Source organism: Uloborus diversus, chromosome 9, assembly GCF_026930045.1.
Source record: "Uloborus diversus isolate 005 chromosome 9, Udiv.v.3.1, whole genome shotgun sequence".
NCBI classification, from domain to species: domain Eukaryota; kingdom Metazoa; phylum Arthropoda; class Arachnida; order Araneae; family Uloboridae; genus Uloborus; species Uloborus diversus.
This window is the reverse complement of record NC_072739.1, coordinates 143,034,793-143,178,971: the sequence shown is the minus strand read 5'-3', so window position 1 is coordinate 143,178,971 and position 144,179 is coordinate 143,034,793. Positions and strand designations below refer to the sequence as shown.

The window sequence follows — 144,179 nt, the reverse complement described above, 5'->3', positions numbered from 1 at the left end:
ACCTTCCCTTTTGGTTGCATTCGGATGTTCCTAAGTGGGTCTTTCGCCCCTTTTTGGGGGGAAATCATCGTTAATTTTGATGTAAACTCATGTGGTGTTATAATTTGTCGGACACTTGGCGATATATCTCCAGTCTTTTGTCGCCAAGTTTTTTCGCCAACTTGGCGACAAATTTGGCATTTTTTTTTTTTTTAAATTTGGTTTCAATTTGATCACTGTTGGTGATATTTAGAGAGTAAACGACTGAATCACATGAAAAATGCCAATAGTGGGGAAATGACATTAAATTGGAGTAAAAGGAAGTCATGTGATCAGCTCGTATGATTTAGTTTAATGGAATTTTCATGCATGCAATTCTTTACCGCTACCTGCATCATTATTAATGAACTCAAAATAATGGTGGAAGTGTATTAGTGTTTCGTTTATATATAATGAGTACTTCAAAACGTAGGCCTATTAAAATTATTTTTAAAGAATCAAAATTTTGACAACTCTGGAAAATTTTGGAAGTAGGCAAAATGTAGGACATACTTAATTCCTTCACAGTTGTAGATCGTGATGTGGGTATCCTGGCTGATAAGGCAATGGACTTGAAGTTGGATGGTTCCGCGTTTGGTTATCGATACCACCAAATACCCATCGAGTGTAAGCAAAAGCATAGTACGTGTTAGATAAGTTTATGAGTTCGAAACTCTTGTGGTTGATCGCCAGAGAAATTGATGGTGATCTTTCGTTCTCTTCAAAACTATATCCACATTGTTAAGGTAGCGATGCAGAAGGGATATCTATCAAGACCAAAGTCGGGTATGTGTCATTGATTAAAGAAAAACTATTGCAAACGGGTAAACCTAACCACCAATTCACTGATCAAGCTCGCTGATCGTAACGCTCTGACGTCACCACCAATGAAACTCGCGCCGTATTATGATAATTTGATTGCATTCTTTAGTAATATTTGATATGCAGGAAAATACTTTATTTTGACAAAGCTGAGTTGGATCCGATCACTTAGCTGTTTTACTGATAAGAATGTAATTTTTGGAGGATGAAGAAATGAAAAAATGGTCAACAATGAACACTACTGGAGTTTAGGGTTAATCCACTGAAGTTAGGGCTCAAATTTCAACTATCAAAATATCACCGAATAGGCAATTGCTTCGTAGAAGCAATTTTCACCCGTCATACCTTAACGGGCGATTTTTCTAGTTGCAAATAACCATGTTTCTATAGTAAACTGTATAAATTGTTTAACTACAACTTTATCACTGTGTTATAAAATAATCTGTTCGAAAACTTGCGCATTTTTATGTTATTACTTATCCTTAATAGTTTTTATTTTTAATTTAAATAGTATTGAGTTCATTACTATGTGTCTCAAAAAAAGTTGTTTTAAATTGTAAGGTGATTAATTATTCTTTTTTAGTTGAATGTTCCAGGTGGAATTACATAAAAATAGCTCACAAGAAATATCCAAACAGAATATTTAGTAAATTGTATGGCATTGTGCATACTTCTCATTGTACAGCAAGGTTTCAGTTACAGTTTTTCGCACAAGAAATAATGTAAGTGTGAGGGGAAAAAACAACTTATCAACATGATTGAAAACGATGGAACGTGATTAATATTAAAACAACTTTCTAAATAGAACGAAAAGCTTGTTCGTCTCGTATAGGAATGATTAGCATTATTGAATCAAGTCCTTCCGACGTGTCCCAAATGAAAAGGAACGATCAATTCATTTAGTAACTTGTCACAGATAACAAGATTACGATATTTCCGAGTGAGCCCCATTGTGCGAGTCGTGTGCTACATGTGTGGGAAGTGATCGATTCCAAAATAAAGGTGAACGACCCGGCAGGGTAAATTTATGTTCAATTTTGTAAAAAGAATGTTCAAAGCTCATTTCATCTGAGTTGTCAGAATTAGGAAAAAAAGAGTTTTTTTAAGCATTTTTGTGTTGAAAAATTATGGATTTAAATTAAAATGACATAAGTTCGTAAATAATTAAGTTAACTGAAATGAAATTCGTAGTGAATTATTAACTTCAATTTTCGTTTCCTTGAAATGTACAGAATAATATAATTTAGGTAGGATGTATAAGGAAGGAACTTAATTTAATTTTGTCTTATTTCGTACCTAAAAAATGGAAAAGATAAGAAGAAAAAGAGAAACAACATTTTGTTGAGTATTATGGTTGTTTCTGTTAATGTTTTGGAGAGCAATCATCATTTTTAGTCGCCGAAGCGAAACGTAACCGCTGTTCTAAGTTTGACCCGTGTGTTTGTGTATCTGTGCAACTGTAGAACCTAGCTCCTCAGCGAATAAACCACTTTTAAAATAATTTTTAAGTGACTCAAGTTGAGGAAAATCTAACATGGCAGCACTGTGAAGGCTACGCAGATCAGTTACTACGCAGATCACCTAATTACAGTATTATGACGCTGACAGTTTAGGTTTGCCTATTGATCTTGAGTGTTCTTAGATAGGTAACATATTTTTTTTAAATTACCGGAAATATTAATTAAAAATCATCGAATAAGCATTCTTTAACAATTTTGGTCATGCAAATCTATTTGCGCACTTAAAACTGTGGTGCCAACTGAAAGAACGAATTTTTCTACGCATGGTGGAATTTGTTAGGATCTTCTAAGTTGTATTAAACTAGTTTCATAACCTTTTTGTTGAGTAAGCTATAAATACAATGCTAAGTCTCTTACGCTATTGGTAACCATTTTATTGTTAAGATAAATAAATACCTTGTGCTAAACAGTAAAATAAGAAAAAACAAACCGATTTTTGGAAACAGTTTTCTACCTGAATGAAGAGGATTCGTTCCAAATCGCTTCATAGCGTGATAGTATCAACCCCAAAACTATAAATTAACGAAATAAAAGTATTTTTGATGGAACATAGATTGAGCTGAGTTTGGTACTGATGCATTGTATTGCCTTTGACACTCAAACTTGTTTTTGCGCGGGTGGTTGGGGCCGCATAAATAAACGCACTCATTCTATAGATAAGTTAGTCAAATGAGTCCCAGTTTGATTGAAATTTTCATATACTTCACAAAAAAAAAGAAACGCAAAAACAGGTTTGAGAGTAACCTGCATCTACAGTTCAACAGACATCATTACCAGTTATCGGAAAGTGCTAAAATGTAATAAATGATTGATATGACAATAAGTTAAAAATTTAAATCCTTGTCTGACAAAAATGAAATGTAAAGTAAGAAAAAACAACGTCAAAAAAGCACAAATTGCCGATTACAGCAGACACGTGTTTCGGCGTTACAGCTTTTGTCGGATGTCTTTTCATCCGTAAGCTCATTATTGTTTGCATTGAAAAGTGCGTTCCCTTTAATGCGAAACACGTGTCTGCTGTAATCGGCAATTTGTGCTTTTTTGACGTTGTTTTTTCTTACTTTACATTTCATTTTTGTCAGAAATGGATTTAAATTTTTAACTTATTGTCAGATCAATCATTAATTACATTTTAGCACTTTCCGATAACTGGTTATTTTGTCTGTTGAACTGTAGATGCAGGTTACTCTCAAACCTGTTTTTGTGTGTGTGTGTGTGTGTGTTTTGCGGTTTTTTTTTTGGTGAAGTATATGAACATTTCAATCAAACTGGGACTCAGTTGACTAACTTATCTATAGAATGAGTGCGTTTATTTATGCGGCCCCAACCAACCACGCAAAAACAAGTTTGAGTGTACATGGCAATACAATGTATCATTTAGTACCAAATCCAGCTCAATCTATGTTCCATCAAAAATACTTTTATTTCGTTAATTTATAGTTTTTGGTTGATACTATCACGCTATGAAGCGATTTGGAACGAATCCTCTTCAGTCAGGTAGAAAACTTTCCAAAAATCGGTTTCGTTTCAGAACCAGCTCTATGTCTCTACTCATGGCCCTACTAAATTTCACTTATGCTTATAGGCCATGACAGTCGCTGAAATTCATGGCAACAAAGAGGGTGCTAGAGAGAACCCCGGTTTCCATTATGTTGCCATTGATTGGTGGACACAGGGATTCCGTTCAGTGCTTCTTGTAGTCAAAATGGGCGACGATCAATCAAAAGTAAACAAACTTTGACATTGGTGGATGCATGAGAGGATCATAGTTGCATCGGTTAACAGAGAAAAGTCATAAATTGTCAGAGCCCGTTAAGCGTCAGCGCCATCCAGTGGGGCCATGCTCTACTGAACGGGCACTAAAACCGCACGGGTAACGTCGTTAACATTGTTATAATGTACTGCTCAACCATTCACATTTTTTAAAAATTTTATTTTACGGACTAGTACATGACATAAAATTGAGATGCAACTGGAGTTTTACTAGAACTTAAATATAGAAAAGGGATAAAAGACCGGTTTATTTCAAAATCAGCAAAATCCACTTTTTTTAATACGTAAATATTTTAACAATTCTAATAATTAAGCAAAAATTCTAAAAAAAAAGCAAAAACCAAGTTAATTTAGCTTACATAAATGAAAATTAATTCTTTTAAGAAGATGTGGAGGTAAAGCGTGAAATTTTATTTTGTTTCCCTTGTTAAATTGAAAAAAAGAAAAAAAAAAAGAAAGAAAGAATGATTGAGCTGGTTTGGGAAAGAAAACCTTTTCTTCTTGGAAAAAGAAAAAGAAAGAAAGAATGATTGAGCTGGTTTTGATACTGACGACCTCAATCATCAATCATTTTTCGTTCAAGATTTGCAATTAGATATACTGTATGTAAAGATATATACACTGAAAAAAAAAAAAAAACCGTATACAACGTCTCTTGTCTTAAATATTCTTCTAAGTTTAAACACTAAAATGACTATTTATACAGCACGAGTCAAAAGCATTTTACAGTTGAATTTAATAACCAGAATAATATAAAAATATTTTTTTACAATGGGGTTGCTTCCGAAATTTTAAAAGTATTTTTTTCTGAAAGAGCATTCTTAAAAACATAGAATTTAACATTTTAAAAATAATATGACAAAGTTTAATATTTTTTAACAATAATTTTAATCGGTGCGCAGATTGAAATTCATTTTTTACGCTTCTGCACAGTGACAAAATGCCATTCACTGATGCCATTAGCTCACAGCGCAAATTATCATAAACTGGCAACGCAGTTGACAGCAAAGCGTAAACATTTAGCATGGCTATGAAGTAGCACGCCAAAGAACATCACTTAGGAAGTCATAAAGACCGCGCCTTATTTCCGAAATTGGACATTAAAAAAAATGAAATAAATAATAACTTTTAGGAAAATAAAAGTTTTTTCTGGCTCCATGCTATTTTTTTTGCGCATTCTATCAGTCTATCAATTTTAGTGGCTAAAAGTAGTACTTTTGACTGAAGGAAACTACTTCATTGAAAAGCACAAGTATAAAGTTTATTGCAGATTTAATTGCTAAGACTTAAACTAGCGTGTCATGCTGCAGACATTCATTGCATATTTATGACAGTTTCACTGTTCGCTAGAACTTTTTTTATAACATTCTTTTACATAAAAATGTTCCATGTTTTCAAAGCTTTCTCCAAAATACGCAAGAAATATAATTAAAAATTATCGGTTTCGCAATTCTGATGTTGAGAAAAGTGAAAAGCAAAAGAACTTTTCTTTTTTAAAACTTTTAATTAAATAACTAATTAATTTAAAATGACATCGTCCTAAGTCGGTGCATTTTCTATTAATTCAGCACATATTTAGCCTTGAAAAATTAGTTTTCAAATTTTGTTCAATTTTTTTTCATGAAACTCTTTAAATAAGTATGAAACACAAAAGAAAAATAACAAAGCATGTAAACATGTTTAAAAAATACTTGACCATACAGGCATAGGGACAAAGAAAATCATTTTTTGCGTCTTGTGAAATTGAATATTTTTGTATTTTACATGATATGCAGTTTAAGTTTAAAACGGGGTTAACTTATTAGTGAATAAGTAGTTCATTTTGTAAGGAAATCAAATGCTGCAAGTATGTACAACGGGAAAAATAATTAGTGGGCAAGAAGTTTTTTTTTTTTTTTTTGCGATTTTAAGTTAAAAACGTGACTAATTGGTTGGGAAAAAGTTCTTTTTGTTAAGAATTTAAATTGTACTTTTATATATGCATTTAAAAAAAAAGAGTGGTTAAGTTGTTTTTTTGAGCAATCACGATTGTTGAGCGATCACGATTGCTTATTGTTCTCACTTGACCATCCTTGACGTTGTGGTTCCTTTTTCAGCTTGGACCAGGGGCCTCTGCAGCACCAGCGCCTACCGGCCTTTGGAGGGGCGGCGTCAATACACACTCAGTGTGAGTGTGTCTCTCACACGTACATACAAACGCCTTTACACACATTTACATACACGCCTACGTGCATACACACAAGTATACGCACACACACACAAGCGTACACATGCATGCACGCGCCTCCACACACACGCGCACACTACGTACACACGTAACCTTCCAGGAGGAGAGGCAGGTTTGGGGGGACAGGAGCCGTTTCTAGAAACAATAACTCCAATGAGTAGGGTCCTGTCGCAGCTCGTGATTGCGAAAAACATAATTTGAATTCAAAATTTCAGAATTCAAATTAATTTTAAATAGTTTTTTTTATGAATTTAAAATGAGTAGAGGAATGTGGGGCAAAGTGAAATAGTTGCCATGAGTAACGTTTTTTCAGAATAAGCAAACTCAAAATTTGTTCTTTAAATTGCGGTACATGAAGAAATAACAAAGTATTTTGCATCAAAAGTTGCATTGAAGTATTATTTTTCATTTTTGGTGGTAAATTTGTACCTTTAAAACGAAGTGGCAAATTTTCCCTAAATAAAAAAAAGGGCAAAGTGAAAAATAAAATGTTTTTCTAACGAAATATTTGATTATTTAAAATATTTTTCATGTTATTAATGAATAAATGAAAGAAATAATTAATAAATGAATAAACAATGAAACCAGACAATAAGAAATGAATGGATTCATTAATTAATGTATGAGAATGTACAAAGTGGATGAAGTATAGTGAATGACTAAGAAAACAAGTAAATGAATAAATAAATAAGTGAATTAATGAGTTAAAAATGTAAATGGATTAACTAATAAATTAATGTGTAAGTGGCTTGATAAATAAATGAATAAGTAAACAAAGTTAACTACTCGTATTTCACTTTGCCCTGTGCGCACTTGACAAATTAAACTGATCATTTAAAACAAAAACTTTTCTGGTATGAACTAAATGAGTACTGCGCTGGAGATTAGTAGATATCAATTAATAATGAAAATGTTCATTGCAAAAACTACATCACTTTTTAATAGTGAAAATTGTTTTTGATAGATCACAAAATATTTCAATATTGGTATCGAATTTTGAAAATGACTTATTTTTAATTTGATCTATAGAGCTATTTATTTTTTGACTAGAATCAGCTAAGATGTGTTTAAGAACATATTTGAAATATTGCTGAATTGCTGGCGCTGCAAATTTAAATTATTTTACCATTTCGTTTTGCTCCACATTCTCCTACAATTATTCAGAGTAACTTCGATACACAATTTCTTTATTTGTAACCGTCCCACTTATATTTTATTAGTGTTATTGAAACTTTCGATGAAAAACTGAAGAGAAAATACTGAAGTATTGTAAATTTTTTCAAAATGTTGATGTAATAATTTTATAAACTTTGAAAAAAAAATTGTTATCCTGCTCCAAAGAAACTCTAAGTGTTCAATCCTGGACGTTTAGAGTCAATTTGAACCACGTGAGAAACGTGACGCAAAACCGATTACTTAACTGAAGAGGTGCAGATTTGACCAGATTCTTTTTCTTTTAGATGTTAAAGTTCTTGTTTTGACTTCCTTTTACAAAAAAAGAAGTATTGTATTCGCGAAAAAATTTTCACTCAAAAACCGACCTTAATTTCCATTTCACACACCCCAGAATGAATATTTAGTTTATTTTTCGACTCGACCACACGTGGATAAGTGCCTAAGAACGTATAGACACGCGAAATATCCATAATGACGATTCCCGAGTTAATTACAACGAATTTTCTCGTGACGTCTGTATGTACGTATGTATGTATGTGCATACACTGTTATAACCAGAGGTGCCAGCTGGGTGCGATTTTCCGCAGTAGGGTGCAAAGACGGAGCCACAGGGTGTCAGAGAGGCTAGGAAATATTGCTCCGATATCTTTTAGCACCTCAGTGGATGAAAGAAGGTAATGAAGGGCCATCAGCTCACGCAGTAGCCAATAGCGACTCTTTTCCTCCGCAAAGGTGCCTCGCTCGCACATGCGCTGTGCACTCCGACATAAGTTCAATTCAGTCACTTTAATGGCGGACGACGATGCTGCAACGTAGTTGTTGGTACATTAAATTTTCACATTGAATAGATAATTATACTGAATTAAAATTCCACATTTCTGGGACAAACCTTCAAAACCTTGCGTAAGTACAGACATTTAATCAGGGTATAACATTTAAGGCTTTCCAACAGGCTTTTAGTGTTTTCAGAGTTGTGTTTCAACAAAGTAAACTGAGTACTGCTTATTGTTTATAGTTAACCGGTTTAACATAGTGATGTACGGCTTTTTTTTATCACGTGTACTAGTATATGGTGTTCATTGCTTGTCACGTCTGCGGTCTCACGGATTTTTTCTAAAATTGTTTATTGTTAGCAATACGAAATAATTAATAAGTAACCGGGATGAAAATTCAATGATGTAACTAACTGCTACAGCAGATACACTAAAAGTCTTTATCTTCTCAATAAAATAACTGCGTAGACGTAGCAAAGAAAAAAAAAGCTTTGAAAAGAAATCTCTCTGTGTGTTTCATGCCATGACTCATTACGTGAAAATATTTCGTTGGTGTTATTTCAAAAACCGAATGCAGTGTCTAGACGCGCTTATTTTTTTTTTCTTTCTCTCTAATTTCTGTTTCTAATGCTTTTCATTATGTAGGATGCTAAAAATTTGTTTTGATTTTTAATGTCAAAAAAGTTTCTATTTAATAAAGAAAAAAAGTGCTTTTTTAGATTACTTATGTTCAAATAGGATATTCAAATGTCGAACTATATAATACGTATCAATATGTTACGCTTGATTAAAATATTTTGAACGTTTATGAAACGCCTGCATTTTATGAAACGATTTGATTTTTCCGTGATTGTAATATAACTGAATATTTTTGGCTGTGCTTGTAAATTATCCATAAATGCCTACACTCTTATTTTTTAGTATCATGCTATAGTAAATGTCAATATCATTTAAAACTACTGAGCAATCCAAGGGTTTTTATGAGAGTTAGAACTCAGATAGAGGAATTGAAGTCATGAACACTTCTATATTATGTTGGAAAGTCTGAAATGTGATCAAATGCCTTAAATGACAAGTTTTAATTCAAAATGAATTCAATGTGAGAAAAGTACCGAGACTTTGTCTATAAACCGAAACAATAAATAGAACACAATAATATTCAAAAACGCATACAATAGGGGGGAGGGGGAAGAGGATCTACTGTAGAAATCAGTGAGGGTGCCATTTTTCTCTCCTAAGGTTCCTTCTTTTCCCTCGCGCTGCCTGTCTTTTAAAAGGTGCCCATTTTTCGCCCTAGTAAGAGGTGCCATTCCGGCTCCGTATTGGGTGTCGCTGGTGAACAAGCGTTTCACCCCTGAAAGGTGCCAAACGCAACCTGTAGTTTTAACAGTGTATGTGCGGATGTGTGTCGCATAACTCAAGAACGGTAAGTCTTAGAAAGTTGAAATTTGGTACCGAGACTCCTAGTGGGGTCTAGTTATGCACCTTCCCTTTTGATGTTTCTAAAGGGGTCTTTTGCCCCTTTTTGGAGGGAAATCATTGTTAATTTTGAAGTAAACTCAAGTGGTGTTATAATTTGGCGGACACTTGGCGATATATCGCCAGTCTTTTGGTCGCCAAGTTTGGCGATTTTTTTATTTTTTAAATCTGTTTCAATTTGGCCGCTGTTGATGATCATTAGAGAGTAAACAATTGAATCACATTAAAATCACCAGTAATGGGGAAATGACATTAAATTGGAGTAAAAGGAAGTCATGTGATGCACACATTAGCTAGTTATTTCACAGGATCACCAGCTTTCTATCATTTTTGTATGATGATTACGATATGGGCGAGTGATTTCAACAATTTCCAATCAGCATTCGAGAGTAGCTTCCAAACAGTAGCTTCAGAATAATTGGATCATACAATCAGCTGAGCAAATGGTATGATCAGTGCAGTGTTGCTAATTTCTTTGGTAAATTACAAAATAGAAAACTGATATTAAAACTTATATCTATTAAATTGCAGCAATGAGCCTGCCACAACTTCTTTTGAAGTCAAATGTAGAAAAAAAATAGAACGTAGGGCAAAATAAATCCACATAGTTCCTAATTATCACATATGACTGAATCTACTGAAAATGTAACAAATAATTACTACGTGTCAGTTTTTCCATTAATTTTTCTTGAGTCAAATATTGTGAAAAATAGGAAGTGGTGCAAAAGAAACCCACATGGTTCCAAGTCAAGTTACCACAATAACTGAATCAACTGAAAATGTACAATCGAACTTGCTTATAACGAGCGTAAACGGACCGTGGTATTTTCTTGTTATAAACGACTGCTCGTAAAAAAACGATTTTAAGAAAAACTTCATAAAAATTCATCACATTTGTTTTTTCTCCTCTTTTTTTTAAATCATTGTACAGCGATAAAGAAGTTGATTAATTTGCTTTGAACTGTCTGAATGTGTTTCTTGTGCCATGGTTTTAGATGCTTCGACATTAAACAAGTTAAAAAAAAATCCCTCCCATCGCTTGTTTTCAGGACGTATCACCAACTTTCGTTTGAATCTGGAATCTTGAAAGTAACTTACTAAAAAAAAAAAAAAAAAAGATACAAGCTGAGATGGAAGTCAATAAATGTTACTCGTTTTAAGCGGAGTTTGCTCGTTACATACGAGTTGTGCTCCCATAGGTTTAACATTGTACCAACCATGTATTTCTGATTTTCTCTCTAAATCCGGGTTCTCGTTAAGTCAGGGCGCGAGTTCGACTGTAGCAAATAGTTTCTTCAAATCAGTTTTTTTTTAGTACTTTCTTTTGGGATTTACAACGATCGAAAACCTGAACAACATTACGGCTGATGAAATGAAAAAATTCTCTCGGTGGATTTATAAAGGAAATAGTCCTTAACTGCGAAAAATACTAAAACTGGTTTAACCAAAGCATTTTTTTTTAATTCCAAAAAGCATCAAGAGATGAAGTTGATTATTTAATTTCTTTTTAACTAAATTACAGACACACTAATCAACCACATTATTTTATGACTACAACAATGACCCTATGCATTGAATATTAAGTTTATAATTTATTTTATTACTAGCAGTACCCGCACGGCTTTTCCCGTAATAGAAAATTAAAAGGTCACTTGGTTCGTCTGTATTTTTATTAATAATGGATGATGAATTTCTCGCCAATTTGCTATGCTAATTTGCTCGCCCATGTTATGGTAATTTGCTCGTCCACGTTATGATAATTTACTTGTTCATGTTTTGATAATTTATTCATCCATGTTATGATAATTTGCTCGATAAAATGTTCTTGAAATTGTAATAGAAAGAGAATTAAATGGAATTGTCGAAAAATCGCTTCGAGGTGCTCACCCCTATGCTACGAACTAATTTTATGCCAAATTTCATGAGAATCGACCAAACAGTCGATGCGCTATGCACGTTACACACATTCAGAGGTTCAGACATTCTCCTCTCATTCAGACAGGTCTTTCAGATTTATTATTAGTAATGATTAAACACATTAGTTACATTAAGTAGCCACATTATTTTATGATTAACTCAATGACTGTACGTATACTGAAAATTAAGTTGATAGTTTATTTTATTTTCAAGCACATTAGTTGCATTAATTAACCACTTTATTTTTTGATAGCCACAATGATTGAATGCGTCGAAAATGTAACATTTACTTACAACGTGTCAGTTTTCTTTGCAGTCAGTTTCTTAGTTTTTTTCGTGTTTCACAATGATCAAAGATCAAAGAAACACTACTGTTAATAAAACGAAAAAACCTCTTTGCGGATTTATAAAGAAAATAGTCATTAACTGAGAAAAATACGAAAACTGCTTTAACCAAAGCATTTTTTTTAGTTCTGAAAAGTATCATTTGATGCAACTGATAATTTATTTTTGTCTTGTAAGTTTTACATTATAAAGACATAGTAAAGGGTGTCCCAAAATTAACGCAAGATTTGATTTTGTTGACATTTGTGCAAAATAGTGTTGGCATCTCTGAAAAAAAAAAAAACAATTGATAGCTGAGAGGTTAGGGTTTAAAAAAATGGAGCGTTATACGATACAATAACGCGCTTTCATTATTGAACAATTGTTTCAAAAATAATGAAAGTTGAGGCTGGTCAAGCAGTTACTGTTATTGGCGCTCGGTATCGCAACACGTTAATGCACGGGTGGTTGTGGGCTTGTTGACATAGACCTTTGAATTCAAATAACCCCATAAGAAGAAATTTAATAATGTTAAATCACACGAGGGGTGCCAATCTAGGGTGCCAATTCTGATCACCGAAATGAGAGAGTATGCGACTAGGAAATGCCTTATGCAGTAATTGAAATGTTTCTCTCTCTCTAGCTGTATGGTACAATAACACCCCATTTTTACTAACCCTAAACTCTCAATTGTCAAATTGTTCTTTTTTCATGGCTGCCAACAATTTATGGAAAAAATGGTGGCAAATTCAAATCTTGCGTTAATTTTGGGACACCCTTTATAAATTTTTTCAAGAAACTAGCTTGAAACTTTTAAGTGGATACAAAGTAATTTATCTTCAAATGTTTAAAGAAATGCTTTCTAACGTCCAAAAAGACTTATTTGAAATTAGTCTTCACAAAAAGATGCCTTGAGGTAAAGTAAAATGGAAAATATTGAAATTTTTTTGTTTTGCTTACTTAATACTTTCCGATATAATGGAATAAGAGACTAGACAATTTTGTTCGATAATTGGTTATTAGTGATGTCGGTAATTTTTCTTTGCCGAAGTATACATTTTCAAAAACTAAAGACAAAAAATGTTTCTGACAAACTCAAGTTTTGCAATCAAGAAATTTAGCCAGGTTTTTAAACATTGTTTTTATTTTTCGAATTATTTTCCCCCCTTTTTTTGGAACTTCTAATCTCTGTCGCGCACTATTCCGTGTTTATGGAAGCTATAATTTGCATAAATTTCAGTCTATATTTTCAGATATATTTTTTATACTAAAAGAACCCTAAAGAATTGAAATATTTAAAAAGTAATACCATATTACAGATAGCAATCGTCAAGAAATAAACTACTTATACAGCAAAATGTGCGAAATTGCAATGTTAAAATAAAGATTTTGTTTAAAATTGTTATACATTTAATGATTTAATCACTAATAATAATAAAGCAGAAAGTCTCTCTGTCTGGATATCCGGAGGATGTCTGGATGTCTAGATCTCTGTGACGCGCACAGCGCCTAGATCGTTCGGCCGATTTTCATGAAATTTGGCACAAAGTTAGTTTATAGCATGGGGGTGTGCACCTCGAAGCGATTTTTCGAAAATTCGATGTGGTACTTTTTCTATTCTAATTTTAAGAACGAAATTATCATAAGATGGGCGAGTAAATTACGAAATTATCATAACGTGAAACCGTAACACGGGCACAAGCCAATTGACGAGATACAAAATTATCATAACGTGGAACCGTAACATGGGTACAAGCCAATTGGCGAGAAAATTCACCATACATTATTTGTTAATATACAGGCGAACCAAAAGACCTTTTAATTTTTTTATTACGGCAAAGCCGTGCGGGTACCACTAGTAATTAATAAAATATTTAAGCTTTTTTTCTTTATTAGACCATTTTTAAAAATGTTTTGGGGTCTTTTTTATATTAAATAACCTTCTAATTTTTAATAATTTTTTTATATGGAATGTAAATTCCTTCCAAATATGTTTACTCTTCACACTTAAATCTCTTTAAAATTTTTGGTCGTATAAAATCTAGATGAGCATAGCTACAAAGTTAAGCGGCGTTTTGAAGAACTGTGTGCCATCCCCCCCCAAAAAAAAAGTTTTATCTTAGCAAGGCAAGCGGTGACTTTTTTAATTAAAGAAAAATTGTTAATTGAGTGAGCCAGTTTTCTTTAAATATCCACCCAATCACATCTGGATATGTCCAAAGAAACATATCTAGTTTTTAGGCATGAGAAGTTTTTTAGGCATAGATGTGTTTTAGAAATTTGAAAGCATCAAATTGGTAATCTAATAAAATTCTGTTTTCTTCCACTTCTATTGAATAAAATTTGAAGTAAGTACAGATTAATGAATTCAATTTATGTGCGATTACACCGCAAATGCGCATTCTGCCACATTTGCGGCAGAAATTGGCAAAAACTCACAAAATGACAAAAAATTAATTTGACGTACAATAGAAAATGCATGGAAAAAATAATTATTATCCTAAGCACAATTGAATTACAATTTTATCACAATTCAACAATAAAATGTTACATTGTTTGGACCTTGCAGTTGCTTCTTAGAAAAAGTGGTTTCAAAAATTTAAACATTCTCTCAGTTTAATGTACACAAATGAGAAACTTTAGAATATTCTCGTAACAGAAGAGCTAGCACGCAATGCATCCAGGAACAAGCAATATTTGTGAAACTTTCATTTATTGTATATTTTTTTTAAACTAGTCAACCCTATGGTAACTGGGGTAGAGGTAAAAATTCGACTGGAAAAATAAGTTTCGAGAAATGGAGCCAATTTGTTTTGCAAAGCTGTGACATTAAGTACAAAATCTAGGTTAATATTAGCAAGCAAAATTCTGGCAATTTCTTCTAATTTACATGATAATCTCTATCACAAGCCATTTAGATGAAGCATATAAGCGAGCAAATTACAACCAGTACTGCCTTTTTTATTCCGTTATGTCACTCCTCTTTCCTAAGCACTCATATAATTTTCGTCCTTTGTTAGAAATGTTCCCCCAAATATTACGAGGATCTGCAATTTAAAAGTTCAATTTCTGAGCGTAGGGCTAGCGTCTTCAAGGACATTAGCATAGGATTTTCTCTTTACAATGATGCAATGGAAATGAATATTATTTTGTAATTTTTTGAGTTATTAAAGACACTTTCAAGTTTTTTCCAGTTTCTGCCGGTTTTTACCGGTTATAACCGTTTTCTGCCGCTGACAGCGCAAAAACTAGTTTTTGCCAGCAGAAAGCCAATTCTGATTTCAGGCAACTATCGCCAACAGTTAGCGGAACTATAGTCCGCGTCACGGCCGCTAGACTGCATGAGTTCGCGTATTTGTTGGACAGATTACGTATACCCCATCTAAGCACATTGCTTTTTGAATTTACTGATTATTTTAAGCTCTAATTTAGCATTCAATGCCCTCAAAGTCCTTATAGGAAAAAACTTAAACGTAGAAATTCTTTCACTTAATTTTTTTCAACTACTTTAATCTTTAACTGCACATGATATTTAATTGCTTTTAACTAAACAAATGATAAAGACAGATCAATCGCATTAAAAATGAATGAATTTTCTTTCTAAACACAAAATCCAAATCAACGAATTTCAAAAGAAATTCGAACATATTAATGCAAGCATTAATATTTCACGGGGAAGAAACATCAAATTTCTTTCTCACGGAATAGCTGCGGACATGCAATATCGCCATTTTTTGCTTGGCGGTATTTTACTATAAATATGTTTGATTGTATTCTTTGAAAAGAAAGATGATGATAAACAACTACTCATTTGGGAGGGGAAATCGAAAGTTGGTTAGAACTGCTAATGAGAAAAGATATTTTTCCTTCTGATTGAAAATGGAAAATCTTCTTGTTTTGTTTTATGGCAACAAGGGAAACAAATAAGCAATGTTATTTCTTAATTTTTTCTCCGTTCTACATTATTTTATTCTTCGCCTCATTTTTTCCTTTTGTTTAAGATACTGTAAAAGCACTTATTTTCGAGATCTGTAATTTTCGCGAAAATGAAGATATCGGTGATTTCGCGAGAAGAAAATTTCGCAAATTTAATATGCACAAAACTGAAAGTCGACTGTGTGTGTATATATATATATATATATATATATATATATATATATATATATATATATATATATATATATATATATATACATAAATGAAATATTTCGCGAGGGTTATATTTTCGCGATTGCGACTGGTTCGTGAAAATTAAAAACATTGCGAAATGAAGTGCAGTATTCGTTTTCCATTTTGAAACGTTTTTTTTGTTGTCATTTTTTATGTTTATTTTCTGTAAAAAATTTATTACATAGTTACATGATCTGCTTTTATCATGTGTATCTATTACCGTACAAATTATATGTTGCCAGTAGTTCAATTAAAGTATGCTTCAACTTTTTTTTTGAGCAATCACGATTGCTTATTGTTCTCATTTGACGATCCTTGGCGTTGTGGTTCCTTTTTCAGCTTGGACCAAGAGCCTCTGCAACACCACCGCCCATCAGCTCCTCTGGTCCTGAGCACTGTCCGTTTCTCCTGGTCAGTGACGTCCATGTCCTACACACACGCACGTTCACACCCATACACACTCACACACACGCGCCGGTGCACATATACACACAACACGCCTAAGTCCATACTATACAGGTATACGCACACGCACAAGCCAACACATGCACGCACGCACGCGCGCCTGCACACACACACACACACACACACACACACACACAAGTAACCGCCCAGGAGGAGGGGCAGACTTGGGGGGATAGGAGTCGTTTCTATAAACAATAACTCCAATGAGTAGGATCCTGTCGTGATTGCGAAAAACATAATTTGAATTTAAAATGTCAGAATTCAAAATAATTGTTATTATTATTATTACTATTATTTTTTCTCAATTTAAGATAATAGCTGACCCGCGCAAATCATACGCATTCTGCTGCAGTAATTTGAAAATCTGATTTTCTTTATCGGTAATTTTTCGAAAAATAGCCAAATGTGAATTGCTTGTTAATTTTCCTCGTCACCATAATGCGAACTTTTTCAATTGCTTCCAGCGTGCTTACGGACTGCGGCCGACCTGTGTGTGGATCATCATCGAAGCTTTTGCGTCCGTCCCGAAAGTGTTTAACCCATTCAAAAGTTCAAGTGAACTTGTTTAAACATTTCGTATGTTTCTGCAGCTGTCTTGCCCAATTTGAAGCAAAATTTAATGTTAATTCTTTGCTCCATTTTCACTTCGATGACAGGAATTTGAGAGCTACGTTTTAATGCGCTTTTCCAGGAAAACCGCTTACTTTAGAATGACGCCGATTGCACTGCACATGCGCAAGAAAACGCTCTTCAATTTGCAATCATTAGCGCCATCTTCCGGCTTTTCGTTCTCCTTTTGTTACGTCAGTCCAGAAAATTAATAGCAGGACCTTGTATATATTACAAAATCCCTTCAAGAACGACTTTCGTCTACTTTGACCGTAAGAGCGCCGCACTGTGCGCTCTAACCAACTGAGCTAAATCGGCCTCCATCGCGAGATACTATACAGTCGAGTCCCGACTTGCGCGAGGGATGCGTTCCAAGACCCCTCGTGTAAGTCAAAATTTCGCGTTGTGGAAAAAGGTATGTGTAAAAACTTTTATAAACGTATTCAATTATTATAGACATTTATAAACACCCCCTCAACTATTCAAAACCATTTCTTAACTGTACATTACTGTTTCTTACATAAATAACTGAATGGTTACTTATATTATAAAAAAACTTTAATCAACATTAATAATGCTACCATGCACAAAATCAATAATCAATGAGGAAGAAAGACATAAAATAAAACAGTATAGGGTGCTTACAGTATGCAGTAAGAAAAACAAATGCACTACAGTTGTACTGTACAGTAGATCCTGCAATGATATTTGTAACTTAAAAAAGTGAAGATGATAATGATTTATGCTGCGTAATCAAATCGTTATTCTAATATATTTTTAAACAGTTGTTTCACAAATTCTTTTATAACGTTTCCATCTATGGCATCACCCCTCTTCCTGGTTTCTTTAATTCACAATACAAGAGCAGCTTCCATTTTCATAAATTTTTGCATTTTACTAAGATATTACTCTGTAAACTTTTACGAGTTTCCTTTTCTTGACTTTTAATTCTATGTATGGAATATAGAAGATTCACTCAGATCTAATTGTCGTGCTACCTTCGCCGCATTTTTTAGTTGAGATTCAGCTTTTCAAGAGGCTTTAATGTCGAGAAGCTTTAGCTTTCATTTAATTGTTAAAAACTTTCTCTTTTTCTTTCCATCTTCACAAACTTTAGATTAAACAGCGCTCTTAGGTGTCATTACATTTCATTAACTTTCTCATTTAGAATGAAAAAAATAAATGGAAAATAAGGAGTGTAGAGTTATTTGTATAAACGATGTTCAGATTAGTACGGTGTGGGAACTTCCTCTCTCAGTGATGTGAAAGTGATGAAGGTCTATTCACGGGGGGGGGGGGGAAACAAAAAGAATATATAGTAGCCAAATACAAAGCCAATACTTACACACCACGATTCCCCACCGAAAATTTCCGCGTTGCAGATGAGGAATTCGCGTTAGGCTTAAAATTCTTTACTGGTGAAAAAATCGAGTTATAGCCATTTCGCGTAAGTCGGATCGCGTTGTAGCGGGAGTCAACTGTACATGCGTATATCAAGTGTCGGACATATTAAAACTCTCATATTTTACTTCAAATAATATGACGTTTCACATCCGGTAATGGGTTCTTATTGAAAAAAAAAAAAAAAATACGTTCCTCATCTTACTAGTGAAGCTTCATATTTTTCTAAAATTAATCATTATTTATGTTAATTTTTTACCCCTTCAATCTTTTATTTCATTTTAGAGCTCAAAAATAAATCTTTACTTTCTATTTTAAATTAAGGTAAAGCTTGGAATGTTTTTACTTAATTTCGTTTTCTGAAAAGTGAATTCCGCGAACGAGAGATTTAACATCTCTGTAAAATATATATATATATATAAATGCAAATAGGTAATTTAATTAAAGGACAAAAATAAAATCTTTTCATCGACACAAAGCACTAACGCGCACGAAGCCTTTTTAGAAAGCAAATGAAGTCTTTCAATTTGGTTTTATGGTACTTAACGCTTTCATCTTTTTTGCTATTTCAGATAACTTAGCTTTTACGAAAATGAAATTAAAATAAAGAAAACGTGATTAAGTGTCTTTTACCGATTTAGAAATTCTTGTCTTTGCATTTTTTTTTCCAATTCCACTTAAAATATCCTCGCTTGATGGATTTTGATACATGTGTTTCGGATTTTACGCAATTTGTGACGTAAGAGTTGATGATTGCAAATTCAAAATCTGAGCTTGAGGCGTAATGTAACATTTACGGAGGATAGATAAAGTAAGAGTTTGAAAGAATATTGTGAAAATTAATGCACCAAATTTTATCCAGTATGCAAGCTAAGACTATTTTTTTAAACGGAATGTTTTATGCTGTTCTTGACTGATTAAATGTTTTGCAGTGAAAGTGAAAATACCCGTTTCTATTTCCGACACGATTTTGAATGATATTTTAAATGAAGTTTTTAGAAATCGAAATGCTTTTTGGATATAATTTTTGCGAGCATTTCTATAATTGGGGCAAACCTAACCTGGCCGCATTGGGAAGGCTACGCAGATCCTAATCGTTGCATTACGACTCTGCCAGGTTAGGTTTGCCCCAACTATAGTTAGTTGTCTCATGATGTTTATCATGGTCAGAGAATTTATAAGTCGTCAAATCCAAACTTAAAACTTATGGAAAATAGAGGAAATGTTTTATGATGGCTTAATTTTCCTTGAAAAATGATGACACTTAAAAGGAAAATTGTCATTTATTTCTGTCAAATTCTCTTTAACTAGATTAATTTAATAATTAAGTTTTTTGATGAAAGTTAAGATTTAGTAAGCCTTGCACGCAAGCCAAAACTTTTGCACCTCTAAAGGAACTCATTTTCATTAGAAGAGATGGTTAGTTCAATCAACTTTTCAAAAAAAAATTGCCTGTTAGCTAGTTGACTGTCGTTTTTCGCTGTGCTCACAAGACGCAACTTAGTTGAATCAACTTTTCTTGTAATAAGCTGAATTTATTCAGCAGCTGCTCCCCAGCGCTGTTATAACTAAACCGAGTTGACTCAACCAGTTTAATCGTGTATGGAGGGAACACTTAACGATGTCCCGATGAGTTCCATTAACTAAAAAGTTGAATCAACTCATCTGGCGGAGAGTGGTAGTGGCACAGTTCCCTGTCCTGCCTGATGGGTAGACTGTCGTGCACTGTAAAAAAAATCCAAACGTTCCTGACTGTTTCCGTGTAACGTTTTGGGGTTTCAATGGTTTTTATTCACTTCCTGGAAATATCAAGTATCATTGTCAAAAAGTTTCCTGAATTGCTACAAGTTGTCCAAATGCAGACTTCTCTCTGTTGTAAAAAATATTTTTAGCTCTCAATTTAAAGATTAACTAAGAGTATTTATAAGGTGTATCGGCTTCCGTTCGATTACGGCTCGTCCATGCTGATTCAAGTCTCAAAGGGAGCAAATAAGTATGGATTATGTAGCTTTGCTAGAATTGCAAGCAAGCAAGCGAGATGCTTAATACTTGCGATTCTGGCTTAGCTTTGGCCATTCTTGCAATACTGCTTTTGAAAACTGTCTTGATTCATCAGGAAGGTGCCAAGCTGTTATATTATCACTACCTAAGATTACTCTGAAGTTTCGGAGACACGTCTGGCTTTAAATGGGAAGATTTCTGAATTTTATCGGAAAAAGTTCCTGGTTTTTGCGAGATATGTTACTGGAAGAAATTGGGCACATCAGCTGCCCATTATTTTCCAGGAACGTTTCTGAATCGTTTTTACAGTGTGTAAAGGATGCTGCTTTGGAAATCGAATTTTGATGGCAAATAGATGCTACTTTGGCTTAAAGAGCAATCTAGGCTCCTTTCCATTAATACAAAAATAAACCTATACAAAACCCTCATAAGACCGATCATTTTATACGGTAGTGAGACATGGGCAATTAATAAAACAGAGGAAAACAGACTTCTCATTTTTGAAAGAAAGATCCTTCGGGCAATTTTTGGAGCAGTAAAAGAAAATGATGCTTGGAGAAGTTTATATAACTTTGAAGTATACCGTAAATACAGACAACCCAACATCTTAAGAGTAATTAAAGCCAATAGAATCAGATGGCTGGGACACTTATTTAGGCGTGCAGATCTGGATCCGATTAAAAAGCTAACTTTTTCGAAGATTGAGGGTAGAAGGAGAAGGGGAAGATCAGCAACAAGGTGGCTGGATAGTGTTGAGAAGGACCTTAAAATTTTGGGAGTGAACAGGTGGAGAAACCTGGCAACGTGTCGTACCGCCTGGAGGAAGCAGACGGAGAAAGCCTTGGCCTGCACCAGGCTGTTGTGCTGATGAAGAAGAAGAAAGGATGCTGGGCGATTCCTTCTCCTTTTGTCATTGTAGCTCCTTAACGGATGAATCGATTTTGACAAGATTTTTTTTGTTTGTTAGAAAGGTGATTTTATCGATATGTAGTGTTCTTAGCTGTCTCAGCTTTATCAGACTTTAATTACCAGAGCTATAAATTAAATTCCGAATTTTCATCCTTTCCAAATTTGTTTAATATAAACATTATTCTTCAGTTCAAGTATTGATACCAATCGAAAGTACGTTTTCTCAGCATGATGGCATTAATTTGGATTTTCCAAGTTATATAAAACTAGAATTTAAATCATTTTTAGTGAATTTAACATAAAATTTCAAGATTTTCCTGCAATATATTATTGAATTTTGTTGGCATATTGGCGGACAATCGGAGAAAGTACGATGATTTTTAAAATTGTTTTAAATATTTTTTATAAATTAAATAATTGTAATTGGTTTTAGTGTATACAAGGCTTTTAGGATTTTCAATATATTTTCAGTTTTCCTTCTTGATTCTGCTTTTGCGACTAGTAAAGCTTGGAAGCTTTCGTTATCTTTTCTTTTCCGTGTTTTTTCATGTTATTCATAAAAAAATTAAATACATTTTAATTTTATATCTATTCTAGACCGGAAGACTGATTTAGGTCTACTTCAAACGAGGCAACTTAGATGAATCAACTTTAAAACGGGTAGTTATCAGGATGTATAACTAGGTAGACAAGGGAAGGAACCGCCCGGCAACCTTCACACGACAGTCAACTCGTCAGACACACCAAGCAGATGTACCGCTACCAATTTCATTTCGATGAGTTGCATCAACCTTTTAGCTGGCTCAACCCATCGCGACATTTTTAAGCTTTTGCTCTACACACGAGTAAACTAGTTGACAGCAACTCCGTTCAAGTTTTAGCAGCTTTGTGGAGCAGCTCCCCGAATAAGTTCGACTAATTAGAAAAAAAGCTGATTCAACTAAGTTGCCTAGTGTAAAGACAACTTTCAGTTTTAGCAGTATTCTGGAGCAGCTCCTCGAAAAAGTTCGACTTATTAGAAGAGAAGTTGATTCAACTAAGTTTCCTAGTGTAAAGACAACTTTCAGTTTTAGCAGTGTTCTGGAGCAGCTCCTCGAAAAAGTTCAGCTTATTAGAAGAAAAGTTGATTCAAATAAGTTGCCTAGTGTAAAGCCAACTTTCAGTTTTAGCAGTGTTGTGGTGCAGCTTCTCGAAAAAGTTCGGCTTGTTAGAAGAGAAGTTGATTCAACTAAGTTGCCTAGTGTAAAGCCAACTTTCAGTTTTAACAGTGTTGTGGTGCAGTTCCTCGAAAAAGTTCGACTCATTAGAAGAAAAGTTGATTCAACTAAGTTACCTCTTGTGAAGACAACGGCAAACGCCGCTCAACTAGTTGATATAGAGTCGCTATATAGATAGGCACGCATTAGCTTAAGTTTATTCGTTTTGGATCGGATTTTTCATTGTTGTACTGCTAGGGTTACCACAGCAAAGTTTCGGATTTCGCCAAATTTGCCAAAAATAATATTTTATTTAATGAACAATTCACGTGCCGCTAATAATTGCTCACAGTGAACAATCACTAAACGCGATAACTCGCCAGAAAAGACAACCACTCAAACACGCGCTCCGATCCACAATGGCTAATCTTAAGTTGATGCGTCGGCTCGTATATCTAGGGGCCTTAAGTTGATAGAGAACATTTTTGAATAGTTTATTCAACTTACCGCCTCGTGTGCAAGAGGCCTTAATATTAGATGCCAGTTTTGTCTCCGGAATTTTTTCAATTTTAATGTCGTTTCTTGGTATCATTTTTCATGATTAAGCATCTGTTTCTTATATCATTCGTGACATGTTAAAAATTATATTGAATTTTAATCTACTGAAGATATTACAATATTTGCTACTGAAGATATTAGAATATTTGATGCTGAAGATAATTGAATATTTGATACAGACGACGTTAGTGTTGCAACTCCAATTTAGTTTTTTTCTCCTTAAGTTTCGGTGTATAATTTATATATTTTTGGCAACAGGAGAAATTATGAATACTTGATTATTACGTTTTTAAGAGCTGACAACATATTTCGAATGGGTTAAGTTACGATCATAGACTAATAATAAGAGTAGACCGAGCTTTCCCAGACTTGCTGATGAAAAAATTGGTTCATGGATACATCATGTGACTGGTGGGAGGCTTGGCGAAAACTTTGGCAGCATGGTTGCTAGATGGCAACTATCTATAGTTTGGCACTCGACATGTATTTTAAGCCGCAATGTGTTTTTATTATAATTTTTTTTCCAGGTGCAGTGATTGAACTGTTTTTCTTTTAGTTATGCATTATTTTGACATTAGTAATCAGTTTTGATCAGTTTTCAGTAACTTTTATTTCATTCGGAACTGCTACGTCAGCGTTGGCGTAAACGTTTTGCGTTAACGCAAAAATGTACTAATCGGTATCTTAAATTGAAATTGTAGGTAAAAATCTTACTGTTTGCCGATTCATTTTGAGCGCTTGCATCTTTAACTGCTTAGAGAGTTATTGAAATTGAATAAAGAAAATGCACAATACTATCTACACGAAAAAACCCACTATATTAACAAAATATTTACAACTTAGAATAACAAATTTACAAATCGGACTCCATAAAAGATCATTCTTCCGTGTTACATCAATTCTATTTATTTTATTTCTCGCGGGCGTTAATCGTCTGCTATGATCAACGTCCGCTGTTGCTAGGACATCCACCAGTCACATGGTCTGGTTTATGAGCAGCAAAAAGGTTGCCACAGCTCGGTCTATTCTTATTATTAGTCTATAGTTACGATAGCCAATTTTGTGTGATGCGTGTTTTTGATTTTTTGGTCATTTTGTGTGGACTTCATGTGTGACTTAAACATCCAAATTCACTCGTGTTTTCAGGAATAAAATATGTTTTCTGAGTCTCAACAGTTGAATACTTGAACCTTAAAATATTAGTTCGTGTACAAGTTTACTCATAAAAATCAAGAAACACTTTTGCCATAATAATACAGCTTTTATTTAACAATAAACATATGAATACAACTGCGTAAGTGTGTTGTAAACGGCAGTATTATAAAAATAATAACAAATTTAGGAATTTAAGCATCTTGTCTTGCTTAGAAATACACCAACAAATATGGAAAACGTAATGCTCGCACATACACATAGAAATATTCCTATCAGTTCTAGCAACTGTTTCTACGCAACATTTTCATTTTAGCATTTCCGCATTCTATGCTACATTTTGCAGTGCACACGTAGACATCACATTTTTTTAGCAGGATGTAGACATCAGACCACAGTACTTAGCAAATGAAAGCGATATGCATTTGTTTATCTTTCGTACGTTCTGTCTGTTTCTTGTCGATCAGAGTGTTATAATAGGCAGAAATATATCATTTTTAAAGTAAAATACATTTTAAAGAAATGTCAGGTAGTTTTTGAACCTGGGATATCATTAGTTTATTAGCTGATTTTAGAAATAAAATGTGCAACATCTGTTGTTTTTGTTATACTACTTGCAACATCCTGGAAAATGTATTCGTTATTTCAACAGAAACTAATAAAATTCACCAGGGCAATATGAATAGAAATGTATGCATAGGTGAAGTTTTCAATTTACCGCTGTAAGTAGCTAGTTACTTCATAGATGGCACTACTAAAAGCCGTTAGATTTAAATACTACTAATTTCAGTGGCTCCCGTCTATCAAATAGCCAAGTAACTACAGTGGTTTAATGTCTGTTGAAACAATAGCTCAAGTTAAATTTTAATACTTATTTGACCGTTTTAAGATATTTTTCCAGAATAATTAAAAATTATGAACTAAATATATCAAGTTGATGCAAAATATCATATTTAAGGCACATATTTGCTAATAATTTCCATGACAAAGAATCAGATATAACAATTATTATCGAAATGTCAGTTCATGACAAAAATGCAACTTATTTCTCCCAAACTTGTTCGTATTTTTTTTTTATCATACATATTATGAAAAGATCAAATTCTTAAAGATTCGAAAGGTTAGAAAATTACTGATAAAATTTAGTAGTTTGAGTATTAAATCATTGTACATTTTTAGTTGACAACAGATGTCGCTATTTAGCCGCTCTAATTCCAATTGCATTAATTATGCAAGTTTTGCGTTTTACTTTTCTGAGCGAAGTGTGGCGTTACAAACCATTCACTTAGCTGAAGGAAACTTTTTTATTTGTACAGAAGGAAGTATATTGGAGATTTAAAATATTCTAGATACTTTTTGTTATTCTCTTTTTCTTATTTTTTTCATTGCAAATTGTTACTAAAAATGGTAAGTAATTAGTATTTTGCCTAAAAACATATTTTATGATTTTTGGTAGCGTTCAATATGCCGAAGGAGGAAATAAAAATCTATAGTAATGATTCTCAGAGTGTTTTCAGTTTCAGCTTTACTACAGATTCAGTTGCACAAAATGTACATAATTAACAAATAATTTGAATAACAGCCAACAACTTAAAATTGTTGTGGTTACAAAACTGACGAGCGATTGCTTTCTGTTTTGTTTCATGACACATAAGTATATTGAAAAACAATCATTCGCTTCTTCTCAAATCTGTTGTCATTCTTGCAAAAATAACTTTGGTATATCTGTACCTAAGTTGCCACAAAATTGAGCTTTATGAAAGTTACGAATCTATACATTAAAAGGGAAATAATACATCGAAATGTAATCTCTAACTAGAACATCAAGCGTGTATTGGAGTATAAGAATAAATTGCACAGTTTATAGAAAATACCAACTGAAAGTCAACATTTGAAATCAAGCAGAGGCGAAGATATGGTGAAGTAATGAGATATGACCGAATTCTTGTTTTATTCCCTATTATTATAATGGAACGATTAATAAATAATATATCCCTAGTTTCTCCGAAGAATAAGGCTCTCAGAGTATTTGTATACATCTTATATAATTAAAAGCTGAGCATATGTGTCTATGTATGTATCTATGTCCAAGTTACTTCTCCCGAAAACCAATGAATTGACCATCGAATCAGGTTTCGATAGATTCGTCATTTTCCCGTCCTTATGTTTGGCTATTTAACATAATCCTCCGATAATAATTAACGGAGATATCAATTAAAAACTATATTAATTATGATACTTAGAGTTCGACATTAAATCCCTATTTTTCGAAGTCTTTCCTTCATTCAAATTATTATTCAGTGCTTCATCTCAACTTTCTGTAACAATGCTTTTATTGAAAATTCGTGGCGTGAAGAAAATCATTGAAAAGAAAGATGTTGCCTTTTTTTTTTCTCGAATATGAGCAAATGAAACTCTAGTTTTTGTTTTGAGGCTTTTCCTGTAGTCGGGGGATTTAAAATGTTTCCTTTTTGGTTATTTTTCCGCAAGCTGCCACAAAATTTTAGTAATTTTTTTTTTTGTTCAAGCCTGATTGTTTAACATGTGTCACGTGATATAAGTTTTATTTTCGCGGTAGACGTGCAAAGCCGAACAATGCAGCTATAATACCTTAAGCAGTGTGTAGTGATGCTATTTGGCTCTCCCGACTGGCACCAGATTTAGTTCGAAATTGCACTTTCGGGGTTAGAAAATTAAGATTTTTTTTTATAATTCATTCTTATTTTGATTCGAAATGAAACTTAGAGCTCTTTAGCTGGTGTCTATGATTTTTTGGGACTTAAGTATAGCTATGCTTTCCAGTTGTTGAGCATTTTTTTATTTGCAAGAAATTTACAAATGAATAAAATTAGAGGTTAATAAATACTAATTAAAATATTGATGTGAAAGTAAAACTTATCGTAATTTTCATTTCACAATAGGACAGCTTTCGGAATATTTCTTAGACTTAGTTTCATTTCAAAAACTCTCCTTCTTTTTTCAAATGAGAAGTACTAATTTATAATTAACTTGTAGCTTTTGCTTAGGTTTTAAACAGCTCAAAAAATGATTTTAAATGTTATTTCGTAAACCTTAAATCATTGATAAATAATCATGCTGCGCATTTTTAAACAAGGGATTCTACGTGTAATTTTAACTGCTATATGTACAGAAACTGAACATACATTATTTTAAATTAGTTTACTTAAAAAAAACTTTGCAACATTTCAAACTGTTACATAGAGACGAATGCATACCACATACATTTGGAAATTCATCTTTAACGGAATAACTCCAACAAAAATTGAAGGGTTTGCAGCAACAAAGAGTGAACTTCATTTTTTGATTGCTGGGAAATCTCCTGGAGTTAACTAACTAAACTGAAAGTCAACATTTGAAATCAAACAGAGGTGATAAGTAATAAGATATAACCGAATTCTGGTTTTCATTTTCTATTATTATAATAGAGAGATTAATAAATAATCTCTCCCTAGTTTCTCTGAAGAATGAGACTTTCACAGTATTTGTATACATCTTATATAATTAAAACCTGAGCGTATGTATCTATGTATCTATGTTCAAGGAATTCTTCAGGAAAATTGAAACCTAGGCAAAAGCTACAAGGCTCCACATTGCCTCAAGCGAATGAAGCAGCTAACTCATTCTAGCGAATAACTTGAGAACTATCAATCGGAGATAACTCCTTGGCGAACCAAAAGAACTTGAGAACTATCAACCGGAGATAAATCCTTGTTGAACCAAACGATCGAAAAATGGAGTTAGCTCTTTGTTGCTGCAAATCCTTCAATTGTTTCTTCTTTGACGTTTCACGCATGACAGGTTATGTTCAATTTCGAACCATTAGAAGTATTTGGAGAAAAGCTCTCAATGAACGTAAATTCCTCACTTTTTTCGCTTTAAAGCTCTCAGTTCATTTTATATTTAACATTTTTTTCAATGAAGCAATTAAAAAAAAAAAAAAAAAAAAAAAAAAAAAAAAAAAAAAAAACGAAATTAATAATAAAAAAAATAAAATGATTTAATAAATATGAAAAATGTGAACGTAGAGTTTATCCAAAACAAACTCATCTAATTCTACAAAAATCATTCATTCACAAAATCATTCATAAGAATTAGTTTTGTGCTTACAGATTTTCAATTGTAAAAAAAAGGTAAATGAAAGCATTAAAAAAAATAGTTAGTAATAAAAAAAACAAACAAAACTAAAGTGTCTAAACAAATAAGAACTATTTTTAACTACAGTTCGTTTCTTGTTCAAGAAAAAAAAACATGTAGTACTTACAAACGAATTTTTTATACCTATGTTGGTGAAAATCATTAAGAATACATTGCAAAGAAAAAGAAATCCTTTGACTTAGCTCTATGAGAATTTTGCGGAGCAATTATACATTGGGAGAAACAGAGATGAAAAGGACAAATATTTTGGGTGCAAAAAATGAATAATAATAATAATAATAATAATAAAAAAAAAAAAAAAAAAAAAAAACAAGACATTAAAAAAAAAAAATTAAAACAAAGTAGGAAAAGTAAAACCAACTTAGAAAGATTATAATTAACTAATTCGTAAATATAGCCAAAAAATTGCAAGATTTCGAAGAATGATATTAATTTTATAAAGTGAGGAGAATTAGATTGCACTGTATTTGAAAAATAATGTTTTTGAAGTGAAGGAAAACATGATTGAAAGACATAGCAGTCTCTACATTTATCCAAAATCAAATCTGGTTGATATTTTTAGTCATATTACGTAGATACGCGAGTATATATTAAGCATTAAACTCTAACAAAAGAGAGTTAAAGATGTCGTCAGACTTTTACACTGCTAAATGTTGAAAAATTTATAGGTTATATCACAATAAAAAAAAATCTTCGCCTTTGCTTATTCACAATTAAAAAGGCAAACTGTGTTTTGATTTATTACACAGCGAATGGCAATACAGCACGACAACGAGATGGTAAGAGGAAGTTCACGTGCAAATTCTGAAAAAAGGACATGGATTACTGATAAACGTTGTGCGATGGCACGTATTATTCACAAGTGGTACTGCTTGTGGTGTTACACAAAATGTACATCGTGTGCATTGCGACTTCTATACGTACTTTTATCTCACGACACCACATTTGAACGCAGAGGTCCCCCAGAAAGCAATTCCACCAGCACTGCATTTGTTCACTCATTGGCTTCAGTGAATTCGTATGTACAGGGAATTTCAAAGCCACCATAGTGCCTTCAGGTATGGAGAATATGTGCAGAGATCATGGAAAGTGTTTCTAAACTGCGCCATGATCCTTCCTGGACTAGGAAGGACTTGGCTGTTGTCGTTTATCTTGTGTTAAAAACATTTCCACATGGTTACAGGAATACTTATGTAATTGTAAAAGTAAAATGTATTAACGATTGCATTTCCTACATAAAGTCGTTCACACTCATTTTATAACCAAGTGGTGCCTAACCATTTTTCTACCCGGATCACACCTCATATTAAAACGACTGTCGCGGGCCACAACGCATGTAAAATTTTAAAATTCTTGTACGTCAAGGGTTCCCAAGTTTTTCCGATTCGCGGCACCCTTTGAAAAATTAGAACTTTCCTGCGGCACCCTAGTCTATCTCCATTACCATATGAATATATTGAAACCAAATTCTTCGAGTTACCCCTTGCTTCTCCTTGCGGCATTCCAGGATGCGGCGGCATTCACTTTGGGTGACCCTTGAGTAAAAAGAGGATAGGCACCACTGGATTAGACTTTTTACGAATGACCCAAACCATTGTTTGAATAGAAAACTTATTCTGGATAATCTATAGATGATGATAGAAATGTCTGTGATAAATAGCTTCAGAAAATACCTAATTTAATTTTCTATGTTACTCATAATTTACGAAAAACAATCTTGCTTGATAGAGTTATAATGGATAAAACTCCGTCTTATTGGGGAAAAAAACAACAACGAACGTTTAACACTTTTGTTGAGAGCCAATACGAATAGCATGAGATTTGAACCAAAAAGCTAGATACTGATCATTTATAGGTCATAAGCTACACTTTTTTCCAATTACCTGATGACAAAAAAAAAGAACCGTGGTTGACCATCAGCATTACGTATGATTTGTGTATGACTTTTGTGAGTTAAATTATTGTATGTACCTTTGAAACAACTTGTGAAATAAAAAGTTATGAGGATAAAAATTGTATAGCAGAAATGTAGTAAGATTAATAGAATTATAAAAACCAAAAAAAAAAAAAAAACCAAAAAAAAAAAAAAAAAAACAGAACCCTGTTGGGTGGACATCTTTCTTCATCAGAGAAACAATTCTGTGCCACTGATGTCCATCACAGAGAATACTGTAAAAAGTTCAATACAGTTCTAAAACAATTTTTGATGGGGATTCCTGTATCGCACCTTCGAAAGTATTTACAATAGCTCTGACACTTTAAAATATTTTAAAGGTGACAAGATGAGATATGCCAGTAAATCTTACAGGGTTCGGCATTACAAAGATAAATTATAGTGCCAGTAATGTGTGCGTGCGGCGTGATGATCCAATCTCGAAAATCACCGTCTAAACCATGGGGGAATCCTTCAAATTTGGCAAGAGAGGCACAAGCCCTGTCAAAGGCGTTTTGGTTGCATCAACAGATCCTTCCACCACCAGAAGGCAGCGCTGTTTACAGTCATCTCATACTGATGCATTTAATGGGTGACGATTTGGCCGTTGTTGTTGTGTCGACTGTTAAGCCGGACAGGGTCTCTTGCAGAGTGTACCATTGCGCTACAGGTTTCCTGGGGTTGTCCAGCATTTCTATCCAGTGGTCGCGACCAAGGCCTATACAGCTGCTACCAATGGCACAGTAGCCCATTACTTCGTTTGCTCCCACTCTGTTAAGAAAAGGAAAACGTAACGTTAATTAGATATTGATGGGATAGGCAATATAATATTTAGGAAAATACAAGAAAACATATGGTGGCTGTCGAGGAAAAGGAAAGGTACGATAGGTCAGATGCTGAGGAAAGGAAAAGTAGAACATGATAAATGAAAAAGACAAAAAAAAAAAAAAAAAAAAAAAAAAATTGAATTTTGACATCTCGAATTAAAATTATGTTTTTCACAATCACGAGTGTGTATGTGTATGTAGGCGTGTGTGTTTGTGTCCAGGCATGAGTGTGGGTATGTGTGTGTATGTGTGTGTGTGTGTGCGTGTGTGTTTGTGTCTGTGTGCAGGCATGAGTGTATGTCTGTGTGTGTGCATGTCTGTCTCTGAGTGTGTATGTCTGTGTATGTATGTATGCGTGTGTGTTCATGCATGAGTGTGTGTGTGTGTATGTGTGTGTAGGTGTGCGTGTGTGTTTGTGTCTGTGTGCAGGCGTGAGTGTGTGGGTATTTGTGTGTGTGTATGTGTGCAGGCGTATGTGTATGTATGTGTGTGTGTGTGTGTGTGGGATATGGACGCAACCTGGAGACGGTACTCGATAGAGGAGCAGCATCGGGAGGGGCCGGTCGACGGCGGTGTTGCAGAGGGAGGCAGGGGGAAAATAAAATCATAGGGCATCAAAAACGGTCAAGTAAGAACAATAAGCAATGTGATTGCTCAAGAAAAAAGAAAAGAAAAATAAAGGTAGCATAGGTTAAATGCCAAGGGAAAAAAAAATGCTGCATTCGTTAGGTGTTATGCGAAAGAAAATGTACATGGAGTTAAAATACGAAAAAAATTACCAAATGTGAGTATATCAATATAGATTCAGTTGTAGATTTAAAGTGGTTTTAGATGTAAGATTAGAAAGAACACAGATGACTTAATTTGCTTGTATGAACATAAATTTCCCATTTTTTACTGAGTGATTTAAATTTAATAATTAGGACAACAGGCGGAACGATGCACAGCAGCCTCCCAATACTCTAAATAAAAGTTAACTGTATAATATTCAACGATATAAAAAAAGTAATACAGTAAAACCCGTAAAGTTGACTACCCTTGTAAGTTGACCACATGTCTAAGTTTTGTCAGGTCGCTTTTGTCAGGTACATAATTAGACTTAACTCATAAAAATCAACCTCCATAAGTTGACCACTCGTCTAAGTTGAGCACCAAAGTACTACACGGCAAGTGGCCAACATACGCAGGTTTCACTGTATTGTCAACCACCCTTGTAAGTTGACCACATGTCTAAGCTGACCGCTTTTGTCAATTACATAATTAGAACTATATCATAAAAATCAACCTTCATAAGTTGACCACACGTCTAAGTTGAGCACCAAAGTACTACACCGCAAATGGCCAACATACGCAGGTTTCACTGTATTGTCAACCACCCTTGTAAGTGAACCACATGTCTAAGATGACCGCTTTTGTCAGGTACATAATTAGACGTATATCATAAAAATCAACCTCCATAAGTTGACCACTCGTCTAAGTTGAACACCAAAGTACTACACCGCAAGTGGCCAACTTACACAGGTTTCACTGTATTGTCAAAAACTAGTAGACTATTTCCTTTGTACATCTACATTTTTTTGGCGCTGAAGAATAACATAGAAATCATATATGCAATATTGTATTCAACGCAAAGGTCGTTAGTTCAATTCAATTGCTAATTCTTAACTTTACTAACATTTGGAACTTGAATCAAAAAATTTCAGCCCATATTTACTTTACAAAACATTAAAAAAAACCTGCATTAGCTTTTGAAGAATGCAATCCAATCTCACCTGTCATAATCAATCACTTTCACGACGAGGGTGACATCCTCAATATTCTCAGCGGGCACATCGAACACCAAGGCTTCATTGTACACTGGATTCAACGTACTCTTTTTCACAGATGTCTTCTTCTTCTTAACTCGTTTCCCTTGGCACATAAGAGAGACCTTCACATACGGATCTAGAAAAGATATGAAATTGATTTTAAGACACACTTGAAAGAAACCTTTTCACACGCGTATTTCAACAGTATTTTTAAAGTGCCTAAACGTGAACTTTCTGTTTACTTGTAATGCATTGCGACAGTCATTGGTTCTAATGCGATAAATCTGTACTAATAATATAAAGCTGAAGAGTTTGTTTGTTTAAACGCGAGAATCTCAAGAACTACTGGTTCGAATTGAAAAATTCTTTGTGTTGAATAGTCCATTTATTGAGAAAGGATATAGGTTATATAACATCCCGTTATGCCCAATAATTGTGAAGCAGCAATTAATTAAAATTAAATGAATAATAATCACGATGCATTTTTTGTTGCATCAATAGCTCGAGCTTGCGTTCCCCGGATAGCTCAATCGGTAAAGCGCTCGGCCAAGAGCCCTAAAGTTTTGGGTTCGAACCCGGTCACGGCGGGAAATTTTCAGCATTTATTACCCCGCTCATTTAAAAATTAAATAATTTATAAATCGAAGGTTTCAAATTATTTTTTATTGAAAAAAAATTTTTTTTCTCGATTTTTTTATTTAACGGAAAACATTTATATACATATCTATATATACACCGGTGTGCAAAAATTAAGGACGAAGTCGAAAAATTAGCATATCAGCTGAACGAAGAGGCAGAGCGGACAGAAAGACCAATCAGGAGATTGGGTAAGGTGATGTACGGTAGCACATGCGCAGATATGCAGGCAGACGTAATGGGGGAGTGTCTGAGTAGTATAAAGCATGTTGTCGGTGTAAGATCAGTATTTCTGGCAAAGAGATTGCACGCCGTATAGCAGTTAAAATCACACCGAGTTGCTGCCTCAGCGAGAAATGGCGAATAATCAATCAGTTAGACGACATCTAGATGCTTTTACCCGAGGTCGAATCATTGGGAAGTTGGAGGAAGGCCGCTGTGTGACAAGTGTGGCTGCAGAGTTCGGAATTGCTTACAGCATCGTTTCACGACTTTGGAGACAATTTCAAACTACAGGAACAGCTATCCGGGGGTTCAGTAGTGGTCGTCCACGAGGAACCACACCCGCAGATGACTGGTATATTGTCTTACAGATCGTAGTCATACAGACCTTCACATCTTCGACGCAATTTCAGTCAACGGGACCCGTTATTGTAACGAGATTCTTCTTCCATATGTGCGTCTTTTTAGAGGCGCTATGGGTCCGCAGTTCCTTTTCATGGACGACAATGCTCCATGTCATCGCACAGTAGCTGCCGAACAGCTCTTTGAGAGTGAGGATATTGAACGTATGGATTGGCCGGCACGATCTCCGGATTTCAATCCCATTGAGCATGTATGGGATTTTCTAGGCAGACGCTTGGCAGCTCGTACCTTACCAACAGTAACGATTCGGGAGCTTCGATTGGCGCTGCAAGACGAATGGGCAGCAATGCCTCAACAACTTATTGACACTCTCATTCTCAGCATGGGCAGACGCTGTGAAACCTGCCTAGCAGTCGGGGGAGATCATATTCCCTACTAAAGACCGGATGTTTCTTGCTGGACACCCATCACAGGGATGTTTCGGCCTTCAGTCGCATTGCGCTCCATGCTACTTTTTCAATAAAGCTTCTTTTTATCCCTCTGATTTCTCTTTTAGTAATTGTTGCTTACGTTACACATGTCCTTACGTATTGGGGATCGAACGGTATTAAATGTGTTGATTTGGAAAACTTTTGTACAAAGTTATATTGAAAAAACCATCTCGTCCTTAATTTTTGCATACCAGTGTGTGTGTATATATATATATATATATATATATATATATATATATATATATATATATATATATATATATATATATATATATCACAACGTGATGTACTTGAAACAGTTTTTTAATACATTGTTGTCTTATTAAAGCGGGTGAAACAGCGTTGCACAGCTAAAAGTAAATAAAGGAAAATATAAACTTTTTCTCAATATTATTACTGACGCAGGCTGATTATGTTTGCTAGTATCGGATAAAAATTTGATGATGTATCTTGCTCATCGTAGAATTAGTGCATACTGACAAACGCATATTTACAAGGATAACTCATTCCCAAAATGTGAATATTTAGTCAAAAACCGCAAAAGAATGCCATGTTGGAATAGATTTGCCTGCATCTGGTAAATTATTATTGAACGGTTTGCAAAGAAATTTGTGCATTCTGTGTCGATAAGTTATCCTTAACTAATCAAAATCCTTTAACTAATCAATATTTAAATTTTCTAAACTTAATGCTATTCAATATTTTTATAAGTGTTTTAAGTATCAGTTATTTATGCATATTGAGTAACAGAAGGAGGTCACAGTAGAGCATTGTGACCTCCCAACAATATTTCCTATTCAGCAACTTTTGATTGACGATTTGGAAAATTTAAAGACAGTGTTCTGGTATTGCAATTTTTCAAAATTTGTTTTGATGACACCTAACGTATTTTCTCATTAAATGTATGCACATTAGGGTGGAACGAAAAAAAGAGTTTTTGATTTTCAATTTGCCGTAGTGCGGAAAAGTTGCCTTTTCATGCAAACAAGATGTAAAAAAAATATGAAAAATATTGAAGCACGTCTTGAGGTGCCGCAAAAAGCATAAAGTTTTGAAAAATTGCAATTTTTGCTACATTTTAAATTTTTTAAAAAAAATTTCAAAATTATCTTTATGCTTCAAATGCTGTCAAAAAGCAATTTTTATGCTCAACAGGTCGCACAATAACTGTTTTTTTTTTGTTCGGATTATGTCTTGAGGTGCCGTAAGAGCAAAGTAAGTTTCGCAAAAACGCACTTTTTGCCGAATGCACTGGCATCTGGGAGCTTGTGTCATTGCCAGCAGCGGATGTTTAAATGGGGCGGGGCTGGTCAACAGTAATTTGTGTGAGTGGGACCAAGCTCAGATCAAGTGTCAATTTCTTTGTCGAGTTAAGTTAGTGAGTAACGTAAAATTTCGTTACTTGGTAAGATACTTCATTGTTGTGAGTTGCTATGGCTCAGTTTAAACAAGTGCAGACGAGACAAACGTCAGAATGTCCTATTTCTGGAATCTTTAGCGATTTCAATGAAATTTTACTACCTACTTACGAAGATGTAATGAAATGCTACTGTTTTATTAGACACAGCCTAAAAAGTGCGGCTGGAAAAGATCTTTCTGTAAGTGAAATATATATGACTTTTTAGTTTCCAGAATAGATTACATTTGATCAAGAGCTTCTTTGAGACAACAGGAATAGAAGCCTAAAGGATTCTTAGATGGTAAAACAAAAGAATCAATCGAATTTAAAGACAAAATAGGTCAACAGCTGGAAACCTGTTCTAATCTTCCTGTGGTTTCTTCCTTACCTATTGAAAATAACCTTCTTTTTGAGAGCATACAGGACATAAGTACCGATCACAAATATGTATTGGATATGTGTGTCACTATATCAAGTGGGACTTGCTCACTAGATTTATCTTCAAGGAACCTGGGAAAACATCCCCACTCCAGATGACTTACATTTGCAAACCGTATATTTCGATTGTACGTGGCAACTAAAAATCCGACTGAAAATCTCAAGACTCTGACTCAGTACATTGTCAAAGTGTAGTAAAGTATAGTTTCCTTTATATGGCCGTGGCATTTCACAAAAATTGTTTGAAACAAATAATAATACTGAAATATATTAATAGTAATAATAATTCATTCATACATTTTCAAGAAAGTATCCATTTCTTCCACGGATCAAGTGGGCAATGCGTATGCTCCTGTGTGGTTTAACATCAAGTTAAAATCTTCTCGTACTTATACGTTTCTAAACATTTACTTGAAAGTATCTTACATTCACGATATCTCTCTCATGATTTTAGGAACATAATAGACCGGGTTATATAAAGAAATGGATATGTTGATGCAACAGAAAATCTCCATTTGGCTATGTTATGCAAAGAGCGTAGAAATATAAGAGAACTTGGATTACGACGTGTGTTGAATGCAAAAACACAAAGTAGAGGCTGGGTTAAGAAGTTTAAAGTTCAACAAAATAATTTTTGCTGCCAAAGATTACATCGATTTGATATCATGGGGTGAAAATGAAATAACCGAACCCCCCTTGGTAAAACATTTGTCTAGTGAATCTCTCAAAGTGAAACTTGTAACCCCTAAGCGACTCTTAAAAAGTATGGTTCAGTCGCAGGACACGAAAAATCGACTCAAGAGTTATTAGGTACAAAAAAAAAAAAAAAAAAAAAAAAAAAACTCTTTAATGTATCGAAGAAGTAGACACAAACATCACACAGGTTTAACCATTCATTTAAAATCATTAAGAATAATTTAAATGGTAAAAATGGTATAGTTAATGTCTTTAAAAGTATACTAGTGATACCAGCACGGCTTTGCACGTTGTAAAAAAATTAAAAAGTCATTTGGTTTGCTTCTATATTTATACAAATAATGTAAGAAGAATTTCTCGCCAATTGACTTGCCCGTGTTACGATTCCACGTTATGACAACTTGGTAATTTACTCGCTCATCTTAAAATTTTGCTCGGGTAAATGTGATTAAAATTGGAATAGAAAAAGGACAAAATTGAATTTTCGAAAAATCGCTTCGAGGTGCACACCCTCCATGCTACAAACTAATTTTATGCCAAATTTCATGAAAATCGGCAGAACGGTCGAGGCGCTATGCGCGTCACAGAGATCTAGATCTCCAGACAGACTTCCAGCTTTATAATAAGTAAAGATTATGATTTTTTTTTAAAACTGTATTTTGTAATTAGTGTTTTTTTTCCTAATGTAATGCTTAAAAATGTATTTACTGTCATATTTTGTGCCGTTATATACAGTAGAAAAACATAAAAAGGAATTTCATTGTTAAATGGAAATTTCGGTTATTATCAAACTTTAAGCTCGTTGCGGCACCTAAAGATGTTGTAGTAAAGCAATGAAATTTCTTCTGCTTCTTTTTAAACTTAAATGACAACTTTCCCCCCCTACGGCAAACCAAAGAAATTGGAAAAAAAATTAAGGTTATTTTCGTTCCACCCTAATGCACATGCATTTTTTAAAATTATAATAGGTAAACATCGGAGTTTCTTCGAAAAATTGTGAATTCACCTTCTCTCAAACAAATAGGTTCGAGGCGTGCCTGGTAACAGAAAACATCAGTGACTTTTTTTACTTCCTTTTACAAAAAAGGAAGTATTGTACTCGCAAAAATATTTTCATTCAAAAATCGACCTTAATTTCCATTTTGAATGTTGAGTTTTTTTTTCGGCTCGACCACGCGTGGATAACTGCTAAGAACGTATAGACACGCGAAATAACCATTTTGACGATTCCCGAGATAAAAAACAACGAGTTTTCTCGTGACGTCTGTATGTACGTATGTGCGTACATGCGTATGTGCGTATGTATGTCTAGTATGTAACTCAAGGACGGAATGTCCTAGAAAGTTGAAATTTGGTACATAGACTCCTAGTGGGGTCTAGTTGCGCACCTTTCTTCTTTCTTTTTGGTTGCATTCGGACGCTCTAAAAGGGGTGTTTTCCCCTTTTTGGAAGGGAAATCATTGTTAATTTCGATGTAAACTCAAGTGGTGTTATAATTTGGCGGACACTTGGCGATATATCGCCAGTCTTTTGGTCGCCAACTTGGCGACAAATTTGGCTATTTTAATTTTTTTTTAAAACTTTAATTTAATTTAATTTTTTAAAAAAAATCTGGTTTCAATTTTGCCAGTGTTGGTAATATTTAGAGAGTAAACTATTGAATCACATTAAAACTGCCAATAATGAGAAAATGACATTAAATTGGAGTAAAAGGAAGTCATGTGATGCACACATCAGCTCGTTTTTGAGAGCTATCTCATTTTATTGATTTTAGCAAATCATTTCATTTATAAAACACAATTTGAAACCAATTTTACCTCCAACAAGCAAAGAAACGCAAAAAATGACATAAAAGCAGTCAAATGAGTAAACGATATTAAAATGTTAAACAATATTACACTCAAAATATTGCAAAAATCTTCTTTTTTCGCACTTAGTTAGACGCGGTTAGTATTCCTGCACTGTAAAAAATCTCGGAAAACTCTCTGAATATACAAAAAAGTTTTCTGTAATACACAGATTCGTACGCCCTCCGCAGTTTTCTGCAATAATCAAAAACGTTTCCCGTTTAGCAAGAAAGTAAGAGTCGACGCATGCGCAGGTGATACGGCAATTTTATAGTGCAGCAGCAAATCTAAACTGAAACTTTCGAAAGCACGCAATGAAAACAAGTGCTGACTCATGTATGCGAAGTAACACTCATCAATGGGATTAGTAGAAGTTTTGTTCCTCGCATGAATTCACTGAAGATAATGTTAAAGTCTTATATTTTCTTGCTTATGTATCGTCATGAGATTGAATTTGAAGCTATGTCACTTATTTTTAAGTACGAAGTGCAAATTCTCGACGCATGCTCGCGGAAAGAATACAAACTGAAATTAAAAACCAAATAATTGCCGAGAGGACGCCATGTAAATTCATTGCGTCGCATAACTTGTGTAGGTAATTTACTTTTTTCTTGGATACTTTTCTTCTTTCTACCAAATGGGTAATTTTTGTTGGCAGAATTTTATTCTGTCATAAAAATCACCTTTTTGGTGACCAAAGCCTGCAAAAGACCACCACCGACGAATAGGTAAGTCGCTTTGCAACTCTATTACTTTAAAGAGATTTAGTTCATATAAATCTCGTTAAAAAAAAACTATTTTCTTCAGTATCATTTATGTATCAAGCATTATGAATTAAATGTTATAATATGCAAATTGTCAGGTTTGATAGTTCGTCTTTAAGGTTGCATGTTTTCATTCTCTTGTAAACAGTGTAGCTAGATTGTATGAATTAAAAAAAAAAAAAAAAACTATCTCTTGTAATTAGGAACATAGTGCTTCAGTATTATCTAAATGACGATATCTCTTTAAATATTTGCATTAGCGAAACGCTTTAAATTAGTTAAATGTGTATTAATTTATTTAACAAATAAATACATATATGTATTTAAAAGTGTTCATTTTTTTCGTTTTACGAGCTTCAATTTTACCAAAAGCAAAAAAAAAAGACTTAATAAAATAATTTTGTATTTTTACACCATATTAAAGTATTTGACTTATAATTTATATGATACTTTGATTTATAATGTATATGATACTTTGATTTATAATGTATATGATGTTGCTTTTTCAAGGGGAGGGGGGGGGGCGCTTCATAGCATTTTATGGGTGCACCATCACTCTTATGGTGGGGGGGGGGTATTCTCGTATATATGAAATGGAATAATCATGTAATAGAGTTCAATGTTTTAATAAATAAAATATATAATGCATTTTGCGCACACTGTAAAAATAAAATCAGTAACCTATTTTGAGTAAGTATTTATATTTGTGATGAGCTGGAAAAGGGCAAGAACAGAAGAATCAACCCGAATGGTTCCAGCAGAGGGACTTGGTGTCATATTTAAATTCATCAATTTCTCTGTTGGTACTTTTCGGTACACTTTGTTCGTCAGAGAAATTGACTTGAGGTGAACGAATTCCGGAACGCGAAGGGTAGGTAAGTCCTGTCAAATTTTATCCAAAGATAAAAGCTATCAAGTTTGATACAAGATATGTTTTTAAATTCTGCATTAAAAATACAATATGTTGATAGTTTTGTCTTGAAAATATTGAGAGAAAAACCGAAGTTTAAGATTGTTTAACAAACAATCCCCACTTTTCAGAAGGTACCCCCACTCCAATTCCCCGACGATTTTGTGATTAGGAATGAAACTAGTAGATTATTTCATAATTTTTCAAAAATTTATAACTGTGCATATGTTATGCTGTTAACCATGCTATTTGTCATTAGAAATTCCAAAAAAAAAAAAAAAAAAATCAACGAATGATTCTAAAATTGCTTGTATTATTGCTCTTAGATATGAAAGAATTGAAACTGATATGGTATGCAATACTATAATAAAGAATTATATTTTAGAAAAAATCACGGAAAAAGGATTCCGAAATTCTCGGAAACGCTTTTGAAAATTGTTTGGAGAATTCCGAAATACTCGGAAACGTTTTCGAAACTTTCATGAACCACAGCTGCACAGAATACTCAGAAACATTTCTGGAAATTACGGAAAGAGGATTCCGAAATACTCAGAAACGTTTCTGAAAATTACGGAAAGAGGATTCCGAAATACTCAGACACGTTTCTGGACATTACAGAAAGAGGATTCCGAAATACTCAGACACGTTTCCGGACATTACAGAAAGAGAATTCCGAAATACTCAGAAACGTTTTCGAAAATTTCATGAACCGCAGCTGCACGATATACTCAGAAACGTTTCCGAATTTTTTTTACAGTGTGTGCCTCTCAAATGCATTGTAGAATTCGGCCTTTCTATGTAGATTATCTCATATCGAACTGCAGCAGATTACATCATATCCGTGTAAACTGCAGCATTAACCGAGCAGTAAGTTCGGCACATATCCCTAATATTAACTGTTGTGGTCACGTATTAATTGAGAGTAGATCATTAGGAATTCGGGTTCTGCTTTGAAATATGAATAGCTATATCATCCAATATGCTTATAGTGAAGGAAATTTATTTCGATTGAAAATATTTACTATCGGTCTGTAGATTATTCGAAATGTCTCACTGAGAGCAATATAAAAGAGGAACTCAGAAAAAAATCATTTACGAAACAAAAGTGAACGCTAAGAAAATTCATGTTAAAACTGTCGATATTTGAAAAAGGAGTCTCCGTAAAGCACTGTTTTGCACCGGTTCGCAACAAACTAGGTGTGTAATTAGTTGAAATATTTTCTTGCTCGCTGCATTGTTATGCTACTACATTGCATTATGTTCTTTATACCCGTTTCGTACAGTTTTTATGCAATTTCATACTACAGACGCTAATAAAAACATCACCTTTCGTTAATTCGAAAATACAATTCTCGGTACTTTTCCGTTGTAGGAAAATCACTTGAATTGGCGGCTTTCTTGGCGATTTTTACTTTCTCCACGCAACCGAAAATAGAAAAATATCGTTTACGTATTCGCCATGTTTGCATCTTTTTTTTCTGACTTAATATTTTAATGGGACTCCGTGTATATCTTCCGTGGTTGATTTAACATTTCCTTTTATTTTTTTAAAAATTAGTTAGTGGGTTATTTGATTAGAACTTTTTATGTTATTCAGTGGCTTTTTTGTTATTTAGTGACTTCTTTTGAAATTTTAATTCATTTCTTTAATTATTTGGAGCGCATATTTTTTCATTTTTGTGGAACTTTCAGCTTTGCTTTAAGTCTTTCCTTGTTTGAAAGTCCATTAAAAATGCATGATAGTGCAAAGCAAGTAGTTTCTATAAAACTTTGACCAAATATGAAGGCAATGAACAGAATGGAAAATGATCGCCAAGATTTAAAATGAGCCGAGTGAAGTACCACGGAAAAGTATCCAATTATTTATGCTTACCCCCCATGCTTACTATACTTTAATGTCGGTGTGAAAATGTCTAAAAAACATTCATTTGACAAGTATTGTTTCTAACGCGCTTGCATGGTAACACGCACCCACAGTTTGAAGCTACTAAAAATATCTACATATTATTTAATAGGCATAAAACAAAAAAGTGGTGTGTCCACATAAAATAAAAAATAAAAAATAATAATTTGAGTTTTGACATCTTGAATTTAAATTATGTTTTTCGCTATCACGAGTGTGTGTATGTAGGCGTGTGTGTTTGTGTGTGGGGGTATGTGTGTTTGTGTGTAGGGGGTATGTGTATGTGTGTGTGGGCTTATGTATTTGTGTCTGTGTGCAGGTATGAATGTGTGGGTAGTTGTGCGTATGTGTGTGTATGTTTTTGTGTATGTGTAGGTGTCTGTATGTATGCGTGTGTATGTGTGTGTGTATGTGTTTGTGTATGTGTGTGTGTATATATATGTGTGTGTGTAGTTGTGTATGTATGCGCGTGTGTGTAGGACATGGATGCAACCTGGAGACGGCTTTCGCTATAGGAGCAGCATCGTGAGGAGCCGGTCGACGGTGATGGTGAGGAGGGTGGCGGTGGGAAAATAAAATGATAGCACGCCAAAAACAGTCAAATGAAAGCAATAAGCAATCGTGATAGCTCAAAAAAAAAAAAAAAAAACACTTTTTAAATAAACAAAGTCATTCAAATGAACAAGTTTAATGTATGGGTAAAAAAAATGGAAAATGCTCTGATAAAACGATACTGCCTATAACAATTTAGTTGGTTTTGGGAAACCATTTCACTTTGTTCTGCAAATTAATTTCGTTTTAGGACAAAAGAAATATGCAAGTAGTTTTTTCAAAAGCAAATAATTTTGCCCCGACGACCTAAGGATTGCTCGTCCAAGCCAGAATGGGGTCGTTTCCGAAAATTTAAAAGTATTTTTTTCTGAAAGAGCTTGCTTAAAAACATAGGAACTGACCATCTTTTAAATAATTCGACTCAGTTTAATATTTAAAAAAAAAATATTTTAATCGGTGCGCTTTCATTGTTTACGTTTCTGCCGATGACATTACAAATGATGAAATGCCATTCGCAGATCAGAATATTTAATTCGCTTCTTGATTAGCATAACATGGAAACGCGGTAGACAGATGTGCCAAAGTACATCATTTGTGGCGTCATAAAGACCAGGTCTTACTTTCAAAATCGGACATTTTAAAAAATTAATTAAAAATTAAGCGTTGGGAAAATAAAAGTTTTTCTTGCTCCGTGTCATTGTTTTTGCTTATTCTATCAATTTCGGTGACTAAAAGTAGAACTTTTGACTGAAGAAAACAACCCCATTTTCTCGGGTGGGGGAGTGGTCTTACCAGTCCTTACATGTATTGTCATAATAGATCAAAGTTTAGCCTTAACCCAAAGTTTATAGGAGGTTAACCTTCACCTCCTCTCCCTATGATTAAGAAGTAAAGGAGATGTAACGTGAAGCTTAAAAATTTTAAGACGAGTTTTTTTTTTTAATTTTAAATCTATTTGGAATCAAATGTGTAGTAGGTACACATAAATTAAGATACAGTCGAGCCCGCTTAATGGAATAGGCAATTCGAGAGGAAAAATTATTCTAATAAGCGGGATATTCCATTATCCGGGATAAAAATAACACACATCAACGGTGTAGTACTTTGGAATTTTATTACATTAAGCGGGATATTCTATTATCCGATATTCCATTAAGCGGGCTCGACTGTATTTACTATCCGTGCAATCAGAGCCTGATTACTGCAGGGGCATGCGGGGCACATCACTCTCCTCTTAAGTTTAAGGGGGGCCCAAAATCCCCTTAGTTTGTCATGCTAATTAAAACTAATGATTTCACTCAGAATCTAGAGTACAATGATATCATTGATATTTTGCAAATGCCAAGACAAGGAAAAAATCTCTTATATGTTGATAAAAGTTCCCCTTAAAATTTTTATATCTTTGCAAGTACCAAAACCACTCTAAGTTTAGTTTGTATTTAATTTTAAAAGTTATATCATACATAATTTTGATATTTACGGTTTACTGCAACGGGCAAAGTTTAACCACATCTTCTATAATTATCTTATACTATATCGCTTCTACTTTTGAAATGTGTGTACATTGTGATATGAGGTACCACCAAATTTAGCATGATTGTGTACGCAAGTATCGAAGTATTTAAAAGCTTCATTGTACAGAATAAGCGGGAATGGGGGGGGGGGCACAAAATGAATTTCGTGCTCAGTGTCTTAAAAAATCTTAGTCGGGTCTTAGGGGGCTCTGAAACAGAAATGTGCCCCATGTCGAATATCAGAATGATCGGGCTCTGCGTGCAATAAATAACCATAACTTCTTATTTTTCTTTAAAACTCCACAGAAACAAGAGTATCTGGTGTTTGCCATGTGCTGTGCGGACAATCAATGAGTGTCTCTCCATGACGGTCTCGTAGCCAGGGCGAAACCACAGGTGAGTGCAGAGGGGGTGCGAATAACGGAGGTCATGACCCTCTTTAACAATATCAAAGACAGCCTGAAACTACGTTATGCGAACTTCGATTTCAAGGAATTACCGCGATCGATTCTGAAAAGGTTTTAATTTGTTTCTGAAATTAATCGAGATGTTAATTCAATTGTTAATCATTTAACTTCTATGAAATCACTCGAGATGTTTATTCAATTGATCGTTGTTTGACTATGAATTCATACCGAGGGCTTCACTCGGTTGCTGATCACTTGATTATCAGAATCACTCGGTACCCAATAGCTATTTAATGTAATTTTCTTGAGGCATTCATTAAAGTGTTGATCATTTGATTAGGAAATCATTTGAATGGTTCACTCGATTGCTAATCACTGGATTATCAGTATCACTCGATATGCAATCACTCCCTTGTGCAAATCTCTTGAGATATTCATTCGAGTGTTGATCATTCGTAAATTAAATCATTTGCATAATTTACTCGATTGCTGTTCATTGGGATCAGAAGTCACTGGATATCCAATCACTTGCTAATTCTGATGTTCTTTACAATGTTGATCATTTGATTAGGAAATCATTTGAGTGATTCACTCGATTGCTGATCACTTTATTATCAGAATCACTCGATATGCACTCTCGCTAGTGCAAATCTCTTGAGATATTCATTCGAGTGTTGATCATTCGAAAAGAAAATCATTTGCATAATTCTCTCGATTGCTGATCATTGGGATCAGAAGTCACTGGATATCCAATCACTTGCTAATTCTGATGTTCTTTACACTGTTGGTCATTTGATTAGGAAATCATTTGAGTGATTCACTCGATTGCGAATCATTTTTTTTAACTTAATAACTTGCTAGTTAGAATCTTTTGGTTATCCCTAACAGTAAGACATATACTTTGCAGCAATAATTTCAGTTGATTCTAAATTTCGTAACATGTATATTATTCTCGCAAAACAGTTCTTGTTTTTGCATGAAGGATTGTATAGGTTACAAAGAAGGATTCTCCAAGGAAAAATTTAATAGGACTCTAGAGAATAAAGATCTGCGGTAAAAAAAATCAATCGATACAATTGCTTCCACGTGGAGAAAGATTTCAAGCAGATAACGACAGAAGTGCTTTATCTCAGACGGAAATTTAGTTCTCCTTTTCTGTGGAGGGCGCGATAAATAATTCGCAGCAAAGAAAAAGCACCAGACAACTTCTCCCGGAGACCCATTTTTGTTCTTTTTGTCGCAGTGATGGGTTTTAGAACGATTTCTTCTTTGCCTTGGTGCTTCATTGATCCAGCCATCTTGTCGAGCTGATAATCGCTGAGACTATGTTACGGCAATTTCATGGATGCAGGGTTATATGCTCTTGCGAGAAGACATGATAGAAAAACAATAGGTGTCATGGATTCCTATAGATCGAAGAGAGGATTCTGGGAATAGAGATAGGTTGTATAGAAAATATACTAATGTGATTCGATGATGAAAAAAAAAACCTTAACAAATCGTCGTTGTTGCCATGAATACTTATCGAATATGTAATTATGAGATAATTTTGAAGAAGCTTTAACAAAAGTACTTTGCATGAAATCAATTGATGCAGGATACTTTTTCATTTAACGGGCAATTCCACGGAAAGTGGTAAGTTTGTCCCGCACGAAACGTTTCATACATTTCATTAAAAAAAATAATTTAAAACTATAATGAACAAAATTTTGTTGCTTAAGAAATCACAAGCGTATGAGTGACTTCTAAAACAGACAATTTCTTCATTACCCTTTAAAATTACTTTTTTTCTTACGAAATATAGGAACCGTCACGTGCGGGACAAAATAACCACTTTCCGTGGAATGGCCCGTTACATAAAAAAATACCCTGCATCAATTGTTTTCAATGAAATGTGTGGCCACATACATTTTTTTTTCAACGGTTTAAGTTATTATTTCTCATCAAATGAGATATGTTTCCGTTATGTTGGAACCTTAGCTTTAAAACTTAGAATTTTTTTCGTCATTGCTATATTTATAGAGCAAAATACAGTAAAACCTGTTAAGTTGGCCACCATTGTAAGTTGATTACCTGTCTATCTTGACCACCAATATGCACCAATTTTGGCTGAGAATCTTGTACAAAACCCTTTGCAAGTTGACCACCAGTCTAAGTTGACCACTAAAGTAGTGCACTGCAAGCGGTTAACTTACACAGGTTTCACTGTATTAAGGCAACTACAAGAGGTTGACTGGATGTCCCGCACGTGACGCATGAAAAGAAAGTAATTCTTAAGCAACAAAGGTATTTAATAAAAATAATACTGTGTCAAGAGTAGGGATGCACCGATAAGCAAATTGGCCGATTACCGATTATTCGGCTGTTGATAATCGGCCGATTAATCGGCTCTGGCCGATTAATGATCATACTGATTACTTTTAATTCTACCAATTCCTCCGTCACTTTTTTCTTTTTTTCTTTTTTTTTGGCTTCAGCAATAGTTATTAGTTTATTTCTGAGATACGATTTTTCTCCTCTTTCCTAGTTTTCCAAAAATATTTTCAAAATTTCATTCAATTTCTTTCTGCCAATTTTCATATTATTATTAATAAAACCACATAATGTTAACAAGACAAGCAAGTTTAAAAACATTAAGGGCAGCATGTGTTCAATAGGCAAATTTAGGAGCATTTTTTAATTTAAATTTGTTTTAAAAGTATTAGTATTCTCAAGTTTTTTATTCATCATAAATATATGTAAGGGTATCTAAAAGTACTATTCTAAAGGAGGCATTGTCTCTTGAAACATGATGCAACATTGCATAAATTGAACAAATGCAACGTTGTTCAATAAATAAACAAATAAATAAATAAAATAATAATTTAAAAAATAATCTTACTTCAACTATAAGTTAGTAAAAAAAATAAATAAATAAAATAAAATAAAAAAAAGTAAAGAATGTTCATATTTTTTACATCAAATAATACTTACAAACATAGGTTTTTTTAATCAAAAATTAATAACTTAAGTAGTAAGTTGTATGATGTGATCATATGTATAGTTACGAGGAACAAAATAACTAAAAAAAATAATCAAGTTGTGTCACCAATAGATGCGGTTAGGGTATCATCGTAAACTTTAGGAAATAATCCTGATTTTCTTTAAGAACTAAAACAAAAGAGTTAGGGGGAGGGGGAGAGAGTTATGGGGACATTCCAGTGGGATCATATACACATTTGTTGATTTCCGTTACATTTCTGTCCTTCAAAGGATAAATAGAAATAACAGTTTTAACATAAAAATAAAAAGTAGCTGCAAGATAGGTGATATGAAAAGTGTAAGAAGGGGATAGGGAAAGCATTTTTTTTCAACGTCATGGTGGGAGGGATGGGTTGACATCCCCCCGCTCCCGTTGAAGTTCCTTAAATAACGGGCCTGTCTCAGTAGCGTAACTAGGGGTTGAGGAGTGGCTCTCGCCGGGGGGGGGGGGCAGTATTTTGACTGATTTAAAAAAACAATTTTTTAAAGAGTTTTTTTTTGATAATAGAATTTGAAAAATGTTTTAAACGAATTAAAAAAAAGACTCGCGAGAAAAAGAGCTAGATGGGGTATATTATACACACTAGCGAATCCCGCTTAAAGCGAGTAATATTTTGTAAGCGAGTAATATTTTGTGATTGATAAAATTTCTATTGACTTCCGTCTAATCTTATCTTTGCTTGGAAACTTTCCTTTAACATTCTGAAATAAATTGAAAAAGTTGACAATGTGTTATAAATCCTAAGAAGAAGTTATTGCGGACAGAAAAAAAAAAAAAACGTGAAGTAGAGAATCATTTTTTAATTATATAATTTTTGACTGCACTATTGTCACTTCTGCGAAACTTATTTTCGAAATTATAAAGATCAAGCTAAAGCAGGTGAAAAAAAAAATAATAATGAAATTAACGACAAAGCGAAGAATTTCAATCTGAACCACTCGTAACGTGCTAAATTGGGTTTTGATATGCAGAAAAACTTCAAAGTTTCCTGGAAGCTAAGAGTGCAAATGACACTCTTTGATGGATCGCGAGTATTCCTCGAAAAGCAATAACGCAAAAAAGAAAGGCACAAAATAGTTCAAGGCATTTTAACCAGCTTCTTTGGTACTGTACAGAAATAAAAACTAACAAAGCATTAATATATCACTTTTTGCTCGCTTTTTCACGAACCCGTTTTCTACGAGATCTTGGTTATAACAAAGAAATATCGTGGTCCCTTTGTGCTCGTTATAAGCAAGTTCAACTATATAAAACATCCTCATATATTACTAGAAGCCCGTACCGACCTAGTTCGGGTTAAAAAAACTATATATCTTAAATAAATATTATAAAGGTAGTTTTTAATTTAAAAATTTATTGCAAAAATTATTTTTTTGTTTCGCTTTTATGAGGTTTGAAACAAATTGATTTACCCTATTCCCATATCAAGAGAGACGAACATAGAATTCCCACTGAACAATGCAATCTTCCCGTATGTAACGTTGCACTACATATCGTATAGTTGTACGTTTGATGATGGGGATGGCATAAGAAATTTTCATTGGATATTGTAAAAACTTACATTGTAAAAGGACATATACAGAGACCAAGCGGTTGCGAGGATTATGAGCGAACTGATATGCTGCTGGTACTGTAAGAACAATACTCGAAATCATACTATTCTGTAATGAATTTAATTGGAGTCTATTAGTATAGATACATAACATCTACCGAGCAGGGACATTGGGTACCATTGAAAACAATTCTAAAAAAGAAAAAAAAAAAAAATGCCGCCTCCTATTTGTCGAATCAATTAATCAAAATGACTTCCGGTGACTTTCTATGTGGGCGACCCTGGGGCGAGGGGGCGCAATTTCTTCAGTTCTCCAGGGGCGCCAGAACCCACAGTTACGCTACTGGCCTGTCTATTTCTTACTCTTCATCTGCTATGTCGACCTCTATATTTATTTATCTATCTATACGATCTATGCATATCTACCTCTGATGGTAATTAACAATCTTTTTCCATGTATGTAGGTATTAATACGAAAATTTTTTTCCGTCCCTTCAATTTCTATATTTACCTATTTATCTCTCCACCTACCTAACCTAACCCCAAATCGTAACAAAAACAAAGATCATGCAAAAAAACGCTGGCTCTATTTATTTAATTAAAATAACACGCATAAAAAATAATAATAAGGCTCTATGTTCCCAGTAGTGTGCAAAAATTAACGCTACTGATCAAAAATAAACAATGCCAAAAGTCCAGCGAAAAACAGTTGGAAAAATAAAGAAATGAAATCCGGAACGTTAAATATTTTTTACTTATCATATTTAAAATTAAATTTCCTACACTATAGTACAAAAAATACTTGTCGGGCGCAAGTGATTTGGGGTCTGTGAAGTTAAAAGTACTAAAAAATGCTAAAAACCACACAAAACATTAAATAACTTTTTTTCTAACAAAAATATCGTATATCGAAGCCCGAGGTGCACATCGTCGGCAAAAATTCCACCTGTATGCAAGTTTTAACTTTCTAAGCCTTACCGTTTTCCCGGGATGCACGCCACACACACCCACCCACCCACCCACCCACCCACACACCCACACACACACACACACACACACACACACAAATACAAACAAATAAATAAACATCTTATTTTAATAGTATGTAATGTATAAATGCATAGATCAAAATTTGAAACAAAATGTTGATGAAGCTATCGAGTCGGATTATCCCGCACGTGACAATGGAATGGCCCAATATTTTTTTTTTGAATGTTTTTTTATTGCGTGTAGTGATTAATTTAAGTGCTATTAAGCGTTCTAGTTTTTTTTTTAAATAAAATATTGAAAAGAATTTTTTTATTGGAAAAAATAAATAAAAACCTTATAAGTAAGATATTTTAATTACCGCCAAATCATGCTTCTTGTTAATTATTAACTTGCCATCGTTCCATATTTTTTTAGTGTATTTGACTTCAATTGATTCAAAAGAAACTGAAGGATATCCGTAATACTACAATTTGTTGGCAAGGTTATAAAATTGTTTATTTTTACTCTTTATTTCCCAGATTGAGTTAGCAACACTGTACCGAGACCAATATATAAGTCATTGTTTCTGAAAGTTTAGCCCCAGTTTCTCCGACATTTCTAATTTCCTCCCACTCCCTTTAATCCATCTAAAGGTATGATTGAAATTGAATAACGGGGTGGGGGTGGGGCACATGCCAACATTGCCTAGGGTGGCAAAACTACTGCCCAGCCCTGCTCAGATGTCAGCTCACTGAAGCACTGAAGCTGAGACTGCCAACAAACTGGTAGCTGAAGCAAGTTTAGCACACCATCGAGTGTGCACAGCAATACTGCTGTGCTATATATATATATATATATATATATATATATATATATATATAAATGAATAATCAAATTTTAAAATAAACCAAAATCACCACCATTTTTTTAAAGCACCTATAAGCACAAATAATTTGAGTTATAAGCGCTACTGAGGTGAAAAAAAAAAATGCGTGTCCTTTTTCCGGTCTGTCGTCCCCACTTTAAATCACTTTTGCGTCCTACCAGGCATGAAACTTCTAAGTCAATACTAAAGCCATTTCACGACTTCTACACTCACACAGTAACGTCATTGAAAATAGAAAACAGTACTTATATGATCTTAATATTGCAGGACAATAGTTATTTAAGGTCCAAGACCCTTAAGCCAGTAAGCATTTTCTAAATACCACAAGAATACTTTTCACTTTTGCTCGTGGTGGCCTAAAGCTACGTCGAGAAATCTTTCAAAATAACTAATCCTTTCATAAATATGTCAGGTTTGATTCTGCTATATATTGATATCTTCTTAAAGCAATCTCTTACAGATTTGTAGAAGTATGATCAAAATCCCTTACAGATAAACGGTTTAGGTTTCATTTAGCACAAAGAGAGGATCTTCAAGTCTCAACAGATTAAACTTCCGCTTTGCTTAAGGCATTTATTGTTTGAAAGCTCTTTCCGGGGTTAATCCTATTTTCTCAAAAGTAAAATAAAAGTCTTGAAAATTACCGCAATGGTACATTGGGAAAGTAAGTGATTCGTTACTTGCTCCTAAATACAACCAACTTGAATGGAACTTAATAAAAAAAGAAAGAGGCAGAATATGTAGATATGGATGGATGAAAAGATTATGTTTTAAGTATTTTTTTAGTAGATTCAACTTCATCTTCTTGCTTTCTACTAGAATCAGCGGGAAAATGTCAAGAGTTTTTTTTAAATGGAACACTACACGTCAAAAAATAAAAGTTTGAAGACAAAAAGGTCAAAAAATGAAAAATATATTCTCTGATTTTGTTTAAAAAAGTTACTGATAAAAAGAAACTTTATCTCATAGACTGAACGCACTAGTAAAGTACCAAAATAAGTTTAAAAAGTGAAGAAAAACTAAAAAGCAAAGAATATGTAAAATTAAAAAAAATATCCAAGTAAAAAAATTGTAATTCCTTTTTCGCATTTTATGTAAATAATTGCTAAGATGTTAAACTAAAAACTATTTATTTCTCTAATACTTAAGTTAGTAACATTATTTTTCAGCATTTACTTATACCAGAAGCGGAATAAACACCACAAATATATCTGAAACTCAGGAAGTAGCTGATCTAAAAAAACCACTAGAACACGTGGGAAAGAACAGATAAAATAATAGAAAACTAAAGCTGAGTACATATCGTCTACCGTTTTGAAAAAGGTCTTATCCCTTTTCAATATATTTTACAGAAGATCAAATACTGTACTAAAGCACTTTTTAAAAATAAGTTTTAGAGAGCACACATTAAAAAAAGGGTATGTATACATATCCACGGTAAAACATTACCGATACAAAACTTGGGAAATGGGAGTTAGTGTCAAAAGCGGCTTATCCCAAGATTTGAATTTTTGAGAAACGATCATTGGTGAGGTGACAGATGATATGAAACAACATCGACGTTGATGAATGGGAAAGTAGACTTGTTCAGTGTAACTGAATTTCTAGCAGTTTACGCATTAACTATTATAAAAGCATTTCTTATTTGTTCACTGGAAATTTGTTTTTGTCTAGTGTTTATAGAAAAAAAATGATTTTTGTTTAACATAAAGAAATCTTTCGCTTGCTTTTTATCTTTCTTCCTTTTATTTTAAATATATTTTTTAATCTTATGTTTATCTTTATAACACTGAAATAGAGCCACAGTATTTTATTGATGATCTACATAAACGCAACTAGAACAGCAGTTTATGTGAAGTACGTAGAGTAAGTACATCACTTAGTCTTGCATTTATAGAGAAATAATTGCTTGAAACTAGTAAATGCTGTACTTTTCTAAATTTGAATTTGATATTTATTTTTGGTTTATGAGGTTCAAAAGGTTTTCCATGAATAAAAAACATGATTGGAAATCAAAGAAACAAAAATGTATAGATGTTGCTGAATGCTCCTGAATGTGCGTTGCTACGAATTGAGCTTGAAGGCTAAAATTATGTGTTGTAGAGTAGATGCGTAGTGAGTAAATGTGCGTAATAAAATACGTTTAAATATTCTTATACTTATAAAGTAAACAGGTAGTTTTATAGTACATTATCAAAGAAATGGATGAATAGTCTAAATTAAAAAACATTGTTTAAATGTTCGAATGTAGTTATTTACCGCTTTATGTCTGAAATCATTTCTCAAAACATCTTATGCACAAGGTTAAAAATCTTTTCGGTTAGTTTAGTATTATTTCTTCCCATTGGTAAAAATATGCTAGTTATTTCGAAAAAGAGGAAATACTAAAATTTGTCAGCATTAATTTTATAACTAAAATGTATCCAATCGTTGTAAAAGATAATATGCACAATTTCAGGAAACTTGACGTGATTCGTGGTTACAAGAATTACCCTTTTCAGTCCCCCCCCCCTAAAAAAGAGCTTATGGATGAAAAGACATACGACACATGGGTTTTTGACAATCTTTGTAAAACACATTAATGCAACGATATTATGCTCTCTGTTTCAAGAAACTGCAAACACGTGATCCGTGGCTGCAAGGGCTTTCTTTTTCAGTCCAAAAAAAAAAAGAAGTTTATGGATGGAAAGATATCTAGCAAAAGTGCTTTTGCCAATCTTCGTAAAAGATATTAATGCAACTATAATATGCACACAGTTTCATAAGCTGCAAACAAGTGATTCGTGGTTTCGAAAATTCCCGATTTCAGCCGAAAAAAAGTTTTTTGATAAATGGTAATCCGGAAAAATTGCTTTTGGTTTTTGTTGGATATTTTTTCCTCCATAAGCTTACTTCTTTCGGATTGAAAAGGATTTTCCTTGTAACCCCAAAACACGTGTCTGCTGTTTCCTGAATATTTGTTCATATTTAGGGGGGACGGCACCCAGTATACGCATAATGTTAAGTTGCGAAACTTTAAGCATTTTTTTTTCCAAAAAGTTTTAAGAATAGAAACTTACAATTTTCACAGTGTTTTCAAGAAACATCTAAGAGTCTACTGCAGTGAAGTTTTAATTCAATTCTGTTTAATTCATACTTTATTATATTATAACCAATAGTCACTTTTTAAGTGAAAAAAAGACTTTTGATCATAAAACAATTGTTTAGGAAAAAGTATGAACTCTGAAGCAAAATCTTCACTTTAGTATTCTTATTAACACATAAATGAAATGTAATGAAAATACTAGAGCAATATGCAAAGCAGTGTTCTAGAAAAAGAAACACGAGGCTTAAAAATTGACATTTTGAAGAAATCGTGTTTGAAAGCAGAATTTTACTCACATTAATCGCATATTTGTTTTTTCTTTTTTTTTATACTTAAGTTTAAGGTTTTGTTTTAATATTTACATGGAAGCATGAATTTGGTGTCATTCGAAAGCTCTTGATTTGAATATTTTGAATACATAAAAACTGAAAAATTGATTGTGCGTGTGGGCTTTAGGGTGCCAACTCCCCTTAAAGTTGCTTTTTTTTCTTTTACTTTTCAAAGCAAAGGTAATCATTTGTTCCTTAACCATTATTTGATTTGTTTCTTCACATTAATGAACATGACATGATATCTTTAGATGTACGAGAACATAAGCACTAAAAACGAAAAAAAGTAGTTGACCTATCTGTTCAGTATTCTCAAAATATTAGATAAAACTAGTAATATTTTGTACGAAACGCTTATGTAAATCCCTAAACGAATGTATTTTTAAAGTAACACTCGAGTGCTCACGCAATTCTAGATAAATAATGTAGGGTCACAACTAGAGCTATAAACTAGTCCGTACTTTAAGCACTTCGGACTTGTGTTGATTGGGATATTACCGTTCCACTCTGACACGCCATTTCATCACGCGAACGTTATACTAGAAACTTTGAAGGATTTTACAAATATTAAAACATGTAAACGGCGTATATCATATTAAAATGCAGAGCTTAATTTGAACCAAAAGAAGTGCAGGAGCCCTATTGTCCCCACAACTTATTTTTATCCGTAAATAGCCTGAACTTCACATTAAATGTTATAATTTTACAAATTATTTGCACTCATAAATAGCCTTAATTTCGCCATAAACGTTATAATTTTACAACTTAATTGTACTCGTAAATAGCCTAAATTTCGCCTTAAATGTTACTTATTTTTAGTCCTAAATGGTCTGAGTTTCGCATTAAATGTTAGAAATGTACAACTTATTTTTACTCGTAAATAACCTAAAATTCACCTTAGATGTTAAAAATTTTCAATTTAAGTTTGCGCGTAAATAGCTTGAATTTTGCCATAAATGTTACAATTTTACAAATTATTTGGGCTAATAAATAGCCTGAATTTTGCCATAAACGTTACAATTTTACAACTTATTTGTACTCATAAATAGCTTAACTTTCGCCTTAAATGTTACACCTTGATTTTACTCGTAAATAGCCAAAATTTCTCCTTAAATGTTAGACGTGTACAACTTATTTTTACTTTAAATAATTTTGCTTTAAATGTTAAAATTTGCATAAAAAATTGGAAAAAGTGCAGAAGCTCAGCTTATGTGTGCCCCCATGTAAACTAAGTCCCCCTGTTATAATATATAAGTGTAATTCCACACCAACTGAAACCACAACATAGTTTTTTGAACTTATGCAGTACCATTGTGTTTGATATTATTTTGAAGGAAATTTACTGAAGTTTTTGGATTGAATGGCTGTTTTTAACAGACAGGCATGGTTATGTTTAAAATTTGAGATGAATAAGAGGCACTTCTGATTTTGATTTTCACTTTATACATGAAGGTTCATTGCTTCTGAGTATATGTGTGCAGTGATTTTCTTCATTCAACGAATATTTTTATTTTTTAAAATTAAAAACCCTTCTAGAGATTAATTTGTCCCCTCTGTTACAAATTTTTAAATAAGTTTACTTTATGCAAAATATTAAAGAGTATCAAACTTAAAAATAGATATGCAGAGTAAAATTTAATAGTTGAATCATATTTTGTAGTAATTTTGAAAAGTTGTTACAAATTAGAAGAAATATACAGACAGAAGGAACACAGCTGAAATGTCCTCTCTGTTATAACTTGACATCAGACTTTTTATTAAAATCTCACTTGCTGACACTGTTCATAAAGGAGTCTGGGAATGTATAAATGGGTAGTAACATCTTGTTGAAACCAGTTTACTCAGTGTTTGATCACATTAGTGTTCGTATGTTCCTTACAAACATCTGCTTTTTAAGAAAAGAAAATAAGTGCCCTTCAATTCCTGAAAATTTACTCTACTACCTCCTTACAAAACCCTAATTTTTTTTCTGTAAATAAGTGGCCTTAAAGTGTTTCTTCTCTACCTTAAAGTTATCTTTTTTAAAAGTTCAAATAATTCCGAGGACAGTGGAACAAATGAATCTATTTTGCTCCAGTGGATTCGGGCAGAAAAACAGATACTTTCGTTCAAAAAGCTTGTCATGCCTTTTTCAACATCAAGATTTTGATGCCACGAGTCCATGTGGGCAGGCCTGTCTGCCTCAATTAGATTACAAAAACTTAAATTTTTCTCCTTTGAAATTTCTTGATTTTTAAAAATTTAGCGTATTGTTTTATGAATTTTTAAGAATAATTTTCGGAGACTAATCTCATCACTTTACAATTAGGAGCTTTGGTATTTTACTATGCAAGTACATAATATTTGAATCCTCTTACCAATGCATAGATTACAATATTAATTATAATTCTTATTTCGTTAAATTTCTCTTCAATTTGAACCATGAAATCGGCGGCAAGTTTGGTAGTTAAAAAAAAAAAAAAAAACTGTCAATTACTAAAAAACGAGCAGATGTGTGCCTCACATAACTTCCTTTTACTCCAATTTCATGTAATTTTCCCATTATTGGTAATTATAATGTGATTCAATAGTTTACTCTCTAAATATCACCAACAGTGGCCAAATTGAAACCAGGTTTAAAAAAAAAATTGCCAAATTTGTCGCTATGTTGGCGACAAAACTTGACGACCAAAATACTGGCGATATATCGTCAAGTGTCCGCCAAATTATAACTCCACTTGAATTTACATCGAAATTAACAATGATTTCTCCCAAAAAATGGGCAAAAGACCCCCTAAGAAACACCCGAATGCAACCAAAAGGGGAGGTGCACAACTAGACCCCACTAGGAATCTACGTACCAAATTTCAACTTTCTAGGACATACCGTTCTTGAGTTATGCGACATACATACGCACATCCGCAAATCCGCAGATACGCACATCCGCACATACGCTTATACATACATACCTACATACAGACGTCACGAGAAAACTCGTTGTAACTAACTCGGGAATCTTCAAAATGGATATTTGGCGTGTCAATACGTTCGTAGGAATTTATCCACGTGTGGTCGAGTCGTAAAAAAAATTCAACATTCCATTCGGGGTGAGCAAAATGGAAATTAAGGTCGATTTTTGCGTGAAAATTTTTTCGCGAATACAATATACTTCCTTTTTTGTAAAAGGAAGAAAAAAAAATGTAGTTTTTGATTCCCTGTTGCTTTTTATATCATCCAACTGTTGAAATAATGCAGAAATGAACTGCTTTGGCTTTCTAAAGCAACTTCAAATTAATTATACATGTATTTTTTCCAGAATTTTCTTGTCTCACTAATATTTTTTGGTCTTTGAAATTTTGATATATTTTGAAGATTATAATAATTTACATGATTTTTTCTAAAAGATCCATGTGAAACATTATAACCATGCGAAAATTGAACATGAGCTTCAGCAAAAATTTCTTGACCCCCCCCCCTCCCCAAGGTTGATGACATACCTCCTCAAATGCTACAAAGCACCCTTCCCCCGAAATGAGAACAAAAAACTAGAAATATCCACCCTCAAAGTTTCAATGACGCAACATGCAACAATGCGTCCCCTCCTCCTCTCACTGTTGGAGACCCCTAATAATGATGCAGCATGTGTTCAGATGTCATATATCATAACACACTCTGTTATCTGCTCCAACTTTAAACAACATAAGTCCTTTTTGACTTTAATATTTTGTTGCAATGAGTACAATTTCGTAAGATGTCCCCTCTGTTACATCTCATGTCCCACCTGTTACACTTTATTTTTTACATTTATATAAAATGAGGTTTTTATTTAAATATTTCTATGGACGATATTATTTACTTTGAAACATTTTGATTTAGAAACAAAAAACCAAGTTTTTTTTAAAGAGCACCGATTTACAGACTATTACATAAATTATAGTGCTTGCCAAATTGTGTTAACATATTCTGTCTCCTCTGCCACATACCCATTTAATTTAATTACGGAGGTTGGATGAGGATGAAATTTCAATTTTAGGTCAATTTATTAACTGTTCTTTAAAATAACTGATTTATCTGTCTTTTTTTCTTAGAAAAATGTATGATTTTTTAAAAGCAAAATCTGTGTCTCTGATGTCCCCTCTGTTACGCTTGGAACTCACCATAACTGTTTAAAATATTATTAGTAAAATTTAAGTTAAATAAACAAGTTTATGATACATTAAATATTTTATCTGTGAAATAAACTGCACTAATCAGCTGTTTTTAAGCTTGTAGTTGGGAAAATACTTTTATTTATATATGTGTTTTAAGGAATTCGAAGAAACAACGCTTTATTTAAAATTAAAATTTCAGAATTATTTTTTAAGTTTCAAATTTCTTTTCTTCCTTTTCCCTTTAAATTTCATTATACTTTAAAAGTTACAATAACAGTTATTAAATCAAGAAATGTCTGTGACTAAATTTATTTTAATAAGGTTATTAGCAGTTTAAATTAAGTCATAAAATACTAAATTCGTGACATTAAAAATGTTCCAGCAGCGCCATAAAATTTGTCCAAAGAACAATTTTAAAATTTGCGACAATGTGTTTCAAAGTTTGTATTTCTTTTCTTTTTTTTTTTTTTTTCAGTTCTGCTCAAAGTAAAGGAAAAAAAAGATAGAAAAAGAAAAGAAAAAGCTTGAAGTAAAATAAATGAGCTGAAAGATTTTTTGACCCAAATGGTCTGCCGTTTAAGTGCCCAAAAAATAAGATGATACTGGAAGCCTACAAAGCTCGAGCAATTTAAGCAAAAGATTTCTCGTGTTCTTTTCTTTTCTTTTTGCAGATCTGGTTCTTTTTTTCTAAAACTAACACACACACACACGCACACACACATACACACACAAAAAACCAAAAAGAAGCTCGTAACATTTCATTTATATCCTTGAAAAAGTCAATAAACGGTACGGTCAACTTTGTTTACCTTTTTTTGCCACAAGCAATCACATTGAATTTTGTAATTTTAAAATCTTATAAATTACTTAAAATATTAATTAGAGCAAATCTTCGAATAATAAGATAAAAAAAGATTGGAAAATTATTTCAATTCTCAAAACATTTTTGTTTTAGTTTGCAAGTGTGACAATTAAATTGACATACTTGTCAACAATAATGTATTTTCACCAAAGTCTAATTTTGAACAATCCATCTGTTCAATATCCATTATTGCTAAAAAAAACCTTTAGCAGCAGTATATATCTGGGAGTTGTAAGTTAATGTTGGAAACTATTTGATTACACCTAATGCAAAAGTTATACATGCTATCAAGGTTAACTGTCCTTCAATGTAGTCAACAATGTATACAACCCGTTTCCAACAACGTGGAAGTCGTAGTAATACTGTATCAGTACCTGTTATATTTATATTTTGAATGATCAATATAACAGGAGATAATTTCTAGAACAGATCTGATACAAATTTTGTGATGTTATTTTTAGTTTCTTTTACATTGTAAAGGAAATATTGTTATCGCGAAAAATTTCCCCCTAAAATTCATCTTTAATTTTTCTGATATAGTAGAAGACCGTTATAACGCACACCTTGGGACCAGAGTTGTTGCATAATACAGGTTTTGGCGTTATATAGGTCATTTCACAAATTTTGAAACTAATATTCAGAATATATAAATACATTAGCACTTCAGAATTAGTTCTATCTGTAATGAGTAAACACTAATTATACAAATAATCATTCACAAATAAATATGTTTTACAATTAAAAGAAAATGAATTATCCTGCACTTCTGCCAGCTTCATAGTTTGCATAACAGCTGCATTTTCAAGAGCCATCTGATATTTTCTCTTTACTGTGAATATTAATTTTCATTTGAAAGCTTTGAATTAAGTTGGAAAGTTGAAAAACTGTTTCAAAATTTAATTTTTTTAACAATTTTTATGTTATCAAAGCAAAACAAAGGGATTTTTTAAACTTAAAAACCTATTGCTTACTACTGAAAAGCTGTGCGGTTTATAGAGAATTGTGTTATATAGGTCGGTGTTATAAAGGTATTCTACTGTACAACCTCTTAATGAGGCTCTATGTATATCTGCAGCGGTTGATTTAAGAGTTTGCTTTCATATATCTCTAATTTAGGTGGCAAATTATTTAAATTGAACTTTTTTTGTTATTTAATGGATTTTTCGTTACTTGGAGGCTCAATTTACATTTAAATGAGGTTCTTTAATTATTTTCAGGACTTTTTCCTCATTTTAATGGAACTTTCAGTCTTGCTGAAAGGATAATTTTGTATGAAAAATCATTAAGAAGACAAAATAACGTCAACGAACAAGTAGTTTTTATGCAACTTTGACCAAACACGACGGTGATAAACAACATAAAAAGTTATCGCCAAGATTTAAAATAAGTCAATTTATGTTCCACCGAAAATTACCCAATTCTCTATGTTTACAATACTTTTATGCATGTAGTAAAATGTTTTAAAAACTATTTATTTAAGAAGTAGTGCGACTAACGCGCGTACATGAATTCACGCACCCATTCTTTTGAGTTATTAAAAATCATCTATTATTTAATATATGTAAAAGGGAGTAAAAGTGGTGTCCAGATCAGATTTTTTATATAAAAATCATCCCTCTGATTGTTATAAAAACGAGTCTGTAATTTTGTTAATATTGCACCTAATCCTAATTAGAGGATCGCAGCTGCTCTTCTTCAATTAACTTTTCAACTTTTATACGACCAATACACGGAAATTACGAAATTGCTGCTCGCAATCCCTTTTGTTAACCCTCCTTCTCCCCCCAAAAAATAAAACTACGTTCATTTCTTATACGTTGTACGAGTAGCATAAAATAAAAGAGAGAAATAAATCTGTTTGAAAGCATTAGCGGCCGTTTTGACGCATTGAATTCAAAAGCACGAAGCACACTTTTTTCTTTTAATAGTAGACATTACTGCTAATTTAAAAAAAAATGAATCAAAAATGAAATCGTACACCGAATATTTTTCAAAAGAAAAAAAAAAATAAATTATTAAATAGGCCGTGCGTGAAATGTTTTTTGTTTCTCCTGGAAAATTTAAAATGATAGATTTAGTTGGTTTTGACTTTGTTTATTGAGAGAATCGAAACGTAGCATTCACGAGATAGTACCTTCAGGAAAAAGCGAAACTGCGAGAAAAATTAAGAGGCATGGGGAAATCACCCCAATTCTCTATTAAAAACAAATATATTACCTGAAGAACCAGTGATGTCCATAACTTTAAGATTTCTTGCTTTAATTATGGTTACTGTGAGTCTGCCTGCTGTTGGTAGGTAGCATAAGGAAAGCATCACCTCTCCCAAGTCCACTTTTTCCTGGGGAGAACAAAAAATACTGGTCATTAGTAGGAAATATTTATTCGTGAATAATAAGCATAAGCCTGTGTTAATAGTTATTATAGCAATTGCGTACAATAGGCTTAATGGGGTCGTTTCCAAAATTTTAAAAGTATTTTTTTCTGAAAGAGCATGCTTAAAAACATAGGATCTGACCATTTTTTGATAAATTTGTTTACGTTTAATATTTTTAAAAAATTACTTAAATCAGAGCGCTTTCATTGTTTACGGCTTCTGCCGATTAATATCATAAATGATGAAATGCCATTCAGTGTTGCCATTCACATGCAAAATATTTAATTCGCATCTTTACTCACGAGTATTGGCAACGATATGGTTGATAGCAAGCGTAGAGCGCAGTTTTAATTCGCTGCTTGATTATTATAACATGGAAACGTAGTAGAAAGATGCGGCAAAAAGCATCATTTGTGACGTCATCAAGACCACGCCTTGTTTGAAAAATCGGACTTTTTTAAAAATTAATTAAAAAAAAAAAAAAAAAAACTCCTGGGAAAATGAAAATATTTTCTGGGCTCATGTTATTTTTTTTTTGCTCATTCTATCCATTTCAATGACTAAAAGTAGAACTTTTGACTGAAGGAAACCACCCTAATGACCAGATTTAAAAATAAAAGAAGAAAAAACAGTAAAAAAACACATTTTACTGGAGAGAAAAGCTCTTGTTCTGGCTGAGCGGAAACTAAATTCTGCTCGAAACATGCAAGGCTTCTAGAATTTCAAATTTATGCATGCATTTAGGCCATGCATTTGCGTAATGTCGATGTATTCAGTTTAAGACAATTTGATGCATAGAACAACGTCATAAACGAAATCAGTAGGATGGATCTTTTTGTCTTTAGTAATAATAAAGCTGAAAGTCTCTCTGTCTTGATGTCCGGAAGATGTCTGTAGGATGTCTGGATGTCTGTGACGCGCAAAGCGCTTAGACCGTTCGGCCGATTTTCATGAAATTTGGCACAAAGTTAGTTTGTAGCAGGGGGGTGTGCACTTGGAAGCGATTTTTCGAAAATTCGATGCTGTTCTTTTTCTATTCCAATTTTAAGAACAAAACTATCATAAGATGGACGAGTAAATTACGAATTTATCATAACGTGGAACCGTAACATGGGTACAAGCCAATTGGCCAGAAAATTCACCATACATTATTATAAAATGTACAAGCGAACCTAAAGACCTTTTAATTTTTCTATTACGGGCAAAGCCATGCGGGTACCACTAGTGAAATATAAAAGTCTTTCTTAAACATTTGCATGGAAAAAAAATCAAGCTGTGGTCCTGTACGAGATTTTCATCTGCATGTAGGCTATGTGTACACCAAAGTAAAAAATTAACTTCATTAATAAGCTGTAATATGTAATACATTAGATAATCCGAGAAGAGATTGGGTGAGCGGAGAGATTGCACACAGGGGGGATTCAGGAGGTAAGAGTAAAGCAAGCGCGCAGAAATTTCATCAAGTTGTACAAGAACAGTACTCGAGTGGGCAAATGAAAAAAATATGTTGGTTGTTTAGAGCGTTTGGGATAAAATAACGCTACTTTTCATTGTTAAACGAATCCAAGTGCTTAAAATTCCATACATTGTACACTACATTTTATAGAATGACAATAAGAAAAAATAATTTTGACTCAAATGGTCTGTTATGAAACTGTTTTCCTATAGACGAATAATTGGTAGCAAACAGTAGCTCTTTCTAGCAGAGGCCATGGTTTATTTAAACATCCTGCAATCTCTTCTACCGAAGTAGTAATGTACTCGCATCTGCTACTTAGTTGCGTTTTGTAGTACTAAGTTGTTAGACTAACGACCAAACGGCACGACCTTGAGAGCCACGGATTTGGACAAAATTCTAGCTATAGGTTCATTCCCACTAGATATGAGCCAAAGTAAAGCGGTCTGACTGCATAGACCATAGTTTGGCTGCCACGAGTCTCCAAAGTTGCTAGTTTGGCCCAAATATGCAATGGCATTTCCATTGGGATTTCTGACTTTGACACTATGTTCGATGTCCCAATACATTTGGCATCTTTTGTTAGTACAACGAGTGGAAGGGAGACACCTATTTTTTAAGCATTGTTTAAAATACTTGAAAAGTCACAATAATCTTGTTTTTTTTTTTCTTTCTAAAGGAAACTCCATTGCAGTTCTGGGACCAAATTATCAACTTTGGACCCCCGTTGCAGCCAAACTAGGTCCTATGCAGTCAAACCGCTTTATCTGGGCTCATACCTACTGGGAATTGAACTATATCTAGGATTTTGTCTAAATCCGTGACCCTCAAGGTCGTGCTGTTTGGTAATAAGAAGTATAAAAGCTCGGTTTACAAAGACATCGTTTCACCGTAATTAAAAAAATAGCATAAGTATTCAAAAAGAAAAATGAAACTTATTATTTCTGCTTGCTTTTTCATACTTTATAGTTGATAACGATAAAATATATAGAGAAAATTTTAGTTTTTATGAAAATAATTTCTGTGTAGTCGCTTATTATTAATTTTTTTGTTTGTTCAAAGTGTCCTTCGTCACACTTGGAACTGCTCTGTATTAAAAGGCATTATTTTCGCCGTTTTAACCAACATAGCATAGCTGTGAATCCCTATAAAATAGAATACGTCTAAGAAATTCAAATAAGAAAACAGAACCAAACGAAGGACTTAAAAGACGCAATCCTTCATTTACATCGTCATCCTTCCTTTAGAGCAACAAAATAAAACGTTAATAACTTGAAAAGAGGAAAGATATCGAACTCAACTTAAAACGCTTATAACTTTTTTTCTGATTAAGATAGAAACTTGAATCTTGAATTTTAGGTCGGGTTAGATCTAGGGTCGGTTTCAATGAAGAAAGTAGTGCCTGGAATCGAGAGAAACCTTAAAAACTTTGAGTTAAAAAACTCAAATAATTTTCGCTGTAAATAAGTTAGAGAATTGGAACGAATTGTACAGAATGCAGAAACATCTGATCTTTCGAATGGTATACAATATCAATGTGCACAAGTAATATTTCACCCCCATATTCGAGTATTTATGTGAAAATTGTGTCTTAAATTGTAATAAAAGAATACTTATTTGTCGAACTTTTTTTCGAATTGATCTCCAAACTTTTCTGGTGCTAAAAGATGCAATCTGAATTTTTCAGCGGAATCAACTGGGTAGTTTTCGAGTTTTGCGCGTTCAAACACAGACACTTTTTAAAGACTTCGTTTTGTACTATGCAGGCATATCAGATCTTATACATAAACTAGCTGTACCCGACGCGCGTTGCTACGCCAACAAAAAAATACATCATTATACTGATTTTCATGACAATCGGTTGAACGGGGCAGAAGTTGCTACTCTGCAGTGCCACCTGGTGGCGAGTGGCTTCAATGAGCATATTATGCACCTTCTCTGTGGAAAAATACATATATATATATAGCAATTTTCATAATAATCGGTCCAGGTATCAAGTGAAGCCGTGACTATACTCAAATTTTGTACTCACGCAGTTTGCAAGATCAATCAATCGCTAAAAATATCAAATAGAAAAAGGTTTAAATCCCCCCCTTGCATGAAAAGCCATAAAACAATAAAGAAAGAATTTATTTGTTCAAACTCAAGAAAAATGGCAACAGCTAACTTCTTATCAATGAGATCTTTCACGCGAATTAATTTCTGCAGCCGATAATTTTATTCGTATTTATCCAATGGATTGTGACTTAAATTGGAATAAAAAAGGAACTATCGATCGGATTTTTTTCGAACTGGTCTACAAACATTCCCAGTACCAAAAATAACAAACGGTGAAAGTTTCAGCCAAATCTGCCGGGTAGTTTTTGAGTTCATGGATGACAGACAGACAAACATTCATTTATATATATATAGATGAAAAGTTTTGAAAGGAAAAAGTGGAAATTCACCTTCCGTACCTGTGGAACTCCGAGAATGTCCATTGTATGTTCAACATCATGTCCGATGTCGCAAAGCTCTGTTAGTCCTCTAACTAGGACTTGACCAATCAGATCATGCCTTGAAAAGCGATCGAAATCATAAACTGAGAATTGGAGTGTTCTGGAACGAAGTTGTTCATATGGCACGCCAAACACAAATGTCTCGTTGAAGACTGGGTTCAGATTTCTACGGTGTACCTGAAACGAAAGGAATAGATAATTTATAGATTAAATTAATTTTAATTCATACAATTAGGCACATCGATATTTTCAAAGCTTCTCTATGAGTGAAGAAAGCAGTCTGTAGAAGATATAAAAACTACTGAAAAGGTTAAAAAGTAAATTATACGACTTAAATATTTACAAGTACTAGATAATCGTCCATCAAGATATGACAGGTGAAAATTGTTTCTACATTTGAACGAAGCAATTGCTTGTTTGGCGATATTTTGATAGTTGACATTTTAACCCTTACTCCAGTGGATTAACCCTTAACTCCAGTAAATAGCGGACATTGTTGACCACTTTTTCGTTTCTTCATTCCCCTGAAATGACACAGTCTAACCACTAAAACAGTTCAGTTACCGGATCGAGTTCAGCCTTGTCAAAGTAAAGCATTTCTCTGCATGTCAAACATTACCCAAAAATATTATTGAATTATCATGCTTTGGCAAGAGTTTCATTGTTGATGACGTCAGGAGCGTTATTCGATCATAGGTTATTATATATTTAAGGAATCCCAAGTTACGGAGGAGTGGTAAAAAGAACAATTCCTCAACTCAATGCAAGTTCAAAAACGTTAGCCATTGATCGTATTCTTTTCATTCTAAATTTAATCTTAAAATTTACTCCTGCTTTACCAACGTAAAGAAAATTTCACTGAAATACATTTTGCAGAAATCTCTAATTTCACGAGTAGTTTTTACGTAAGCCCTAAAACTATTTCACAATACGGTGCTAACTATATACTTTTCTAAACTACTCGAAACAGCATGGCCACATAATATAAAGGAATTACTGGATGTCTGCTCATTATCTAAAAAAGCGAAAAGGAAGGAAATATAAATTGTTCTAATGAACAACTTTTGAAAATTATAATCAGACTAGGACAAAATCTAGATTACACATTGGAGTGTTTCAATTGAGTTATTTCAAGGATAATTTTGAGGAGTTTTAAATATAGTAGTTAAAAATAGAATGGCTTAAAATGAAATATTTGAACTGTTAAATATTTTTTTTATTGAAGTGTTCTATTAACCCACATTAATCCTGCTTACATGTCTTTATTTGGATAGTATATAGGAAATAGGAAAAGCGAAATAAATAACCAAAATGATCAGAGAACATCAAATTTATTTTGAAAGAAATGAATAAACGAAAAGTCTTTAGAAAACATTCTCTGCCCATCAGTTGATTTGATTCTCCCCATGAATAAGAATTGAATAAGAAGTTTTATTCAAATTCCTGTAATCGATGAACAAAGATGTTTATTTATATTTTGCATTTAAATAGAACACAATACAAAGAGTTATTTTTTCCTAACAGTTGACCGATTTTTTTCCCAGTTAGTAACAATACTAAGAAACATTCTATAATTACGCGTTTCTCAATCTCTTGAAAGTCGCCGATGAGCATCATTTTCTCATCATCATTAATCAAAGTGCCTTAGGAGAAATAAAGAAGAAATTTTTGATATCGCATCTATTTCACGAAAGCTGTGTTTTACATATTTTTATCCATGCTCGGCGCTATTATTCTTCATTAACCATTTCGCTGGGTCGCTTTAGTAGCACATCGATATTTCAGAACTACTGATGACTTAGTGGAAGTTTTTGGCAAGAGAACTTTCGGAAATCTGTTTTGATGACGCTTTTCTGCCCCAATGAGCAATAAAAAAAGAAATGGCGGAAAAAAATCACTTTTCGTTGAAGTAAACTGGTATTCTAAGTAGCATTTCTACTGGATGAAAGCGATTTAGTAGTATGTTAATGCTACGTTGTGAAAACTGTTTACGTTTTATATCCGGGACTCGTAATTTCGTATGCATTTATTTTAGTAGGTAAACAAGATTCTTAATTTAATTTTGCATCTTAATCAAAAAAAAAGAAGGGAAAGGAAACTATGAGTAGGTACTTTAAAATAAAAAATTTGGCGTCAAACTAATGTTTTAAAACTTTTACTTCTTATATACATCCATAACATACGTTTTAGAGAGTTTCACTGTCAATTTTTTGTAATACTCTCCATATGCGATCCTTCAGTTCTGCAATGGTAGTAAAAAAAAGTCTTTTACGAAACCTCATAAAAATTTAAAAAAAAAACACACACACACACACATGGAGTTGGGTTTTAAGATCTGGCCGATCACGCATAAAGGATAAACCAAAGTCTATTTAAAACTAATTATCTCTTCGGGATAAAATAATTTTTTTGAAATCCTAGAGTGAAAATACATTTGTTGATAGTATTTAAAGGAATATTATAGTTAATCAGAACAAAATAATTATTTTTTGATTAACAAAACACTGCTAACGCTGCAAGAATAAAAAATGTATTTCAAAACTGACGGTTATTACTAGTGATGTGCCGGATAGTTAAAAAAAGTAGATCCGCGGATACGGATACGGATCCGGATCATTTGTGTCAAGATCCGCAGATACGAATACGGATCTCAAAATTGTTTTTTACACAATTCAACTATCCAAGTGTAAAATTTGTTACGGAAGGTATTCTCGTCAGAATAATAACAGTTTCTTCAAAAAATGTCATCTACGGCGAAAATATAATCAAAACTATAATTTACTCTCTAAAGAAATCTCCGTTAAAATTGAGGGAGAGTTGGAAGAAACAGGTTAGCGCTGCATTAATGCTTGGATAGAATGTGAAAAATTATTTCTACCGTGCTCGGTAGAAGTAGGATACAGGAGCAAGGAGTGTGAAGCTGCTACTGGACAGGCTAGAAATAATTTTTAGCATTTTATTTCAGCATAAATGCAGCGCTGACCCATTCCACTCAACTTTCTCCGCCCGACGAAATAACAGAGCCGGGAACACCTTTACAAAGAGTAAATAGAGAATTTAGTCTCACTTTTTTTAGAGGATGCGGGGAAAACTAAAATAAAGAATAACAGAAACCCCAAATCAATAACAAAAACTAATATTAGACTAAAAATTTCAAAAACATGTCCCAGTGGGCCGATCTCATATTAAGATGGATTTCACGGGTCAGAAAACACTTTGTTAACCAATATGAACTGACAGCGGATAGAAATTTTAAATCATTGAGCTTTTTCTCCTTATGTTCCGACTATGAAATCGCTATCAATCACGCGTATAAAGTCTTTGAATTGTATTTAAAATTTACTGAACAAGATCATAGCTCCAACTGTATACAACTTGGAAGTTCCAAATAAATGTCAAACGCAGAAAACTTCGTTCTTTTAATTTTTAAGTTTTTACTACATTAATTCCGAAAAACGCTAAGTCGGTTTTAATTAATATCTCCAGTAATTAAAGTTCCACAAAAACGAGGCCAATTTAAGAACACTTTAGGTCAAGTCACCTTTTGAAGGAAAAAAAAACTATTAAAAACAGTTCATCTGTTTAGGAACTGCGATGCCACAAATAGACACACAGATACACTTTTAAAATTTATTACCCGTTCCTTTTTGTGACGGCGGGTACAAATTGGCTTCTGAAACGATAATTTATAATTTAAATAGAGAATAAAACCTAATTTATACGGAATTTTCGTCTTTTATCCAAATAATTGAGAATTTTTAGAATAGAAAAGATCCGTTTAAGATCCGTCAGAAAAGTAACGGATACGGATACAGATATTTATTTTCCCTCGGATATACGCGGATACGGATACGGATACGGATAACCGGAGCATCACTAGTTATTACTGAAACCTGTATTGTGTTTTGTTTTGAGAGGTGTTTAAGGTTTCATTATATGAGATGTCTTTTAATAACGCATCAAGGAGTGAGTTTCAAATTTATTATATTTGACTACCAGGCATAAGATCTGCACTTTATCTTCTTAACAAAAGATGTAAGGAACAAATGATAATATTGTTAATATTAACAGTTGTACTATTAACAGTCGCAAAATTTGAAGGAAAAAAAAAAGCTTAAAAACGAATTTTGTACAACGTTGACAAATAAAGAGTACATACTTCTTTAAACATGTTTGAATGAAAAGAATAATTATAAAAATAGTTTGAATTGATTATTTTAAGTAACAGTTTTCTTAGCTGAAACTCTCGATAAATCAAAAATATCACCCCATGTACTTATATTAGAGAGGATAAACGTTGTACACACACACACACACAAAATCGCACAAGTGCAAATATACTATTTTAAAAGTAAGTTTATTCTTACATATAAGCTTTTAAGAACTTTCAAAAGCGCTGTTTAAGCTGAAAAATTTATAAACATCCATCAAACTTTAAGCACTTAGTTTTAAAATGAACACAATTTACAAACTTTATTCATATATTCATTCACACTCAAACTTTTAATCATAAAACGGCCACTTATGTCACTTAATAACAAAGTAATCGTCGTGGTTTTAAACGACATAAATAAGATAAAGTTTTGACGTAATGGGGGAAAATTATTTTTGTTGTAAGGAAAATTTAAGTAGACACAACTGTTGTTAATTCTGAGATGAAATTTTGGCGCATTTTTGGAATAATGTTTAGTTTATGTTCGTTTTATCAGTAGTTATTTATGTATATTTTTATTAAATGAGAAAATTGAAACAAATTCACATTCTTAAGGTTTACGAGAGAAGTTCTCTACAAGAATTAAATAAATAAGTACATAAATAAATAAAATAAAATTAATAAAAAAGTAAATAAAATAAAACCAGTAAATAAACACATGAAACAAAATAGAAAAGTAAATATTTTACTTAAAAGTTTGAAATGTATTTTTTCATACTGTAACCTCATGTCTCATAGAAAGCCATTTACTTATACAACCATAGAGTGGATATATATACTAGAGCAAGTGCTGTTTTATCCTTTATGTATAGAAACTGGCTGTCAATATGAATATAAAGTAGTATTCGAATAAGGGTTCGAAAATAGTGTCCGAATTCAAACAGTTTTTGAAGAAAGTAGTGTTCGAATTCCTTTTGGCATCCTTATCGTCACATCATTGTGAAGTCAAATTACGTGTCCTAATCTTGCGCGCTTGGCTGAAAATTAAAACTTCTTTTCGCCAAATGGTATGGTCGGCAGACAATACCGTTGGGACGCAGTGACCATAGCCACTTTCAGTACCTCTTACGGTCATAAAATAACCGAAAAGCGCGTTTCATTTCTATCAATATTTCCATGAATATGACACGTTGAAGGTTTCACAATGCCCTTGATAAGACATTTATCTGTCTGTCTGCATTAGATTGTATATATAATTGTGTATCTCTAGTTTTCGGGACTCTTACGAGTAAACAAAATGCACCGAAGTATTTAAAACGAGCTGATGTGTGCCTCAAATGACTTCATTTTACTCCAAATTAATGTCATTTTCCCATTATTGGTGATTTTTATGCGATTCAATAGTTTACTCTCTAAATATCACCAACAGTGGCTAAATTGAAACCAGATTTTAAAAAAAATCGCCAAATTTGTCACCAAGTTGGTGACAAAACTTGGCGACCAATAGACTGGCGATATATCGCCAAATGTCCGCCAAATTGTAACACCACTTGAGTTTACATCAAAATTAACAATGATTTCCTCCCGAAAGGGCCAAAAGACCCCCTTAAAAACACCCGAATGCAACCAAAAGGGGAGGTGCACAACTAGACCCGACTAGGAGTCTATGTACCAAATTTCAACTTTCTAGGACATACCGTTCTTGAGTTATGCGACATACATCCGCACATCCGCACATTCATACGTACATACAGACGTCACGAGAAAACTCGTTGTAACTAACTCGGGAATCGTCAAAATGGATATTTCGCGTGCCTATACGTTCTTAGGCACTTATCCACGTGTGGTCGAGTCGGAAAAAAAACTCAACATTCATTCGGGGGAGAGCAAAATGGAAATTAAGGTCGATTTTTGAGTGAACATTTTTTCGCGAATACAATACTTTCTTTTTTGTAAAAGGAAGTAAAAAGGGTATCTTGTTATTTTTTGGAACTTAAGAATAGAAGTAGAAAATTAAAATTTAGGACAAGTATAAGCATAGACCTTCAAACTTAGAGTACCAATCGCTGGACTTAAACTTATCGGAAACCGCGCTAAGTACTTCGGCTATTCTCTGCTATAGCCGAATAGACGAAGCTTAAAAGCCATTGTCACGTGTTTTAAGATTTCTCGGTCACCTGACAAACTGAAAGGGGTTTGCGGTAGCAGTTCATTTGACAGGGAATAAGGTAGTATATCAGCCTGCGACAGAATGAAATCACCAAATCCTTTATCTAGCAACGGCAGCGCCAAATAAATAATTCTATTAAAATTATTCTTATGGAAAAATAGCAGTCTGATCATTTTCAACTGTCATATTTGATTTTCAATGAATAACAAAGCTTTTAGCTCTTTTTGATTCTTTTAGTAGCCAAGCAACGTTGGAATATCCATTTATGTAGATCACTTGTAATGTGTTCTTTTAATCGTAGATATATTTTTTAAAACTTTTAAATTAATAATAATGCTTTAATAACACAATTTGTGTCGACGACTTTTTTTTTGCTTCTTTATGCATTTTTAATGCTGTTATTTTAACATTATCTTTTACGAGAAGAAGAGCATGGGTTAAAAATAATTTTAATTTAATCGATTGTGAAATTTTCGTTATATACGCGAAAATAAATTTAACAATGTAAATTAACAATTAAAATAAAATAAAACATTATTTATATGTAATTATATCGCTTAGTTCTCAATCTGTTTGCAAAAACAAGACGACATAAAAAAACGAGCTGATGTGTGCATGACATGACTTCTTTTTACTCCAATTTAATGTCATTTTCTCATAATTGGCAGTTTTAATATGATTCAATAGTTTACTCTCTAAATATCACCAACAGTGGCTAAATTAAAACCAGATTTTCAAAAAAAATAAATAAAATAATTTGAATTTTTGGCATCTTGAATTCAAATTGTGTGTGTTTGTGTAGGCGCATGTGTGTGGGTGCGTGGGTGCGCAAGTGTATGTATGCATGTGTGTGAGTGAGTGTTGTGTACGTGCGTGTGCGTGTAGGCGTTCGTGTGTGTGTGTGTAGGCGTTCGTGTGTGTGTGTGTGTGTAGGCGTTCGTGTGTGTGTGTGTAGGCGTTCGTGTGTGTGTGTAGGCGTTCGTGTGTGTGTGTAGGCGTTCGTGTGTGTGTGTAGGCGTTCGTGTGTGTGTGTAGGCGTTCGTGTGTGTGGGACATGGACGCCACCGCCCAGCAAAAGTGGATTCCGGTGGACAGTGCTCAGGACCAGCCGCGCCGCCGCCGGTGGACGGTGGTGCTGCAGGCCTGGTCCAAGCTGAAAAAGGAACTGGAACATCAAGGATGGTCAAGTGAGAACAATAAGCAATCGTGATTGCTCAAAAAACGCCAAATTTGTCGCCAAGTTGTCGACAAAACTTGGCGACCAAAAGACTGGCGATATATCGCCAAGTGTACGCCAAATTATAACACCACTTGAGTTTACATCGAAATTAACAATGATTTCCCCCCAAAAAGATGCAAAAGACCCCTTTTGGAGCATACGAATGCAACCAAAAAAGAAGGTGCAGAACCAGATCCCACTAGGAGTTAAAGTACCAAATTTTAACTTTCTAGGACATTCCATTCTTGAGTTATGCGACATACATACACACATACGCACATGATATGTGTCATATTATGACACATAAAGTGTCTTTACTCGAGTACTGTAAAAGCACTTGTTTTCGAGAGCCCATCGGTAGTGTGAAAAATTAAGTTCATGAAATATTTTTCTTCAACTGTCGGTTCTGTTCACATAAAACTCGCGACATTTTCAGTTCGCGAAGTTACCGATATTTTCATTTTCGCGGAAATAAGTGCTTTTATAGTATTCTAGTGATACCCGCACGGCTTTGCCCGTAATAGAAAAATCAAAAGGTCTTTTGGTTCGCCTGTATATTTACAAATAATGTATGGTGAATTTTCTCGCCAGTTGGCTTGTACCCATCTTACGGTTCCACGTTATGATAATTTCGTATCTCGCCAATTGGCTTGTGCCCATGTTACGGTTCCACGTTATGATAATTTCGTAATTTACTCGTCCATCTTATGATATTTTTTTTTCTTAAAATTGGAATAGAAAAAGAACCACATCGAATTTTCGAAAAATCGCTTCGAGGTGCACACCCCCATGTTACATACTAACTTTGTGCCAAATTTCATGAAAATCGGCCGAACGGTTTAGGCGCTATGCGCGTCACAGACATCCAGACATCCTCCGGACAGAGAGACTTTCAGCTTTATTATTAGTAAAGATCACACTAAAAAGATAAATTTTGAAATTCCTAATTAAAAGCGCAAATATATGCGCAAAAATGACTCAGTTGTACAAATGGATTGAGTATTAGAAGAACGCCCGGAAATAATGTAAAAAGAAATAAAAATAAAATGAACATGCTTGTTTTTAAACCTGAATTTGACCTACACTGTAAAAAAAATTCCGAAACGCTCCTGAGTGTTTCCGTGAAACGTTTTGGGATTTCAACGGTTTTTATCCACTTCCTGGAATAATCAAGTATCATTGTCAAAAAGTTTCCTGAATTGCTACAAGTTGTCCAAATGCAGACTTCTCTCTGTTTTAAAAAATACTTTTAACTCCGAGTTTAAAGATTAACTAAGAGTATTTACACAGTCCAGTCACATTAATGTGACCACCACGTACTTTCCACGTCAGAGTTAAATAACCAATCACAGATGGCAGGTGGCAGCACAGTGCAGTTGAGCGTATATAAAGGGTGTGTGAGGGCTTCGGAAAACATTTCAATCGTTGGCGTAATGCAGAAACGAAGCGATTTATCCGACGTCCAAAAGGGCATGATCATTGGCTTTTGGACCAAGGGTGGAAGCATTTCCGAAACGGCTGAGTTTGTGAACTGTTCGCGTGCCGCCGTGGTAAAAGTGTACCGTGCATGGCGAAATGGGACTGTCCAAAATCAGCGACGTGGCAAATGTGGTGCACCACGGGCCATAGATGACAGAGGCGAACGACGGTTGCGGAGATGCGTTCGGGCAGATAGACGGGCTACCGTTGAGCAACTGACCCCCAAAATAAACCAAGGGGCTACCAAAAGTGTCTTCCAAACTACTATTACCGTTCTCCCCTGGCCAGCAAACTCACCTGACTTAAACCCAATCGAGCATATGTGGGACCATCTCGATCGAGTTGTTCGCGCCATGGATCCTCAACCGCGTAATCTGGTAACCGCAGCTGGTCACGACATTAGAGTCGGCATGGCTCAACATCCCAGAGAACTCCTTCAGGGACCTAAGTGACTCTCTTCCTGCACGTCTCGCAGCAGTCCGCTCTGCAAAAGGTGGTTATTCTGGCTTTTGACAGATGGTCACATTAATGTGACTGGACTGTGTATAAGGTGTATCGGCTTTCCTTCGACTACGGCTCGTCCATGCTGATTAAACTCCCGAAGGGAGGAAATAAGTATGGACTACGTAGCTTTGCAAGAATTGCAATCAATCAAGCGAGATGCTTAACACTTGCAATTCTGGCTTAGCTTTGGCCATTCTTGCAATACTGCTTCCGCAACTGTCTTGATTAATAAGGGTGGTGCCAAGTAATTATAAAGGGTGTCCCAAAATTAACGCAAGATTTGAATTTGCCACAATTTTTGCTGTGAATTGTTGGCAGCCACGGAAAAAGAACAATTTGACAGCTGGGAGTTTAGGGTTAGTAAAAATGGAGTGTTATGCTATTATACAGCCAGCGAAACAATTCAATCACTGCATAAGGAATTTCCTGTTCGTGTACTCTCTCGTTTCGGTGATATGAATTGTACCCCAGATCGTGTCATTTTACATCATTAGACTTCTCCCTATGGGGTTATTTGAAGTCAAACGTCTATGTCAGCAATCCCACAACCACCTGCGCATTACCTAATTGCGATATCGAGCGCCAATAACAGTAAACTGCTTGACCCGCCCAAACTTTCATTATTTTTCATATAATTGTTCGATAATGAAAACGCATTATAGAATCGAAAACGCTCCATTTGTAATAACCCTAGACCCTCAGCTCCCAAATTGTCCTTTTTTCAAGATTGCCCACAATTTATTGCAAAAATGGCGGTAAATTCAAATCTTGCGTTAATTTTGGGACACCCTTTATTATCACTAACCTAAGATTACTCAGAAGTTCTGGAGACACGACTGGCTTCAAATGGGAAGATTTCTGGATTTTTCAGGAAGGTTACTGAATTTTATTGGAAAACGTTCCTGGTGTTTGCGAAATATGTTACTGGCATTAGTTGGGCACATCAGCTGCTTATTATTTTCCAGGAACGATTCTGAATCGTTTTTACAGTGTATTGTTCGCTGTTGATACTCATCATAAATGAATAATACATAACTTTTTAAGGAGAATCAGTACCCTGTATGCGCGCATTGTTAAATTGCTAAATTTTATGTACGTTTTCCTCAAAAAGTTATAAATGATGGGAACTTTTGCAGTGTTTTCAAGAGATACACTGTAAAAACGATTCAGAAACGTTCCTGGAAAATAATAAGCAGCTTATGTGCCCAGTTTAAGCCAGTAACATATCTTACAAAAACCAGGAACGTTTTCCGATAAAAGTCAGTAACCTTCATGAAATACTGGCAAAAATCTTCCCTGTTAAAGCCAGTCGTGAACCTTCTACAAAAATTGAATAGGTTTAATGTATTCGGTTAGAAATTTCCTGGTCTACCAAGAAAGCTCTAGGAGCATTAGCGCAACTATGGCCAAAGCTAAGCGAATAGTTCCAAGCAAGAACCAAACAAATTCCTTGCCTGCAATTGCAGCCTCGCAAAGCTGAAACTATCCAGTGACTTATTTGCTCCCATAGGAAGCTTAGTCAGTCCAGACGAGCCGCAATTAAACTAAAGCCGATACACTTAATAAACACGCTCAGTCAACCTTTAAACTGGTAGCAAAAAACATTTTTCATACAGGTGAAAAGTCTGCACTCGTGCTTTTTTTTAGCAATTCAGGAAACTTTTTTGTGAAAATACTTGACTTTGCGGGGAAATAGGTGAAAACCTCTGAAATCCTGAAACGTTCCACGGAAATAACCTGTAACGTTTCGGAATTTTTTTACAGTGTATCTAAGAGTCTTTTGAAGTGAAACTTTGGGGCACTTCTGTTTGTTTCATAATTTTATAAATTTTATACAAAAAGTCATTTTTCCAATAAAAAAGAAGATAGTTTTTGACCATAAAAACAGTTGTTTAGTAAGAAGTATGAGTCCTGAAGCAAAAATTTCCCTTCGGTATAATAATGAACACATTAAGAAAACGTGGTGAACATTTCTATGCCATATGCAGCGTAATTTTCTAAAAAAAGGAACATAAGTTTTTAGAATTGAAGGTTTGAGAAAATTGCGCTTAAAAATAAAACTGTGCTTACGTTAACACATTCCTGCCACATTAATACTTAAATTGAGTTATTTTTAACTTACATAAAAACATGAATTCAGTGTTGCTCGAAAGCCCTTGATTTGGATATTTTGAAGGTATAAAGGTTGAAAAATTATTTTTTACAGGTTTCAGGAGACCAACTCTTCTTAAAAATATAAAAAAAAATATATTTATGATGATTTAAATATTGATGTAAGGTCGATTGACAATACAGTGCAGAACCTTTTATCCGGGAACCAAAAAACCGGGAAACCAGAAAACCGGCAACTTTTACCCAATTTTCCCGCCATCTTTTAAAAATACGCCATTTTGACAATTTTTGAAAAATGAAGCATTTTTTCTGCAATACCAAAAGAATATGAACGATTTCTTAATAAACACCATATAACTGACGAGAAACTGTTGCAAACACTAACTTCAAATGGTTATCCTTTATGCGGGGCAAAATTTCCGAAAGATTTTCTTGAATTAAAAAGTACATTCGTAAGTCTGAAATTTTCGTGTTTTATTCCAACTGAAAGCTAAGGAAATGAATATTGTCGCATTCTAATGCAGTATTTAATTGAATGGCCTCTAATTAAAGGCATTTGGCGTAAGTGACGTCTCAAAAGTATGGGAAACGCCGAAAACCAGATTCGCGATTTTTTTGGATAGTTAGTTGATCGTGAAATCTAGAAATCCATTAAACGCAAGACTAATAAGGCTGCAAGAACTCATAAATCAAATTTCTGTTGATATTAACGAAATGCAAAAGCATTAGTTATCAATAGCTACTGTAATCGCAAACACGAAACCTTTACAAAAAATTAAGAAAAAAAAAGTGCGATCATGAAAGTGAATTATTTTATACACTATAGTAGAAAATTTGCACATTTAGGTTCAAAAACTTATTTTTTGCCCTTCCCTTCATTTTCTTTCATTTAAAAGCATCGAAAAGTGGAAGATTTTCCCTTTCTTTTCCAAACAGAATGTGAGGGTCCCCGATATTATGAGTTAGGCATTATGAGAGATTAGTAGTGTTTTGGTGTTTAAATTATTCATTCACTAGTAGTTTTTAATATTTCGATATTTATAAGCATTTCTGAACTGTTTTCTTCTTATTTTAATATGCATAACTATTTATTATAGTAATTTAAGTTTTACAAACAATCGTCCAATAGCGTTTTTTAGCGATTCAGAAAACCGGGAAATTCAGATATCCGGGATAGCGATGGTCCCGAACTTCCCGGATAATTGGTTCTCTACTGTATTATGTTCGTGACTTAACAAAAATTATCTGCACTACTGTGACACATCGCATTCTATTTTGAAAAAAGGAGATTAGGTTTCGCTTATGTAAACTGAGATTCGTAACACCTGTTCTTCGAGATTTGTTTATCAATTACCTTATCAATATTCTTCAAGAAATTTAAGCAATGAAACATCGAAACTTTACTGCTACGATAAGACTATAACTATGATCCTAATCAGTGAAAAAGAATAGCTTAACTAAGTAACTATCATAATTACCTTTTTTCTACAAGTTATTAGTCTTTTTTGTGTTTAAAATGAGAGACGCTTTGAAAATTAAACTTCTCAATTCGTTTAATTCTTTGATTTTAGGCCATCTGAAGAATTCTCACAGGGATGTTATCTTGATCAAACACAGACATCTTTTCAAAGATCAACTATTTAAAATATGTTTTACTATCCGTTTAAAATTCGATAATCTAATAGAATATATATTTTACTTTTCAAAAATTCATGTCATTAAAACTATTATTAAATTATGTCTTATAACTCTTCTTTTTTATGCATTTTTTCTTTTTTTTAAAAATAAAAATCTTAACTAACTAATATTTTTTAAAAATGCAGACGGAAAAGAAAAGGCAAGAAAAAAATTATTGGTGGGAATGAAAAGTATATACAGCTTAAGCATAAAGAGACAGCTTTAATAACTAAGAGTCGTAGAAAAAATTAACACAGAATAAAGGAAATTTTTTTTGAAAATTCCTAAAAAATGAATGAAAAATATTTTCAGAATTTAAAGACTAAAAACATACATATAAAAAAAGGAATAATAAAATAGGGTATGGAAAAAAAACGGAAAAACTTACGACCTTTTGCATTGCTGATTATTTTCACTTTTTAACATGTGCAAAAACTATCTCTAGTTATTTAGTTATGAATCAAGTAAATATACTTTTTCGCGGTTAAAGCTTAAGTCAAAAAAATTTTTTGTGCTAAAATTTGCCCGAAGCAAATCCTTTTTGTTAGTTTGGGAGTTATGAGGGATTGCATTTTCCCAACAGACAGCGATTTTATTATTTTTTCTCGAAACTGTTTAAGCAGTGAAAAAGAAGTTGTTTGGATAAATAGTGAATAATTAAACTAAAACGTCATAATAAGGTTTTTTTCATCAAAAAGTTTTGCTTGTATTAGATAATCCTTTCTAAACTTACTGTAGTGGAAAGAGAAGACAGATAAACTAACAGAATGGTAAACTAATATCGTGAACATTAAAATGATTCAGATCTTAAAAACCTACTCTTATTTTTTTTTAAATTATTAAAAACGTAATTTATTTATTATTTATATTTTTAATCAGATATTTACAGGAGATTAAGCCTAGGCATAGACTTTTGTGTATATTGATGTCAATGTCTTATTTGTTTAATCTTTTTTACTTTCTTTTACAAAAAAGGAACTATTGTATTCGCAAAAAAAATGTTCACTGAAAATTTGGCCTTAATTTCCATTTTGCTCACCCCCGAATTAATGTTGAGTTTTTTTTTTCCAACCCGACCACACGCGGATAAATGCCTAAGAGCGTATTAACACTCGAAATATTCATTTTGACATTCCCCGAGTATTATTACAACAACTTTTCACGTGACGTCCGTATGTACGTATGTATGTATGTGCGAATGTGCGTATGTATGTCGCATAACTCAGGAACGGTATGTCCTAGAAAGTTGAAATTTTGGTTTTTAACAATGAAACTTGCCAAATCATGACAATTTGATAATATTTTTGGGTTATGTTTGACATGCAGGGAAATGCTTTATTGCGACAAGGCTGAACTGGATCCGGTAACTTAATTGTTTTACTGGTTTCACTGTCCATGGCCCCACTGAATACTTAAGCGCCAGCTCATTCAGTGGGGCCATCCACTGTCATATTAGGAGAATGAAGAAACGAAAAAGTGGTCAACAGTGAACGCTATCTACTGGAGTTTAGGGTTTGTCCACTGGAGTTAGTTTTAAATTTTCAACTATCAAAATAGCTCCAAACAGGCAATTATTTCGTTCAAATGTAGAAGCTATACAGCATAGAAAAAATTCAATGAAAACCTACCTCAGCTATGTTTTTTAACTGCGTTTCCCTCGAATAATAGTTTTTTTTTTTAGGAACTAATGTTATTTTGTTTTTAGTGCCAATTGCTTTAAGTGCGTTTCGGACTTCGCGCGGTAGCAGAAACAGTGCAACTCTGTGACGTACTTCGCTTATTTTTAAGAAAGACCGCAAACTTTTCTTAGTTTCGGCGGAAAAAGAACTAAATTTTAAAAAGAAAAAAAAGATTAAATTTTAGTGAACAAAGATTTTAGTTGCACTTCCTGGGTTTTAGGATACAATCTATAGGTAGCATGTACTCAGAGTTATTTTAAGTTGATCATATTAGTTTTTAAACATTTTGAGATTAATCTAATGTCACTTTATGTTGCAGACTATTTTAGAGTTTTTTTCTGCGTCGCTGATTGCTGAAAAAAAAGAAAAAAAAGAAATCTACTAACAGTGTACTTCGAATATTTTTTTAAAACGTACCGACATTTTGCATGGAAAATATAGTAGAAAAAAGTTATAGTGTCCACACAGTACTAGCCGTATTTTAGTCCTACTGTTATTATTATTTTTATCTCATTATTTGTTGGACTCACACATAGTTAAGAATAATCCAAAAAACCACGTTCTTATAATTATTCATATATTTTGTTTTTTTCGTGAAATATTTTATCATACGTGTTATAAACTTAAAGTTCATATAATTCTTTGAGATTAGTTAAATAATATTCCAAAAACGCCATGACAATCTTGCAATATAAAATGTATGAGATTTAAAAAAAAAAAAAAAAAAAAAAAAAAAAAAACCCCTTTACCATGCAGTAAACTCTAAACGTGAAAATAGCTTATTTCTGAGAACATGTTTAGCCTTCAAAATCAAAAACTACATGGGACTAAGAAAATCTTTTAGATTTTTGAGATAAGTTCCTTATGAAAAAAAAAAAAAAAAAAAATCACGAGTTTAAAGATTCATTGGCGACTATTTAGTTTAAGCTAGTTTAATAACAACGGATGAACAAAAATTAAAAAAACCCCCTAAATTGTCTTTATAGTATTAGTGATAATGAGTATTTACATTTAAAAAAAATTCTGGTTCTAGAATATTAAATTTTCACAGAATTTATCACTGGCCCTTATCAAGAAATAGCGTAAATCCTGGATTATTTCCCCAAAACCATAAATGATTGGTGCACTTATCGCTCTAATAATGATAGAATAAGTTTTCATGTGTATTGAGTATGATTTTTGCTGCGTTCTTGCATATCTTTTCATCGATAAGAATAAACTATAAAAATTTCACTGTGCCAAAAACAATTATTTAAAACGTCATAATGTTAACGACTATAGTGCAGAACGGAGGTGCATTTACAAGAATCGGTTTAGAATGTGTTTATTGCTAATAAAAATGGAGTCGTTTACAGAATTTAAAAGTATGTTTTTCTGAAAGAGCATGCTTAAAAACATAGGATCTGACCATTTTTTAAATAATTTGTTTAAGTTTCATATTTGTAAAAAAATAATTAAACCGGTGCACTTTCATTGTTTACGCTTCTGTCGTGTGACGTCACAAATGATGAAATGCCATTTAGTGTTACCATTCACAGCTCAAAATATTTAATTTGCATCTTTACTAACGTGTATTAGCAACGATATGGTTGATAGCAAACGTAGAGAGCAATTTTTATTCGCTTCTTGATTATCATAACGTGGAAACCCAGTGAAAAATGCGCCAAAGGGCATCATTTGTGACGTCATAAAAACCACGCCTTGTTTTCAAAATCGGACATTTTACAAAATTAATCAAAAAATAACTGTTGGGAAAATTAAAGTATTTTCTCGGTCCATGTTATTTTTTTTACTCATTCTATCAATTTCAGTGACTAAAAGTAGTACTTTTGACTGAAGAAAACAACCCCCCATTGGAAATGTTCTAGTTTGGCGATGTTGCACAACATTTAATCCACTTTCTCGCCATATTTTGTGAAAGTTACATAGAAACTTCTTATTTGGTGATTCAGGGTGCGACATATGAACCTTCCATATTTGGAAAAGGAGTTATATGAGTTGTGATGCGGACACCGTGGAGATAATGGTATCGACGGATAGCGGCTATGTGTGCCATTCGCAATACTAGCAATAGCATGGCGCGATAAGCATCGTCATGTGTTGAGGAGTAGCGTATTCGAAATGGTGGTTTTTCGATTAATACTCAGCAGGAATTTCGCTTACGATTCCAAATTGGTCGACAGGATTCTGTTTGGCTAGAAAAAAAATTCAGGTGTTGAAGACTATTCTTCAGTATTAATCTTATATTCCTATCGAAAAACTGCTTCCAGCTGCACGTTTCAGTGCTGAACACTTTGGAGAATCCTGGCTGTTCGCTCTCCCAGATGTCATATTTTTCAGCGTTGTAACAGTCGGCCAGGCTTTTTTTCCCCCAATGCAATACATGTGGCTCTAAAATTTGACAGCCCAAAATCATAGTTTTTAATTTGGAACAGAATCATGTCTGCCAAGATGAAACCGAACATGAAATGCGTGCTGAGTAGCAATCATAAAACCGTGATCTCAAATATGCTCCTGCACAACACATTACGATACTTAAAGAGCATTCCATTGCTACTAAGTATTAGCAAAGGCATTACTGCAAATGGAACCTATTCTGCTACCTGTTGACACCATTTTTATCACCGTATTCCCAATACAGCTCATGCAGAGCATTCTCCAAAATACGGGAGATTAATATGCCGTACATGGTATCATGTATGACTTTGGCATTTTAATGGGATTTTTTTGAAAGTTACAACTTGCCAATAAGCTATATTAAAAGCTCCTTATAGCGAAAAATATTTCACCAAAAATGAATAAATAAATCCACTGGAAATTTGAAAAGCTAATTAAAGTGCAAAGTGAAAGTATGAGGAATAAACATGGTGGTAACGTAAACAAAAGATAATTTTATGTGTCCGCCGCAGCAGAAAGTAAAAAAGTCGTCTTTTACCTAAACCAACTATGTTCTTAAAATACGTATTTTTTTAGTTTGCTTATAGAAAAAAAAAATCAACGAAGAAATTAACATATGAACTTACTCGTGTTTGAAATTTTTTCTTCCTGTCAGGCAAAAGGTATATTTTGATGTATGGATCAGAAGTTCCAGAGAAATCTTTGGCTGGTAAGTCATGTGCTTGAAGTACCTGTGAAAAACAGAGAAGATGTTAGTATTGCATTCAAAAGAAAAATAACAATTTAAGGAAATAGTGAAAAAAATAAATTTTTAAAACCATGTCAATGTATCATGGTAAATCAATAAAATATAAGTTTAAAAATAATTTCATTCGTTTCGTTTTTCATTCCGAGATTTGGAGGGAAAAAAGGTTTATTTGATTTTTTCTTTTTTTTTTAGGAAACTAGTCACTTTTTCTTTTTGTCATTATGATGTTTCAAATAGCGATTATCTATCAAAATAAAACCCTAATAATGCTTACAGTGATTTGGCACAAAGGATATTACTCTCAAACTACTCGCGTTTTAATTTAATTTACCATGATCATATATACACCAAAGAAAAAAAAAAGCAACTTTCAAAGTTTGTGTTACAAACATCTATTTTTCTGACTTTCAGGCTCTGGTCTATCCAAGATGTTTCGAGTTAACGTTGATATGCCTCATACGTCTCAGTCCTCTTCAGAGCACAAATGAGTTCGAAGAAAACTGTACCTTATCGAACTTTATCTTAATTTAGTGGTCAAGCTCAGGTTTGATGTTATTGCCTCTGATAGGCTCATATGTTTTTATTTTAGAGGACATCTTTTGGCCAGTATTCCGAGGTTGTGAAAGGACACCTGATTGGCTTATTCCCTAAGTTAGTGAGAGAGTCAAGCCCAGGTTTGATGTTATTGCCTCTGATAGGCCCATATATTTTTGTTTTTAGAGGACATCTGCTGGCCAATATTCCGTGGTTGAGAGAGGACACCTGATTGGCTTCTTCTCAAAGTTTTAGTGAGAGAACTTTTGATTGTTGCATCTATGTTATCGCAAAAAAGGAAATAAGCTGATTGAAAGAATGCTTATAAATTAAGATGAATAAGCAATCAGGAGTCTTTTCCACACCGACGAAGATTGCTCATTCAGAGGCAACAACATCAGTTCTGAGTTGGTGCTATATCTAATAAAGATTATCATCTCTGAGATTGGTGCTATATTCCAATGAAGATTACGATGTCTCAGATTGGCACTGTATCCGATGAGGATTACGATCACTGAGATTGCTGCTGTATCCAATGAGGATTACGATATCTGAGATTGGTGCTGTGTTTAGTGAAAATTACGATCTCCGAGACTGTTGCTGTATCCAATGAAGATTAAGATCTCTGAGATAGGTGCTGTATCCAACGAAGATTGCTTTATCTGGGATTGTTGTTGTGCACAATTAAGACATAGAGATTGGTGCACATCCAAAGAAGATAACGATCTCTGAGATTGGTACTGTATTCAATGAAGATTACGATCAAGAATCATTTGGTACAAAATTCTTCTTTGTTTTAAATCGTGCTCGGAGGAATTACTCGGAGGAGACTTGAAAGTTGAAACGTCAGCAAAACTTTCGTGAGTGGACTACGGCCTAAAAACAAGCTAGCTAAATTAATATTCCCGATCCGTGAAAGCCTAGTGCTTACATTCCCATAACAATCTTTTAATAAAAATACTTTTCTGTGCCTTTTTCCAAATGATGTAGACTCTATCGGTTATATCTGCTTGATGATTCTGAAGGTTTCAACATTGGAAAAGCACAAATGCTTTGAAAAAATCATAAATAACAACAATTTGAAAGGTTAACTATTAATTTTTGCTTTATTGAAGCTGAGTATGTAGCTCCGTATAATTACTGTAGGGTTTACTTGATATTCCACTTTATTGTTGGTTGCTGCGGCTTTACTTACCCTCACGACTAAGCCTTCGACGTCGTGGTCGTATCGCAAGGAGAATTGCAATTTTCCACATGCAGCGCCTTGTTCGCTGCCTTCGCCTAAAAGGTCTGCTCCGCTGTCAGACGACCACTGCCTCATCATCTCTGCTTGATACAGCTCGGGACGAATGCGGCCTATCGCTTGACTTTCTCGTTGTGGAATGTTGCACACTGAAATTAAAACGACGATAAATAATATAGAATACAATTTCGTTTTTATTTAAGTTTAGAAAAAAAAGTTTGCTGCAAGTGCCCCTCTTGAAATAAAAATGACCAATTTGATAACTATTTGTACGTTCAAGTCTCTAATTGTACAACTGAAATCTTATTGCACTTCTTTATTGTCCATTAATATTTTGATGGCGTAATAGTTTCTAAAATACTTCAAGTATATAAATTGCTGGAGACGCAAAATGCAACACCTAGAAGTAATCTGAATAAAACGAAATTTTACACGCGTGATGGCAATATTGATATTATAAAGTGATTACAAAATGAAAGCAAAATGGTAATTTATTACTGGAAAAATCTGAAATGAATGGAAGTTCAAGTGCCCTGTTGAGGCACTTCTAGCGTCAATGTACAATGTGATACTGTCTAGCTTTGAGGCGAAGCAGTCTAGTACGATGTCCTGCGTCATCTTGTACCAGTTACTGTAAGCACGCCATTAATTCGAGCAAACTCATTAGCTGTTCGATTTATCGTTTCAAGTGATCCCAAATATGTACGATTTGTGGCAAATCATGGCATCACACATGGCAGAGACGTTGATAATGAGGATAAAGAAGCTTATTGATACCAATGCCGTGCGTGACTAAACATTGTCCAGCTAAAAAAATTGTCCTTGTAGCCACAATATGAATGAACACATGTGTCTGAAGCATGGAAAAAACTCACGGTTCGGCTGTCATAGCGCTGTGAATCAATAGTAGTGTAGGGTGGTTCAAAAAGACTTTTTTTTAGCTAGAGTTCAGCACACACCTTATTTCTTTTAGACCTAACAGACTTAACTTTTTAGACTTTTATTTCTTTTAGACAGTAAAACCTGTGAAGTTGACCACCCTTGTAAGTTGACCACCTGTCTAAGTTGACCGCTTTTATCAGACACGGAATTAGTCATAACCATATATATCAACCTCTGTGAGATGACCACCTGTTTAAGCTGACCACTAAAGTATAGCACCGCAAGTGGTCGACTTACACAGGTTTCACTGTAATAGTATTATGCTGTAAAAGTTTCAACTTCATACTCAAATTTTAAGAGGGTGCTTAATGGCCCCTTAATTTAACACTGGCCGCAGCATGGAAAATGCACACAAATTAAAAAACATTTCATTTCCCCAGCTGTTTTTTCGTAAATAATTATTTTATTGCAATGTATATGCATATTACTAGTGTATATTTTAATATGTAGCATTGTTTTTCCAGTTCAAAGTATTTTTTAACCCCCCTCTCCATACGTTTGAAATTTTGGGGAGGGGATTGAGCACCCGCTTTCAGTTGAGTTCTTCCAGTATATTACTATCCACAAGTATAAAATATTGATGGGTGTCCTGTTATCTAGGAGACTTTTTTTACATGTATTTTTGAACCACCCTATAGTAGAGATCCTAAATACGGAGAGATTGGACAACTTCGGAACGGCGGCCATCTTATGTCCAAAAATGCCCACTCTCCGTAGACCGTAATGCATCTTCTGCCCCAAATATCACTGTACATTGTATCGAAAAAATTGCAAGCTAGTTATGATATTATGAAATGCAATGTGCAGATCACAAATACATGTTTGTTTTCTATCTTTATGAACAAGTTTTTGAGAACAAAAATTTCTTTGTAAGCGCTATGACGATACAAAACGATTGGCGCCGGATCGCCAGTTTTGGCGGTCACTCCGTTTAATGAAAATACGAGGAAAAGAGAAAATCAGTCTGTTTTTTAAAGATTCCATGTGCTGTATTTCGTGAGAAAGCTAAAGATTCACACGGCGCAGCATTTCGAGCTGACAACACTTGGACTAAACATGGCGGATAGCGGCGCGCCGTTGTCCAATCTCTCCGTGTATAGGATCTCTACCCTATAGTAGGGGTTATGATGTTTCGTATACGATAGCATCCCACAATGTCACTTCAGCTGTGGGTGCGGTGTGCCGGTAACAATTAGCACCTACAAAATACTTCCGGGTGGTGTGCCGCTCAGAATTCGATTGTTTCCTATTATGTCATTGGTATTATGGCACTGAAAAAGTTACAAATATACAACTGCACCAAGCTCGAGTAGTCGAACTTCGATTGTCGGCGATTCAGTTCTGGTTAAGATGAAATTTTCAACTGATGTCAAAACATCACAATTTTTTGGATATAATTAAACTATGTATTTCGAAAGCTTTTGTAAAGGAGCTTGAAGTTAACTTTTTCGCTCGGATTTTTAAAAAAAATAATTTCATTTTAGATTAATAACTTTTAGAAGATCTTATCAAAGAAATGTAACAATAATTTACAGAAAAACAAATGTCACTATGAAATTTTTGAGGTTTTAGAGGGTGCAGGGGGAAAGTTTGCAAAATATTTCTATTTCATTTATTTATTTGTTTATTTTGCATCTTCGTCACATCTAGTGCATTTAAACTCTATTGCACAAGATTGCTAATTTAGTTTCGAAAATTAACCACGAATTAAGCTTCAAATTCCAATATTCCCTACTGTAGTATGGAAACCAAAACGCAATTCTTTAAGAATCTCAAAAACGCCGATACTGCTCTTTAAATTCTTCCCATGGCAGTATAATTCTGACATGTTTACTCCAAAAAATGTGTCTGTTTACTTGAATCATAAGTAATTAAAACTCTCTATTTAATTTCGTTGTTAAAATATTTCATACAGAGTGCACTAAAAATGGCTGCATACATCTCGTGGTTAATTGTCGAAAATTAATCTCTGAATTCCCAAGCCACTTTCATGTTACAAAGTAACATTTTAATAAAATGCTCTCATCAAAACTTCTCTGCTTTTTTTGCTCCGTAAACAAGAACCCATATCACGATCTCTGTTGACATGATATAAATCACTCTTACGTGAAAATTTTATTACACCCGAGTTCTTGAAGTAATTTTAGAAACAAAGCTACAGAGCATATTTGCGCTACATAATAAATTAGTACATTTTCGTGCTATGTAAGGAAAATAATAAATACGCGATTCGGCGCGAGTCAAAGTTTGTTCCTGAAATGCCCACCCCCCTTTTTTTTTGTCACGCAAGAGTATTTATAAATAACATCTACGTCAGTAAGTTTTGTTTCAGACTGAAGGCCTGCCATTTTTATTTATTTTTTTTTTTTTTGAAGCTTCTGATTTTAAATGCGATTCTTGCCTAATTTCTATTTATGCGATGAACAAAGCACGTAATTTATTATTTTTATAAGGGAACGGTACGACGGACTTGTATTTCCGGTAAAAAATTTGAAACATTGTTCTTAAATAAATATCGATAGTTATATAAATTAGTCATATATTAGATATATATCAGCAATAAAAAAAAACGTTATTAATAAGTATTACTTGCGTATTGACTATAGCAAACACCAAAACTTTCAAAAAAAAAAATATTTCTTGAATACTTAATATAACCTCACGACGACAGGTGTTTTTACACATTACAGAATAAAACAGGAATAACCCCAACCATCTGTAAAAATACGCAGACTGGTAGTGTTTCCACTTCTAAAAAACATTAATAATGATACCAGCGGCAATGCAGTATTTAAAAAATTGTGGTTCGTGGCTTATTTTTTCAATAAGTGAGCCTAAACTTGAAAAGACTAAAATTGAGCAATGTCCCTGCCGTTCCTAAACCCAGTAGGTTCTTGGTGAGTAATTGAGATGTAGTATTTTGTTAACGGAAGGACATTTGAGAGTATTACTTTGATAACACCCTGATTTCATGGTGGAGTTTTTTTTCTTAATTGTAAGCCGCGAAGTTTAACTAGACATTAAAAGGATAAAAGTTAAACTACTCATTATGTTCTGATGAACAAGTTTATTGAAATAACAGTAAGTGACAAAAAACGGATTTCCAGCTTTGTAAAATCACAAAGGGAAAATCGATTTGGCCCTTGATTTTGAGTTATTTGGGAAAAATTTGTTCGGATTTGAAATTTATATATTTATTAAGAAATTGATATATGACATGTGACCAAATTATAACTTTTAAAGTTCAAGTGTTTCATTTCTTTTTTCCTGGAATTTACCAACAAATCTAACCCACGTTACTTCTCTCTCATGTTATTTTACTGTTAGAGAAAAATTTATTAACTTACAGAACTTTAAAGAGATGCTAAACAAAGAGTATCCAAAGTTGTTGCGGATAAATTCTAAATTGTATGTTTATTTTCTGATTTTAGTGAACTTTTTTTTTTGTATGAAACGAAGCTATTCTTCTTATTCCAACATTGTCTAAGAAAGCTATGAGACATCTGTTGAAAATGAATTGATTTTAAAAACTTAATCCTTTTGCGTTTTTTTTCTTTCATTTTTTAGTAATTCTATTTGTTTACATGTTTATTAACTTGCTTGTGTTTTTCAATGTTATTCAGAGTAAGTCTATAGCAGAAGGGTTTTTTTTTGAGTTTTAAAGCAAATTTTAATCGTATTAGGACAAAACAGTTGCGCATTACAATGTTGAACAATTTCTGAACTACAAAACAATTACATAGGTAAGCATATCAATAGTACGGTGAAAGTCCGAGTCTGGTAAATGTTGACCTTAGACGGTGAATATCAAAATACACATGCCGAAGACATCAGAGGAAGACCAAATATTTACAGTGAATCACTGGTGAAAGCCGATATCCTCCAATTTCGGTTTGCCACAGTAACATTTATTGTATGTCACCGTAACTTGATTTATCTTTATTAAAACTTCTGTTAACATCATAGAATTATTTCCAACAATGCAATTGGTGGTAAAATTTCTAAGTAATTTATCAGCTAACAGTACACACTTGAAGCAGATAGGGTATGATAATTTCATTCTGAACAAAATGGCTGTTTTAATGATAAAATAATAAGATAAATCTTTAACGTAGTGCACCAAAACCAAAGCATTAATTACAAAAGTTAAATAACTATATTTATAAAATAAAGCAGCTATTGCTTCAACTGTTGATAACTGAGTGTAGGCGTATCTCTCAATAACAAAGGACCTATATTACTTGTACCTCAACAATCTCAATGACAAAGCACTTATATACTACCCGAATCTCATTAATTATTATTATAGTGATTCATATTTAAATAGCTCTTCGTCTCTCTACTTATTTTTAATATAACTAGAATTGAAGTTTCGGTACGGAATAGTATTTTTCGATGCAAAACATATTTTTCTGTTAGATGATAATTACGCAGTACAAGTTACTTAATGCAACGGGAGAGGCTTTTTATTACCGCAAAGCACGCAACCTATTCTAAGGCAAATGATTTCCCCGCGATGGATAAATGCAAAATAAGCATGCGAATTTACGTACCTAATGGTGCTAGGGTTGCACGGCGAATGAGAATAAATGGCAAAAATTAGAGGTAATTTTATTTCGGTAGCCACGTTCATTATCTTTTTTTCCGAAGGTAAACAAAGAAATTGAAGCTTTCTTGTGAAGCAGATAAGAATATTAAAATCGCTTGGGCGGAAAAGTGTCTATGAATGTAAACGGTAAAAGAGGGGGCAGGTCAAAAACGAACAGTGCTCTAAAAAATTCTATAACGCGTATTATTAAATGAGATGTGATGCTTATTAATAGTGTTTGTTGTAGTAACAGTTTTGAACGAGAAGTTGATTTAAGAGTAAACTTTTTCCTATAAAAATTGTAACTTATCAACAGCAACAAAATAAATAAAACGGTAAATATATAAGTAAATAAGTAAGTAAATACATAAAAATATGCTGAATAATTTTTAAATGAGCACTTTAACCACTTTCATTGAGAAAACACAAAATTTTACACAAATGTTTGCAGTAGAAGAAAATGCAAATGAAAATTACAAAATATATTCAAATAATTGTATTTTTTGCACACGAATAATTACTTGAATATATTCTGTTGACTGACATTTTTGAAATAATTTTACTCTTTATCTTACATGTATCTTTTGATATAAAATGATCCATTTATTTACAATGCATCACAAAATTTTATTAAATCTTCTTTAAGTTTTGTGTTGTAGGTTTTCTTCTAGTTCTTTAGATTACTTTAAAATACTTAGAATGAACTTATACTTCATTAGCAAGTTTAGGTACCTACTGATGCTTGCGCTGCACGGTGAAAGAGAATAAACTACGAAATTTCGAGACAATTTTATTTTGCTAGCTACGGTTAATATCTTTTTTCCGAACGTAAACAAAGAAATAGAAGCCATCTTGTGAAGCAGATAAGAATATTAAAATCATTTGGGCGGAAAAGTGTCTATTAATCTAAACGATAATGGAGGAGGCGTGGCGAAAAAGGTCATTGTTACAGAAATACTCTAAATATTGAATGAATTGTTTGTCCCTTAATTGTGCAATAAGAATTTTGAATGAAAGGTTGATTTAAAATGAAATTTTTTTTTATCTGTAAAAATTATAATTAATCAAAAGAAACAGAAAAAAAAATTAATTTTCTCTTAATATTTTACTGTAAGAATATCGATTCTACTGTTATCTGTTTGAGTCAGTTATTTTAAAAATCATCATTCAATTCTTTACTTCCATAATGAAACAGTTTTTCATATTACCACACAGTATCTAAAGATAACGAAGATTTAAACAAGACGTTCTGTCCTCAACTAAAGGAGTCTACTCTCCTGTGTACCTATATCGACTTTTTAGTATATCATCAATATTCTCTAAATTAGCTAAGACTGCAAATTATGTCAAACATAATTTTTGAAAACATTTTAAGCTGATTTCTAGAAAAAGAATGTACCCCCGATCATATGAAGAAATAGATACGTAAAAAATAAATTAACGAGCAAATAACGTCTTTTAAACAAAGCAGCTACTATATTTTTTCCATTAAAAAACATCTTTAATAGCTTTAAAAAATAAATAAATAAATAAAATAATATGATCATTACAATAAATACATTATATCAAAAAAAAAAAAAAGGAACTTTGTTAAGCTCTTTTTTCGGGTAAGAACAAAGCGTCTCGGATTTTATTTTTTCTCAGTTGCCAAAAATATTTAAAAAAATAAAATAAATATTCTTTGAAAAAAGAAATAAAAAATAACAAAATGTCCTCCTAAAAAAGTAATTTTTATCATTAAAAAAAAAGTTTGTGGAGTTCTTTAGGTTAAAACAGAAAGAACTCTGATTTTCACTTTATTTGCCGCTTCCAGTAATAGAATACATAAATTAAACAACTTTCGAGTGAGAATAAAAACAAATCATATCAACAATAATTCTTTCACAGTAAAAAGCAGGGCTCCAAGGTCGGAGTCGATCTGATTTCGGTGAAAATGAGTCGGAGCCCAACTAATTTTGGGATACAGGTGTCGGAGTCGGAGTCGATGACCAGAAAATTCTAAAAGTCGGAGTCGACCACCCTGAAATTCTAGAAGTCAGAGTCAGGAGTTAGTCATTATTTTCCTACCGACTACACAGCCCTGGTATGTGACTTGAATTCTTTTTATTTTGATTCAATCATATTTATCTCTGTCTCACGCCAATCTACGGAATTTTGAATTTTGATTTTTATTGGTAGCTTTTTTTTCCATTTCTTGAAACCAAAAATTCAGAATCTATTCAGAAATTCAGATTTTACCCAGTATTTAAACTTTTCAGTGCCAAAAATTAGCGGTTTACATTTTTGTTAGTGTTAAATATTTTGAATTGTTCAAACAATACCCTTAAAATAGCTAAATAAGAAAAAAATATGCTCTATACTTGTTTCTTATCAGGAATTTTTCCCAACTAAATTTGTTTGAAGCCAATATACCTTCAAGCTAGAGATCTATATTGACTTTTTGTTTCCTCGTAGGAGCTAATGTTAAGGCTCACTGGGAAAAAAAACAAAAAACAAAACAAAAAAAAAAAAACTTCATAAGTTACTCGCGTATAAACCATCGATACTTGATTACACACAATTAAATGAAGCATCAATTAAGATATAATTAAATTATTGGTAATTATGTTTTAAATGATACGAAAATTCAAAAGTATCATACATGATTTGCATTATTATCTCGAGAATCACACATAACCATTCCTCACGTTTTTTCAGGTCTCCTTTCTTTTTCAGATTCTTTTTTGACCCCATTCCTCCTGATGCGTTGTAAAACTATCCTGTTTATCCCATAAAATAAGAAATAAACTTTACTTCTTAAGCAAAACCGTAGAAAAGAAATTACCCTACAATTTCTAATTACATGTTGCTACTATGTAGTACTTGTAATTAGTTCAATGCGGAGCAGTTTCGTTTTTATTCATAATTTCAGGAACCACATTGAGATTTACATCCAATAGGAGTAATCTTGTTATCTCTTGTATCTTAATATTGGAATCTCGTAACACTTCTGCGTACAAAAATGAGTTTTCATCTAATTATTGATGGTAGTAAACTAATCCTCATAACTTCTTTAGGGTCTTCTGGAACTTGTGCGAGAGGCTGTAATTCTGCAGTTCTAACAAAAACGCTGAACTCTTTATGTTAGAAGAAAAAACTAAACTTTTACAGCATCGTAAAAGAGAACACTAGTAATAAAACGCCAGACTAAACAGAAAATAGGGTTGTTTTAAGGGCAGAAGTCTGTTCCTGATAAGAAGATAAAAGATGGATGGAAGATTAATAGAAGCATCTAGTGTCTAGTAAATGTACGAAAAATTAACTGTTAACTGCACTGTTAACATGAATTTACCTTAGAATTGTAATTGAGGTTTTAATGTGTATCGAAGGAGCAAAATCGGAAGAAAAATATCGTACTGTTAATTGAACCATTTATTTCAAGAACCAGCCAAGCGTCAAACTCTAAAATTTCGAAACAGCAATTTTACCTTCGTATTAAAATTTTTCTATAAGGATAACAATGTTTTAAACTAAAAGGGATACATATTTAGGTATATTTCTTTCAATAACAATGCTGTAATCATCATTGAATAATTTAATATGGTAATATAGATGTTTTTCTAAAATTAGTAATTTTGTCGCTTGACTGGTTTTTGAAATAAACGATTCAATTTTTGGTAACACTTGTTCATAGATAACTTTTCAAGAAATGCAGCGATGGTTTTTTTTCAGGGTGTAAAAGTTCTTCTTGACATTGCTGAGTGAAATTTAATTTTCGGGAATTAAAAACCGGTGAAGACCGTAACAGCAATCAATTCCACACAAAAAACTTACTTTCTAAAGACAAACTGAAGTGTGAAAAGAGAGATGTACGATTAATAGAAGCATATAGTGTCTGTTATACGTGCGAAAAATTAACTGTTAGCTGCACTGTTAACTTGAGTTTCGTCTTAGAATTGTAATTGAGGTTTTTATTTGCATCCAAGAAGCAAAACCGAAGGAAAAATGTTGTACTGTTAGTTGTGGTAACACTTGTTCTTATATCACTTTTCCAAGAAATGCAGCTTTGGTTTTTTTTCAGGGTGTAAAAATGCTCCTTGACATTGTTCAGAAGAGTGAACTTTATTTTGGGGGAGAGGAAAATGCCAAACAGTACAGACCATTTAAGCGATCAATTCCAAGCAAAAAACTTATTGTCTAATAGGTAAAATGAAGAGGGAAAAGAGAAATGGACGATTAATATAGAAGCTTATAGTGTATGTTATATGTACGAAAAATTAACTGTTCACTGCACTGTTAACATGAATTTGCCTTAGAATTCTAATTGAGTTTTTTTTTTTATTTGTATCCAAGAAGCAGAACTGAATGGAAAATGTCCTACTGTTAAGTGTGGGAACACTTGTTCTCAGATCAACTTTTCCAAGTGATGTAGCTTGATATTTTTTTCAAGGCGTAAAAATACTCCTTGACATTTTTTAGAAGAGGAAACTTTATTTTGGGGGAGAGGAAAATGTTAAAACAGTAAAGATCATTTAAACGATCAATTCCAAGCAAAAAATTTACTGTCTAATAGGTGAAATGGAATGTAAGATAGGGAAACAAAATATGGGTAGTGGACACTGGATTTGGTTGTTACAGGAGTAAGATGTTACAGCGTCAACGGTGGCTATACAAAAACGCTGTAGTAAGTCCTTCCCCCCCCCCAAAAAAAACTAGTTTCCATGCCACCAATGAACCATACGTAGTACGCGCGAGTTACGATAGCACTTTTTAGAGATATGTCAAAGAACGGTGGTGTTAAAATTGCATGTTTGCAACTTTTTTTTAATAATATTGGTTTTCAATGTGTTTAAATAAAACTATCACGGTATGTTGGTGTGATATTGTGCATGTTTCAGTTTATTCAGTAGTCTTAGTTGTTTTTTTTTCTATTATACCATGAAAGGTTGATTTTGGCTGTAAGGCTATGAAGTGACATTTGCTCGGGACAAGTTGTGACATGTAACTAACTACCCCATGGTGCATTTTGCTGACTGCAAGGTCTCAAAGAGATGGATATCTCAGAGATTAATAGCTTAACTTGTATCGAAATAGCTGGCAGTAACAAAGATCTTATTCACAATAAATTTACTTTTCTTTCGAGACCAGTTGACCGTATTCAAAAGCTGCTGCGAGATCAACAAGAACGCATGTAAAATTCGCAAATTAGGGACTTTAACTGATACATCAAAGGAAAAGTCATTAGCTCTGGAACAAGGGACAGAGCAATTAACAAGACAATATAATTTAAAAAAGAAAGAAAACAAAGAAAGGAAAGAGGACTAACTAAGTAATGAAAATGAACCAAGAAAGAGAACAAAATAAGAAAGTATAAGTACGGGATCGAAACCAGTTACGAAAACGGGATACAGTTTTAAATATGAAGTTGTTATACAATTACGATACAGAAATTATAGAAAATTATCATTATTTTTGTTTGATGCATTGTAAACCGTTTGTAGACTAGCGAGGAATCAATACATTGCGAGAAATAGTCACAAGTAATATATGCTAAAGAAAATGTCTTATGTCTGCTTGAATTGTGAAAGCAATTCTACAGATTATGATGACTAAACTGATGATGCAATGTACCAGACATCCCGGTTATCACATCCAAAGACTCCAGTTTTGTTCTTATTAGAACTCTTCAGTCTGGAATAGTGAATAACCGAACAGGAAGCAGATGTACATCGAAGCTGAGAGTGCATCAAACTTGTAGATAAAGTAAATTTATCTCATATGCCAGCGAGTGATCGCAGCATATTGCGGTTCGACTCGTGAATTGAAGGCAAAACTTAGGTATTTAGCAGTGAGTTACCGCCAATTAGCCAGGGCTAAGGCAGAATGTAGCCTTATGCTTGGTTTTGCCTTAGCGGTCATGGAAAAAAGTTCATCGCAGTATACATTGTTCGTTCGGTATGAAACGAATATGAACACATATTTTTCTGTCATTTAACTTGTTGCCAGTTTTAAAAACTAAAACAAAAATACTTGCAACAATCTTAGTGTATGTCTCCAAAAGAGAATTAACTAAATACCTCTATTCAAAAAGAGAAAATACTTGTTTTTTAATGAACCCCACTTTTCCTCGTGGACCCACTTTCCCCCACCTGACCCTACATATTGAAAATTACATTTCATAACTTAAAAAAAAATCAAGCTAAGTAAGAATACTTCTGCTTTATTTGTAGGACGTATGGTTTCTTTTCACGCTCAAGAAAAAAAAATCAGAGAATTAATTGTTTTCAAAAAAAAATTAAACAATTAAAACCTTTGTAGCTAAAACAATATTTAATGTAAAATAAAAACCTAAAACGTAGTTAATAATAATTTTGAGCTTAGAAAACATTAATTTTTCATTCAATGCAATCAATGTAAAATTCCTTTTTTAAATGGCATCAAGTAAAGGATATTAAAAAAATAAATAAAAGAATCCATTGTGATCTGAATTATTTCTGTTATTGTGCTATTTATTCATGAGATTATTTCGTCAGAAAAAACGTTGTTTGTAGAAGATTTCGTAAAAAAATATTTCATCAAACACGTTCTTAAAAGTCAGCTAATAACGATAATTATTTAATTAAGCTACAAAAGACTTTTTTCCCCTCTTCCGGCGCGAAAGCCCTAAACTTAATTTGTCGGTAGTTGTTGATTGGCTTAAGGGATTTCAAGGAGACTAATATCTTTGTTTCTTTGGCAGCACCTACGTAAGTTTTTGTTCGATCAATTAGTTGAATAGATCTTCAAAAGATGCACTAATTGGTTTTACTTGACCAAGAAAGTGCCTTTGTCATAAGGTTTGAACTATCATTCGGAAAATGGTCGCTAGAGAAAGAAGAATGTTTTGTGTGAACAGGAATATTTGTATGGAAAACTCGTTCAAATATTTTACTACTAAGAAATGATTCTGTGTTTAAGCAAAATTGTGTGTTTCAAATCGATGGCACCGGTGCAAGAAAGTTAAAGCTTCACTTTTTAAAAGTATCAGGAATGAAATAAAAGTTTTTAAAAAAATAATTTGAATTTTGATATCTTAAATTCAAATTTTGTTTTTCGCAATCACGAGTGTGTGTATGTCGGCGTGTGTGTTTGTGTGTGGGGGTATGTGTGTTTGTGTGTAGGGGGTATGTGTATCTGTGTGTAGGCATATGTGTTTGTGTCTGTGTGCAGGCCTGAATGTGTGGGTAGTTGTGTGTATGTGTGTGTAAGTGGTTGTGTGTGTGTATGTGTTTGTGTATGTGTAGGTGTGTGTATGTGTTTGTGTGTGAATGTGTTTGTGTATGTGTGTAGGCGTATGTGTGAATGTGTTTGTGTATGTGTGTAGGGGTATTTGTGTGTGTGCGTGTGTGTAGTTGTGTATGTATGCGCGTGTGTGTAGAATATGGAGACGGCTTTCGCTATAGGAGCAGCACCGTGAGGAACCGGTCGACGGTGGTGCTGCAGAGGGTGCTGGCGGGAAAATAAAATGATAGGACGCCAAAAACAGTCAAGTGAGAACAATAAGCAATTGTGATTGCTCAAAAATTCTTTTTTTAAAGGTTTTATCTTTATATTTATAATATATGTTAGAACCTCTGAATAGACACTGAGGGGACTAGACATTTTGTCCTTTAAATAGAAACCCTTCCCCTTAGTCCCTTCTTCGGAGGTAGATGAATTGATACATGCAGTGTATAAGTACATTTTCGCAATGAACGCAAAAATTTAAGATTAAGTATTGAAAATGCTTAATTTAGACTAAAATTTAGAATTATTTAAACAGGAAAAGGAATATATTTTAGAAATTTAGGTTTTATCGGAACTTTTGCATTTATCAAATGTTTGTAATTGATTTTTATTAACTGCAAGTTTTTGAAGTAAAATGTTGCATGAGTTTGTTTGATGTTAGGTAATTTACAATGCAATGCAAAGCAATAAACGTTATGATCTCATTTCAAGTTTTTATATAAAGCTTGTCACGCGCGGGGCACGATCAGTCGGGGATGAGCCCATGTGAAGAAATTGATGAGAGAAAAGTGTACATGTTAGGTCTTGAGCATATATATTTTTCTCTTTGCATGTTAATGTCAAGACAAACGATTACCAGTTAATTTTTGGACAAACGTGAACCTTGAATTCCAATAAATTCAATATTTCTAGTGCATTCAAACCTTATGTAAAGTGTAGTAATTCGCGATCATTCGGCTTACGTGAACTATAAATACACGTGCATCTGGTTGCCTTTTTTCTTTGGTTGTTTTAAGATGTTTGACTGTAGTTCTTTTTGTTCAGTTAGTATTCGAGTATGAATAAACTTTATTCTCAAATATTGATGGCTTCACTGCGTCGTGAAATACCCTGCTCACACATTAATTTCTGTATTTTTTCTCTGTGACTTCCCCTTCAACAAAGTGTCTCTTAATGAGAGGCAAATACGTGGAGGTCAAAGGAGCTGGGACCTCAAAAAAGTTCCTTAAATAGAAGTGCCCCTTATTTAGAGGGTCTCTTAAAGGAGGTACGACTGTACTCACTTCGAGAAGATGAGTACGGATCGATAAACACATTGCTCCTTTTTTCTCTGCAGCCTATTGCAGCTTCTTCATCAGTGGTAGATTTTTAGGTTTGGGAGCCCGTTTCAATGAATTTTTGGAGCGTCATGGGGGTTGCAACGGCAATAAGGGCCGAGCGGAAAAGGGGTTCGGTACGAGAAAAATGGGATAAAGTTACTTTTTAAACGAAAAAACTCACAAAAATCAACCGGGGGGGGGGGGAGGGAATAAAATGCTCGAGTCTTTAACTAGAACGAAATTTAAAAATTTAAAGTAAATACCACACTTTTTCTTATTATTTTAATCGAAATTCCTATGACAAAAACGTTGGATAAAAATTCCAGAATGTTCATTTATGATTTTTTTAGCTTTCGTGTTTGATAAAAAGGTTAAACAATCATGTCATTTTGAAGAAACTACTGTAGAAACTAAACCACGGTACATGAAACAGCATTGATATTACCATGCCTAAAATCCTAGCCCAATCCTAAAATATAGCTATTGGCTACAAAATAGTAATGTTGTCAACTAACTGTATTGGTCAGTTTTATGGAGGATATGTCGTTGCTGTTTGACGGAAATTTTTCGTTTGTCTGCAAGCACACATATCTGCTATCATCTAAATATCCAGTCAATACGAGGTACCATTGAAAAGTTACAAAAAAATGATTTGTTCTGAAGTATAATTTTTACTCATAATTAAACTGAAAGTCTCTGTGTCTGAATGTCAGAAGGATGTCTGTAAGATGTCTGGATCTGTGTGACTCGCATAGCGCCTAGACCGTTCGGCCGATTTTCATGAAATTTGGCACAAAGTTAGTTTGTAGCATGGGAGAGTGCACCTCGAAGCGATTTTTCGAAAATTCGATGTGGTTCTTTGTATATTCCAATTTTAAGAAAAAAATTATCATAAGATGGACGAGTAAATTACGAAATTATAACGTGGAACCGCAGCATGGGCACAAGCCAATTGGCGAGATACGAAATTATCATAACGTGGAACCGTAACATAGGTGCAAGCCGGTTGGCGAGAAAATTCATCATACATTATTTGTAATTATAAAGGCGAACCAAAAGACTTTTTAATTTTTATATTACGGGCAAAGCCGTGCGGGTACCACTAGTTATGAATAAAACAACGCAAATTAAAGCACAAAGGTATAATTGGCTGTTTCAATTCACTTTACTGTATTCCTATTGGTTCACATGAAATCTGTACAAATTGGTATAAGTATCTTGGTTGATATGTGATTTCTCATTGCTTTCTTGTTGTGAATCGACCCCTTTTAGAACATGTGAAGGGGCTCCGTTGCAACCTTCACATAGCTATTTGCAGTTATCTTCGAAATTTGTACTTTATTTGCGTTGTTTTTCATTTTAACCAAATATAAAGATAGTTCGTCAAGGGAACTAAGTGTAGTTTTCTTCAAAGGTGGTGAAGTAAATTCGAGAGATAGCGGGCTCTCCTTCATATTTCAACAAAATAATGTATACCTACACTTTTAAATTATGCAAAATATGTTTTATCATTCTTTAACTATTTCAAAATCTAGTTTTGGGACTTCAAATTTTATTTATTATACAGAAATTAGACTCTGTAGTCTAAAAGAGTAGTTGGAGTATTACGCCACGAGTATTCCAAAATGCGTCAGTAATTGTATTTCACGATTTCAGAAACAGAGTATGCCTGTTTAGAATTGTTTACCAATACAGTCCAATGCTCTAGAGAACGCTTCAGTTCATGCAGGGACGTTGAGTTTTTTCATTATTTCTTACTTCAAGTATGTGCGTGTAACGAGATGCTTCGTTTTGATCAATGGTTCCTGTGTGAACTGAACTCGTGTATTATTCTTGTGAAACTTACAATAAACGAGAAGTAAGTGATATTCTGTGATTTTTCATTCGCTTGGAACAGAAATGTATTTCAAATTATCCAACAATGCCTATGTCGACTCTCTTTAGAGAATTTGTGTATAAAGAAGTTTTACGCATTCACTATAGCCATTCTCAGCGAAGTAATTACTGTTATATAGAGCTTTATATGGAAGAGTCCTTACAAAATGAGGTGTGGCTTTTAACAGAATGCGAATTTTGAATTTTTGAAAGTAATTTGGTACTGATTTAAGGATTTAATGCTTTTCAAGTAAATGTTTTGATTGATAGCTTAGCATCTAGAAATCTCTGAAAAATATTTAAATGAAGTTAACTGAATTAGCTTTACGAGTAATATTTATTTCAAAAGTATTCAAATGAAGCAACTAGTTTTGGACAAAATTTTTGAATGAAATGCAACGACTAGTGTGGGATGGAGAGAATATTAATTTCAAACGTAATTATAAATCCTCATATAAATAATAGCCAATGATCGAGTAACCAGCGTGTTTCGATAATGAAACTCGCGCCACAGCATGATAATTTGATAATATGTTTTAGTAATGTTTCACATGCAGGGAAAGGCTTTATTGTGACAAGGCTAAACTCAATCCGGTAACTTAACTGTTTTACTGGTAAGACAGTCATTTTAGGGGAATGAAGAATTAAAAAAAATGGTTGAAAATTTACGCTATCCACTGGAGGGTTAATCCACTGGAGTTAGGGTTAAAATGTCATCTATCAAAATATCACCAAAAGGCAATTGCTTCGTTCAAATGTAGAAGAGTAGAAGCAATTTTCACCCGTCATATCTTGACGGCTAACCTTCTAGTATAATAATAATAATAACCATATAAATAAATTGCGTAACTCATTGACCTAAGTAGTTCAATCGAAAACTTTAATCTAAGGTTTTGTTCCCTTTTGTAGTCGTTTTAATCGATCTAAGTCATAAAATTTAAATGCATTTTGAATTGTCATGAAAACTCCAGGAAATGGAGTGGAAGCAAACCGGATATTAGACCCCTCCCCTCCCCCTCCACGCTAATCTTCGCTACGACCTCGCATCGAAACTTCCGCATTATTTCCCACAGCTCCCGATACGTTATCTGCAGCAGTTCGGAGCCATGTTCGATAGTTTGTTGCTAAACTGCGCGTGAGAGGAAAACTTCGATTAAGGATACGAGTGGCGGACATATCGGCAGATTTGTGGTTTGAGAAATGACGTTATCGCTCATCTAGATCAATTTTTGGAGATGTTTCTAATGGAGAAACTGTAACATGTAGTTAGTTGATCTCTAATTCGATGGTTCTCTACTGACGGACGCAAATGAATATCTGTTCGAGATTAAAATGGACATTTGAGTTTAATAAGGATTGCTAGTTTAGGATAATCACTGAAATTATAAATATCTTGGGCGCAGATTTAATCTCATTATATGTTTGGTAAGGAGTTAACTAAAGTTGAAATTCATTCGGTGTGAATTTCATATAGATAATGCTCATTAGCAAATGTCAATTTATTTGCTTCAAGAAATGCATACACTCAATTCCAAACCCAGTACATATATTTTCGTATTTATAACCGGGAATTTTCTGGATTTAGATCTTATCTTAACGCTCCCTGTGCTGCAATTTTCTACGTGAGTTTTCTAACTGATTTCGGAGATGTTCTCTAAATATCCATAGAGTAAGAAATCGTATATTGCTCACAGCTGAACTATGAAATTGTTTGTTGCTTTATTCTTGTAAATAATAGTTTTAAAAAGTAATAAATGGCTTATTCTTTTTAGATATTGAGTCGAAACTGAAAGAAGTCCACTAACATCACTTTGCCGCTCAATGCCACAAATGTCATTTATGTATACTATGTAATTTGAGCAGAGTTGAACAGCAAAATATTTGCATTACAATTACACAACTTAACAATATTTTTTGTTGTTTTATGCAAATGAGTGGAGCTATTACTAGATTAGTTTGTTCTTTACAAAAAACGCTCAATGATCAAGCTTGCATCGGTTTCCTTCATCAATCGTTTTTATTTGGAGCTTTTACAAATTATGAATCGTTTTATTGAAATTCAATTATTGATTCACATTTTAGCTCTGTTTTTCAACGAAAGTAAAAACACTAAGCTAATTTTCCAACAGTCTACATATGTCAATGTATATTACCAGTAAACAAACTCTATTCACATTCTATTTCCTTCATAGTCAAAAAATTATTAATATTGGATATTTTACCTTCGAAAGGAACATCCGACAAATCCAGCCTGTGTGACAGTTGCCTTTGGAACGTCTGATGTCTTGTTGGAACAGTCGGAAGTGTCGTCTGCCTCGGTGGCGCGACTTTCCTGTTGACTTCTGTCCATTCTTTGGCAATTTCTTCTTTGATATCTGGGAGACTGTGGCTTATTTTTACTGAAGGAGTAGTGCTTCCTAAAATTCAAAATTTTGAGTGACTTTCAATTTATTTGAGCTCTAAGCATGATCAACAGGTCTTCAATATATTCTTTCAACACGAGAGGCATAAGAATGAATTGAATAGTAAAAATATACATATGTTAAAAAAAATATGTATAAGTTATTCCGTTTAAATTTACATGGATATGTTTGTCGTTATTTGCTTATGTATATTTTATGTACCTTGAAAGTGCCGAATAACTTAATTTTATAACTTTTAGTCAATATGAAGTAAATAAATATGTTTGAGCTAATATGTAAGCGCAAAATTAGCAATACTGAACAAGCGCAAGTAGGCAAAAAAGTATTGCATACAAGAGTTTCGAGATTACAAAAAACTCTTTTTCGTTGCAAAAATATGTAAGCTTTGGATGTTAAAGCATCTGAATAAGCAAAATGCAATGACTGACTACGGTTTTTATTTACATTCATAAGTTCTCAGTTTTTCGCAAGGACGGAAAGGTGGTTCCTTGTAACACCGAAATACGTCTGCAGTTCTTTGAATAATTGTGCTTATTTAACGCTTTTGATATTTTATTTTTACTTATTAATATATTTTAAAAGTAATTACAAAACTTATATGAAACATTTTGCAAGTATTTCTATGATCAATAAACCACTTACGTTAACGTATACACTATGGTATATTAATTTTATTTGCTTTTCCAATATCAAATGATTACATTTTGGGCAGATGTTATACCTTTTTTACAAGCATTTTTAGAAAATTCATAGAATTTATGTTTTATAAAAAGAACCATTTTTTCCGCAAAAATCTTGAAAACTAGATTGCTAAGAGCAGAGTTTCCCAGCTAGGGCCCTCCAACCCCATACAACCCGCCAGAGTGTTTTTAGAGAGCAACCTTAGAATGAAATTTTTATTGCTTTGACTTTCAATTTTTCCTTTTCCCTTTTTTCTTACATTTCTTACATGCTCTTTTTGACAGCTTTTTTAAACGAAGTTAATCTTTAAGGGTTATATTACGAGGAAATGCAATCTTGTTCTGAGTAATAAAAAATACTTTCCACCAATAGGGTACATCACCAGTAACAGACAAGGGTAAGATTGGATTTAAGTAATAAGCCGTTTAGGCGGCTGAAACTGATGTTGCTGTGGCCCACGAATACGGTGCAACCATCTGGTGTTATCATAGGGAGTTTTATAAGCCAACTGGTGTTTACAAAGCAGAGGTGGAAGGTTATGAACTGCTACTACGGGACCAGCTGGTGTTTCATGTTCATTTGAATTAAGAAGTCTTTTGTTGTAAAAATAAAGAACTTTTGCAAATTTTGAAGAGAAAAGGGGAAATTTGTGTATATATTTGTATTCATCCTTTCCTCATCATGTTTATAACTGGTTATTATCAAATTTTTCGGTGTCTGTTTGTGGGGGTCGGACTTTTTTTCCGAAATTGAGCAAATAAAAATAGAATCAACTAACTCAGAGGACCCAGAAGCAGCTAAACGTTAGATGAGATGTTGTTGCATGTGAAGCGAAACTTATGGTTTCTTTTTATTGAATGATTTGATTCGCTTTCCTTTTATGTTTTGTATTACGTCATTTTAAGCCACTCCCCTTTGAAGTCAGTTGTATACTTGCTTTAGAAGTGTGTAGATAGCCTATGTTCGTTGAGGCGTATGCCTAACCCTTTTGTTTAGATATGTTTCGATAGTAATTAGCTTTAGACTTCATTAATAAACTTATTCTAATTTTAATGGCTTGACTTCATTGCCCATTTGAACCACATTCGTTTTCACGGTGCATCGGCCAAAAATCGAAAGTTCCTTCGTTAATCTGAACACGAACGTCGAATATTATTGTTAAAGGATTCTTAGAAAAAATAAACATTGTTGCAATTTTCATCAAGTTTGTGAAATAGAATATAAGTTCTTCAAGAAAACAGAACTATGAACATTCTGAATGCATAGGAATGCGGTGGATTATTTTGTGGATTTCGAACAAAGAAGTGAGACATAACGGCGCCTAAGACTCTCCATGCATATTCATCCATTCTTCTTGGTAACGGATATCGTTTTTTCCCCTTCTCCTTTTTTTGCTGTTATTGAAGATTTTAGGTAAGCGAAGAATTTTGTTTCTTTTTGATATGAAAATGTCTGATAACGAACAGTGTGATAAACTTGAAAAGTATAAGAAAAACAGAACTGTTTTGAGATCATCCTGTACCAGATTAAGTAATCAAATTGATAGCTGTTTGAAGAGTGAAAATTTTGATTTCGATACTTTAGAAGAAAACATTGATCAGCTGAACATTAAATATGAATCTTTAATGAAGATTGACGATAAAATTGAACCGTTGGTTAAAGCTGAAGAGTATGATTCTGAAGTGTCTTCTGTTTATGAATATCGTGATAAAATTACTTTGATGCTTTTTCGCGGTCGTAAAAAGTTAAAAGATAACGAAAAGAGAAGTACATCTTTTAGTAATGATAGTAGTAATATTTCAGAACGATCTTCGCTTTTTCATTCCAAATCAGAACCTGTTTCTGAAAATAAATTTGTCAAACTACCTAAACTTACTATTCCGAAATATTTTGGTCAAATTACTCAGTATTTAAATTTTTGGAATAGTTTTAAAGCTTCAATTCATGATAATCCTGGTCTTTCAAAAATTCAGAAATTTAATTATCTTCGAAGTTATTTAGGTGGACCAGCCGCTATGGCAATAGAAGGATTTGAGATTACCGATGACAATTATGACGCAGCGTTGAAAATTCTCGAGGAGCGTTTTGGATCGAAAGATCTTATAATTCAAGAACATTTTGACAAACTGTTAAATTTGACTCCTGTGTATAAATTGAATGACATTTCCAAATTAAGAAAAATGCATAATGAAATAGAAACAAATGTAAGAAGTCTATCATCTTTGGGAATTAAAGCGGAAACGTATAGTCCAATGCTTACCGCAGTTATACTTAAAAATATTCCTAGTATTCTGACTTTGGAATTTAATCGAAAAAATGTGAATAATTCGAATACTGATATTTTTGAATTGCTGGATTTCATTCAAACTGAAATCAAAGTTCGAGAGCGTAGTTTTTTTCATCATAATAGCGGATTTAAAGAACCAGATTGCTCTGGAAATAAACCCTTTTGGAAGAACCCGAAGTCAGTTCCCTCCACCCATGAATTTGTCGCAGTTGCAGAAGAAAAATCAAAACCGAATAGTAAGTGCATTTTTTGTAATTCATTTCATGATTCGTCCTTTTGTCATGCTTTAAGTACTGAGGAGAAAAGGGATATTTTGAAGGATCAAAATAGGTGTTATCTTTGTTTAGGGCTAAAACATAAAATCAAAGACTGTAGATTTGCAAAGTCGTTTGTGAAATTTGCAAAGGGAAACACAATGAAAATATTTGCTATAAATTTAACGATTTGGCTAAAGATAAACCTAATGAAGAATCTTTTGTGGACGATGGAACGGATAATGTAATTTCTGCTGTATCGCATTTGGGAAATAAAAATAGGACTCTTTTGCAAACGAGCTATGTGTTAGCAAAAAATGGAAACAGATTCGAACTGTGGCACGCGTGTTTTACTGGACTGTGGTTCGATGCGTAGCTTTACCACGCAAAACATAGCTAATAAATTAAAATGCAAAGTACTAAGGAAAGAAAAATTATCTGTGTACACATTTGGAAGTAAAATCCCGATCGAGAAACAGTATGATGTCATCAAACTTACGTTAATCAACAGAAACTCCCCCGACTTAAAAATAGAAATTGAAGCGTTGGTTACAGACGAAATATCTGGATCAAATATTCCCCCTCCCAAAGTTGAAGACTTTAAGGGTATGAAACAGCTAAAAAATATGACACTCGCGGATTTTCCAGAGAGTAAAGAGCCCATCACAATTTTAATTGGTGCTGATTATTATTATAACGTTGTCACGGGAAATATAAAGCATTTGAGCAAATCACTAGTTGCAGTTGAAACAATTTTTGGTTGGTGTTTGCAAGGGAAAAAGAGTGAAAATAACATTTCTTTAATGATGAACGTAGTCGTCAAAGATAGCGTGATTTCAGAGCAAAATCAGAAGTTTTGGGACTTGGAGACTTCAGGTCTTGTTGATTCGAAGCAAGATACTGATAAACCTTTTAGAATTTTGTTGGATTTAACGGACTTGCATGTCGAAGGGTTTAAATATGTTTGGATTAATGCATCGCCTCGTGAACTGAAAACAATATCCGACTTATAAAATCTGAGTATCTATCTATCTATCTATGTCCAAGCTTCTTCTCCCGAACGACAGTAAACTGACCATCGAACCAGGTATCGATGGATTCGTCATCTTCCCGTCTTCATGTTTGGCTATTTAACATAATCCTCCGATAATAATTAGCGGAGATATCAATTAAAAACTATTAATTATGACTCTTAGATTTCAAAATCAAATCCCTATTTTTCGAAGGCTTTCCTCCATTCAAATTATTATTCAGTGCTTCATCTCAACTTTCCATAACAATGCTTTTATTAAAATGTATAGCGGGTGAAGAAAATCATTGAGATGAAAGATCTGTTGCCATTTTTTTTCTCGAATATGAACAGGTAAAATTCTTGTTTTTATTTTGAGGCTTTTCCTGTAATCAGGGGATTTAAAATGTTTACTTTTTGGGGTTTTCCGCAATCTGCCGCAAAATTTCAGTGACTTTTTTTTTTTTTTGGTTCAAGCCTGAGTGTTGAACTCGCGTCACTTGATATAACTTTTATTTTCGAGGTGGACCGTGCAAAGCCGGGCGACGCAGCTAGTATCCGACTTAAAATCTGATTTATTAAAAAAACTGAATTTGAAAAGACATGATATTAAGCTGTTCGTCCGAGATGGCTTACTTCTGGATGAAGAAACAATTATTGTACTTCGAGAGGATGACACTGTGAAAGTACAGTATGAAGAACAGTCTGTCTATTCTCATGCTAGTGAAAATTGTTTGATGGAGAGCAAGTCACAAAAAACATTCCAAAAGCCAAGTCGTATTGAATGTTGTGAAGATAGTTCGCCTTTCCCTAATTCGAAGAAGTATAAACGTAGTTATGCCTCAACTTTGGTTGAAAAGGAATACCTTGAATTAGAGAACGAAAGGAAAAAAGAAATAGAAGATTTATCAAAAGTTACCTCTGACAAATTACTTTCGCAATTTCTAACTAAAGAAAGAATAGTTTGGAAAAATATTATAGAGAGATCCCCATGGTGGGGAGGCTTTTACGAGCGTCTTGTTCGATCTGTTAAGGAGTGCTTGCGTAAAATACTTTCTAAAAAATTTTTTCTTTTGAAAAGAAAGAGATATCAACAGTTATTCTTGAAACAGCAGTGGAATAGATGGAAAAAGCAGTACTTATTGGATCTACGTACTGCTCATTTTGTAAAGGACCCGAACACACACATTGGATTCAAAGTAGAGGATGTTGTGTTAAACGAAGAAAACACCAAAAATGAGCTTCTATGGAAACTAGGTAAAGATGAAAGAGTGCTTCCTGATCGTGACAAAAAAAAAAAAATCGTTATTTTGAAATGAAAACCAGCAATGGACCATTGAAGCGTACCGTCCAGCACTTATGTCCTTTTGAACTATATTCAAGAACTGTACTTTTGAACTTTGATTATTGAAATGGAACTTTAAAATTTGAACTTTAATTATTTTATGATTGCTTTTTTAACTGAAAACATCTTAAACTTTTGCATTTTATTTTTCATGATTACTTTAATTTTTTTGATGACATGACTTCATTGAATTTTTGAAATGTTATATTTTAATTGGTATATCAATTTAGTAATGTCTTGTATAACAATGATATAATTAGTAAAATTTGTTAGTGAACTCGTAAAAGAGTTCAGGTGGGGAGTGTGAAGCGAAACTTATGGTTTCTTTTTATTGAATGATTTGATTCGCTTTCCTTTTATGTTTTGTATTACGTCATTTTAAGCCACTCCCCTTTGAAGTCAGTTGTATACTTGCTTTAGAAGTGTGTAGATAGCCTATGTTCGTTGAGGCGTATGCCTAACCCTTTTGTTTAGATATGTTTCGATAGTAATTAGCTTTAGACTTCATTAATAAACTTATTCTAATTTTAATGGCTTGACTTCATTGCCCATTTGAACCACATTCGTTTTCACATGAGAGAAAAATAGTTTGAAAAGTCTAAGTACATTAAAAATCTCTGAAATTTGAGTGAACCCGAGAGCGACGTCTTAAGCATGTCTGTAACTGGTGCCGTTACCCAAGTAGATTTTCAACATTTTAAGGGTGGATCATGGCCCAAGAGAAATAAAAAGGTTCAGAATAACTTGTTGTGAATGCACCAATAACTTAAATTTTATCAGAAATGAGCAATATTTACTGTATATTGAAGATAATGATGATGAGTGGTTAAGATTGTAAGAGTCTGTCAATCTATTCTCGATATGTTCTGAGTGATCTTATTAGTATAAGCCGTACATTTTTTAGTTCTGTCTTAATTAGGAATAAATTAAGATGTTTTTGATCATAGTATGATTTTTGACTGGAATAAATAAAATGCAAAGCAAAAGTAAGAAAAAGTTTTATAGGCGTACCTTCAGTGCAAGTATTATGGATTCTCTTTCCAAAACAAAAACTATCTTTACTAATAATAAAGCTGAAAGTCTCTCTGTCTGTCAGGATCTCTGTCCGGATCTCTGTCTGTCAGGATCTCTGTGACGCGCAAAGCGCCTAAATCGTTCGGCCGATTTTCATGAAATTTGGCACAAAGTTAGCTTGTAGCATGGGGGTGTGCACCTCGAAGTTATTTTTCGAAAATTCGATGTGGTTCTTTTTCTATTCCAATTTTAAGAACAAAATTATCATAAGATGGACGAGTAGAATACGAAATTATCATAACGTGGAACCGTAACATGGGCACAAGCCAATTGGCAAGATGCGAAATTATCATAACGTGGAACCGTAACATGGGAACAAGCCAATTGGCAAGAAAATTCACCTCACATTATTTGTAAATATACAGGCGAACCAAAAGACCTTTTAATTTTTCTATTACTGGCGAATCCGTGCGAGTACCACTAGTTAAAACATGAAACTGATTATTCAGAGTTAATAATCTTTTTAAAAAAGAAAAAAGAAGAACCATCAGCAGATTACTAAACATCACAGTTAAACTAAGGGAAAGTGGTCGCGATGTTATTATAATAAAGTAATGAAGAGAAATTAGAAATTGTATTGGAGAGAAACACTTTAAAAAAAGCAGATCTAGCGCTAAGGAATTTATGTAACGTCGTAAGAATACAAACTAAATTTCAAATAAATAAAAAACACATAAAAATGCATTACATCAAAAATTTTTTCAATGGCATCACTTCATCACATTGTGAAAGCAGCATTCTTAGTAAATAAGTACGATTTCCTTAATTCTTTCATGGCGTTACTTTGATTGGAACAAAAAGAAAATGCTATTGAGGATCATAAAGAAAAAACGAAGCAAGTGTTTGCTTATAATATGTTTGTTTTTTATCTCTTAGCTGTCAATTAATTAATAACAGGCTTTTACGCACAGTTTTTTAACTGATTGCTATAATTCTAAATCGGTGAACACAGAAAAAGGGATTAAAAACCAAGACTTCAAACAACTTAACTACTAGACAAAAAATAAATAAATAAATAAATAAATAAATAAGCAAATAAATAAATAAATAAATAAAAATTAATTTGAATTCTGAAATTTTGAATTCAAATTATGTTTTTCGCAATCACAAGTTGCGACAGGACCCTACTCATTGGTTACTACTCAACTCGCTTGTTTCTAGAACACGGCTCCTATCCCTCCAAGCCTACCTCTCCTCTTGAACGGAGACGTGTGTACTAGTGTATGTGTAGGCTTTTGTGTGTGCGTAGACCTGTGTGTATTAACGTAGGCGTGTGTATGTGTGCAAATCCGCATGTGTGTATGTGTGTGAGTGCGTATGTGTATGAGCGTGTATGTGTGTGGGACATGGACGCTACAGACCAGGAGCAGCTACCGGAGGACCGAGTCGCGCCAGCAGGTGACGGTGGGGGGAAAAAGGCACGGACACCAAAGACGGTCAAATGAGAACAATAAGCAATCGTGATTGCTCAAAAATAAATAAAACCACGAAAGGCAAGTTGCTTGATCTCTTTTTTAAGAATTCTTGTTTTAACCTAGTAATTTTTGGTTCTACGAATTCATTGATATCAGAAGTTTATTTTAATAGTTTTTTACTTATTAGTTTCTATATTATATCTGGGTTTCAATGACTATGAAACTTAAAATAATCCAATAACTCACGTTTTGAAGCACAAAAATTGTAAATTGCTGCAGACACGTGTTTCGGTGTTACAAGGAGCACCTTTCATCAAAATCAGAAATAGAATTTGAACTCGGATAACTTTTCATCCAGAAGCTCTAGTTCTTTGAATTGAAAAAGGTGTTCCTTGTACCAAAGTACGTGTGTGCAGTAATTTGCAATTTTTGTGCTTCAAAACGTTGTTTAATTGATTATTTTAATTTTCAGCACAAAGGTATTTATTCGTTAACAATGAAACTTATTGGTTCTTCGGTTTCTTAGTATTCAATTTTTATTTCGGTAGTTTGTTACTTAATGGTTTCTGTTTTACGTCTCGGTATCAATAAATATAAATGTTTATTCTGCTACTGCACACGCATTGTTGACTCTTAAAGATTAGACTAACAACTATTAAGCATGTTTGGAGTTACAAAAGAGTTTTTATGAAAATTTTGTAGTTTGTTCATGACAAAAAAGTGCACAAGATGTTATATTTTTGAGGGTTTTTTTATTTTTAGTCATAAAACAACGTGAACCAATATTTTTTGATGTTATTCATTATTTCATTCAAAAAACAACATACTGCTCTACAAGATAAAAAGCGAAAGATTTCTGCATTGTACATAAACGCAATAAATGTGAAAACGCTTCTTATTTTACTTTAAGAGAACAGAACCAAAATTTAATGCATGTTTTACTTTACAACCGTGAGAGCTCAAAAATAATGTAAAATATATGTATGTATATATATACATATAAACAAACTTTCTCTTCTTGACAACACTTTCTTATCATTTTAATCCAAATTCCTATGACAGGAGTATTAAATAAAAATTCCAAAAAACCCATTTATGATTTTTTTAGCTTTCGTGGTTCATAAAAAGGTCAAACAATTATGTCATTTTAAAGAAACTACTGTAGAAACTAAACCACGGGACATGAATCAGCATGATTGGTATTACCATGCCTAAAATCCTGTAGCCTGTAGCTACAAAACAGTAATGTTGTCAACTGGATTGGTCAGTTTTATGGAGGATGTATCGTTGACCGAAATTTTTCGTCTGTCTGCAAGCACACATATCAGCTATTATTTAAATATCCTGTCAATACGAGTTATCATTGAAAAGTAACAAAAAATGCTTTGTTCTGAAGTATAATTATGAATAAAACAACGCAAATTAAAGCACAAAGGACTAATTGGCTGTTTTAATCCATTTTACTGTATTCTCATTGGTTCACTAGAAATCTGTACAAATTGGTATAAGTATCTTGGTTGATATGTGTCTCTCATTGCTTTCTTGTTGTGCATTGATTCCTTTTTGAACATGTGAAGGGGCTCCGTTGCAGCCTTCACATAGCTATTTGCAACAGTTATCCTCGAAACTTTATTTGCGTTGTTTTTCACTTTACCCAAATATAAAGATAGTTCGTCAAGGGAACTGATTGTAGTTTTCTCCAAAGGTCGTGGAGAAGTAAAAATTACCTGTAGGCGACTTAAGGGGCTCATTTCCCTCTGACCCTTGAAAGGATTCTTGCTGCTGAGTTTCCTCTGTCGATATTTTACATTCACTGTTAGTCGGCGACTGTTGTGCTTGGTGACTACCAGATGCAGTCTGTTCTGGGTCAGCTGAGTTGCTAGTTGCTGGTTTGGTGGAGGATTGAAGCCTCTGTACCAACCACCTGTAGCTGAAGTACGCCACTATGCCTAGAAGGACGAGGCTGAGGGTTAATCCTGCTGCCAGAAACGGAGGCACGGAGAGACCAAGAGATGAGCCATCCTCGACATCTTTAAAGAAGAAAAATGAAAGCTAGAGCACTTTGATTGGATAATCCAAAAATAATCGTGCAGAATAGATTTATAGGGGATCAGAACCAAGACAAAAGAAAGTAGACAATAATATATGCACCTCAGAAACTGACTAACGTAAGTCAAATAATCACAATTTTACAGGAGAAGAGAAAAGAAGTTGCTTGGTGCAAACAGAGGATTAGTCTCATGCTCTTTTAGCACTGGTAAAATATTACAAAGGATTATTTTAAGGATTACGTTCATATGGCTGAATGCCGAATAGGATGTAACATGCAATGAGCTAATAAACGGAAAATCGCAATTTCAGGATTTACATTAGTCTGGCTCTGAGGTACAGATAAAGATAATGCACTTACAGCAAAACTCCTCCAAGGAGAGCAACACTGAGCAGAAAAAACGTGTTCATTTCGACGCAGTGGTGCCCAACTGTTTTTTTTTTTTTTTTTTAATCCAAGTGTCGCGTTTCCAACTAACCAGGAAACCATACAATAGTGTAATAATGTTTTTTTTAATTAGTAGCGATTGAAAGTGCATAGTAAAACATATTTCTGAGCGCATAAATTGTTCGCTCTCGTGTCCCCGCTATCGAAATATAAGGTCTTAAAGTCAGCCAAAATTTTTGAAAAAGGCGCCAAATTTAGCCATTTCTGGTGAGCAATAGACTTTCACGCGCTTTGCAATGCATGTCCTGCCATAGGCAGTGGTGAAATCCCTTAGTAGCTCGCCAAATTGAGGTTTTTGTCTAAATTTCTGCAAACTATAAGTGTTTATATCTTGTCATTTGCAAAGAAAAGCTTCAAGAAACGGATACCGTAAGATATTATTGAATCTAACAATACTCATTTCATATCTATATAGCTTTAGCCCTTGCGCAAAGCATTGATTTTTTGCCCTCAATACACCGAAGTTTTGGATGGTTTTTAAATTCTGTTTATATAAACATAATGCATAGTCATTTTCAGCGAAAGGATGTGGAATAAATACAATCATATTCCCCCGAAGGTTTCGTTCGTTGCTTGTTATCTCCAACTTTCTATTTCAAAATGTCGGCTGAGTTGCGCGATTGTTGGGCAGTGCCCTTCTGCGCCGTGGTCCCGAGTTCTGACCCACGGTGGCCAGTCGGTGGTTTTTCGAGATGCAGAAAATCGTCAGCGCCCATGTCGTATGATAAGGCGGGATGCAAAATATCTTTCAGGTATTCGTTTGCCTTTGAATGTTCTCGGCAAAATTAAATCCCTAGTGCTGTTTAGCTTCGAAGAGAGCCCAAGTTCCTCCACCTGGTGGAAAATGGGTGTCAAAACTATCCGTGGTATTGACATTCGTGCCTTAATGGCTGCACATAACAGACTGGATGCCGTATCAAAGGAACGCACTAGGTCTGCAAAAGGCTAACTGGCCTAACGCAGCCCTATTAGAAAGAAAACAAAATTGTTTCAATTCGACATTCTCAAATGTTTATTTATTGCAAGATATCAGTATATGTTTAACAAAGAACTAAGCATTTGAAGAGATGAAAGTAACTCTTATATTATTAAGTTGCAAACATACGTTTACTTTGGCATTATTTTCTGTTATGTCAAACTGCCAAATAGAAATAGATCATTTTGAAAAAATATATATAATTTGACTGTTTACTAGTGATAGTCCAACCGCAATGTTTTTGAAGTTTTCAAAAATGGTATAAATTTTTCATTTTGAACTATTTGTGATAATTTTACTCCGCTTCATTTTTACTTCCTTTTACAAAAAAGGAAGTATTGTATTCGCAGAAAATTTTTCACTCAAAAATCGATCTTAATTTCCATTTTGCTCATCCCCGAATGAATGTTGAGTTTTTTTTTTTTTCGACTCGACCACACGTGGATAAGTGCCTAAGAACGTATAGATACGCAAAATATCCATTTTGACGATTCCCGAGTTAGTTACAACGAGTTTTCTCGTGACGTCTGTATGTACGTATGTATGTATGTGCGTATGTATGTCACATAACTCAAGAACGGTATGTCCTAGAAAGTTGAAATTTGGTACGCAGACTCCTAGTGGGGTCTAGTTGTGCACCTCTCCTTTCGGTTGCATTCGGGTGTTTCTAAGGGGGCCTTTTGCCCCTTTTTTGGGGAAAATCATTGTTAATTTCGATATAAACCCAAGTGGTGTTACAATTTGGCGGACACTTGGCGATATATCGCCAGTCTTTTGGTCGCCAACTTGGCGTCAAATTCGGCAGTATTTTTTTTTTTTTTAATATCTGGTTTCAATTTGGCCACTGCTGGTGACATTTAGAGAGTAAACTATTGAATCACATTAAAATTACCAATAATGGGAAAATGACATTAAATTGGAGTAAAAGGAAATCATCTGATGCACACATCAGCTCGTTTATTTATATAATAGTCTTTATTTATTTATTTTAATGTTCAATGAAGTCCCAATTTTACGTCCTAAGAATCTACGTTTTGCCCGCATTAAACATTTTTTCATTGGGTCCCATGATCAGTTTTGCAGCTTTGTATTCCCCGCATATTACGTTTTCTTGCATTTTACGTTTTTTTTAAAACTCAATACCTTGAGAAACCCTATGTTTAATTGCAAATGGAACTGCAGAAGGCCCAATGCTGATAAGTTTATAATGTTAGTACTTTTATTCCCACAAAAGAAGTTTACTGCCTTGAGCACAGATCATTGATTGAACTAATAATTATAAAATTACAATTTGAAAGCTACTTTTTGCATACTAATTTGAGACTCTTGACGTTTCTTGTCCCTTACATTGCAATATTCTAAGCATTGCAATGATTTATAGTTATCTTACCATGCCATCAGTTTGAAGTGGGAAATTTTAAACATTTTGAAATTTTAATTTTCAGGATCCAAGCTGCGCTACAAGACAATCTGTTTTGCATTTTTACTTTTCAAATCATTCGAAGTCATGTGTAGAGAAGGAACACTGCAATACATCCAGAGGTCTCTTGTATTTGTCATTCGCAGCAGTGAGCTCTTTCCTAAATTGTACTTCAGTCGAAAATGACTCAAGTTTAGTGACTGAAATTTGCTTTGTGGAAGGAGATGTTGGCTTACTTAGTACTGTTGAACCACGGATTGTATGGAAAGACAAACATCCGTTTTACAACCTTAAATGGACGAATGTATTTTTTTTTTTTACCGATGTCAGCTTTTACAAAAGCAGAGTCTCATTCAAATAAGCGGAATACGCGTATCAAATTTTTACTTTTTCCCCTTATTCACATAGATTCGGCCTATCTAGACGTTTGGAAATTCCATGCAATCCGTGGTTGGACAGTACAACAGCTGTTAATTTTCAAAACTTCTAAGACGTCATTTGAGTATCTAGTAAGACTTGCATTGAAGTCTGACTCGAACTGATGCATGCAAAAACAGCTACAATGCTCAAATTACCATTTTCTTTACTAGCGTTGCAGTTTTTCTTGATTAAAGGACCAATCTCGAAAAGCAAGGGTGTAAAATTCTGAAATGATTCCAGCTCGTTAAGTTTGCACGCTGCAACATTCGAACAAAAGCTGAGTCGGTATTAAAATGCAAAGCAATCAATGTGGGAATTTAAATAATGCTTCACGAATGATATTTCTCAATTTTAAAAAATCAGTTGCAGTGTATTCTGGGTTCAATTCATGGCTTAAAAACGGTTTAACATATATTTTCTGCATGCATCTCTCAAAAAATGATAAATAAATGAATGAAAAACGTTTATTTTTAATGTTGAGGGGAAAAATGTAACCCAGCTATATCGAAGAAATAATAAAACGCTATTGGGTAAACGCAACGCAAATTATTTCGGGGCAATAAAAAGCTTATTCTTTTAAATTCGCATGGAATAGGGGGCCCCGTCTACATAGTCTGCTCTGCTAATCGTCCATACATCAAGTGGCGCGTCCCGGGGAGCCTGTATCTAGGCAACCAGAGTCCCCCTGACGTCATCGTTGCCATGGAAGCGATGCGAGATCCCACTATTCCACGCGACGCTCATAAAAATTGCATACAACAACACAGCACCCTCGATTGACTCTTCCCGCGTTTTGTTGTAGCATTCTTTTAGGTCGCGGAAACAAAAGGCGAAAACCGCGTCCGTGGCTTGCTCTTCGAATTTATAGAGCTTCTATTTTCGTTGTCTACAAGGCGTGTTCTTTTTTTTTTCTGCGCTAGAAACTCCAACGCATGTTCGAAAATGGTATTCCGAACACGATGTGTCCTGTTGCGATCTAATGCAATGGAAAAAACGATCCAACAAGTGGGGCAATCAAAGACACGCTCCCGTAAACCGTTCTTGGCGAAAGCTAATAAAATATGCTACAGAAATGTAGCAGAAGAAAATGCATTTTTTTCGCCTTTTAAGTCTTTTGCTTTGAGAATCCTTTGCCATTTTTTTTCTTTTCTAAATATTAAATACTGCTCTTTATTTTATTTTTTCGAAATTCCATTTTGGTCAATTTTTTTCGTACCAAAATTGCAAAATCAAATGCATTAGATCGAAATGTGTTTTACAATCCTTTCAGTTTGCGAATTTATTTTTTTGTCTATCGCAAAACTATGCGAAACATTTATCATGTGCATATTTGAATCTCTTTCGGGGACCCTATGGTCATGAACCCCTCTCGCAATGCGACATTTGCTAATGATAAATCCGTCACTGGACGCTGGTTAGCCACGTATTTTTGGGATGCGCCCTAAAATCCACCAGAAAGTCTATTGATGTATAAACGTTGTCAATACGAATTACTTTCTGCAATACGAAATGATATCCCGTTTCAGTTAAATAAGATTCAACTCATGCCCTAGTAGTTATTTTACTATATTTGTACGATTTTTCTTTTAATCCTTTTTAAAAGTCACCATATTAAAGAGTAGTCGAACATTTAGAGATAGGATGACAATTAAAGCCTCTGGTTAGCCACGTATTTTTCTGATGCGCCCTAAAATCCAAAAGAAAGTCTATTGATGTGTAAATGTTGTCAATACAAATGACTCTCTGCAATACGAAATAATTTTCCGTTTCAGTTAAATATGATTTAATTCATGCCTCAGTAGTTATTTTACTATATTTGTAGATTTTTCTTTTAATCCTTTTTAAAAGTCACCATATTCAAGAGTAGTCGAACATTTACAGATAGGATGATAGTTAAAGCCTTTGGTCAGCCATTTATTTTTGGGATGTATCCTAAAATCCACCAGAAAGTCTATTGATGTATAAACGTTGTCAATACAAATTACTTTCTGCAATACGAAATAATTTTCAGTTTCAGTTAAATAAGATTTAATTCATGCCTCAGTAGTTATTTTACTATATTTGTAGATTTTTCTTTTAATCCTTTTTAAAAGTCACCATATTCAAGAGTAGTCGAACTTTTAGAGATAGGATGATAGTTAAAGCCTTTGGTCAGCCATTTATTTTTGGGATGTATCCTAAAATCCACAAGAAAGTTTATTGATGTATAAACGCTGTAGTAATGCAAATTACTTTCTGCGATAGAAAATAGTTTCTCGTTTCAGTTAAATAAAATACAATTAATGCGTAAATAGTTATTCTACTATATTGGAACGGTTTTTATTTTAATTCACTTTAATAGCTTTATGTTCAAGTGTACTCATACATAAAGAGTTAGGACAATAACTAGATCCTGAATCATATTTACACTAAAATCACCAAAATATGCACTAAAATTCCTGAAATATGCAGTTTTTCGTTTTATTTACACAAATAAAAGCTTTAAAAATCACAAATGGCCCAATGATTTCCTGCTTTAAAAAATTATTTTCGGTGATAAATTTTTAGTTTTTGAGATAATATGTACAAAAATATGCGCATTAATAGCAAGCACAAAAATCGAGTACCTGACAAAATTAGCAGGTCACCCGATATTGTGTTCTTTATTAAGAAAAAAAACATAGGTTTTTGTAATCTTCATTTCACGAAAACCTGTACGTTGTAGCCATCACGAAACTTTCTTCTATATCTTTCTTATCATTCTGATCCCCCCCCCCCCCCCCATGCTTGACGAGGAATTAATACCCAACAAAAACAAAATTACACACGCCAAAACTTGATGACCTTCCTAATTCCCGATTTATCTCAAAAGCAAAGCAAAAAATGAAAATTTAAAATTATTTTAAAAGCATTGTTTAAAATAATTACACACATTTATTTGTTAACAAACACAAGATGAAAACAGTAAAAAAGTTTAAATCATCGCGATTTTCCGGTCATTTTCCAACAATTAAAATCACGCGAAATAAGCAGATGACAGTCTATTACCCTTTATATTTCTTATTGTTGCAATTATAAAACTATTTTTAATCACACACAAAAAAAATAAATAAATAAATAAATCAGCCCCCCTTGTGCTATTGGCGTCAAAATTGAACCAACGCCTGTTTACATATGGATTGTCATTTATTCCAAATTTCATCCAGAGCGTAGCATTACTTCTTGAGGTATGGCATTCACAATGAAAAAAAAAAGAACGGTTGATTGCATCACCCCTTTTCAGCTGTTGACACCAAAATAGAATCAGTTCTTATACCCTCTAAGGGTTACTTATTGATAAATTTTTGCTTGACTCCGTTCAGTATTTCTTGAGATACAGCAGTCACAATTGACAACAAAAAACATTCTATAGCTCAACCCCCGTTTGAGCTATTGACGCCAAAACTGAATCAGCACCTGTACCTGTTAGGGGCAACATATGGACCAAATTTTGTTTGATTCTGCCAGTTACTTCCTGGGAAAAAGCAGGCACGCATACCTCAAAAAACGTCCCATTGCACCATCCCCTTGGTGGAATTCGTACCGAAAAGCAAGTTCACTTAAGGGCACACCAAACCAAAATAAGTACCAAATTCGTCCGATTTCATGTGATAGTTTTTGCTGTAGAGCGGCCAAAAAAACACACACACGGAACAGACATTTTCCAAAAATGTTCGAAATGAACTCGGCAAACCTCAAAACGTTCAAATTCGTCAAAATTTGAAAATTTGCACGAACCCAATACTTTTTTCTATATATTAGATATAGAAGAAAGTAAAAAAAAATATATCATTAAGATTTTCCCGATCGTCTGCAGCAATTGAATTGCGTAAAAGGCCTGAACGAGGCATTTGTAAGTGAAAACATTTTCAATGTGAGTTATCCTTTACATTGTTAATATAATTATGCGCAAAAGACGTCCGAAATCAGCTTCTTTCAGAACGATTAATGCCAAAATTGAATCAGTGTAATTTTCTGTAAAGGTTTACTCTTATTTCAAAATTAGATAAAATAGAAGCATTATTTCTTAAGATTTAGCTGTTGCAATAATCAAGAAAGAAAGTTCCATTGCACCATCCCTCTTGAAAGTATTGGCCAAAATATCAAAACAGTTCTTGCATCCTTTAAGCTCTACTAGCGGACCAATTTTTATCTGATTCCGTTCATTATTTCTCGAGGTATAGCAATCACATGTTAAGAGAAAATCGTTTGATTTCTCCACCCTCCTTTGTGATATTGGCACCAAAACTTAATCAGCATCTGTATCCTCTAGAATCAGCATTTGAACCAAATTTTGTTCGATTCCGCCTTCCTTCTGCCTGATTTTTCGTTGCATGCAGTTCTGCTTCAGCCTTGGCTTCGTATGTAACTTACGTTAGTTAGTTGCTTAAGGGGGGTAACTAATTGCTCAAGAGCATGAAATATTCTTTGTCTCTTCTGTAAATGTGTTAAAAATGGATTGACCGCATGTGCATATGCACCTAAGAACGTATAGACACCCGAAATATATTTTTTGACGATTCCCGAGTAAACTACCATGAGTTTTCTCGTGATGTTTTTTGTGTATGCATGTAAGTAAAACTCAAAAACGGTATGCTGTAGAAAGTTGAAACTTGGTATGTAGAATCCTAGTGGGGTCTAGTTGTGCCCCCTTTTTGGTTGCATTCGAATGACTTTTACATCTTTTTGAGGGAAAATCAATGCATTTGTTAATTTCAACGCAAACTCGAGTGATGTTATAATTTGGTTAACATTTGGAGATATATCGCCAAGTTTTTTTCCTCTAAGCTTTGTCGCCAACTTAGCAGTATACCGCCAAGTTGGTGACAAATTTGGCTAAAAAATATTTTTCGAATTAGGTTTCAATTTGGCTCTATTGGCGATATTTAGAAAGTTATCAATTGAATCGTTTTAAAATGGTCGATATTGGGAAATGTAATCTCTGTAAAACGCTTTTTTTTTCATTTGTTTGTGACAAACTACTTAATATTCGAAATGTTTTTAGCCTTTTAGATTTCTTAATGTGAATGACACGCCCGAATCATGTAAGGTTATGGTGTTGGTGTTTTTCTGACCGTGTTAATAAAAAATCATTAAATTGGTGTCAAAGGAAGTCATGTGGTGCACATACCAACTCGTTCTTAAATTATATTAAGTTTTAAAACGCAAACGTTTTCTGAAGGGTATTTAAAAATTGGTATCGTTCTGTAAAAAAAAGATGTAATTTAACACATCAGTAACTTAACCTTAAAACTTTACTTAAAAATAAATCTAAATGAGTTGTGTGAATGCATTTAACGAGAACATAGAATTTCACACTTGGCTGTTTACTGGTCAACTTAACATAAAAAGTAACTTTTCAAAATCCAAACTGCTTAGAGAAAAAATGAACAATTTTCATCGCTCAGAATGACATAATATGTGTTTTTACCGTGAAATTAAGTTTCAATAATTAACTTTATTTTTGTTTTTACGTTTCTACCAAGCAGCAGCAAAAGAAAGTCTGCAAAACTTTTTCGAAAACAAAGCATAAATCGGACTGCTTCACTTATTTCATTAGTAAGAAAGCTTCCAGGTATAAAGTAGAAAAATAAAAATGATCTTAATTTCCAGAAAATGCCTCTGACTCAGTCCAGAGCTCAGCAAACCCTAATTAAGAAAATTAAATGAATTCTTTAAATGCTTATGAAAAAGTTCGAAATCAAACTTTGTTCGAAAGCGCAATATTTTTTTTTCTTATTCGTAAGCCAAAGAATATTTTCATTTGGTGGAAAACAGATAGCAATTATGATTATTCTCCCCTTGCGGCGAGGAATTCAAAGAGCAATTTTTCTTACGTGAATTTTTCAAAACACCAATCCGGAAAATTTTTAAAGAGGCATTTATTTGCTAACTAGGTGAGATAATTCGGAAACTTTAGTTTTTATGTTTGCCAAAATGCTTCTGATGGTGAGAGTTAGAATGAAATAATGTAACTTCTCTTCATATTACAATCATTATTTTTTTTTATTTAATAACTTGATATCAATATTATTTAGCGCAAAATGTGCATTTGCAATTTCGATTAAAAATGAAATAAAAAACCCGGTTTAAGGTTTCGCACTTTTTTAACAATTGTTATCTTTTAAGATTATTGTTGATTGCAGTTGAGATGGTTTGGTTTTTGTAAATGGAATAAACTAAAGTACAAAACACAAGAAAGAAAAACCGACCGTGTTAACTGAATTTAGCATATCCAAAAATTAAAAAAAATACATCTAACTAAAGATATTTTAACTCATCAAAAAACAATCCCGATATAGATTTCTTAACGAAACAAATTCAAGTATAAGGAGAATACAGAAAAACTAACCGTGTTAACAGAATTAATTATAGCTTAAAGTTAATGAAGCAAATTTAATTGAATTGACTCAAACATTTCGGAAGGAATGTTCATATCTTGGGGGGTAATAGCTTTGTTTTAAAAATCAGGCTAAAGATGCCAGAAAGAAAGAGCGACTATGTTAACTGTATTAGATATTGCTTGAAGTCAAAGGAATGAATTTAACCGAAGCGACTGTAACATTTCGGACGGAGCTTCCAAAGGGTTAAAGGCAGACTTAGATTTGAGACTTATCCGGATATAGTTTTGCTAACGAAAAAGAGCTAAAGAAGTAGATGAGATAGGAAAACCAACCGTGTTAACTAAATTAAATATAGCTTAGAGTTAAGGAAATACATTTAGTTGAAGTAGTTTTACCCTTTTGGACGGAAAATCGTTTCTCAGGCAGATATAACCCTACCAAAGAAGCAAGCTTAGGTCGAAATAAGACAGAAACACCGACCATGTTAACTAAATAAAATATAGCCAAAATTTAAGGAAATAAATTTAACTGAAGGTGACTAATCCTTCAGATAAAACATCCGTTTTGCAAGCAGATATAGTTTTGCTAACTAATCAAGCTAAAGTAGAAGATAAGAAAAGAAAACCGACCTAGTTAACAGAATTAGATATCGGTTAAAATTAAGGAAATAAATGTAACTGAAGTGACTTATACGCTTCGGACAAAAACATCCGTTTTGCAAGCAGGTATAGTTTTGCTAACTAATCAAGCTAAAGTACATGATAAGACAGAAAAACCGACCTAGTTAACAGAATTAGATATCGGTTAAATTTAAGGATATAAATTTAACTGAAGTGACTAATACACTGCTTACAAAACATCCATTTCTCAGGCAGATATAGTCTTGTAAAAGAATCAAGGGGCATTCCAAGGTATTTTTGACATTATGTAGAGTCCGTAAAGTGACCTTTTTTTTGCCATAACTTTTTAATTTATCGTTTGATTTGCAAATCATTTTAATTTGAGCTGGTGTGTTGGTAGGAAAAGATCAAAATAAAATAATATGCTAATCATACAGTAAATTAAAAAGTTATGGCAAAAAAGGTCACGTTACGGATTCTACATAAATGTCAAAAATAACTTGGAATGCCCCTCAAGCTAAAGTAAATGACAGGGCGCCCCCCTCCCTCCAAAAAAAAAAGAGCAAAGAAAAAAAGAAGAAAGAAATCAAAACTGTTTACTAGAAAACAATTAACTCTATTTTAAATGCCACAACAGTAAATAACAAAATATGAAATTTTACAAGCAATCATAATTTTATTTTAGGAATACTTCTTGCTAATTAATTCAAAAAGAAAAAAATACGGAACAGAAATCCATACATCTAAACCAAGTGTTCATGCATTGAAACAATGCACATGCACAATACTGAACTTATTTCAAAGCAACTTTCCTTGGTTTTTGATTTTCGAAATGATTTATAACTTCATCGAAATTTAAGTTTCATGAAAGTTTGTTCTCCAGTGCTAAAACTCCGAGACTAGTTGCCCGTTGAAAACTTCAGCGGCACTATTTGACAATTAATCTTAAAATAAGAGTGTTTGATGAACAGGTGGAATTTTATCAATAAAAAATCTTCGTCTATCATGTAAGAGGGAAAACTAAACTTTAAAACAAAATGTATTTTTACAATGCTACGTCAAACGAAGTGAAGACAATCTTTTGAAGAATCTTCGATCTTTTACCAGAAACAAATTTTGTTATGAAAAGTTCATTTTTAAAAGTATTGCAGTTTACTGTACAATGATAGACTGGGAAATGAGCAAAAGTACATTGAGACAGGCCCCCAACAGCATAAACATGCCCCCGACGTTAGTAATATTATTCGCAATTATCAATTCAACACGCTTTCAGTATTTCTTATGATCTTTTTTTTTTTCGGTGAGTAAGGGTATGGGGGCAAATCTATTCCTGTGATTTTATTTTCGCCCCTCCACCTCCCTCTGCAGCACCACCGTCGACCGGCCCCTCCCGATGCTGCTCCCCCAGAGAAAACAGTCTCCAGGTTGCGTCCATATCCTACACACATACGCATACATGCACACACATACACACACACTTACACACATACACACACGCACATACACACACACACTCGTGAAAGCGAAAAACGTAATTTGAATTCCAGATGTCAAAATTCTACTTTTTTCTTTTTTTTTTTGCGTCGGTGTCGCCGCCCCTCCCCCAAAGGCCCGGGCCTCTAGTTTCCGACTAGGCTAACATGGCCTCTCGTCGGGCCTGGACAAGGGAAATCGACTTTGTTAACTCAATCTAAGACATAACTAACATAACTAACTTTAACTAAAGTGACTATAACCTTTCGGACGGTACATCCGTGCAGGTATAGTGTAGGGTTTAACAGTTATAATCAGCGGTATACATGAAAGATTGTTCACTCTAAATACTTCAAGCATTGTGTCAAATATTAAAAACAAATGTTTTCCCTATTGTGTTTTATTTGCTTTGAATTAGCCCAAAGAAAATTATCTAAAAGTGAACAAACAAATATGCGAAAAGAGGAAAAAATATTACCCATCTTAGAGAGGAATGTGTCGGAAACAATGGAGAAAATATGAAAATATGAAAATAAACAATCCTAAAATATTGCACAGTTATCCAATATTAAGAAATATGATTATTAAATCCATATAAAATGAAATATTATTCTGGTTCAAAGCTATCTTGCTATTTAGTGTAACTTAGTAATGATGTATGTTATAAATGGAATTCAAAATTTATTTTTTCAATATAAGTAGTGCAACTTTAATGCAGAAAAATTGAATTGTTTAATGTTCAACCCTCCTCCCCCACCCTTTTGTACTTCACAACAACACAAGATTTCTTTCATTTAAAATATTGAATAGAATACTGCCGTGGAAAGATAAAGCGTAGTATGTGAAGAAATGAGCTTTTGGGATATTTCAAAAAACACGTTTTGGATTCCATATCAAGAATAGAGAAAGGCTGAAATTCGACGCTTTATTTTCAACGTAAACCAAATAAGTAAGTTCTTACAACAAAAGAAGAGCACAATAGATGAAAAAAAGGGGGGGGGGAAGAAAGAAAAAGGAAATTTTGCACTTACTGCCTTTTGCTTTTCCATGGTATTAGCTATTACAATATATGAGGAACAGCACTTTCAACGGCTTCAAAAATAGCTTCAGAATTACTGAATGATTAGAGTAGATCTCTCTGCGTATAGTTTTGTCATTTTTATTTAAAAGTTAAAAAGTAGAAAAATTTAATGACCTTGCAAAACGAGTGTAGCACTGGCTCTTCAAGGTTTTTTTTTAAGTGTAATATACTAAATAAAATGGAGGGGTAGAAAGTTATCCGGTATGATTCAAACTTAACCACAAGTGACTGTTGTTAAGTTATTATTCCCTAATTATAATTAAAGAAAAATGTTAAACAAAAAGTTATATACTTTGTCACTGGAAACCATCTGCAGCCCATTAACATTAACTTACTTTACTCGTTAATTTGGCATCACCTTATGCAAGTGGTTCTAGTGTGATCTTTTGTGCATAGCATATTCTAAAAGTTTCTGAAAATTGTGAAGGCGAAACCGTAAGCGTTGAAGTGTTTTAAACATCGTCCTATACAGGGTGTTCCGTTTTAACCTGCAAGACCTCTATTTTCGCAACCGTTAACCCTAGATGCATACATCAAACTGCAAAAATGTTCAAAATCAGATGCAGGTTTTGGACATTAAAAGTTTGAAGTAAAAATAAAAATGAGTCAAAAAATACAAAATTTAACTTTTTATACGGGTCCCAAGTCCCCTAACTTAATATTTAGGAAAATAATCTCCATTGAAAAAAAATTCCAAATCAAAAAGTTTGAAATTAGTACGACCAATAATCAGCGAGCTATGAAACGCAGCGTTTTGTGACTTACACTTACACTCGCCGTCAATAACACCTTTGGGGGGGGGGGGGGGAATATAGCAGTTAAAATGTGTTTAAAATTATATGTGTGTATAGAGTGTGGTTTTTCAAATTATTTGAAGTTTTGTAGTGTGTTTTTGGCTATCACGGCATAATATTTGAATTTATTTTTGATTAGCAATAAAAAATATAACTACTTTGTTTTGTTTTTTTACTTTGACAACCTGTCATTCTTATGTGAGGGCGATAAGTTCCAATCTCACCTTCTATATAATCCCTTAAAATTTTGAATTGGAATATCTCCTCGAGTTTTGGTCGCACAAATGTCAAGTTTTATGTATTAGTAATAGTTTTCAATAGAAATTATTTCCCTAAATATAATGTAAGGGACCTGGAGCCCGTATAAAAAGTTAAATTTTGTATTTCTTGACTCATTTTAATATTTGCATCAAACTTTCAATATCTTAACTCCGCATCTGATTTTGAACATATTTGCAATTGCAAGTATGCATCTAGGACAAACAGTTGCGAAAATAGAAGTCTTCCAGTTTAAAACGGAACACCCTGTGTATTATTTACTGTTTTGGAAGTTGACTTTCGATAATTTGGGGATTTTTAAGGAAAACATTTGAACTTATTAAAATACCAAGCGTAAGATATTCATTCACGTAGGAAAAATAACTTCAAAATGTAATAACAAAGATAAAATTATTTGAAAAAAAAATAAAATAAACTTTAAACTAGAGAACAAGTACGTTGCCATTCAACGAAATATTATCCCATCGAATTGCCATTAAAACTTTCAGCGCATAAAAGGAAAAAACAAAGAAATGCACGAATTCGAAACATCGAATTTCAATTGTATTTGTATTTTTATATTGGATTTCTATTTTCATTTATTTAATTATCGATATATTTCTTCAACCCTTAGAGTTTTGTAGTTATTCGATAAATTCTACAACTATTATAACTAAAACGAAATACGTGGAGGTCGTCCAACTGACACGCAAACGTTAAATAATCGTTGCAGTTGGAAAATTACTTTTAACGATTGACGAATATTAGGGGTTGAAAATTAAATGATTGATTAAAAACTTAGGAAAAAGAACCATCGTTTCATAATACTCGATGTTGGAGAAATGTGTTGGGATAAAATCACAAGAGAAACTGTTTCAGACACCATAGGTAGTAGAAGTTTGTTTGTAAAGAAAAATTGTTTGAATCGCTGTATGCTTACATTGATAAGGCTATACAAGTTTAAAAATACCATCGTATGACATTTTTCATCTTCATCCAGTCTAAAATAATACTCGTAGTTGCCACAAAATTGCATAAGAAGAAAATGTGCTATCCAAAAAAATACTTTTCAACTAAAGTAATAAAGAATTCTAACTTAAAATATGGTGTGTAAAAAATATTTAATAACAAGTCAAGGTAAAAGAGGTTGGTAAAATATATAAGTGAAAAGAAAGGAATCCTATCTCACTAAACTTCTAGTAAGAAATAAACTGGTGCTTTCAAAAAATCACAATGGGAGATTTATTTATCACTATTGGTACCCGCACGGGTTTGCCTGTAGTTGAAAATTAAACGGCCACTCAGTTCGCCTGTATATTTACAAATAATGGATGACGAATTTCTCGCCAATTGGCTTGTACCCATGTTACGGTTTCATGTTATGATAATTTCGTATCTCGGCAATTGGCTTGTGCCCATGTTACTGTTCCACATTATGATAATTTCGTAATTTACTCGTCCATCTTATGATATTTTTGTTCTTAAAATTGGAATAGAAAAGGAACCACATCGAATCTTCGAAAAATCGCTTCCAGGAGCACACCTCCATGCTACAAACTAATTTTTTGCCAAATTTCATGAAAATCGGCAGAACGGTCTAGGCGCTATACGCGTCACAGAGATCCAGACATCCAGACATCCTACGGACACCCAGATATCCTCCGGACAGAGAGACTTTCAGCTTTATTATTAGTAAAGATTATTATTATTTTTTAATATGCTTGTTTTTTTAACAGTACCGCAAAAATTTATCGCCAATACTATTTTCCTATTAGTCGTCATACCACTTTTATTTAACTACAATACAGTCCGAACACGTTGCAGTAGAAATCTGTACTCACAGTTTATGCTAAGAGACTCGTAGAAGTCTGATATGCTTTAGAACATATCTTCATGCTGAAGTATTCTGAATCCCAATCTAATGAGTAACAATGATTGTAACATTGTAAAAAAAAAGTACAGGAGATTTTGTAAAAAAACAAAAAAAAAAAAACAGCATATTGGAATCAGTCCCTATCATTAATTTGGATTCTGAAATCTTGAATTCAAATTATTTTTTTCTGAAAACACGAATTGCTATTGGACCCAACTCGTCAAGTGTCTTGTTTTCGAAAATGGGAGAGAGACCGCAGTTTCGTCCTTGCTAAGGACTCATCAATTAGTAATAGTCAATAACCGAACTGGAGCCGAGTCACCTCAATCAACTCTCTTAACTACAATGAGATTTCACCTATCTCCAACTCGGTTATTGACCATTCCAGTTTGATGAGTACATAACAAGGACGAAATTGCTTTCATTGGGAGTCATAACCGGGCTGTCTTATATTGTATGTAGTTCTGCTTTAGCCTTGGCTTAAGGAAGGTAACTGACTTTTTATTAGATTTAATATGTTCATACTATATTTATACATGTTATTTAATAGATAGTTATCAGGCTTTTAGATCATGGAGAGCGAGTGTCTATAGTGTTGTAGATTTAATTATTTACTTACAGGGTGTCCAGCAAAGGACTCCCTGGTTTCAAAATTAAATATCTCGGAAATAAAGGACGGTACTGGAATAAAATAAACGGCATGTTTACTGTGAAACCCATAAAAATCATATACAGGAACTTGGAAATTAGTTTTAAAAACTGTCAACAGGTGGCGCTGCACAATTTAATTGCAATAGGAGTCTCCATAAGTAGTGCTGCGAAGAAGTTAGTTGTTTCAGCAGATATGCTTACATATACGCTAGAAATTATCGTCCAACCTCTTCGCTGCACTATTTATGTCGACTTTTATTACAATTACAGCGTGCAGCGCCATCTGTTGGAACTTTTTAAAACTAATTTACAAGTTCCTGTATATGATTTTTATGGGTTTCACAATAAACATACCGTTTATTTTATTCCAATACCGTCCTTTGTTTTCGAGATATTTAATTTTGAAACCAGGGAATCCTTTGCTGGACACCCTGTAGAAATAAGTGCTTTAATAGCAGCATTTTTTATTCATCAAATGAAATAAAATTGTACTAAGTTAAACAAACTAATGTGATAGCATCAAAACCGTACTCCATCAGTAAGCTTTGACCTGTATCAGAATGCTTGAACCTGAGTAGTCCTTCTTTTTGCTCCACAATATGGAAATTCAATTTCTAGTAGTTGCAAGAAACAAGAGTTGTCTTATACACCGAGCAAGCAATAACAAAAAGCAATTTGTCTTCCAAAAATTCCCCATTAAACGAAATGAGAAAATTAATTTATTTAGAGTGGATTACTCAAATAATTCAGCATAACATCGTAGCTCGCATCCAGGCTCAATAATGTCTGACTATTATGTACATCTCGAAAATTCAAATGAGCGGAGCCTTGGAAATTTATTTCTTAAAGAACGCATTACCATTTTTGTCGGAGTGGATAATGTATTTAAATTGTACCGAATTGAAAAGCGCTACTCTAAGAGAATAGCGATAAAAATTACAATAAAATAAATGGGTTATCGAGTTGTATGTTACTGCGGCTGCTGTTAGTTTTATACCGTATTATTTTAAGAGAACAAAAGCATAATATTCAATGTTTTTAGCCTGAACTTGCTCTGAAAGCTTATACAGGGTATGGCTTTATTTTATTAAACCGGACCATGAAAGAGTTTTACATAACGAACTATTTTTTTTAAAGATGTTTCGTCTTTATAAGAATGCTGTTTTAAATGAGTACGATAAAAATATCTTCTCTTATGTGTTGATTTCAGTATTAAGTATACTTAAAAGTAAGTTTTGTACTGGTTTACAGATCATAAGTTTTTAGAAAAAAACTATTATTCAGAAATTAAAAAATATCCCTTAAAGTTATTAAGAATTAGAGGCAGATTAAGTCACGAAATGTTTGTGATACATAATGAGAAATGTATAATTTTTCTTTATTAAATCAGACCACGATATGTGATTTGCATAATATACCGTTTTTTAGTTGAGTACTAGTTTTAATGTTGAGTTAGAGTACTATTTTTAATGAGAAAGTCAAAAATATCTTCTCTTATGTGTTGATTTCGGTAATGGTAAGTTTGCACCGGTTTACAGGTCATAAGTTTTCAGAAAAAAATCGTATTCATTAAAAAAAAAAGACATCTTGAATTCAAATTATGTTTTTCGCAATCACGTGTTTTTTTCGTGTGTGCAGGCATGTGTGTGTGTGTATATATATGTATGTGTGTGCGTATATGTGTGTGTGTTTGTGTCTATGTGCAGGCGTGTGTGTGTGAGTGTGCGTGTGTGTAGTCGTGTGTTTGTGTCTGTGTGCAGGCATGAGTGTGTGTGTGTGTATGTGTGTGCGTGTGTGTAGTCGTGTGTTTGTGTCTGTGTGCAGGCATGAGTGTGTGTGTGTGTGTATGTGTGTATGTGTGTGTGGGTATGTGTGCAGGTGTGTGTATGCGTGCGTGTGTGTGTAGGATATGGACGCAACCAGAAGACGGTTATCGCTAAAGGAGCAGCATCGTGAGACCGGTCGACGGTGGTGCTGCAGAGGGAGGCAGGGGGGGGGGGAAATAAAATCATAGGAACATCAAAACTGTCAAGTAAGAACAATAAGCAATGTGATTGCTCAAAAAAAAAAACCGCTTTAACTTATAATAAGTTCAAGGCTGATTAAGCAGCATAATTTTTGTGATGCAAACTGAAAAAAGTATTGTTTTTCTTTATTAATCCAGACCATGATAAGAGTTTTGCATTTCACACCATTCTTTTAGTCGTTTTTTACGTTATTTATAAGAATGCCAGTTCAAAAAAGTACAATAGAAATATCTTCTCCTGTGTGTTGATTTTGGCAACGAGTAAATTTCAAAGTAAGTTTACTACTGGTTTACAGGTCATAAGTTTTAAGAAAAAAATTATTACTCAGCAATTGAAAAAAAAAATAGCTTAAGCTTATGATAAATTCAAGGCATATAAAATCGCAGAATTTTTGTGATACATAAGGAGAAAGCTATGATTTTTACATATTAAATCAAACCGTGATAAGAGTTTGCATAATACACCATTTTTAAGTTGTGTAATCCTTATAAGAATTCTAGTTAAATGAATGCAATAAAAATATCTTCTCTAATGTGTCGATTTTGGTAATGAGTAAACTTTAAAGTAAGTTTTGTACCGGTTTACTGTTTATAAGTTTTCAGAAAAAAATTATTACTCAGTAATGGAAAACAAATAGCTTAAACTTATGATAATTTCAAGCAGATTTAGTGGCGTAATTTTTGTGATATATAATGAGATAGGTGTTATTTTACTTTATTAAATCAGACCATGATAAGAGTTTTGCATAGCACAGCATTTTTTTTATGTTGTTTTATCTTTATAAAAATGCTAGTTAAAATGAGTACAATAAAAATATCTCCTCATGTGTGTTGATTTTGGCAATGAGTAAACTTTAAAGTAAATTTTCTACCGGTTTACAAGTCATAAGTTTTTAGAAAAAAATATTACTCAGCAGTTGAAAAAAAAGCTTATGATTTATGAAAAATTCAAGGTAGATTTAGTCACATAAATTTTGCGATACATGATGAGAAAGATATTCCTTTTCTTGAAAATGTTCTGATTCAGTATAATATTCAAAAACTAAAATAATACTTGCATAGTTTTCATTATTCTGGTGTTTTTTAGTCAAAACTGAAATTTCTTTAAAGCTCCGGCTCGTTTCTGAAAATCCTCTCTACAAAGAGAAAACAAAAAACATTTTCGCTTTGTTTTGGTTTAGCAAACAAGCGGAAAGTAGTAAACAAACGATTCCTTTAGTAAACAAAGTTGTTTTTTTGTTTGAAAACTTTGTGCTGATAAATAATGATACAAAATACTTTGGCAATTAAACGTTGCTTACAGCTTGATAACATTTAAGATATTGATTTTTCGGAATTAAATAGCATATTTGCTATTTGCTATGATTTAAGACCTTAGATACTTTAAAATTCATGAGGATTATTATTTCGCAATCCCAATGAAATTCCAGAACATATTATGTCAACAGTCAAATTAATTAGTTTAAAGTTAGAGTTAAATGTTTATTTTAAGATGAAATGGGAATGGGGTTACGTCTCAAACAAATTATTCACTATAGCACACCGACATATATTTCTAAATTTGGTTTTGACAGCAATTTATAGGAATAATAGCCCATGGTTATGAATACTAAAATTCATTCTTAGAAACTTTTTGCAAATAGCTGCTTAATTTACAATTTATGTAAGGGAATGCGGGTGACAGTGAAATATGTTAGATGACTGAGCTTTTTCAAAATGAACCAATTGGAAATTTGCTTTGAAAATTACGGTACATAACGAAAACACATTTTATTTTATGATAAAACTTGCATTGAAACAGTATTTTAATTTTTGGCAGTAAATTTGTGCCTTAAAGAAAATCACTTTCTTTTCCATGGGGCAAAGCGAAAAAAAAAAATTTTCTAATGAAATATTTTCTATTGGATTATAAAAATATTTTTCATCAAATGAATCAGTAAACAAAAGCCTGAATGAATAACTAAAAAGATACTGAAACATTAAGCGAATAATTTTTAAAAAAAATACATAATTAATTAATACATAAAGAAAAATAAATGAGCGAGTAAGTGAATGAATCAGTGAATAAGTAAATTATATGATGAAGGAATGTAAATGAATTAGTTGATAAATGAAAAGGTAAGTAATTTAGTAAATAATTGAGTGAGTAATAAAATAAATTATTTCACTTTGCTCCGCATGCACATGACTAATTGTTAAAAAATATTTTAAAATACAAATAAGCTTAATATAACTAAATTGAAACAGCACCGAACATTAGGAAGTCTCAATTGAAATATTTAAAAAATTTTACATCCAAAACTTTATTATTTTATAGCAAAAAAATAATTTTTGAGTTACAACACAATATTACAATCTGAAAATTAATTTCTTAGAAAGTGGTTTATATTATTAAAAGCTTTAACCTTCGCCTTTTTTTTTCCTGATTAGAATAGACTACAAGTGGTACTACATAGTTAAAATATTACCAGATAGGTGGCACTAAAAGCAGAGTAAGTATTTTAATATTTCACTTATTCCCATATAAATACGTAGATTAACGGTATTTTTATTAACGATATTTTTAATTGAATAAACATTTTAAAACTTAAAAAAATACCTTGATTAAGCTGCCTTTAATGCTTTCCTCAGATTTTCTTATCGTGCTACTAGAAATGTGGAGTCAACTCTGACTGGTGATATTCCCACATTCAAATTGAAAGGTTTGTAAAAAAGATTCAAAGACCTAACTCTAATGTACTTGTACAATGCATACTTCGTAAGCCTTCTTCTCTTCTGTCAACTTAGAGAAGTATATTTTGAGCTAGAAAAGAGCAGCTTGTAAATGATAAAGGGAAAATCAAGTATTTGAACAATAGACCTAAAAAAAAAAAAAAAAAATCTTTGGGTAAAATTACAAAAAAAGAAAAATCGAAAGGAAAAAAATAATAATGATTCCAATTATACATTCAAAATGCATAGAAGATTATATTTACTGTGCTCCTGCTTAAAAATGAAATTAAAATATATGAACTAATTATCTAACATTTTCCCTCCTTAGAGATGAAAAAGGGGGCGTTATTAGAAAACAACAATATAAAAAACGTTCTTCCTTCTTTATTTCTGTTTTAGTATTCCTTAAATGTAGAAAGCCTTTTTAAACACTCCGTAAACAAAATCCAATAGCAATGCTGTTATTCCCCATGGAAGCACAGAAATCCTTACCAGATTCCATTGAGAAAAAGGAATTCGCACTTCTTGAAGTATTACACAAGTAGGAGAAAACAAAAAGAAACTCAAAACATTTAAAAGAGAAGGATGACTATTCTTTTAGCGTCTTGTGAATTCATTAGGCACATCAATTAATCGGTCATAATCGAACATTTTGTTGACCATTGACCAGTTTTCTGTCAGTAATCGTCCTACATTTTTTTTTAAAATGCAATTACGTTAAGGATGCCCAGAACAAATAATTATGCTGAATGATGTCATGAAAAATAAATAAACGTATTTTTTTGCAAGAGAAGGTAACATGTCATTTTAAAATAATAAGAATTGTATAAAAATATTGAATTAAGAAAGATTAAATAATTAATAAAAAAACAGCATTGAATTATTGCACATTTTTTAAAAAGTATGATATTATGAGACGATAAGTGTTGCTGTCAGTTCTACTTCACCCTCAAAACGTGTTAGGGGATACTACAATTCAAATCCTTTTTTTGTAATTCAGTTACTGTATTTGCTGCTCTTTTGTACACTATTATAACTTACATTTAATAATTTAATAAAATTGGAACTTTTTTCATTCAACAAAAGTTTTAGTATCATTTCAAGCGTTTTCATTGGTTAAATTTTTTTATGAACTCTCGAAGTAATATTTTTTCTCCATTAAATTAGCTTATTTTATAGTGATCTAAACATTTACTATCTATACACTCTAAACTGCCATAGGCACGTAAAGAGCAGTAAATGCAAATTTTCCCTTTTTTTGTTGCATTTTTGTCATCGATTGTGCGTTAGCTTTACCGTACTAGGTTGCGTATTGAATTTCCTCTAGTAAAAAATCCCCATTGTTAGTATTGAATCCAAAACGGGCTTCTTCAAATATCTCGAAAACTCATTTCTGCCGATACTGCTGTTTACCTGCCTCCGGCAGTACATTGTTGCAATCGCACCTTTATCCATATCTTTCCTTTATCATCGTGCTGTAAAATTACCTTATAATTTTCGTAAAGATAAAGGCTTGTATTAAATGGCTACTAATAGTAAAAAGGTTGAAACTAAACTAAAAGTTTCAATAAACATCAGTCTACAAACTAAACATCTCAATTTTTTCAACAGAATGTAATTTTATTAACAATCATAAGAAAACTGGTTTACAATATTGGTCTTGAATAAAAGTTTAAAACATTATGAAAAAAAAAAAAAAAAAAAAACGAAATTATCCCTTGCAGAAATAAACACACTATCAACTAATTAGGAAAAATTGAAATTGTAATTAAAAAAAGAAACATTTTAACATCAAAAATCATTTTTATTATAATTAGTTATGTTTTGCAATTTAATCGGTAATCGGCCAATTTACTTATTGGTCCATTCCTAGAATGTATAATATTCAAAGAAATTATTGAGACATGTAATTTTTAATAAAATTTTTAAAATATTTTTCCACTATGAGGTAAATAAAGGTAAACCCAAAACATGGTCAGGTTAAATAAAAAATGTATTTCAAATCAATAAATGTACTCTTTAGTCTATTAGTTTACAAAAATGCGAAATTTTTTTTTCACATTTTGTGATCCATTATATTGCTAAAGAAATCGTTTTTCTATTTACATTATGTATATAGAATCTGAAAAGTTTTTTTATTTTTCGACTTTAATAACTCAAACTGTTTACTGCTCGATATTTTTCTTTGAAGAAAATTCAAACTTCGACACATGGAAATGAAGGCATCATTAAAATATTCTTTCGACGCTGAAAATAACTTGAAACCTTAGGACGAGCTTCTGAATTCCGTCCCTGGCCATGGCATGTGTCAGTTACATAACATTATTCCCGAACAAAAAAGAGTTTAACATATTTCTGTTTGTTGTATGGAATTGCAAATGTTATTTTCTAAGTACTGCTGTATACTGAGTCCAATGAAAATATGAGTGTAGATTCCATTTCTACGCAAAACATAGTAAATACAAAGACGAACGAAGATCTATTAAAGGAAAATATATCTTATTTTGCTTACGAATAATATATGCTTCGTTTGTAATTCAGATTAAAAAAAAAACTATTTTAAATTATAATTTTTTTTTTTTTTTTTCCCTGTAGTACGTAGAATAATAAAACAGATTCCTCGTTCCAAATGATCTTTTCTATACAGTAAACGATTTTTTTTTGTTGGTTTTCACTTGTTGTTTGTTCACGCTACAGCAGCTTATTTTAACATATGGCGATCAGCGGTCAGATAAAAATATGTGAAACAATGTAGTGGACCAGTAGTTTTTTTCTCTTACTTGTTTATAAAAATCATTACTTGGCTAATTTAAGTGAATTTTAACATGTTTATAATAATTTACGATCTATAATATTCTAACCCTGTATGCCACCCAGAACACAAAAAAGCCTATGTCAATCAGCTTTAAAAGACGATTTCGGCAGTTTCTATTTTTCAACATTTGAACTGGCACATCTCGACAGAGCTGCGGAGTAGGAGGAAAAATGACCGACTTGGGCTTCGGCTCCGACTTCAACCCTTTTCCTCCAAAATCAGTTCGACTCCAAATCCAACAAGCACTGTCAGAGCTGCAGATTTCGAGGAAAAATGACCGATTCCGACCAAGACTTTTGAAATTTTAAACCTGTGACTCCCTACTCCAACTCCAAATATTTTACTTCAAAATTAGTCCGACACCACAGCGCTAAGTCAGTGCTCAATTAATTTGTCTCTTTCATCGATAAAACTAACGTTAAAAGATCATTAAGTATTTTCTGTAGGTATTTGAAACGAGCGAAAATGCAGAGATTGTTCTTAACAATAACTTTGGTTTCAAATTGAAATTGAAAACGCAAACGTCATTCATAAAAAAAAAAGTAAAAAAGCTTCTTGAATTTTCTTGTAGCATACTAAAGGAACAACCTCCTGTGATGCCTTAATAATAATTATGCTGTTGACATCGAATGTGAAGATCTTAGTTTTTATATGGTTTTATATCATTTTACAAAAATGTGGAAAAAATCTTTTTTGTAGCATTCGTACTTTTATGGAAAAACTATTGACAAGTAATAAATTTCAAAGAGGTAATAAATTCATTGCAAAATCAAAATCTTACATTAGTTTAAGTTATAGATTCAAAATTTGCTATAGATTTTGGCAACATATCAATGTTTTAAGGAAAAAAAAGTTTATGACTTTATGAGATATTGAATTTAACCTTTTGAATGCTTTAATTAAGGTAAAGCACAAACCTTAAAATCTTGTTTCTCACAAGTTTTACATATATTTTCACTTTTTGAATTATTGCTGAAAAACTGTCTAATGCCTATTAAAATATGCCGTATGAAATATTTTGGAAAAGTTTCCATCCTTAAGTATATTATAATTAATAACATACGGTTTCAAAACTTGGTTCTTTACATTTTCTATGTTACAAATTCCTTCATAGTCTTTACAAATGTATTTTTTTCATGAAACAACTCGCTTGAACAAAAATAAAAAAGGACACATTGTAAAACCCGCTTTTATAGCACATTTCTTTTTAGAACAATTCATGACTTCCAATGCTTTTCCTAGAATAATAAAACTAAAAATGCTTGCTGCCTAGCCCGTTTTGCTAGATAAGGCGAAATTTTCTCTGCGTCAAACTGTCACTTAGTAGAAAAGACATCGTTAAAATGTTTCAGCATGGCGGAAAAGAGAGCAAAATTCAGGTGACTCTGCTCTAAATTTCGGATGGATGATATACATGACGCTTTAGAAAATGTCCGACTAGGCTCAAGTGTTATTTTCACTTTCCTGTTCATTAAAATATTTTTAGTTTTATATAAGAGAAATGTAAACCTAACGTGAAAATTTCTGAAATTTGCTTACTTTTAAAATTTGTTTACCAACTTCATTTAAACTCTTTTAAAAAAACTAGGAAAAATCCAATTTTATAATGAGTTGAAAAATATGTACGTGAATGTGGTGCAAAGTGATATTTTACTAGATTAGCTAAGATAACTTATATGTTTTTTAAATGAACAATTTGGAATTTTTTTCTGAATAAAGAAAGAACAATATATTTTTTTAAATAAAACTTGCAATGAAACATTATTTTTTATTTTTGACACAAAATTTGTACTTCCAAAAAAAGTTTTAAAACTTCAACTTGTTTTATTTATGGGGCAAAGTGAAAAATAAAATATTTTCCTAATGAAATATTTTTATCCGATTATTAAAAATATTTTTGATCAAATAAATGAGTCACTAAAAGAATAAACTAACAAATGAAAAGTAAATGAAACAATAAACGTACAAATAAATTTATTTATGTAGATAATACATATGAGAAAAAAATAAATGAGAGATTTAACTAGTGAATGAATAATAAAAATAAGTGAACGAGTGAATAAATCAGTGAAATATTATATGCAGGAGTGTGAATGAAATGATTAATAAATGAATACGAAAGTTGTTTGATAAAAATTGAATTAGTAAATGAAATTAACACTTTTACTATGTCTTATGAACTATGCTCTGCATACTTGACTAACTTTACAATGCATTTAAAATACAAACGAGCTGATGTGTGCCTCACATGACTTCCTTTTACTCCAATTTAATGTCATTTTCCCATCATTGGTAATTTTAATGTGATTCAATAGTTTACTCTCTAAATATCACCAACAGTGGCCAAATTGAAACCAAATTGAAGAAAAAAGAAAATTGCCAAACTTGTCTCCAAGTTGACGACAAAACTTGTCGACCAAAGGACTGGCGATATATCACTAAGTGTCTGCCAAATTGTAACACCACTTGAGTTTACATCGAATTTAACAATGATTCCCCCCAAAAGGGACAAAAGATCCCCTCAAAAACACCCAAATGCAACCAAAAGAGGAAGTGCACAACTAGATCCCACCAGGAGTCTACGTACCAAATTTCAAATTTCTAGGACATACCGTTCTTGAGTTATGCGACATACATACGCACATACGCATATCCGCACATACACACATACGCACATCCACACATACGCACATACATTCATACGTACATACAGAAGTCACGAGAAAATTCGTTGTAATTATCTCGGGAATCGTCAAAATGGATATTTCGCGTGTCTATACGTTCTTAGGCACTTATCCACGTGTGGTCGAGTCCAAGAAAAACTCAATATTCATTCGGGGGTGAGCAAAATGGAAATTAAGGTCCATTTTTAGGTGAAAATTATTTCGCAAATACAATACTTCCTTTTTTGTAAGAGGAAGTAAAAAGCTTTATATTAAATTAAAAAAAAATTGCACTGGATACTAGAAGGTTTCAAATAGTATTTAAAATATCAATAACAAGAATTTTATCATTTAATAGTTTTTGAATTACAAAAAATAATTACAATATGAGTATCTATTTTTAATACATAATTGCTTGCATTACTGTATTCCTTGACTATCCGAGTTTATTATTATTATTATTATTTTGACTGGACTAGACTACATGTGATACTGCATAGTTAAAATATTGTTAGGTAGGTGGCGCTAAAAGTAAAGTAAATATTTCACCATTTCACTTTGTCCAGTTATTTCAATTTACCCCACATTCCCTTAATAGAAGCTAATGGTTTTTAGTTCACGTCAACATAATCCAAACCTAAATAATAAAAAAAATATGTGTTTAGAATTCTGCGTAACTTAATTAATAATCATTTTATTGTTTTGTTAAAAAATTATGGATTTTTAAAACCATTCGTTAAAGCATTATATTTTGCCGTATCTCAAAGCATTCGCAGTTAGTAACTGCCAAATTTTCAAATGTCGATTTCCTAATTTATCTGCTTTAGTTTGGATTATTGATAAATACGCACAAAAAATTTCATAGTGGGGAAAAGAAAAAAAGTTTTACCATACCAAGTAAGAATGTATTCAGTAAATTACCGCTTAATAGCCAGAGCTAAAGCAGAAATACATGAAATACATCGAAAGCTAAGTCATTTCGAGCCGAGGACTGCAGTTTCGTCCTTAAGTTGAACCGAACCATTGCTTGGGTCACTCGTCTGGTCTGCGCTAATTCTTATACTAGCTACCAGTTTGTTTGGCCCTCTTGTCTTCCTTAAGAGGTTTCCTATCTCCAGCTCAGTCACTTTCCTATGCCAGGCTGATGAGTGCTAATAAGCACGAAACTGCAGTCCTCGGTTGGAAATGACTGAGCTGGTGGTGTATTTCAAGTAAGAATGTCTTATTTATTATTTGTCTCTAAAAAAGAAAGAAGTTATGTTCAGAAAAAGTTTTCAGAAGTATGACTAGTTGTTTCATTTTATAATTTGGATTTCAAAAGTACTTCATGTTTTAAAACTGCCTATTGTTTACCTTTTTAGTTTGAAGAATAAGTCTTTCAAAAATGAGAAGATGTCTTTCACAGTTTGCCACTAGGCCTGATATATTTAAACCATTTCTCCTTTAAATGAACTTTATTATTTGTTACGGTAGCTCGGGATTACTGCTTTTTGTTTACTTCTGATATTTTGTCGCTGGTTTTACGCGCATTTTTAATTTACCACAAGTTCTATTACCAGAAAAATTGTAAATTATCTTTTAAACGTATTAGATAAGGGAATTATTTTTATAAGCTTGTCAAGTTGAGAGGTTTTTTTACATACGTGATTAAAATGAACATGTTTTATTTTTTATTCACAGGATCATTTATTAATGTATAAAGATTTTTTTTTAAATTGCCGAGTCGGGAGAGTTTTTTAATTGCTCGCTAAAACAAAAATGGCTTTATTTTTCATAGTAATGAAATGTCATTTTTTGAATATTGTCTTCATTATTGCTTTTTTACTTTTTTATTAACCAGATTATTTCTTTACGGAAAAGAGGAAAAAAATTAAAACCTTGTTGAGTTGAGAGAATTTTTTACTTACTCGTTTAAAACAAAACAAAACAACAAAGCTTTTTTTTTTTTCAAAATTATAAAATGTTATTCTCTATGTTACGAAATGGATATTCTCTACGTTTTGGTTGCGTTAATTATTTTCTATTGGCTGGATTTTCTTTTAACACATAAGAAAATTTCTTTTATAACCCTGTCGAGTTGAGAAGAATATTTTCTTACTCGTATCAAACAAAGATGCTTTTGTTTTTCACCGTTCCTAAATATTATCATATGAATATCATCTAATTTTTGCTCTATTATTTTTATAGACTGTATAATTACTTAATGGATGAGGTAATTTTATTTAATACCGTGTCGATCTGAGAGTTGTTTTAACTCACTGATTTGAAATAAAAAAAGTTTTATTTTTCACAATTATGAAATGTTATCATATGATTATACCTATATTTATGCTATGTTATTTTTTAAGACAGTGTTATTGCTTAATGGATAAGTAAATTGTATTCATTTATAACCCTGTCGAGTTGAGAGGTTTTTTTACTTACTCGTTTGAAATGAAACTGATTTTGTTATCCACAATTAAGAAATGTTATCACTTGATTATCTCTTTTTTTTAAGAGAGGAATATTGCCTAACGGATAGGGAAATTATGTTTCTTTATAACCCTGTCGAGTTGAGAGCGTATTTCTTCACTCGTTTAAAACAAAAATAGTTTTCGTTTCAAAATTATGAAATAACCAATACAGTC

The 144,179-nt window shown here is 33.2% G+C and overlaps 1 protein-coding gene across 1 annotated transcript; it reads right to left on the bottom strand.

Moving 5' to 3' along the window:
- Nucleotides 1–31,032: 31,032 nt before the first annotated feature.
- On the bottom strand, nt 31,033–116,124 carry LOC129230541 (synaptotagmin-6-like). The gene is made up of 9 exons (XM_054864945.1): nt 116,076–116,124; nt 114,639–114,941; nt 104,646–104,840; nt 86,407–86,603; nt 84,556–84,660; nt 66,498–66,716; nt 62,429–62,549; nt 33,199–33,370; nt 31,033–31,370 (listed from the first exon to the last, which is right to left on the bottom strand). Exons 1-9 carry the CDS (start codon nt 116,122–116,124, stop codon nt 31,166–31,168), a joined length of 1,566 nt encoding a protein of 521 aa, XP_054720920.1. The 3' UTR covers nt 31,033–31,165.
- Between the last annotated feature and the right edge of the window lie 28,055 nt (nt 116,125–144,179).

Excerpts from the sequence above, each read along its gene's own strand:
- LOC129230541 (XM_054864945.1), bottom strand. The coding sequence starts at position 116,124 with ATGGGCGCTGACGATTTTCTGCATCTCGAAAAACCACCGACTGGCCAC. Across the intron at positions 104,841-114,638 it reads GCCCCTTAAGTCGCCTACAG|GAAGCACTACTCCTTCAGTA; the intron begins GTAATTTTTACT and ends TTTGAATTTTAG. Across the intron at positions 62,550-66,497 it reads ACATTCTCGGAGTTCCACAG|GAAAAAGTGGACTTGGGAGA; the intron begins GTACGGAAGGTG and ends TGTTCTCCCCAG.